Source organism: Phaenicophaeus curvirostris, chromosome 8 (genome assembly GCF_032191515.1).
Source record: "Phaenicophaeus curvirostris isolate KB17595 chromosome 8, BPBGC_Pcur_1.0, whole genome shotgun sequence".
NCBI classification, from domain to species: domain Eukaryota; kingdom Metazoa; phylum Chordata; class Aves; order Cuculiformes; family Cuculidae; genus Phaenicophaeus; species Phaenicophaeus curvirostris.
Window position 1 is genome coordinate 23,828,075 of NC_091399.1, and position 107,504 is coordinate 23,935,578.

Consider the following 107,504-nt stretch of genomic DNA (forward strand, 5'->3'; position numbering starts at 1 on the left):
TGGGGGAAGAACCTTTTCCCAGTGTCCAACCTAACACTCCCCCCCGGTGCATATTCCTGCCTTTCCCTCAGGTCCTATCATTGGTCACCGGAGTTTCTAAACAAAGCAGATCTTCACAACCCGCTTCCTTTCTACCTTATGAGAAATTCACTGCATTAGACAGAAGGTTTCCTATTGTTGCTGCTTGCACTTTATTCATGGGCTGGTGAGGCAGAGGACTAACCTTCATGGCAGAAGGAGGACACAAGCAGCGACCAGTTGTTCAAGCACACAACACGTACGCTCATGCGACGTGGTTTCTATAAACCTCCAGACACGCAGAAAGTCTTTAAAGGCATCTCGGCACAGCACTGCAAACCTGAGTCACCTATGTGGGCAGACTGCTTCTAAAGAAAGTACTTGGGCAACTGCAAGAAGCCCAAATTTTCCATATGGAAATTAGATTTAGATAAAATGGCATAAATTGTTCTTGAAAATGGGACATCGCCAGTCCTACGTGGGCCTGAAACCTGACCAACCTCCCACTGGCTTCATTAGATTCAGTCTCCACACTGGGTTTGCATTATTTTAATTGAGGGAGATTTCTTTTTCAGTTCCTGTCCTGAGGAGCTATTCAAGTTGCTCACTGTGTTTCACACGGAGGCAGCTGTGATGCGTTGCTGACAAAAAAACTTGATGAAAACAAGCAGCAGGTAGCAGGTAGTAAAATCACCATTTAAAATATCCCTTCCTGCTGATAACATGGACCTTGCTGGTCCTGGGCTACATCCCAGGAGTTTATAGACCTGGAGCTTCCTAACAAGAAACAGGGTATTTCAAGTACGCAAGTATCTTACTATGATTTTAGTGTCCGATTCTTTCGCATCCTGTTTCTGCTCAGTTCTGACAGTTCCGCTGCAATCCTCTCAGCTGCTGATTATGCTCCACGCGCAACCAACGTCACGGAGATAAAATGCAGCAGCTGAACTCCTAAGCCAATATCTAAAACAGAGATGAAACGCCACGTTCAGGGTCAGTACAAGTGATCTGTCATACTGGCTCTATTATTCTATAGATAATGAGGCTACCTGCTTTCCAATACACATTTAAACTTGTCAGTTCTTATTAACAATTATAATTACATTTTTTTTCTTCTTCAAACCTGTCTTTTCTTTCTTTTCTTTTAACATTGTTTTTATCAGGAGTGCAGAACCCTAATTCCAAGTTGAACAGAGCTGACAAAGCGACAAAAAAAACCCCTTTCTGGCTTGAAATCTCTATATAAATACACTCAAAGTTAGAATCCAACTGGTTTTGTACATACAGCAGCCAACCATCTTCTTCCTGGAAAGCGCACAGCTGTATCTAGAAAGGAAACCTATTAAACGTCTCCAGCTCCAAGACCAAAAATGTCAACTCACATCTCAGCTACAATTAGGATAAAAACTGTTTTGTGATTCTGAGATTGAAGCTCACCGTTCCTAGCAGGATGAGAAAGGAAGGTCACACATGTACCTGAGCGTGTGCACACAAACCTGGTCCTAGATGTACACACATATATATGAAAATACAGGCCAGGCTCACAAAATGTGAGTGGTGGAGAGAACCAGGGAAGGGGCACAAGCCCCGTTACTGCCTGCCAGAGAGAGCTGGAGGAGCACTTTATGGATCTGGGGGCCAAAAGGTAAAAGGTAAGCACTCAGTCCTGTAAGCGACTCAGAAATCACTGCAAGTAAATGCTTCCCTTTGGGGATGGGCATTTGTAGCCCAGATCCTGATGAACGGAGAGGCATGGGGGGCTGTCAGGAACTGGAATATAAGGTAACAGACACAAAAACTCCCAGAAGGTAAGCAGGAAAGAGATGGGTGGGGAAATACAGTGGTAGTAAAGAAAGGGAGGCAATAGAAAATAAAATCAGTGAGAAATACCTCTCCTATCTGGCTTCTTCAGAGCTGAACATACAACCCCAAACCAAACAATACTGGAGGGGCCCAAAACGAAAGAAGGGGGTAGAGAAATGCTTGGTACAGAGGGAAACGTAACAGCAGAAACCAGACTGACCAAGTACCGAGGGGGCTTTCTTGCACCCCTCAAGAGTGGCATCAGGCACGAATTCTCACATTAACAGTGGACTTGTACTCCTGCAATGTTTCCAAATCACATATTTCCAGGGAGAGGAGCCCAGGCAAACTCACATGTGGCATTTATAGAGAAGGGAGGAGGGAACAGAAGAGGAGCATCCTTGTGAAACTGTTGTTACACCCAGGCACACACCCGCTTGCACACATCTCCCTGTGGTTTGACCCCCACCCTGGAGGAACAAACTCAGCTACAAGTTCCTTATTCCCTACTTCCTTTCTCCTGCTGCAATCCACCAGAAGACAGAGCAGTTATTACCCTCAAATCAGAGACCGGTGCAAATGGGGAGCCTTCTCTCCCTGTTCTGGTATGATTTAGCTGCTACAAAGTCAGGGGCATCCTCAACACAGCAAGCACTGCAGAGTGTTTATAGAGGGGCAGCTGGATTATAGCAATCATCTGAAAAGGGGAAGAGAACATCCCGAGATGAGTGCAAGCCTGCCAGTGCCAAGACATTTGTTGTTGCATTCTCAGCAGATCAGCTGATGATGCAACAGCTCTAACTGCTGACAGTTCCTTTAAGAAAGAAGCTCACGAGTGCAGCAGATAAATACAACAGTACTCACCAGCAGCCTTCAGCAGCATTGAAACTCTCACATGGAGACCAAGGACCACTTACAGCCTCCATGGTGCTCCCCTCGGGCTCTCCAGGTGTTTGAGTTTACAGCCGCAATCCTCAAATTTACAACGTCTACCAGCTAATGTTATTCTGGGAGTATGCTGAATACACATCTGGATCCAAAGGAACATCACTAAATCAAACAAGAGGCTAAGCAAAAAAGAATTTCTTGACCTTGCTTCATTATCATATTAAACAGACTCGTAGAATGGTTTGAATTGGAAGGGACCTTAAAGATGATCTGGATCCAAGCCCCCTGCTGTGGCTGCCCCATCCCTGGAGGTGCTCAAGGCCATGTTGGATGGGGCTTGGAGCAACCTGATCCAATGGGAAGTGTCCCTGTCCACGGCAGGGGGTTCGGGACTGTATGGGTTTTAAGGTCCCTTCCAATCCAAACTGTTCTATGACTCTATGAAAGCAAGAGACCTGCAGCACCGAGACCATCGTCACTCTGACACTCTGGCAGCTTCACCACCACGCAAAGCACAGGGAGTGCGTTTACGTAAGAGAGATTGTCATAGCTCCAGGCACCTTGAAAGCATGTTATAAACTGGAGTCCTGCACTGCTCTGCAACTCTCAGAACCACAGTATTGACATGGTATCCAGTAATGCCCATCGGTTGCTCCCTTATCTCAACGGCAGCTGTGTTTTCTACATGGAATGGTAGCTAAAAATAATCTTGCTTTGACTTCCTCTTTCAAACCTTCCAGTTTCTTTTAAAAAGACTTTTTTTGTTCTCCTAGAAACAGCAAGGAGAACGTAACAGACAAAACCAGAACGGTCACCTGCACAAAGAAAACAGCAGCGTTAGAAAGCTCAGAGAACAGCAGGAAACTATAAAAAAGATCAAGGATGGTAAAAAAATCGTTCCAGATCTGAGCATCATCCTCCAAATCCCCTTTCACACTTGCAGCAAGCTTTCTGTTCAGCTTCTCCTCATACAAACCAGTTAGCAGCACCGATCTGAAGGGGAGTACAATCTGGATGCTTCTGAACATAATTCATTTGCTCATTAAAACATATTAAAAGAAAGAACAATGCTCAGTAACCACCAAATGCACTTTCAATGGCTGCACAGCAGATTTTTACTCCCTGGTGCAATAAATATGTTTTACTTTTAATTCTTTGTCATCCATAGGTCTAGAAAGTGTGTCAATCCCACACTAAACAAGCTAGTGGGGAAAAGGAGACTATGCAATTCATATTCTCTGTTTGAATCTAGTCTTCCAGATCCTTATTCCTAGTAGTCACCTCTGGACACCACCAAACTATAAATAAAAACATAAGCAGAACTCATGACTGTGGTTTACAAACCTGCTCCTAACAGACTGATCCCTGAAGTGAGCACAGAACAAGGGACAGAAAGAGAAGTGAACACAACCTCGTCTCCTACCACGTATCTCAAATTCCGAATAAAGATGTTGTACAATGTAAAGCTTAGAAACCACATAGGAAAACACGCTGCTGTATATAGTTTATTATACCATATAGTGTGAGCTTTACCTACAGCACAGCTGTTAACATGGTTTTATCCCCTCTCAGATCTCAAGTCCACAAACAACTCTCCTAGCACTGTAGTATCAACAGCCACTCTCCTTCTTATTCCCTACTTCCCAGTTCTTTCGCTCAGCCTCACGGATGCCTCCCCACATCCCAATTTCAGGGGTCATCACAAAGCTCTCTGGGCCAGAGAAGACCTAGACCATGCTGAGCATCACCCATACGATCTCTCTCAGGCATTTTGGGGTAAACACCCCTGCTGCTCCTCTGCACCACTAGCAGCTCTAGAAAGGGATAACAGAAGCACAGATATTACTGGTGAACCATAACAGGGCTTCTCCTTCTGCAGAATGTAACACTAGATAAGAAAAAACAAAAACAATTAAGTCTTTAAATATCTCGGTAGGTAGTGTTAGAAGTAATAACATAGAATATTAAGTAGGTCTCGGTACCTTTTTAATCAGAAAAGGGAGAGAAACGGGAGCTTCAATACACCACAACAAAGAAAGAGAAAAGAAAATATCTGTAAAGTAAACTGAATCGAAACATAAGCAATGCTTTATTGAGATATAGCAAGCAACCTATCAAATAGGGAACTGGTACAAACAGATTGAACAAGACTCTCTTTTAACAGAGATGTATGGTGACGAGACAGCTTCTTTCAGTTTTTAAAACAAGAGTTCAAACCGTTAAGTAAAGCATTTAAAAAGAAAATCAATCACTACAACAGCAATAACAGACAATATTAAAAATGTGCAGAGTTTTACTCTTTTTACAAATTCCTGCATAATGTTAGAAAACAAGTTATCATAAATTAAAAAAAAGGAATAAAATGAAGCTTGTTTTTGTTCTGCAAAGCAACACAAATGTTTAAAAACCAACTATACTTTACAGAGAACTATTAAAAACAGGTGAAAACAAGCTGAAAGTTTAAAGGACAGCAAAAAATACACAACCCAGTTTCACCTGTTGGCAACGCCTTCTGTTATCGAAGGGGTTATGGTAGTTGTATGTACAGCTTTAAACATTGCAGCATACCACAAGTAAACCTTAATAAGGTCAAAATAGGACCCTCTGCAAAAAAGGGTGAGTTGGCAAGCATCAGTCCCATCCTAAAATTATAAGTAGTGAGAATTTTAGTAGGCCTTTAATGTAAACCAAAACCTACTTCAATTGGTTTCTCTCTGTAAACTTTATTTGGGGTTTTTTTTTGGTATTTTAATTCATGACATCAAGAGTATGTCTGGCTCGAAAATGAGAATGACATACCCCCCCTTTGTTCTGGATACAGTGATCTCAACATGCTCACTGACAATTCCTAAAAGAGAAAATCATTATGTACTACGTAAAAAATACACCCCACCTCTCCCAGTTCAGGCTCAGTATATTGCCAACTCTATCCAATAGGATATATATTGTCATTTGGTTTAAATTCTTAATAGATATATTCTCTCTTTACAAAGTTCCATCACATGAAACCAAATTGCTTATTTATTGTTTGAGGCACAACACGGCCCCAAGCAGACAGTTCGCTATAAAGAGTTGTTCTTTAGATGTTGTGTCTGTAGAGGTTTTACGTGATATTCATAGATTTTCAGCGCAGGCCCCAGTTTTAATGACAGTCCAGTCAGTACATCATTTCTTGTCATCAACAGTAATGATTTGCCATCAATTTCCTATAAGAAGAATTAAAGAGTTGATAAAGACAAATGTACAAATCTAACAGGTCAGAACAGTCATGCATCAAATGGGAGACACTACAGAGGGGCAACGAGAAAAGAAACGGGAGCTTTCATTTTCCTGCCACTGTGTTTACAGCTGCTCAATTCTGCTGCCTGCGTTTCAAGCACCCACCTGTGCTGACAGAAGCATGAATAACTATTTAGCCAAGCGTAAAACCCCAAATGAGCCTCGGTTCAAAAGTCCCTCCTTGTAAATCTGTTTCAAATTAATGGGTGCATGTGCAGATTGCCCAACGTTCTGCCTTTAAGGAGAGGATGCTCTTAAGAAGGCAGCTTATGAAGCGCGTTTCGGAATTACCATTGCCAGCGATATGCAAGTTTGGACTAGCAAGTATCAACTCATAACGCCTGGTGCCTTCTTTGAAAGGGGAACCTTCCCATGCTTCCTGCAAGAGGCTCCCACAATCAGGAATTTTAGAAGGTCCTAACTGCTGAGCTCAACACTCAGAGGGATCTTCTCTTCCTCCGTTTACAACATAAGAGGCTGAAAGCAGCAACTTCCCAGCTTAGGTCTCAACAACCTTGTTTCTGCTTAAAAATCCTGCTTTTAAATCAGAGATGGGTTTGTTTGGTTATTTTCCTTTCAAACTGTAGCTTTCTGACCAATTTAGATTAGAAATCCTGAGTGCTTTGGGGTTTTTTCCACCTCAGACCCTTGTATATTTGAAAACTACCTGTAAATTTTTCAAAGGCCAAAAAGGAAGAAAAAGAATCCACATCTCTCAACTCTCATCTCCATTTTAGACACGGGACCATCCCTTTTTCCACATTCCTACAGTTCAGTTACTCGGGAAACAGGAGCTACACCTCCACACCAACGGACTGGTGTCTCACAACACAGCCACACCTCCCAAGGTCCTCACAGCTCAAAGTATGCAGCTTTATGGCATTCTCCTGCACTGGACTTGCATCTGCAGTCACATTCTTTTTTACTTTTAAGAAAAAAAACACTATTAAATGTTGAATTTGTTATCAACAGCCAACAACCACTTCAAATGCTGGCACGTATCACTGCTGTCCATGATAATATCTGCCAAAACTTTGTATTTTTATAAATATTATAAGCACCACAACATCAATTTATCCCACTGCAGCATCTTCCTTACAAATTATAAATGCTGTCTTGGCAATGACAGAGACCCCACCCTTGGTAACACCCCAACATGAAGAAGAGTCAGCATGAATTCGTCTAGACTGATCTCTCTTATGATTTGATAATGTTTATTAATACAAAATACACAGACAAACCACGACATAGTTAAAGATCAGCTGAAAGTGGTTTAACATCTCCCCAACAGACATCATTGCTAATCCCTCAGAGAAGCACAAGGTAACAGTATTTCTGAAAGCAAAAGAGTTTCCAGTAATGTTTTACCCAATTACAGCAGGTGCCTCTTCCCAGTTACTGTTGAGAGTGTTAATGGTTAAAACCAGTTTCTATTTCCTCTTTTCTGTTTGTCACAATTCCTTCTGTGGGAGCTTTGACACCAGTTTTTGCTCAGTGCTACAACTGCTCTGAAGTTGCCTTTTCTGCTGCTGTTCAACGACGCTATGGAGGGAGAACAGCCTCCAGCTTGGCTGGATACAAATAAAGTAAAGCCAGTACCTGGGACAGGAGAAACTCCAAGAACAGCAAAAGAGCATTTAGTCCTTTCCCTTCTTCTTCCATGGGTTTTGTCATGGATTCTAGAAATGCTGGTAACTAATAAGGCTTTCATTGAATAGAAAACTGATTCTCTAAACACATCTGGGTAGAAATGAGTGATTACGTAGTAAGACTTCAAGTGTTTTATATCTTTGTGTCCATTGTCATCTTTATCTCTTTAATTTCTTCTTAATTTTCCACTTAAACTTGTTCCTGTGGATTTGTGATAGTCATTCTGGGGTTTTGTCACCGAGTAAGATTTTGTATGCTTTAGCGACTTCTCTGCGTTTTCTTCTCTTGATGTTTCTCTATTTTCTGGATTTTTTTCAGGACACAACTTCAATGCCAGCTTTCAGTCCATCTTTTTAATGTCCCCTGCAGAGGCACCCCTCTGCACAACTAGAGCTAGTAGTAATTCCCCACTATCCCAGGATGATCACAGCAGCAATAGCATGTTGTCTTCAGCAAACAGCCAAAGGACCAGTTAGGCTTCAAGTCCTCCCAACACTCTTTCTGCTCTCTCTCCAGGTGACAGAGAACTGCAAGATTTTACAGTACAGCTAAGAGAAAAGCACGGCAGCCAGCATGCCCACGTGCTCCTCCACACCATCACTCTGCTGGGAAGCAGCAGTGGGCCCAAGCCAGCATCAAACCTGTGTCCCTTCTGGTCAGGTATTGGAATGAGGCCAGCAAATGACCATTGGGTTACTTGGGTTTATCTGAATATTGCAGTAATAATGGTTAAGATGCAACATGGGTAAAAATGAATGTCAGGCACGGTGCTAGCAAGTCTCAAGGGACAGCAAACAGCTTCAGTCTTTGAGTCAGCCACAGCCCTATGCGCTCCTGGGGCTCCCATGGAAAGCTCAGCCATGTACTAGCAGTCAGCAGTTCTCCGAAGCCGTTCACATCATCATCCTGCATCTGCTCTGCCTCTCACTTCAGTTATTCTGTGCTCGCAGTTTCTGGGTTTGCCTGCTTCGCTTGCTGATGTTATGGATTTTTGTTACTGGGTAGCATCTTTCAGTTGAATCTGTTTTCATCAGGGAGCTCTTTTGACTTGCTGACATCTGTGGAACTTCAAGAAGGAATATCGTACAATCATCACACAATCAGCCCTTCTTACCAGCACTTACAATATTGTTTTAATAAAACATTCTGCAGTCCTTAAAACGTCTTCTTTTTTTCCTTTAACTGTTGTGAGCAAAAAATCAGGTCTTAAAAATTCTGAGTCACTTGCTTTGGGTGAGTCCAGGTATGTTCAGAGTCATCAAAGAAAGTGTGGACTCGCTTATTGTTGTGTAAAAGCTGAATGCAAGAATAGATCTCATGAGTACATTCTGGGCTATGGATGCTTTGTAACAAAACCATTGTGCTACCCCTACCAAAGCAGTTCAGTGGAAAACAATTTCCTAGCGTTGCAGGTGAAATGGAATACTTCCCTTCTGCATTTATAACTTTGCTCCCCTTCCAGTATGAATTCAGGGCAGACCGAATGAATTTAGGTTTCTGGGGCCCAGGCAAGCTGCAGTACAACTGGCAGAGGAAAACGGAGACGGGCACAGCTTCAGCTGGTCACGCTATGGACAGAGGATGGCTAAGGGTTCAAAGTCAACCTGACTGCACTGCCGTACCTGGAAGGCATGGGAGACCCTGGTAACAAACCCATAAGTACACAAAGTTAGCGGCACGTGAACAGCACAGAGGAAGCAGACGCTGTATCTTGGTCGCAGCTGTCAGCCTCCCTCTCCAAGGCTTTGGCATAAAGTGAACTTGGCACCAGAATCCCAGCCACATTTCTGACCATAGCTATCCCAACAAGGCCCTAGCAACACAGTGCTAAAAAGCAGCTCACTTCAGCTCTCCTCTTGAAGCCACTTGCCCTGGCTGCAAAATACTAATAAAACCTCTACACTCTGCTTCTATGCTGCTTCCCATCAGGCTGTTGCAAATTGCTTTGCCAAAACTCACAAGCTGGCCTCACCTTGCGGCTGCAAGACCAGTAGTAATTACTGCAGTATTATTGACAAGCCAGCTGAGGGGCAGAGAGGTTAAGATATTTGACAAAAATCAGAGATATCTGTCAGTATAAGGAAAAAAACCCAGAGGCTGCAATTACTCTACCTTTCTGTTTTTTTAAGCCATACTTTGAGGGCTGTTGAGGAGACATGGATGGTGATGTTAAGGAATGGATTCACTTAAGACAAATTTTTTTGCCTGTTTACCCATCTTCAAATTCTGAAAAATTAGTAGCAGCTGCAGAAAGAGCCTTTCTCTGCACTCTGCCAGAGAATTACCATTCACCAGGCTTTTCACCCCCAGGGACAAAGAGCTAAATTTAGATGCTCTGTTGTACTCATCAGTTACAATCCAATGAGATTTCGCCGTGCAGGTGCTCAAGGTCAGCAAGATTAACCTGACCAGCAGTAACGATACTTCACATTAGATGCACGGTTTCCCTGCAAAGCTGCCAATAACCTGGGGCAGCTCAGTGACTTGGGAAACCGAGCCACCCATTTTCAAACTAAATACAAGTGTCAGCAACTAATTTCCTAGTAGTCCCACGTAAACCTATAGATGTATCAGGGAAGATGATCAGATGATGAGAGGACTGGGAAAACTACCATACAAAGTAAGGCTGAGACAACTGAGTTTGTTCAGCCTTGAGAGGAGAAGACTTAGGGGAGCTCTTATTCCCATGTACCAGTACATACAGGGTGTCTGCTGAGAGGATGGAGACTCCCTTTTTACAAGGAGTCACATGGAAAAGACAAGGGGGAATGGGGATCAGTTGCTCCAGGGAAGATTCTAATTGCATTCCAGAAGAAAATAGTTCACCATGAGAACAGTTAAACACTGGAATCATCTCCTGGGGAAGTGGTGGACTCCTGTACGCTGGACACTTTTAAGGCTCAGCTTGACAGGGTGCTGGGCCACCTCATTTAAACTATCGATCACCTAAAAAAGGCTGGAGCAGATGATCCTTGCGGTCCCTTCCAGCCTGGCATTCTATGATTCTATTTTAAGGGGCTGAACCGACAATGTGGAGATGCAAGTTCTTCCTCTACAGAACAAGGGGGCTCTACGCCAAGTACTTCCCTACCCTGCCCCACCAACACACCGCACCAGCGCGCTGAGTTACAAGGGGTTGTATGACTGTTAAGCTCTTTGCTTATCAAAACTATCAAAAGCCGCCACCTGTAAGCATCAGCAGTTACAAGACCCAGAAATGAAGACTGAACTTTCTCAGACTGAGTCCTACAAACAAGCTGCTCCTGTGCCTGAAAAGATCCTTCTCCTTTATTGCTAGCTTGCCCTTTCCCTGCTCCCTTGTGTTGCCAAGTTCAATGCAACACAGCAGCCCCTTTTTCACCCTAGGTCTTCAAAAGCAGCTTGCTTCTTAGGAGCTCCAGATTTATAAATACTCATGAGCGTATTTGCACAATACACTAAGGAAGAAGGGAATTACCATTTGCATTTTAACTAACAAGAGAGTGAAAGTGAGCAGGTTGTGTGGGGAGACTGAGCCCAAGCCATAAAGTTTGTTTAGATTCTTTGTTTTTCAGACGACCGATTGAAACAAACTCCAACCCATTATTGACACCTCATAGAACAATATTATTACTCAAAGATCATAGTCTCATGGATTTTCACCCAGAAACAGACTCAAATCCCCTCATTACTGTGGCATTTTCATTCCTGTTATATTCCAGCAAATAACCAGGTTCACGGCAAAAATGTGCAATGTGAGAAACTGGTGGCGGTCAAAAGGTGCTTCCTAACAGATTTACCTGTTCTTGAAAAGCACTGGCTTGTTCTTCAAATCCAGCTGTTCTGAAATAATTCACAACATCGATAACAGCCCAGTCAGCAGGATCCGGAGGTCTCCCGTTCTCTACTGAACTGCAAAGTGCAAATCCAGACATGTAATCACTAAATGCGTGCAGATCGTCTGCTGCCTCTTTGTGCACACCCCACGTACATCCCCTCGCTGCCTGTTCCTCTAGGAAAAATATCCTCTGACACGCCTCCCCCTGCCCTAATACAGAGCAGTCACTCCCATTCTCTTCCACTTCAAAGACCTGGTGCTGGGGACAACTGAGGTACTTCTCCTTTCACAAAAAAAAGAAAGCATATGAATCTTTACATCAGCCAAAGGTAATCAGTCAGGATCTTTGTCTGCAAGTGAGCTGCCTTTGCAGTTGGAGAACTGCTTTCCACAGCAGCAAAGCCAACCAATCATTCATATTACTTGCATTTATTATCCTCAACCTGCCTCACCCTATATCAGATAACCTTGGAGTAACTGCAGATTCTTAGTAAAAAGGACATACAGTGAGCTTGACTGCCTTTCCTATAGCTTTTAGGAGGAGCAAGACATCAAAAGAAAGAACTTCTTGAACACATTTCTGCAACTAGAAGTCCCAAAGTTCATGCCAGGCATTTTCCACTGTTCTGCATGCTTAACCATGATGCTAATGAAGAAATAGCAAAAAGGTACAGATCAGGGCAGATGTCAGAATCCTGTCCATGTCAGGTCCTGAAGCTTAGAGGCAGGGCTTTGATTTTCAACAGCACCAGCTGGAAAAGAAACACAGATTATACCCTCCTGACAGCATTTTTGTCAGGTCCTTCAGATTTTTTCATTCCAACCACCTCCGTCTTGCCTAGACTCGTATGTCTTCCGGTAAAATAACTGATTGAAACAAGGGCTAATCGTCTTCCAACCAGCCATGAAGAGAAGCGAATAGAATCACACGTAGTGCCTCTCATCACTGTTTCTACAGCATCCCAATTTCTAGAACCAGCTGAGCCCTGCAGAGGAGGACTCGTGAACACAATTTTTGCCTCTCCCCTAATTCTTGGAGTGTGTCTGTCCACGTGACAACAAATTTCTGGCCCTAGAGACTCACACTGCAGCCTCGATATCTCATTTGAAGCTGCACTTGGCCTTCTAAAAGCAGCTTATTTCACTCATCACATGGAATATACACATACTTAGGAGTAAAAGGGCCAGAGTTTGTTAGTTTTACTCATCAAGTAACAACTTTCTTCATTAATTGCTTCAATGGTTGTGACTGCATAGAAAAAAAGCACTCAGCAAAACTGAAAATGAGCCTAACAGGCCTTCTCAGAGCTGCGCTTTATTTTTAAGTCAAAGAGTGCCTTTCATTTATGATTTTTGGTGCTGTGCACATTCTGAGGTTGAGAAGTAAAATGCGAAAAGCACCACACAAAACCTACACATATTTATAAAAGCCGCACTTGAAGGATTATCTGTAAATCTTTACATTTACCCTAAGACATAGACTACCGCTTTCAGTGATTCATCTTCTACTTAACATTAAAAAAAAACAAAGCCCCAAATCCTCAGTGCTTCAATAAAAACATAATAAATCCTAAAACATACAGAATTCAATTCTTCCTAAACATCAAAGATTGAACAAGTAAAAATACCTCCTAACTGGATTTTGCTTACTTCCCAAAATACTTTAATTTAAAACTAAATATGGTCCCAAACCCTCCATTCCATAGTTTTGTATTTCAGTCCGGGTACATTAGTTCTTTGTGTAGCTGCTCGTTTGCTGCTCGGGAGCTGCAGCTTGGTCCAGCCCCATCCCAGGTCCAACCGCAACGATTTCAAGAGCTCTACCTCAGTCATTAACTAATCACAGGAAATAACCGCTAGCTCCTGCTGCAAGGAATAGCATCATGCAGGACCTCAAGGGGAGCCAATTTCCACAGCTACAGCTGCAGGAGACTCAAAGGCATGCAGCAGACTGGTGGAGGCTGCCTGGATTTTAACCCATCTACCCACACAGATGCTCGTTTGGCTTCTAGCCTCCTCCTTGCCCTGCTGTTGCACATGGCTCTGTCCTTTGGACAAGAAAACGGAATATGTAATAGCCATGGCTTAGCCAAGTACATCCTGGATGTTGTAAAATCTTAGGACTGACATTTTAGGCTTTGTAACAAGATATTAGATGCACTGATAGTGAATAAAGACTAGGCTTGTCTGCTTTTCACCACTGTCCCTGTGCCTCTATTGCCATCCTGTGGCAGAAATAGCAAAATCAGAAAGGATACAGCCGTGAGCAAACAGATTTTATCCAAGCTATTTATAACCACTTGAGGAAAGCGCCAAATACTTGCGCTGTAGATACGCTCATACATACTGTATACGTTCATCTAGAGACCACGGCTCCTGATCAGTTTAATTACAATCCCCATCAGTTTTAAAAAGCCACCTCCACAATTAGTAGTTGAGCCTTTATCACGGAAGCCTCAGGGGAAAAATGATTAAATGCAAACTACCCTTGCTTTGACTGCCTCCCTCCTCTCCCCTGCCGCGGAGTCCTCGTTGTAGAAGAGCGACTGCCAGCGGAAGGCAGCTTCTGAGGGACACACACAGTCTAATCTATTCATAGTCCCTGAATGGGGAAATGCATTTTATTTTGGTGTGGTGGAACCTATGTCTCAAGAGAAGGGGGAGCTCGCCGATTTTAATGGCTGCCATCAGATCTTCTGATGCTGTGTCATAATTAGGGCTTTTATCAGCATCCTGAAGTGACCATTATTATTATTTATATTACTGTAGTGCCTGGGAACCTACCCATTGTCAAGATTTCTTGGTAAGCAGATATGAAGAAGAACAAGATACAGAAGTGTTGCAGTCCGACAGGACAGACTAAGAACTCTCTCTAGTACTTTATCTGCATGGGGGTTTTTTACATCTATAGATGTATGTGTCTATCTCAGCATGGCTTCTACAACCCTAAAACAGCGAGACTAAATTTTCCGCACAGAACTCCACCTCTCACATCACAACTTCATTCAGAACTGCTAGCCCTAATCTAAGGATTGCTGACCTTTAAGGCTATGAAAAGGCCTCCAAGACAGCTCCTATCCCTCAGCTTGCAGCCAACCACACTGAAGAAATGTGTAAAGTTGTGCACACCATGCCTCTGTCTTATTCCCACCCTAGGTCTGAAGTAAAAATCCAGCAGCATTAAGGCTTCTCCAGCAAACAGCTTAAAATATCGGTTCAAGAAGAGAACTGACACCAAAGACACGCGCTGCTGCTGCTTCTCAGCTCTAGACGGGTGGACAGTCAACAGAGAAGGGCGTACATCTCACTGAAAAGATCGGAGACTTCCACACAGGACACGGGCATCAGATCTGCAAAAGCCACTAGCAGACAAGTGGCAGAATATTGGTTACACTTGCTTTAGTGTCTAGTTGAGAGGAAAAAGCAATGGAGAAAGGAATACCCCTAACTTTGAATTATTAGCTTCTGCATCTCTCTGTTAGTGTACACTCCTCCCACATAACACTACTATTCAATTCCGTGCCTAAGATTCTTCTATTTCAAAGTTGAAATACAATAAAAGTAATTAAAAATGGGGAAGATTTGAAATGAGCAAAGAGGGAGGTGGCCCCTCTTGCCAACTGCATCAAATAAAAGGAAAACTACAGCTGAAATCCACGTGCTGTTTACACAAACTGAACGTTATGGATGCACTTACTTTTTGACATCCAGAGAGCCATTTTCCTTGTTTTCCATGTCAACCATTAGCATGGGGAGGATAGAGGTTTCTTTCACTCCAGCAACTGATCAATAAGGGGGGAAAAAAGCTATGTTTAATTATTAGCAATATGAAAAGAGCAACATAACATTAACAGAAACAAACATCCTATGCGGACACAATGGTGTTTCCACCTGAAAGCAAAGGTGCTGCCAAAGACTGCTGTTCTCAGAAGCCTCACCAAGCCGATAGCAGTAAGTGAACCAGGGAAAGGTGACCAGTGCTTCAAACACAAGAGGTATTTCACGTCTGGAAATCAAAATATTTCATGCCTGAAGATCGAGATATTTCATGTCTGAAAGTTGAGATATTTCATGCCTGAAGACAGAGGTATTTCATGTCCAAAGATCAAGCTATTTCATGCCTGAAGATCAACAAGGCAACGTTAGATTTGATCTGGTTTAAGACTAATCAAATTTCGCTCAAACCATATATTTATTGGAAGAGAGATTGACCTGCGCTACACAGCCAGATAACAATTGGTTTTATTACACCTTGCGTCACCCTGCTACGCAGAGGAGCCAAACAGAGGCAGGATCTTATCCCTAGCGAGGTTTGGGAATTCGCAGTCTTGTTTCCCTTTCCCCTTGTTCAAACAGGGACTGCTACACAGATGAGCACACAGCGACTTACACCCAAGTCATGTAAGGCTGCTAAGCCAAGTTACTAATTGTGCACCAAACTCTTCAGGCCTAAAGTATCTTATCCGTGAGACCATCCCTCCTGCGCTCACACAGCTGCTTCTATGGGTATGAACTCCAGAAGGGAAAGGAACAAACGAAGGATACTGGAGAAAATCCAGCTTGTTTCCCTGCTCGCAGCGTGCTGGAGTGCTCTCACCACACAGCTCCACGGAGCACGCAGCGATGCTCCGAGCCTTTTCTTTCTGCTCTCCGGCGAGCCATTGCTGGTCAGGAGAGCACCAAGGAACCCACCAAGGGCTCGGGACGTTCTTGCTGTAGCGTTAATGGATGACAGAGGAATGTCACAGGGCGCTGGGAAGCAGGGAATTGGGAGAACGCGATCTTCGACTAAAACTTTAGATGGAGGGTGGCAAGAAGAAGGGGGAGAGGGTGGCAAGAAGAAGGGGGAGAGGGTGGCAAGAAGAAGGGGGAGAGGGTGGCAAGAAGAAGGGGGAGAGGGTGGCAAGAAGAAGGGGGAGAGGGTGGCAAGAAGAAGGGGGAGAAAGGGTGGCAAGAAGAAGGGGAGAAAGACAGAGGGTGGCAAGAAGAAGGAGAGAAGGAGAGAAAGAGAGAGGGTGGCAAGAAGAAGGAGAGAGAGAGAGAGGGTGGCAAGGAGAGGGTGGCAAGAAGGAGAGAGAGAGGGTGGCAAGAAGAAGGAGAGAAGGAGAGAGGGTGGCAAGAAGAAGGAGAGAGAGAGGGTGGCAAGAAGAAGGAGAGAAGGAGAGAGGGTGGCAAGAAGGAGAGAGGGTGGCAAGAAGAAGGAGAGAGAGAGGGTGGCAAGAAGGAGAGAGGGTGGCAAGAAGAAGGAGAGAAAGAGAGAGGGTGGCAAGAAGAAGAGAAAGAGAGAGGGTGGCAAGAAGAAGGGGGAGAGAGAGGGTGGCAAGAAGAAGGAGAGAAAGAGAGAGGGTGGCAAGAAGAAGGAGAAAGAAGGTGGCAAGAAGAAGGGGGAGAGAGAGGGTGGCAAGAAGAAGGAGAGAGGCAAGAAGATGGAGAGAGAGAGGGTGGTAAGAAGAAGAGAAAGAGAGAGGGTGGCAAGAAGAAGGGAGGGAATGAAAGGGTGGTAAGAAGAAGGGGAAGAGAGAGCGTGGCAGCTAATAGCGGGGTTAAAAACACCCCCCAAAGCCCTTTAAGGCTGAGCACGAAGCCAGGAGCGAACTCACGGGGCAGACTCTCCCTCCTGCCCCACTGACCCAGTGACTCCTCGCGTCCCCCGGCTCGCCCCGGGTGGCTGCAGGTCGCCAGCCCCCCCCGATGCCCCCCAGGCACCTCCCAGCCCCCGGGGGGAGGCTCGAGGAGCGATTTTCCTCGCCGTGTGCCCCGCGTTCAGCACCTCCCGAGCAGCATCTCCGCGTCAGGCGGCGCCGCATCGCGCTGTCACCGCGTCACGGGAGAGATGGAGAAGGATTTGGAGCTTTGGGGGGGGGGGTGGAATGAAGGTTTCAAAACCTACCTAGGAGGAACTAAAGCAAAGCATTGCTGCGGGCTGTGGGGAGCGGCGGAGCCCCGGCTCCCGCCCCCGGGGGCGGCTCGGTGCGAGGCGGCGGCGGCCCCGCCTGGATCCCGGCGCCGTGACGCGGCCGCTCATGGCCGATTTAAAGGCGCAGCGGCCGGGGAGGAGCGGGGGGGACGGTCCCCTTCGGGACCTTCATCGGTGGCCTCCATGACGAGGGAGCTGGGGTTGGTCGGCCTGGGGAGGAGGAGGCTGAGGGGAGACCGCGTGGCTCTCCACAACCTCCCCTCAGGCAGCGGGAGAGGAGGGAGCTGGGCTCTTCTCCCAAGGGACAGGACAGGGGGCGATGGCCTCAGGGAAAAAAATTCACAGAAAAGGTCATTGAGCACTGGCAGAGGCTGCCCAGGGAGGGGGTGGGGTCCCCAGCCCTGAAGGGGTTTAAAAGACAGGTTGGATGAGGCGTTCAGGGACACGGTTTAGTGGTCGATAGGAATGTGGGACTCAGTCCTGAGGTCTTTTCCAACCCAGGGATTCTGTGTCAAGGTCCTACACCTGGTTCTGGGCAATCCCCGATCTCAGTACACGATGAGGGGCGGTGTGATGGAGAGCAGCCCTCAGGAGAAGGACTCGGGGTGCTGGGAATGGGAAGCTCGATGTGGGTCAACCATGTGCACTCACAGCCCAGAAACCAGCCGTGTCCTGGGCTGCACCCAGAGCAGCGAGGCCAGTGGGGTGAAGGAGGCGATTCTGCCCCTGTATTCCTCTCTTGTGAGAGCTCGTCTGAAGTATTGTGGAATCCTCAACGTAAGAAGGAGATGGAGCTGTTAGAACGGGCCCAGAGGAGGCTACAAGGATGTTGTGAGGGCTGGAGCCCCTCCTGTACGAGGACAGGCTGAGAGAGTTGGGGTTGTTGAGCCTGGAGAAGAGAACGCTCTGAGGAGACCTGATAGCGACGTGCTAGTACCTGAAGGGGCTGCAAGAAAGCTGGGAGGGGACTGTTCACAAAGGCTTGTGGTGATAGGACTAGGAGGAGTGGGTATAAACTGGAGAGAGGCGGATTTAGACTAGACATCCGGAGGAATTTCTGCATGATGAGGGTGGGGAGGCCCTGGCCCAGGCTGCCCAGAGCAGGGGTGGCTGCCCCATCCCTGGAGGGGTTCAAGGCCAGGCTGGATGGGGCTTGGAGCCCCTGATCCAGTGGGAGGCATCATTTGTGTTGGACAAGTAAGCAGAGCAATTCTTTGTCTCTCAAGAAATAAGCACTCTAAATGAGGCCATAATTAGTTTTTTGCATCAGCTGGTTTCTAACTTCAGTAATGAACTGACATTTGAGGATACAAATATAAACCAGCTATTTTACTCACGCTCTCCTCTTCCTTCCATCATGTTCTTCAATGAATCCTCGGAGTATTTGAAGTGCGGCTCACACAGCGCATGCGTTCCATCTAAAAGACCTTGAATAACAGAGAGAAATTTTAGGAATATGGGCTGTGGAAAAATTCAGTGTGGAATATGATCTGCAGTTTGTATTTTCATTCACTGGGGGGTAAGGTAATTTAATTAAAACAAGATTATGACTGGAGGGAGAAAAAGCAGAAAAGTGAATTAGACTTTCGTTGGATTATTTGCATCTGGCTTCTGGCAAAATAAAAGGTTTCCATGCTACACAAGGCACAGAGAGATTTGGGTTGGTAGATCCAGGTGAAGGGTTCAGCCCTGCCTGTTTCTGACTTTCATGGAATCAAGGAATGGTTTGGGTTGGATGGGACCTCAAAGCCCATCCAGTTCCAACCCTCCTGCCATGGGCAGGGACACCTCCCACTGGACCAGGCTGCTCACAGACCCACCCGGCCCTGAACAACAAGCAAGAATACAGCAGAGACCTGCACCAACCTGGTGTTCAATTCTAATGCAATTAAGTTCAAGTGCGTGTTAAGCACCAGGTCAGAGCACAAGAACTAGCCAGACTTGATTTATATTCTGTGCATTTACCTGGGTACCCTCTTAGAAGGTAAAAAACAGGGTCCACAGATGTGCAAAAAGTTTTATCAAAGTGCTGGCTTTCAGGATTGACACATGGGTTAAGGGCTGTGCAGGTGCACAGTGTGGAATCAGCAGCAGGCTGCTAGCCTGGAGGGGAGGAGACTGCTCGGATACACTGACAAGGCAGGAAAGAAAAGGATGGCAGAGCCCCTCTGCTTCGTGTGGTGGGGAATCCCTTAATTTTTTGCTCTAGTATGCTGAAGTTATTTTATCCACCCTTTTTTTTTTCAATCATATGAATCTCCAATAAGACGATGAGAGTTGCACCCTCTTCACACCAGGCTGAAAATGAGGGCGTGCAGCAGCTGACTGCAGTGCAAGGCTAGCAGTACCTTTGTGCTTTTGCTTCCTCTGCTTTCCAAGACTAAATTGCTTGAATAAATCTTGCTGCACGTGAATTATATTCGCTTCACTGAGAATTTCCTGCCCTACTTACTTTGTTGTGCTCCTTCTTATTCTGGTAGTCAGTCATTTAATAACGCTGCTGTCCAGACTTAAACACTTGCATTTTCAGAGCTGATCGTGGAATGGTTTGGGTTGGAAGGAACCTTAAAGATCATTCGGTTCCAATCTCCTGCCATGGGCAGGGACAACTCCCGCTGGATCAGGCTTCTCAAAGCCTCATCCAACCTGGTCTTGAACACCTCCAGGGATGGGGGAGCCACCAGTGCTCTGGGCAACCTGGGCCAGGGCCTCCCCACTGTCACAGAAAATCATTTCTTCCTAATGTCTAATCTAAATCTTCCCCCTTCCAATTTAAAGCCATTCCCCCTCATCCTATTCCAGCACTCCCTGATCAAGAGCCCCTCCACAGCTTTCCTGGAGCCCCTTTCAGCACTGGAAGCTGCTCTAAGGTCTCTCGGAGCCTTCTCTTCTCCAGGTTCAACTAGCCCAACTCTCTCAGCCTGTCCTCATAGCAGAGGAGGGCTCCAGCCCTCAGATCGTCTGGACCCGTTCCAGCAGTTCCATCTCCTTCTCCTGTTGAAGAATTCACAACTGGACACAGGACTCCAGGTGGGGTCTCACAAGAGAGGAATAGAGGGGCAGAATCCCCTCCCTTGTCCCGTTGGCCACGCTTCTTTCAATGCAGCCCAGGATATAGTTGGCTTTTTGGACTGTGAGCACACTTACAGGAAGAAAAAATATTGTCTAAACCACAACTCATCCCGCCCACACAGCAACAGAACCTGTCACATATTTGCGTGGCTTGTGACAATGGAGCAAGAAGCTTATAAAACATACTCATGAAATATCAACATTGTAAAACACAATCCAGCCTAATAACGCTATTTTATAGAAGCACGGTTCAGGCATCGCAGTGAAATTGCTGTTCAGTCTCTGGGAAATCTAAAAGGCAGTGCTTCGGTTGTCCAAAGTGAAGCAAATGAAAAAATGCAACAGGAAAGGAAAAACAGACAGGAAAATGTCAATAAAACACAAGCAGAAATCTCACCCGTATTTCAAACACTACATTAAGAAATCAGTGCTAGTTTTTCCCCACTTTGCTGGGAAGCTCTTTTCCCCAGGAGGGAAGAACCTGCCCATCTCTGAAAAACCATAAAAAGCCTGATTGTGATGCCTCTGGCCCAGCCACCCACTTGGTTGGCATGGCGTATATTATCTGACATAGTATCTGACTGATACAGTCCAAGTTTCTCATTCCCTTAATGACAATTTATTTATGCTTATTGAATGCTCTAAAATATTTTCCAAGCCTCTTGTCCTCACTGCATCCTGCAGGTGACATTTCTTGCACAGGATGTTTCGCTCCATATCAACGTGCCATCTGCTGGCAAGTGGATGCAATGAGAGCCTTTTGTTTTAGAAAAGGTGGAACCGTGATCACTTTTAGCGTACAGGTTTTTGTGGTAAACTGGAACACAAGAAAAAGTTAACAAGAAGTGCAAGTTGTTTGTTCATCATCAGCAATCACAGAATCAAGATCAGTTTAATAACTTTAGACATGACAGGAATGCCCTAAAGCATCGCTTTGCTTTGTACAAATCCCAAGTTAAAAAAACCAAAACCCAAAAAATATCGGTGTTGATATTTCAGCTTTTGCTGAGTGGCTTTAAAAACCAGACCAACTAATTTATGAGACTTAAGGGGGTTATATTTCTTCCCAGCATTCACTCCAATGCCTCTCCTGGCAGGAAACTTACCTTGCAGCTGACCTGGTCCCAGTCTGAAATTCCCTCGCAGAATGAATGGGCTCTGGGGGTGGCTCCGATGTGGATGTCCTCCTGGAGCCACGGCCCTGGGTTACGTCCCAGACCCTGGAGTAGATAATTCTACAGAAGCAGAACCACATTCCTGACATGAACTAAGGTGCTAACAGTTGCAAACTACATCACTACATGTAGCCCTTGGGCCGGTTCTGCCACCATGATCTTGTTCCTGGTACAACATGATGTTTTTATTAAGGCTACCTCCTGAGCTCCTGCCTTGGTTCTTCCCATCAGAAAGCAAGCCTGCCAGATGCAAAATTCCCAGTATTTATATGGCAAGAGAATAAAGGGAAATAACGTATTTCCTGGGAATACACATTACAATCCTTTTTTTTTAAGGAGGCACTTGAAAGAGATTTACTTTATAAACTCCAGGAATTTATGAAATAACCACGTATTGATTGCTTAACTTCAATTAAGATACCTCTTAGGTGTATTATATTTTACTCATCTAAAGTGTTACCTATCATTAACAGAATCCTGGCGCCTAGATCCATGCTTTATGCCAACATGATGGCAGAGCTGGAAGAAATTGAAGAGACAGCCTAACCAAGCACTCATGATGATCACTTAGGTATAGAAATTCCAAGTAGCAACGCAGCGACACAGTAAAGAACAGTACTTCACAGTTCCTGTGATATTGCTGTGTATTGATACACCACTAAAGATAAATAAGGTGGTGTTGATTTTTCTTTCCTTTATTTAATCAAATTGTCTTGCTGGTGGAAGAATTTCAGTCCTAATCAAACCGTTCCAGTACTCCCATCTTCTGTTTCGCACTAATCACCAGTATTTCTTGCTGGAGGCACTCACAATGCTGCTGAGACCTTGCTCCATTTGAGTCACTAGACCTACAGCTGTGTCCTTTCCAATCTTCCACAGCATCTTGGAAGCAAAGATAAAGGAAGAAGTCTGATTTCTGCCTCCCAGCAAAGCAAAACACATTACTGTGCTTGCACATGTATGGAAACAAATCACTGACCTGCCTCCTTTTGGACTGCAACCATGTCCACGAGTCGGGCAAAGTGTTTTTTTCCACCTCATCCTTAGCAAAGACGCCTCGTCCTCAAACAAGCTGCTTCTCAAAGAGCAGAACCTGCAGTGACTCGACTGCTACTGTGCAACCTAGCGACATCTAAACCTTGTCAGGTGAGCAGTAGAAAATGTATATTTGTCACTGGGTCTTTCTTACCTGCTTCACTGACCACGAGCTAATGCAAACGAACATCACAAATATGTTACGTTTAAAATCTAAAGCAAAAAGCCACATAAACAGAAGTTTTAGAAATGTATTTCTGAATAAACACTTCTATTTGACCCTCAGAGAGGGAACAGGACAACCAGGCTCTAAGGACTCCAAAGGAAATTTTAACAGCTTTGACGCACACTTAGGATTTCGCATCCCAAGGGATTGACGCATCCCAAGGATTTCATGGAAACCCCAAGCTGCTGTTACCCCACTGAACTTTTTGTAGTAGTGAATTATAAGAATAAACTACGCTTCCAATATGTACACATTCTGTTCAGGCAGGCATCCCTATTGGCAGTACTATAAATAAAACCCAACAAAAAGTAAAAGGTGACTGACCCCAGATTCAGTTCAGACTTTTACTCATTATCAAATTGAAAAGTTAGGAAGGGAAGATCCTTCAGATCCTGTCTTACCCCAAAATACCCATTTTATCCTTCTAAAAACTCGAACACTTTACATAATTCCTGTGTAAGATGACAAATACTTACTGTCAGGGAAGTGGTTGAGTCCCCATCCCTGCTGTTGAAAAGCTGGGTAGATGAGGTGCTCTGGGACGGTTTAGTAGTAGACAAGTATGGTTGGACTCGATGTCATCTCAAAGGTCTTTTCCAATCAAACAATTCTGATCTTACTATCTGTAATAAACATCGTTTTGGAGCTCGAAACCTTGGACTAGAAGTGATCCCTGCCCAGCCTGGCATTAGACACTCATACTTCACACCTTCTGTCAGAGGCCTCAGATCAGTCGATTCCTCAAGCTGCCAATTACAAGCGCGCAAGACCCATTCTTCTAAAACGACGGTGGTTACACAACTTTGTCAAACACATCCAGAACAGCCACACACATCCGAGCTGGGGAACGGAAACCTCTTTTTACCAGTTTCTTATGGAATGACTCTCCAATTCCTACCTGGGCTAAGCCCTCCTTACGCGCGGCAAGCGAGAACAATAGATTTGAATGACTTTTTGCAGTTTCTTAGCTCAGCTTTAGAAACAGTACAAATGTAATGCAGCATCTGGACAATGAAACCAAGAACAACAAAGCCACAGCCAGCAGGCAGACAGCAGCAGAAGCGAGGAGGCCGATGCTCCGCTCCCAAAGCAGGCGGAGGTGCCTTACGGACAGCAGGTACCAGTGCCTCTCCCAACACCCGCTTGCAGAAAAAGCCTCACGACAGACAATGCCAAGACCACGAACAGTCTTTACTTCTATCAGTTGTTTCACAGCACAACGCAACACAGCACAAAGTTTGTACAGCAGGATCTGCAGGCAGTTTCAAAACAGGCAATTCTCTTCGATAAAAAGCGCCAAGTCTGAATGTGAAAATATGAAAACAAACAATGTCGCAGCTAATGATCACCTTGCTTGCCTCTGATTGTCTAAGAAGTCCAACTCGCCGACTTCATAGCGCCTTTAATGTTCTCCACACCACCTTCTCCAACCACCCTAGTTAGTGGAAAGACTAATGGGTCCCAACTAATATGTGCAGTATGGCTCAAACCCTTCTCCTCTCGCTTTCAAACCCTGTTTGCAGTGTGGGGAGATGCAGCGACTCTCATCACACAACATTCCGATTCACAAAGAAGCAGCATGAGTGTTGTACATAATTTAATTCGCACTTCTGTATATAAATGTTTACTATATTGCACACTATCGCAGCACTTAAAAACATCTAAGTATTTGCAAAAATTAGTAAAATACTTTAAAGGATTTAAAAATAAGGGTTTTAATGCAACTGACAAGATAATAAAAAAGCAATTTACTTCATGAGATACAATCCTTTATGTTGGAAATGAAAGTTACATACAACTAGAGTACAATTAAAATATACCATATAGTTCAACACTTAATTCCTCAAATGTGTAAAATTAACAAGCTTCTACTGTCATAGATATACAATTTTTTTCCATATTGTGAAAAGGATTTTTCAAATTAAATACAGGTAACATAATATTCTGCAGTTCTATTTCATGACTGTGTTTAAATGAGAGGGTTGTATAATACTCACATTGTCAAATGGACTCGCTAATGCCTTGGAGATTGCACACTTCCCCTCCTTTTCCAAAATAGAATCTCATTTCCATACTGAAGTCTATTATGCCATATTGGAAAAGTATTTGACTTTCTAACAGGATTTTAATAAAATTAAAAAAACAGCATAATATCACGGCATTAAGATGACTTTTCCACTTATGCCCACGTAGCTTTTAATCTGGGGATCAGCCAGACATGTCAGAACCAATTTCCTAGACTTTTGTCTTACTGTACACGCAAGATGAATGATTACAGTATTTTACAAAACAGAAACATCTCTGAGCCTCGCTAGAATTGTAAATGCAGTGATTAAAAATTAAAATAACAGAATCCAATTGTGATCTCCAACATTTATTAAAATCTTTTAAAGTTCATAAACGACAACAAAGTTACTGTAGAATTTATCGCATACAGCTAGCGTACAGCAGCATGTCCTTGGTCTAAATGAAATACAAAAGATTTGAACATTTTCATACAAAGGATTTCTTTAAATTTATTCATGTGACGATATATCTTTGTTACATAAAATTTGCTACAGCAAAGTATCTTATACTTTTCTCGCACGTATGGTAAATATGGGTGGACAAAGACTGCGTTCGGTGTCAGCCTCCTAATGACGTTGTGCAAAAATGCTCAACAACCTAAACATACAGAACGTCGGATGGTACGGTTCGTACTCTCTTGTAAAACGTCTACAAAGGCTTTTCTTAAAGGAGTGCCGTACAGATTAAAAGGAGGGAACGCCAGCGGTTTATTTGCACCGGCATCCAAACAAACACAATGGCTGTGGATCAACAGAGCTCCTTTTTTAAAAACAATTCATCCTTGTATGCATGTAAATCGATCAGAAAACATGAGTCTAGTTGAAACTGTTTAGATGTGCTGTTTTAAGACAGGTCACTGAGACAGCCAGAATCAAGTGTACAAATAAAACTACTATGAATAAGTTTAAAAGCAACCCCCAAAAAAGTGCTGAGCCACTGATTATTAACATTGAAATAAAACGTGTCAAAGTGCCCCAAGCTAGCACATGGTAGCAGTATCTTTTAAGTCAGTTGGTGAGAGTATACAAAACATGATTAAGCCCAAATACTTCTATCTGTGTGACCATACATTCTGTTCGATTGAAAGAAAGTCGGTTAGAAATGAAGACACAACGCAACTAAAACAAACCCAGCTGTTGCAGTTTTGAAACTTTTGTCTCTATTCTTCTCGAATGAAGTGCTGTGATTACAAAGAACACGATTGTAGCAGTACTCCATCCTCAGGTTACTAATATAGTATACCAGAATAAAAACTTGGCAATAACCTCTTATTCTTAACAGCTAACAAAAAAATAACTGTGTTCATCCAGCGATGCATCTAGAACATGATTTTGCATTTGCTAAACCTTTTGTTTTTCACAGCTAACGGCAGAGCGCATTTCGCTTTTTGGGATTTATTTGAATGGATGCCTTTTTTCATCAAAAAAGGCTCAAATCAAGGAATAATTTGGGAGCCCAAACATCGGCTTTCTTTTAAAACTAAAACAACACAAAAACGTGAATCAAAATGAATCGTAGTCTCTACAATACTGACCAAAACTTCCTTTAAAGAGTTCAGGGTTCATGTTCTTAAAAAAGCCATTTCATACCTGCCAACTGAAATGCTGGTTAAGTTGACTCGCTTAAATATGGTCCAAACTCCAGACCAGGTGGAATTACTCCCTCTCACGAGACTGCAAGCTTGTCACGGTACAGCCTGGTTATGGCAATTCACCTACTGCCTAGGTGGGAAATACAAAGGAAGGAGGCAGTGACGAAAACGGCAGGGGTGTAGAAAACCAAGGCACGGGGTCTACCTACTGTCCCCTACCTAAGCCATCCGATTGATTCTACTCAAGTTTGGTCAGTCTCCAGGAAGAAATGTTTTTAAGTTAATTTAGCAGACATTTCTATGGCGATAAATACTACCTTCGAAAATGCTAAAATGTTGGCTAGGTTTTAGTCTGAGCTACTGAAAAAAAAAAAAAAAAATATTATAAATTGTAGCGTCAGACACAAGACAGACAAGAATTATTGGCTGGCACAGACTAGAAGCAACATTTATCTTTCACTTCAGTCTAAATCACACTAGCCGCAACACCTTCCATTTCACTCACACAAATAATACATTATTGAAAATAAAATGGAGCATTCTTGGGTAAAAAACTACTTCATTTTAAAGGGGGGAAAATGAACAATACACAGAAACGAAGAACGACAGAAACCGAAGTTAAGTAGGAAAGTGGTCTATTATTCTGTGTTACTGCACAAACAGTGCTTGCTTAATTGTGCCTAGTTAGAAGGGTTGGTGCAAACCGCACACATGGAAGATGGCAATAAAGACCTCAGTCAGCTTTGTGGAATGAAGTAACTAGGTAACTGTTTTGACATATGATGGTCTCAGCTCCACCTCATCTGTTAACAGAGTGCAAAGATCCCAATGTGAGCCCTGATGTCATCTTGTCCTCTTACTCCTACTAAAAATCAGCAAATTCTTTTGCACATTTTTCTGTTAGAGACGCACGAATATCTTCTTCCTCATAGTCATCAAAGTTGCTGGTATCTCCAGGGCCTCTGCACTTTGGTATGAACGGAGCTTCTACCTATATTGGGGGAAAAGAAAAAAACACATTAAATGTTTTTGACCTAATACCTTCAGATTTAACGCTGTGATAATGAACGCAACAAAACAAAGTTCCACTCTCTTCTTGCAGAAGAGAACCTGCTCAGGTCATCAGCTGTGATGCAGCTCGAGCACAGCGAGGGCTGCATCCAACAGGGTAGAAGAGCTTCATCACCATAAATGATACTCAAAAATCTCAGGGCTGTTGGCCTGAGGAAGACAGCGTCTCCAATCCTCTATTCCAAATAAAAACTAACTCAATACAAGTTCAAACAATTTGTTTGGCACCTCCTGCCTACGAAGTTCCTCCTAGGAACTGTCTGGGAGAAGTGAGAACCTTCCCAAAACTAGGGCACCATGGAGAAACAAACAATGACTTGAAGTGGTCACTAAAATACTGTACAGAAAGCCAGTCCAGCTCTAATTAATGATGCAAAACCCCTTCTAGTAAAGACTGCCTGCATATCCTGTCAAATCCACACGTCTACTCAATTAGTCTTGAGAGTCAGCGCATCTCATGGCAGCTGTCTGGTCATAAGTCATACACGCTTGGGTACTGGAACCAGCCGTTCTCCAGGATCCTCTCCACTGCTGCTTCCCAAAGTTGATGGAACCTGCAATGTTTTGAGGTTGACCTCAAAAATAAAGCCCTTGCTACAGCTTCACAGTCTATCCTTCTGCCCGAACTAGTGCACTTCAGCCTCTAATCATCTTGGAAGTTAAAGTAAAGACGCCTTAAATGAAGACAGGTCCATGCAGGGCCATATCTGCATTTTTCCAGTTATGCTGTCCCAAAACAGTTGGGGGTGGAGGGAAATAAAGGAGTGGCGCCCAACTTGCAGACACCGAAATGCTATTTTAGTGAACAGATGCCTAAATTCCACCTTCACTCGGCTAATACTAATTCAAATCCTAATCCTCCTGGCCTATCACACCTCCCAGAGTTCCACATTAAGCTTAATTACCTTTTAAAATAACCTAAACTTTAGAGTCACGCTTAGAGAAGGAATAATCAGGATTTGGGGTTGATGGGAGTCAACGAAGAAGAACGGATGGTAAGGAAGAGACCAGAGAAAATGGAATACCAGGGAAAAGGAGAGATACTCCACTGGAATTGGCCTGGAACAAACTGGAGTTGGAGGCGTGATTATCAGTACTGCATTCCTCTTTCTTAACTGACAGATGCTGATCTATTCATCTTTACTGTAAGCAAAATCAAAGCGGTGACGCAAATTTAAACCTGGAAATGCGAAGTAATCAGAGAAGCCTCTCCCTGGGACATCCCAAGGAGCACGGGTGCCAGGGGCAGCAGGGTGTGGACAAGGGCGCGGCTCCAGCCGAGGCGAGGGATCCGATCCACCTGGGCAAGCATGGAACCACTCAGTGCCCCAGGTAGGTTACTGATGGGAGGTGGAAATCAGTAAATTAAAGATGTATAACAGACTGATACAAATTAAACTGCTGACTTGGGGTGATAAGGCTGCATGCGCCCAAGAAACACTATCTTTCTGCTTTTACAGATCATGCTGCAGTTGCTACGCACTCATCCTTCTGTTCCTAACACAACACGTGCTGAGGTGATCTATCCCGAGGGAATATACAGGCTGGGTGCACACCTTGCCTACAAAGTCACGCATTTACCAGCCCCTGAATTCTGCCTCTCTGTCTTCTCAAATTAATTTTCAATTACTTCCTCAGAACAAAACTCAGAGCACAAGAAATACCTTCTTTGCTGCAACAAGTTCAAATGAGATGCCTCAGACTTTCCCCTATTGTCTTCACTAAGAAAGTTTGCAGGAGATCACGCTATTTTATAGCAGAAATACCTGTTTGGCCCTAAGTACAACCATAATATCAGGCAGCATTTTAACAAACGGCTACGCAAACACATGAAGACAAGAACTGATGTTAGATGAAATATTAACTTGTTGACTGGTTCACTTATGACTGTGTGCAACAAATCATTCCCATTACTTTGGCTGCCAAGGAACACTATGTTTATTCAGGAAAATACACACTGCGGTAATGGCTACTGTGAAAAGCTGGTATAAACCCAAGGTTTATTGCTGTATTTCTACGGCTGCTTAAATGGTATTATGATCCATGCTGTTGTTTCAGACCCTTATTTATTCCTTATAATTAGAAGCTCCAAACTTATTCCGCATTAATTTTTACACTGCTTTACAACCTGTAATAGCTATTCTGGCTGTACTGCTAATTCATGCTTTAAAATATTCCTTGTTTCTGTAGAAGTAATTCTCTACACTAGCAATGCTAAGAATATTTAGCACACTATTAAAACCCCTGATGGAATGCTCAGGGGCCTGGATGTCTGCAGACAGAATTACTGGGGAACGAAACCCAGTGCACATAAACCTGCCTTGTAAACAGGCATTAAGAAAGCAAAGAACAAATAATTACAATTCTGCAGTGGGGAATCTTTTCTTAAAACACGTATACTTAATCAAGAGAATACAAGATGTGTTAATTGTACTCTGTCTTCCAGTAATTAATATATTAGTGAACACTACGATAACTGCACTGCCAGTTGGTGTAGCCAAACAATCAGGTTCTTTTTAGCAACTATTGTTAGTGTTTAAGTTTGGCCTTTAGAATAACTGCCGTCTGAGCAGCAAGTTCAGGCCTCTGCAATCAAGGCTGTTAGTGTTTCAACAATGCAAACCAAGTCCTTGAAACGTTATCGCCTGACTCCAAACTTTGTACCAATTTCGAGACACACAATTATTTCCGCACCTGAGTCTCCTGAGACAACACCAATGAAGTTATTTCAGTCTTTTATTGTTGTCTATTGAAAAACCAAGAATTCAGAGGTTGCACTTAAGAGAACAAATAATTTCTTAGGAATCTGTTTTTAGCAACTCACTAATCTACAAATGTTTAATTTTGACTCTGGCTTAAAGCGGGGAGGGAGATAAGAATCACAGAATGGTTTGGGTTGGAAGGGACCTTAAAGCCCATCCAGTTCCAACCCCTCTGCCATGTGCAGGGACACCTCCCACTGGATTCAGGTTGCTCATTGTAAAGATTTTTTTCTAATGTCTAATCTAAATCTCCACTCTTTCAGCTTAAAACTTCTCCCCCTCACCTATCACTACCTGCCCTTGTAGAGAGTCCCTCCCCAGCTTTGTTGGAGCCCCTTTCAGGTACTGGAAGGCTCTCTGTTCTGAAAAATACCAGGAGCCAGTGTTCAGCAGGGCTCCCCCTAGCACTGCAGCTTATGGAATCGCAGTGGATTAAAGCAGAGTGTCAGAAGGCAAAACCTCCCCGCTACACACTGAGGACGCTTTCTGCAACTGATCCTGTCCCAGATAAAGCAGAGCAAGAAGGAAGGAGCACAGCTCTTTAGCAGAAAAAAAGAAAAGAAAAGAAAAAGAAAAAAAAAAAGGAAATGAAGAAAAAAAAAGAAAAATAAAAAGAAGAAGGAAAAAAAAGAAAAGGTCCAGCTTTGGCCAGAGCTTCTCCACACCAAAGCACAGTCTGACTGCTAAGGACCAGCTGGGAAGAGATTCCTCGCTGCTGTGGAGGAGTATTTATAGATGCCACTACAGGAAGGGTTAAATAGAAAGCGCGAGAGGCAGGAGATGGCTCATTCCGAGATATTCCAGAAATAGACTGAAAAAAATCCAACCAACCAGTGCTAGAAGAATATGAATGTGCACAGAGGTGCAGGATAAAATACCAACAAGAAACAAGCATAATTCAATCAATATAAACTCTGAAGAATGTTAAAGATTCAACTGCTTTCAGCTTTTCTTAGTTTTACTAAAAGGCACAGATTTAGGAAAGCAAAATAATTATGAATTTTATTTAAACCCCTTAAAGACCTGTAATAATTATGATCAGGAAGGGTCTTACCTTTCTCTGATAAATGGCAATCCAATCCGTAGTTGCAAACCACTTGTGATTCTTTATGTCGTTTACCCCATTCTTGAGATTTCCATATCGTTTGGTCAAATCTACCTGGAGTAAATTTCTTAGAAGATCCTTTAGGTCTGAACTGAAGTGTGACGGGAACCTTACCTAAAAATATACATCCAGAACATTAAAAACAATATACAAATCGGATTCTTTTCCCCTGTGAAGTAAAACAATATTTGCACAAAAGGAAACACTGGGGCCATTGTCTGTTCTTCCTCTAAAAAAACAGATCAAATCAGAATACGTGAAAAGCAAGATGATTATAGTGGCACGTGCACTTCTGTTTAAGGGAGCCTCTCTCAATCGCACTGCTTTGCACTTTGACCATTTTAGACTTGATTTCAGTCGAGGAAAAGTACTAATTTAAGGTAATAATGATAAAAGCCAAACATAACTTGGTGCCTCACCAGCACATCATCATCTCACGGCATTTCCAACTATTTTCTTGGAACAAATGTTTAGATTACTTTGGGCCGTGGTTTAACAGGCACGGTGGGGTTGAACTGGCGGTTGGACTGGATGAGCTTAGAGGGCTTTTCCAACTTTAACAATTCTATGATTTGAAGTGCATGAGGTAGATTAAAGGAAAGACTTAAGGCTATAGAGGAAACATGCGGCTAACAGAACTGAATGTTAGTGTCCAGAGTTCAAGTCCAATGCTACAACCATCCACCCATGGCGGGAGATGATGAACAGTACAAATGGCTAGCAAATTGCATACAACTGCAAAAAGTACCCAAGTCTTTTTAGTTTAGAAGATAAATATTTCTTTAAAATATTGTCTTCCTAAATGAATACCCATATATTAATGGAGACACCTGAACAGTCTCGGTATTGCAGTCTTCCCAAGAGCAACCACCTTTTTGTTTTCAATGAGTTACTAAACAGGAATTTGTCTCATTGCAGTGCACCACAGGGTCTACCGAGGCACCTCCCTTGACTGGCAGAAGCAAGAGAGATTTGCTTTTTGGATGAACTTTATTTTTAATATTACTATTAATTATATTATTAATTATTAATTAATATTAAATTATATTAAATTAAATTATAATTATTAATTATTAACTATAACATTAATTATTTATTTTTAATATGACAATGGCTGTATTTAAGAAGTAAACATTACAAAATTCTCCCGTATGCTTTCCAAATCGCTCACTGCATTGGAATCAGTGAATTCTGCATCCACTTCACACAAAATACACGCTCTGCAAGACAAACAGCTGCAGTTGTGACAATACCCAGCGCCTTCACTCACCTTGCCAGACACAATCTTCTCATAAATCTGAATGGGCTGATCTGCAAAGAATGGGGGATATCCAGCTGCCATTTCATAGATTAAAACTCCTAGCGCCCACCAATCCACTGCCTTGTTGTAACCCTGGATAAAACAAGAAATACCACTGTTAGCGTCATTTTTAACAGAGTTCCTGACTTTCAACATAGTTCTACGGAACGCAAAGAAAACAAATACATGATTGCTCATTTAATACAGAACCTCCAGCCAAGTTCAACCATAAGCTCACAGATTCCAACAGCAATGTACCTAAAACCTAATACAGTGATGACAGTGAAAGGCTGAGAAAAGTGAGACATTTTGCATGCATTCCTGTGCTTAGTTTCAGTATCATTATCCTAATGCGATAAGACTCCATAAACGATAGTAATGGGCACCATTTATTAATCTAAAAATGTTAAAAAAAGTCTTGTTACAGAATGACTGAAACTTCTTTCAAACCTTAGGGAAATTCCATTCAATTGAACAATAATTCCTGTATCATATACCATTATATGATATATACCATTAGGCCTACCCACCCTCAGAGGGAAACATCTCTTCCTCGGATCTCATCTACAACTCCCCTCTAAACCTGAAACACTCTGCAAATAAGTTATTTAATGACAACTGATCCATCAAGTATCCAGTTCTTGTCACCTCTGGAACTCCTGTTCTGGTCTGTGAACACTTCAAAACGCCATCACTCAAATTTGCTGTTCTGAGCAGGATAAATAACCCAGTAACACATTCTTTAAATCTTTTTTTTCCCTAGAAGTTACATAGCAAGTTCTGCAGCATTATGTGACAATCCCTGCTTTGGAGTAAGTTTTACTACACTAAAAAAATATTTACAAGGCACCAATTGCATTTTGTGCAATTCAAAGACCTGAAAAGTCAAGATCTGATTTTTGGGAAGGATCAGCCATTGTTTATCCCTCACAGCTTAATAAGCACACAGTAAGTTTTAATCACATCCTGAATAACAAGACAAAATACCTTGCTGAGAATGATTTCAGGCGCCAGATATTCTGGAGTCCCACATAACGTCCAAGTTCTTCCTTTTACTCTTTTTGCAAAGCCGAAGTCCGTCACCTGTCATCAGAAGAAAAGAATTACCTCTAAGTGCATTTCTACAAAGAAACTTGTAATTACAAGTTCTTCTATAATCACTTTCCAGAATATTTCACACTGAGGAAACGTGTATCTCAGATCCCACGGTATCACGCAGGCACATGTACCTTTATCAGCCAGCTCTTCTGATACTTCTGATAGTGAGAAAATTAATAAATACCACAAAATAGCTATTTCCCCCTCACGCAAGCTTCTATTTATAAAGTCAAAACTCAGCAACAACTTTGGCTCACTGATTTCCCCCATGTACTGCAACCACATTAATGATTTCTCTTCTACTTCTCACAGCAGACTGTTTATACTGCTGGAAGTTTAAGGAACTGAATACGAACACAATATTTATCTTTTCCTTTAGTTAACAAATAAATGAATCACAAAATGGGTCAAGACATCCACCAGGCTTGGAAATTTAGAAGTTTATTGCCTGAGTGGATAAAGGTCGTATGTAAATTTAGTGTGGGAATAAGACAACAGAAGAGGTCATCTGGTAACTTCTGATCTTTGAAAGCATCGGATTTGTTTATCTGAGGGCTGGGAGGCTACTGCAGCAGTAACTGCGTTCACAAAGGGAAAATTCTTGGCCGTTACAAATTCTTCATTCCACTTGCCATGTTTTCTGCATTAGCTTTGCAGAGCTCTGCGTGCGATACCACCCTGGCTGTGATTTTTCCTGGACCATACTGTGGAATACACATGGAAGCCGAGAAGTTCCATGTGAAATTCTGGGATGGGTTTCAAGCTACCAAGTCTGTTCTCGTTCAGGGATCTGTTTCTTTTGCTTCCTCCCTCTTGGTATGATTTCAACCCGTTCCCTGCGCACACACGCTGTATCACTATTATAATCCTTGTTTATTATACAATAGCTTGTGCTTTTCTGTTACTCTAGCACAATTCAAAGAGCCAAACGCCAAACTATGAGGGCAGCTTTTGCTTCACTTTTGGTAGAAACAGCAGCAATCACGGCTGGAACTGAGCAGAGGGGGTTGATGTGCTGACCTGCTCCAGTCAGCACAGAGTCATTTTGGTGTTTGTGAACGCACATCAGTCGATTTAAGAAGAACCCACTGCAGGCGTGAGGCAAACGGAAATGGCTCTACAATTCAAAAAGAAAATCAATGGAGAATCTAAACAAAATTTAGCTCAACCTGCAGCATCAATGTATGAACTCAAACCTCCCTCTCTGTTCAGAGGCAGAAGTGACCCAACCTCACGTTATCATCTGTATTTTCCCCACTGTCACACACAAACTGTTGCATGTAGAGAGTCACCAACTGTGGAGCAAACTGTTACTTCAGAGTAATGGTGCTCCTCCACCCCATTAACAGAATATGTATTTCTTTTCTCCCTCGTTTGATTTTATTCTTCATGCAAAATTATTTTACAGTTATAAAACACATAAGATAAAAATCCTTTCCTCTTCTCTCAAACAGAGTTGGAGTTGTTTAGCCTGAGGAAGAAAAGGCTGCAGGGAGACCTTAGAGCAGCTTCCAGTACTGAAAGGGGCTCCAGGAAAGCTGGGGAGGGGCTCTTGATCAGGGAGTACAGGGATAGGATGAGGGGGAACGGTTTTAGGCTGAAAGAGGGGAGATTGAGGTGAGATCTTGGGAAGAAATGTTTTGCTGTGAGGGTGGGGAGGCCCTGGCCCAGGTTGCCCAGAGCAGTGGTGGCTGCCCCATCCCTGGAGGGGTTCAAGGCCAGGCTGGATGGGGCTTGGAGCCCCTGATCCAGTGGGAGGTGTCCCTGCCCAGGGCAGGGGGTGGAACCAGATGGGCTTTCAGGTCCCTTCCAACCCAAACCATTCCATAATTCTGCTATGGCAAAAGGTGATACAGTGAGGAAAGACGAGCTTCTGTAGTTTAAGGAGTACAGAGCATTGCAGAGTGCTTGTTGCTGTAAATCACCTTCCCATTTGCCATTTAGGTCGGAAACATAAGAGCTAGAAGGAAGGAGAGAAGGTGAGAGGCTGTTGTAAAACCAAAGCCATCATTTGCAGCAGCACCACAACTCATCTTGTACTCCAGATGTGCTGAGACGTTCAGGAGTGTTCAAGGGTGGGATTCATCTGACTAATTAAGTACTATTCTGCCAATGTTGGCACCCAAGCTGGTTATCCTGAACTGTTTATATGGACAGTGCAGAGAAGCAGATGTTTCAGAGCACCTTTCATCTTGTTCTGGGGCAGACGTATAAAATAGGTCAGATGAACAGAGCCATGTAATCACCACCTTCTCATCACAGACCCCGAGGGAAATCTCGACAGCTCGTTCAACTGCCGACAGCTCCATTGCGTATACTTAATTTTAGTCAGAGGGAGTGCAATCCAGCAGTTTTAACCAGTTCTAAGCAGCAGGGCATTTTAGTGCTCCCCAAACACGTGCTAACACACCAACCACCTTCAGACCATTTATTCTAAACACATTTCATAGAATTACCTAACCCTACACTGTAAGACAAGACTTCACTCCCTAAATAGATGAAGAATATCATACCTGGATATATCCTTGCTGATCAATTAAAAGATTTTCAGGCTTTAGATCTCTGTAGATGAGGTCTAATGAATGGAGGTACTCAAATGTTAGCACTATCTGAGCTGCATAAAACCGTGCATGTGGTTCACTGTGAAGAATTAAAACAATATTAAGTACCTCAATGCTATGCTGAGATATCGAAACAACCACGTAACTGCTGGGGACAGACAAATTAAGTACCTTTTAACTGGTTCTCTTAGTGCGTAATGAGAAAATAAAGCAAGCAGCACACATTTTTCAACTGATAAATTAAATTTAGGGAATAAGCATAAATCTTGCAGTTCAAATACACATGCAAATCGAGAGGAACATATCCCACAGTACAGAGCTTAGACTTTAAATTCTACTTTTAGAATCTATCATCAATTTTGGTTACAATTTGCATTGGAATTCCAAGATTCTATCGTGCCTGCGCTGAAAAATAAGACACAGTAACAGGTTTTTCACTGTCTGACTGGTTCCAGCTCACTGAAAACGGGGTAAAAACACTTACTCCTTCAGATTTTTTTCTTCAATAATAACAAATCATAACAAACCCTCTTCCCAAATGAGCAACAGAAGCCTTCTGAGAAGAATAATTTCACTAATACTCTTACCTGAACCTTCCGATTCTTCTTAGATGTGAAAACATTTCACCACCAGGAACATACTCCATTACCATGTATAAATTAGAATTGTCCTAAGGAAGGAAGTAAACACAAATCCACGTGAGGCAGGAAATCTTCGATACAGAATACTTAATAAAGAATGAAAAAGGAAAATTGTAGCCATCCAATGACCTTAATAAGGCAACACAGGTAGAAATGCTAAAAAAGCGTACGCGGGAAAAAAGGAGCATCCTACAACTCAAGAATTTACTTTAAAATAATTAGTGAGTTCCTGACACAAAATGGTTTCTAGGTGACCTGAAGGAAGAGAGGATGATGCCTACTGCAAGACAAGAACTTGCACTTCAGAACTGACAACCTGAGGTATTCTTGTCCCCAAAAGCCGCAGTCCCAAACCTCAAAACTGTAAAGATCAAGGTAGAACAAATTTGTTTGTTTTAAATGGTATTAAAAAAACTAAAGAAAAGGAAATACACATAGAACACCTACCACACTATAAATTAGGAAAATACTCAGTTCCCCTACAGACTGACCAGAACACACTGTCCTGAAATTAGAAGCTCATCTCAGAGTTCTTTCCTTCATGGTTAAAACTGTCACCAAGACCTGCCTCAGGCACAAATCTCAAGCAAAAAACCCTTCAAGCAATTACAAATTTACCAGTTAATATATTGGCACAGACATAAATCCTTTGGTTTCCCTCAAACATGGAATAATGCCCAAAAGCTCCCGGCTTTCCAAAGCCAGTTTCTCTCCAAATCAAGGGAAATCTGAGTTTTATTTAATTTAATTTTTATTTATTTATTTGGGGCTATCCTTTCAATCAGCATTGGGTGCACTGGAGTGTGTGCAAGCGTGCACACCAGAGAAAGAACCGTTCAAGACCTGGCGACAGCACCAAGACAAAAATACCTAAACTACCGTACTGTAACAGTTAAAAGTTTTCATATTGATAGTCTGAAACCCAATCAACTACTTTCAAAATAATGATTACCTTAAAAGAATACTCCAGTTTTACAAGGAAAGGAAAGTTCACTGCTTGTAATATTCTCTTCTCATTCAATGTGTGTTCTATTTGCTTCAGTTTGACGACCTAAGAGAGGCAAAACAATCTTCAGGTTAAGAATGACATTTCATCGTTGTCGGTAAGTTTTTCAGAGTTAAACAAGTAGCTGAAAGCAAACTTTCCAGATAATGAAAAGTAATGGATTACTGGTATAGTAACAGAACCGAGAAAGCAGAAAAAAGTCAAATAACATTTTAAAGAGTAATACTCATGCAATACGGTTGTAGATAATTCATAGAATCACAGAATGGTTTGAGTCAGAAACCCGTCAAAAAAATCCAGTGGGAGGTGTCCCTGCCCATGGCAGAGGGGTGGGACTGGACGGGCTTTGAGGTCCCTTCCAACCCAAACCATCCCATCATTCTATGAAACCTGACTGAAACTGTGTATAAATTTAACTTTTTAGATGCAAAGGCAGCATCTATAAAAAGCCACTACTATTTTGAAGTAAATGTGCAAAAGAAATAGTGAGCTAAAAACATTAAATCTCTTTTGATTCACAGACCGTCGGTGATGGCAGCGATGCCACAGCCTGAAGCGGCTCTTTTAACACTTCACATTATCAAACCGAAGGCTCAGATATCACAGCTTTGCTCCCAGCCCATGACAGCTTTCTGGGATCAACCCACACCTGGTCAGGGCAGGTTCTCCAACAGTGTGATTGTGTCAGAGCTTTTGTTAAGACTTTCTTTCCGAAACCAATTACATAATTCATTTCACCATTTGCCGACTGTTCTCTTTGCCAGATTAGTATTTTCTTCAAATGATTTTTATTATATCGAAGCAAAGTTATATACAGTGCCTTACGAAGTCAGAAGAGCTCTTATACTGAGGACCTTAGAAACTACTGATCTGAATAATGTGCTTCTGAAAAACTTGTCAAAACCATTAAAAATATTGATAAATATCTTAACAATAGAGAGAAATTACTGTTCTCTATGCAGTTACTATACATACAACAGGATTATCACATAATTACGCATACAAAAAGTAATACAGCATGGGAGCAAGAATGGGAAATAAAGGATTTGTGCAAACAATTTATTAAATTATGGTTCTTAAAAGAAAATTTTGAGAATTTCAGATACAAGACTCTTCCAAAATGTTGAGCTACCCTGAAAGTGTGTTTATTTTGTTAAACTCCAGCAGTACATCTTGCTTTTACTGAATAATATGTAGGCTCCCTTACAAAAACGAGCAAAGAAATCAACTGATAACGCTTCATTAAAGCCTTGAATACAACTTAAAGCCTCTTTCACCTGCCCTTGTAAGAATCCTACAAAATCCAAACAGCTGAAAATGAAACTGTTTGAAGGATCATCAGTATCCAAGTACAATAAACAAAAACAAAATAAGGGCAGCACAGTTCAGCCACAGTTATCAGAGCTTTGTCTGCATCAAACTCTCCTGTATCACAAAAACACAACAGATGACACTCACCTTCTGTTTGTCCAGTATCTTCATAGCGTAATACTGTTCTGTGGCTTTATGTTTCACCATCATAACTCTCCCAAATGATCCTGTTCCGAGGGTTTTTTGCCTTTCAAAATCATCTAGGCAAGCAGTATTCTACACGGACAAGGATATAATAACGTTATTTACAATCTAATACCCAAAGACAATTTTATCTGTATGAATGGAAATCATTTATGAAAGAAAAAGCAGTAAAATCACATTTATCAACAACTATAACCGACTATAGTGTTGTAATAATTTCATGCCTGTCAGATTTTAATAAGAGATTTTAAATCCCCCTCATTAAACCAGAAAGATTTAAACAAATTGTATCAACACTTCTGTCATTTGTCCACACTGAGCAGTAAAGAGACCATGAATTTAACATGCAGATAAATAATCCCCTCTCATATCACAAGCAAGAGTATTAGAACATGCGAACACCCTCAAGCTCTAGAGACAGTTTGGTGTGAGAGTTGCCCAGAGAGAACATCACTGAGTTTTTTTTCCTCAGATATTCACCACCACCACATTTCAAACACTGCTCTAACAACAAGGACCCTTTCCCGAACCACTCGGTTCAACTTTTAAAACATTTCTCTCCTTAAGCTGAACCCCGTGCAGCTTAATGCCCTTAATTCCCCTTAATACCACGGTGCAAATTATTACAGGGTAAATAACAGCTGTGCCAACGCTTCGTGTTATAAAAAGCCATCTAGAACATGCCAAAAGATTTTGAGTCTTGTCATGTTGATGGTGGACAATATTCTTGGTAAGAGAAAACTGTTGTTCAGCCTAAATATTTCATCAGCTCAGAGCTGGAGAAGACTCGAGCGGCTTTGCTGATGAACTTCTATAACAAATTTGTTATTACCAATGGAAACTCCTTTAAAAACTGCATCAAACTTTTTTTTCTATGCTGTTCATTACAGCCTGGTAACACACTGGTAACATCATCCAAAACACACAACAGAGGAAATTATGGAATGCTTAAATGACTGATACCTGAGGGGGGCTCTCCCATTTTCTTAAAAAGTCTTCTTTGGCTTTGGCTAGGAACTCTTTCACTGAAAACACACACAAAAAGAACATTTTAATTAATGACATTCCTCATGGATGCAATGGAGATGCTTCGTTAACAAAATACGTAAACTTTCTTAACTTTCTTCAAGTCGTATTTTCACCATGTATGAAAGCAAGCACCAATGCCTCTAACTTCTACAGTATCTCCAGGAGACCTCTAAGCTTTCTGGAGTAACTACATCGTTCTACACAAATTAAACTACACCAGCTCTAATAACTCACAATACCATATAGGCAAGCAGGCTTTAAGGTGATGTAAGATGTTTTTAAGTCAACTGGGGAAAAAAAACACAAACACCTGACACTCGTAAATAGCCATTCCACAAATACAGACTTTTAATCTATTTCTAATAATTAAAAGCTACGTTTTCTTTCAAGATTGAGCGCAACGTCAATCTCATTGCTTTTTCCCCCATCACCTTTAGGTAAAGGCTGTTTGCAAGCTCAAGTACCATATGGACAGCGTTACTGCGAGCAAAGACAAAGCACAGGGCGACAACGACACCGCACGTTAGGTGTGCCCACAGTCAGAGAATGTGTGGTTTTAATATTGATTATCCATTGAAATGGAAGGAATTGAACGACAGCAAAATTCTGGATGCCTATTTAAAATGTGCACCAACATTTTTTTGTTGAGCTCTTCCAGCTGTTCTGCTTTGAATATCATTTATCAGCCAGATCAATGCCGATGGCTTAACGCGCAGGCATAAAGGGGAGCTGGTTCAGACACTGCTGGGCTTCTGGAAGAGTCACACAGTCAAGAAGAAAATATCAGGCTGGTTTTGTGTTCTCTGAATCATTTCACGTAACAATATTAATATCGGTAGATTTTCTGCGCTGTGACGTTCCCCCACGAGCAGTTTCTAAAAATACTTCGCCATGTGCCAAAATTATTCTGGCCAATATCTAGAAATAAGTGTTTTACCAACTGGATTTTACCTTCTGGTGGTCACAGAAAATTAGATTTATAAAGGGTTGTGTAAACAATCGTCTGATGAATGAGAAGGTTTTTGTACTTTTCAGAGAATACTGGTGTCTACACAGAGAACTTCTTAAAGTTCTCTTTTCACCCTTTGGCTACCAGTACAGTTACATCAGCGGTAAAAACGGTGACAACCCTGGAGAAGGCTTGGCCTGAATCTTTGTTTTTCTCTTTCCCCTCTCAAGCAAGCTATGGGACTCGATATTCAAGGGAGGTTTATGGCTCTGATGGAACAGCAACAATATAATGGAAATTGCGGAGCAACTGTCCAAAGTTCTCGCTAACCTCAAGGTTACAAAAGTGTTTAAAGCATGATACCCACTTTATTTTAAGAGAAATGAGTAATACCAGTGAGGAGGAGCATATTTACTGCCTAAACTTATGGTTAAGTAGAGTAAGAAAAACATAGTTTATATCAGACAAACTATTTTAAACTGGCATTAAAAGTCACTGAGAGGAGAAAATATTTTAGTGGGTAATCAGTAAAACATTAGACATATTTATCTTAGGAGGGGGAATATTCCCATTGTGTTTAAATTATGGGGGTTATTCATGTACTGATCTTTAATGACCTCAATTTGAGAAAAGGGCAGGATTTCCTGTGGCATCCAATAATTTCTCAGCACAAAAAAGGGACCGTAACTATGTCCAAATTCATGCCTGATGATCCTTCTTCCATTAGGAGAACAGAGATGAAGTGATAAAGTGGTAATCACTGATAGTTTTTAAAATATCAGTTTATGTCAAAGTAGCACAAACATTATTTTCTCTTAATGAAAAGAAAAAAAACCTAAGCTAATCACTAAAACCACTAAAAAGCAGAGCCTTCAAACTTGAGTGGCTGCAGCTTAGAAACAACCATTAACTCTAACGTTACATGGCACAAACAAAACATGAAATAATAAGTCTCTTTTTTTTTAATGTTATTAATGTACCAATGTCTTAAATATCCCTCATAGAATCATGGAATGGTTTGGGTGGGAAGAGACCTCAAAGCTCACCCGGTTCCAACCCCCCCTGCCATGGGCAGGGACACCTCCCACTGGATCAGGATGCTCAAAGCCTTGTTCATGTAAATAAAATATTTCAAGTTTGCACATAATTTCCAAAGAAATATAATTATTCAGTACTGAAAACCATACAATGGTATTCACATGGAGTCAACTTTGTTTCTGTTCTCCTTATGGAATAAAGAACGCTGTTTGTGAGAAAAAATGCAACAAAGCTGGAAATATTCATATTGCGGAAGCATGAGAAAAATCTCCCATTTCTAGAATACCAATAAGCCACAAGCTCTCCTTCAACAAAATTTCTATCTTATTCTACTTGACTTTCATTCTCTTTTATTGAAGAGCAGCACTGAACATGTGTTTTCAAAGCAAATCTACCTAATGGCACTCATTTATCTTAAAATCACTATTTACGTATGTTCTGTGGTGGTTTTTTATTGGAATTACATTTTCTTCCCAGCAAGAAAATGGGTCAAATTATGCCTGATTCTCATTTTCAGAGGTCACCTGGGCTCCTACCCCACAACACAACCCAGCAGGAGGATTCAAAGCGAATTTAAGCAACTTGGGTGCGTACACTTCAGTTGCTTCTGAAAGCAGGACTTGAAATTTGAACTAAGACAGGTACTTTTGCAAATCATTTCGATCTCAAAATGACAGCGCTTGCTACAGGGGAACGCGTTTCATTTCTACTTTTCAAGCGCTGAATCAAAATTTCCACCGACTGGATAGAGCGGCCATTGGAATTATTGTGTTGGTGCAAATAAATGTGTTTATCAGATGATGGCTTAGACGTTTTCCTCAAGCACACATTTTTAGCCACTTCACATAGTTACGATGCGACTCTTGTTTGCCTTTTTTTTAGCATTTAAACCATTCCTAGCATCTGTGACTTTGGGCACTAATGAAGGAATGAGCATACCAAAAGTCTCTATAGGTTCCCCAAGGGTTTGCAGGAACATTCACCCACACAGATGAGATGATGAAGAGAGGAAAGAAAGAGAAGAAAAAAAATAAATAGTTTTATGCATTTCCACAACAAACACAGAAAACACAAATACATTCCACCCTTCCCCTCCCCACTCAAGAACGGACCCGCTAATAAACCAGCCCTTTCCCACACAGACAGAGTGACTCATGCTAAATCACAGAATGTTAGAGCAAAGAAAAGAGGAAAAATAAACCCCAAAGGCAGCTAAATTCAGTACGAAAAGAAGATGATGCATCACAGAAATGAGCACAGCTTACAAAACTTCAGGAGATCCAAGTTGGCATTTTTAATAATTAATCTATTCTAAGACACACACATCCAAGGAGCCGTTGCTAACAAAAGTGTATCTATCTTCATCTGGATCACAATAAAACCTGTATCTGGGTGAGCTTCCCACCACTCAGCACTCAGAGGCAGCATGTGTGAATTGCACAGCACGTGGTGGAGAGCACAGAAACGGCAAGCGGCCTCCAAAAAAAATACCATCATCAAATTTCAGTCCCGTTCCCCGACAACGGGAGCAAAACTCCTTCAGAAGTCTGAATTGCACGCTATGCAAACGGGAATGCAGACGGGAATCCTGTATGGTCACCAGGCAACTGTGGGTTTTAATTACTTAAGACTCTAAAAAACAAAGAACCCAGGAAAGAGATGTTGGTCTACAGGTTCCCATAAGCACTGAAGAGCAAGGAGCGCTCATACACAGCCGAGCAAAGTCAAGATGAGGATACAGGGATGCAGCAAACGGATCCTATTCAAACCGGCTTCACTGGTACAGCAGAAACTGGAGTGAAGGAGAGGTGCTGGAAGGAGAGGGCAAAGCACGAGTAACAGCACTGACATAGTGACGGCCATGGAAACCATCAAAACAAGTGGAAGCGTCAGGCAGGACACCAGTTGGAACTGGGAAGGATGCACAAGCAGCCCAGAGGTCAGGTAAGCACAACCACACAGCATAAGCTTAGCTCTTCATGACCAGCGAGAGCCATCGTTGGCAGGAGAAGCAAGTTTTACGCGATGCAAACACCCCAGGTGCACAGTAGGAAATTGGGGAGATTCCTAGAAAGGTACTAAGAAACGGAGCAATGGCCAAGGAGTCGCAACTGAAGGAGCTGAAGCAGCTTGATAACTTCGGCCTGCTTTGGTTCCAACTCTGGTCAGAAAATCTGTTCCAGGTGCACACGCAGTGGGACAAGCCACCCCCTCAGGTCTCATGGGTGGCATCAGGCAGGTTTGGGTGGCAATAAGACTGCTGGACAAGATTGCTATGGGCAGTGGAACTCAGGATCAAGAGGTTCCTGGGTAACGCTGGCATACAAGGAGGTATTTGCAAAAACCAAATAAATGAAAAAATTCTTACCACGTACAACCCCAAAACTGACCGAAGAGCAGGACATTTGTAGCCTAACAGTATATTCACACAACATGCAATATTTTGATCAACATCAGAAGAAGGGGATGTCACCCAGAGGGACCTGGATAGGCTGGAGAAGCGGGGCTGGGAGAACCTCACGAGGGGTTGGAACTAGATGGGCTTTAATGCCCCTTCCAACCCACACTGTTCTATGATCTGGAGATGGAGCCATCCTGGAGAGTTCCCATGGATTGCTCTGCCTCTCTCCCACCTCCCACATGCCCTGGATTTGCTGTTCTCAAGCCCATCTCTCAACAGCCAGCAAGCCAGGGAGGAGTTTGGGGTTTTTTGAGAGGGGTAGGGGGTAGGATTCATGGCAAGAAAGCAAGAACTAAATTGATTACGACTAAACATCGGGCACCACTACGAACGCCCACCTGATGCATTAAATGCCAATCTCTGCTTGGTATTTAAAATGCCCTTCATCAGAATAAAATTCAATTTCTGTTCCAAAACTGCAATCCAATCACTCACAGTATGGAATTAAATGGGCTATTCAATTGTATTTCCAAATTTCATTTAATGGAAAAATTTATGAAGAGATTCTGGCAAATATATGTGTGCATTTCATTTTTATAACAATATTTATAGCCTGAAACATTATTGAAATGTACATAAGTGCCTTAGTGAATCCTGTGGTTATGGCACCACATTTCAGAAGCGAGAAGCATACGATGACAGTTCTAAGCCCCACTCTAACCTATGGTCTTAAATATCTTTAAATTTCTCTTTTGATTAGTAGGAAAAGTATCACAAGGCTTCCAGCGAGATCATTCTACCCTGGCATATCTTTGAAAATTAACACTATGAAGTGTTAACACGCTCCAAGGAATTAGCGAGAGCAACAGTTCACATTTTAATAGCACGTTTTAATAGCGTTTCAAAATGCAAATGGTATCATTGAAATAGAGCAACAACAAGAGGGTTGGAACTGGATGATCCGCAAGGTCCCTTCCAACCCAAACCACACTGTGATTCTATGAACAGAATAATTTGTTTCTTCCAATATGAAAATGATAGGGGGAAAAGTCCTGGTAGAGGGCAAAGAAATCTCTTCCAAACACTGTGGTGAGACACACACACAGGCTCTCTGGTGAGAAACCGACTAGCTAACATCATCACCTTTCTGTTCTAAGAGATGCAAAGCCACCAAAGCTGGATTAATAAATTTTGCATCAATTTAATATCCGATATATCTGATCTTTTACTTTGAGAGCAAGGTTTTGAGAGCAGGTCTTATGAGGAGCGGCTGAGAGAGCTGGGGTTGTTTAGCCTGGAGAAGAGGAGGCTGAGGGGAGACCTCATTGCTCTCTACAACTCCCTGAAAGGAGGTTGTGGAGAGGAGGGAGCTGGGCTCTTCTCCCAAGGGACAGGGGACAGGACGAGAGGGAATGGCCTCAAGCTCCGCTAGGGGAGGTTTAGGCTGGACATTAGGAAAAAATTCTTCACAGAAAGGGTCACTGGGCACTGGAACAGGCTGCCCAGGGAGGGGGTTGAGTCCCCTTCCCTGGAGGTGTTTAAGGGACGGGTGGACGAGGTGCTAAGGGACATGGTTTAGTGTTTGATAGGAATGGTTGGACTCGATGATCCGGTGGGTCTCTTCAATTAGAAATTAAGCTTCATCTGTGCAGTACCTCCCTCTATAGTTAGAGCTCAACTTAATCCAGCAAGTAACCTAAAATGTTGCAACTCTCACAGGATCTATAGGGTAAAAGATCCTTTTCCTGTGTGAAATGTGTTACTTCACACAGAAAACTGAAAACTGCAAAAATTGTGAAAATTCAAGGACTTTGGTTTCCGCAGTGCATGCATTTCCATGGTTACCATGGGGAAAAAAAAAAAGAATACATTTTAAGAATGAGTTCCAAGAACAAGATTTTCTAGGGCACTGGCATAAAATATCTTGTATCATATTGAGGTTGGAAAAGACCTCTGAGCTCATCCAGGCCAACTCGCAGCCCAATGCCATCGTGCCCACCAAACCATCTCCCCAGGTGTCACCTCTACAGGCTTTCTGAACCCTGCCAGGGAAGGAGGCTCCACCACCGCCCTGGGCAGCCTCTGCCAGGGCTTCACCACTCTTTCAATACAGGCATTTTTCCTAATATCCAGTCTAAACCTCCCCTGGTGCAACTTGAGGCCATTTCCTCCACAACAAGCTCCTTTTAGGAGCTGTGGAGAGCGATGAGGTCTCCCCCCAGCCTCCTCTTCTCCAGACTAAACAACCCCAGGTCCCTCAGCTGCTCCCAGAACCCCTGGCCTCCAGCCCCTTCCCCAGCTCCATTCCCCTCCTCTGGATGCGCTCCACCCCTCAATATCCCTCTTGTAGTGAGGGGCCCAAAACTGAACCCAGGATTTGAGGTGCAGCCTCACCAGAGGGATGACCCCTTCCCTGCTCCTGCTGGCCACCCCATGGCTGATCCAAGCCAGGAGGCTACTGGCCGCCTTGGCCACCTGGGCCACTGCTGGCTCATGTTCAGCCCCTGTTTTGAGTAAAGGTTGTTAGGGAATTCGAGTAGTCAAATATAAATAAACAAAACAATCAGATTTGCCTCTTACAGTGAAAACCACATACCAAGCAAAATATTTAGGGCATCTGCTGCAGTTTTCTTCCCTTTGCACCGCAAGACACCGGGTACTCAAGTTTTATTAAACTTATTTCTTCTTTATACTGCAAACTCAGCAACTGCAGGAGCTGCTCACTGTGTGAATACATTTTACAGGCTACACAAAAGAGTGGCTCTGATGTTGCTTTTTTCTTTTTCTCAAGTATTTCATACAAGGCATCAAAATACAGGTCATCCAGAGAATCACAGAATCATGGAACGGTTCGGGTTGGAAGGGACCTTCAAACCCATCCAGTCCCAACCCCGCTGCGATGGGCAGGGATACCTCCCACTGGATCAGGGGCTCCAAGCCCCATCCAACCTGGCCTTGAACCCCTCCAGGGATGGGGCAGCCACCACTGCTCTGGGCAGCCTGGGCCAGGGCCTCCCCACCCTCATAGTGAAGAAATTCTTCCTAACATCCAATCTACATCTTCCCCCTTCCAATTTAAAGCCATTCCTCCTCATCCCATCACTCCATGCCCTTGAAAAAAAAGTCCCTCCTCAGCTTTCTTGTAGGCCAATTCATGGATAAGAAGTGGTGGCTGCCCCATCCCTGGAGGGGTTCAAGGCCAGGTTGGATGGGGCTTGGAGCCCCTGATCCAGTGGGAGGTGTCCCTGCCCATGGCCGGGGTGGAACCGGATGGGCCTTAAGGTCCCTTCCAACCCAAACCATGCTATGATTCTATGTCTAGGTCCGCTTCCCAGAAAGCTTTGTCCCAGCCCTCTCATTAACAAAACCACGCCAATTCTCATACACACGCCCATCTTCACAGGGTAACTCAGCAGAACAGCTGTTGAGGTCCCTGCAGGACCTGAGGTTCTGCCACCCGGCTCCACTGACAGCTCCTGCAGAACACACTTTTGGTACTTACAGGAAAGGGCTGCCTGCAGTAACCAGCCAAGCAGGAGAAGTTCATTTATAACCTTAAATAGCACAGAGCCTGACTTCCTGCATAAGGAAGTCTTATGTAAATAAACACATTTCACAATTCAACACTTCCAGCGAACAAGATTTTGTTTGCCTTGGGATTAGGGCAGGCAGAAAGTAGGTAAGAGTGTTTACCATCCATTCTGATAAGGAATGGGCCTGTAGAGAGAGACTGAATCAAGTCAGCGCATATTTGGATAACGGGCAGGCAGAAAAACTTGCACAGAATTGAGCTGCAAACCCTGCAATAAAATTTAAATGAAAAAACCTAAACCACATCAATTCTTAATGGGCTGGAGTATCTGTCAGCAACTGGAACGGATAAAGGAAAACACCAAAACCATTATTTAGTTAAAAAATTCCATGTAAGAGCCTCAATTATTAAAGCTAGGAAGCTCCTGGTGTGAACTTTGGACTGCAGCAGCAGCTCTGAGAGGAACCAGCAGCAAATAACTACGTAAACCATGTGAGATGTAAACTGAAAACCAAGGAAAGAGGAAACTCTTTCTGGTAAGAAAACATACGTAAGGAATGTAACAACAGGGACTGGAATAAGACACAGTTTGAGAGATGTGAGATCACAATACACCAAACACTGTGAATGAAGGGACCCCTTCCCTTTGAAAGAAACCTCAATTTTATTAAACTGATTTTCCACTCCAATCCCAAACCAAGCACCTTGAGGGACTGCTCATGGTATGGATGATTTTTAAGAACCGTGTCAACACAGCACCTCTTGTGTTGCAATTTTTTTTCCTTCAAGTATTCAAACAAGAATCAGAACAAAACACGAACGTAGGTCAACACCTCAGAAATCCTCCCAGTCTGCTGTCAGAGCGTAACACTGGGAGGAAGGGGGGTCTGAAAGGAAAGAACCATGAGTCCCATGAGACCCAGATAGGAAGATGTATAATTCTGGCTCCTGGAAATCCCATGGCATCCTTCCATTTTCTATAGACCTTTCAGCAGTGGGAATAATTAGTGGCTACTTGTTGTCCCTTGCCCTTAATAGATGTTCCCAAAGCACATATCTAAGAGATTTACGTTGCCTCTCTTCACGTTCCGCCCTGAAACGCTCCTCACACACAGCTGGACGATCACTCAGCAGTCTACCAGCCTCTTTCCTCACTGCTCCATCTGTCCCCACATTTGGTAACTATGATCTTACAAGTGGAAATGTACCGCAATTACCTCTCCTTGTGGCATTTGAAAGTACGACCCCCAATCATACAGTTGGTGACGTTGGGGCGTGTTCAGACTATTCCTCGTGACACGGAAGATCAGGCAGAGCAGACCCTTTCAGTGCTGGGGCTATTCAAGTTACTTGTATCCTCCACAGTTCTATCTGTTCAAAACCTAAGCCCTAACCCAAACAAATAGAAAAAGACTTTTTCCTTCTTTCAAGTCCTTCTGGGGGGAAAAAAACCCCAACCATATACAACCATAGAACGATTGGGTTGGAAGCAGCCTTAAAGCCATCCAGTTCCACCCCTGCCATGGGCAGGGACACCTCCCACTGGATCAGGGGCTCCAAGCCCCATCCAGCCTGGCCTTGAACCCCTCCAGGGATGGGGCAGCCACCCCTGCTCTGGGCAGCCTGGGCCAGGACCTCTCCACCCTCACAGCAAAACACTTCCTCCCAAGACCTCCTCTCCATCTCCCCTCTTTCAGCTGAAAACCATTCCCCTCATCCTGTGCCTGCCCTCCCTGATCAAGAGCCCCTCCCCAGCTTTCCTGGAGCCCCTCTCAGTCCTAGAAGGCTGCTATAAGGTCTCCCTGGAAGAGAGATATCAAAATATTTATGATAACTGGAATACACATACATTTACAAACAGATATAGATATATAGACCTATAGTTAAAACTGGAGCTCTCCTGACAATAGGAAATAGTAAGCCAATTGTACTCGCAACTGAAAAAAATATATCACTTTTTCATCAAGGTTTCACTTGCATCTTGGCAGTCTTCCACAAGGACAGCGTCTTATTTTATCCCCTGCCAGAGGGTAAGGTAGCAGTGGTGCAGCGAGGAGAGGCACAAAGGTGCACTGGAAAGCAGAAAGGGTTTAAATGGGGAAACAGTGAAGACTTAGAGTGAATGGGTTTACAGCGAAGACATAATCTACTCCTCAATTGATAGAGGCAGAGATGGTCGCCTCTCCCTTGTCAAAATTAGACTTCTGATTATGGAACCTTGTGATTAGGAAATCACACTTGGTACAAGCTGCAGCTATTTATTTCTATTTTCAATGGAACCAGGAGCTTGGGTGCCAGGATGAATGAAACCTACCAATGCCAAGTGTAGAACAAAGCCCAAAGGCAAAGGAAACAAAACCACCACCCCCAAAAAAGCCCCAAACCAACCAGCAAAACATAACACCTGTAACGTCGCTTGTAAGAAATGTATTCCCTTAAAACGAAGGGACACGGCAGCCAGGGAAGCTGACCTGACACATTTGTAGGAGACAGGTAGGGAGGAGCCGATGGGAGAGCAGGCAGAGGGGCGGCTCCTCCCACTCTTTATCTCACACCACGTACAAAAGTGAAACCTTGCTAAAGATGGTCCTTGAAATTTGCAGGATAAAGCAAAACCACACACTGAGACACACAGACCCCGGGTACGTGATTAACTGGGTTTTTTCTTTTCAAGCAATCTCTAAGCCTCTTAAGTAATTTTCCAAAGCTTCCGACTATCTGCTTGAAACAAAAAGGCATCATTTTGCAAACGAATATATTTGGGCTTTATGCAAACAATTTCCAAGGATATCTGTTTCTAGGGAAATAAATGTCCAGGATTTGTATAATTAGATACAACTTCCAATAACATTCCAAGGAAGAATAAAGCATTTAATGATTCCATTAAAATCAAAGTACGTTATAATAAGCAGTCACAGTGATTTTGGAAAGCAAATACCTGCTTGATGTAATAGATCTTGTAAACTTAATATCTCCTTCCAAATGAGATTCCCCTCCTTCCATGAATGACCTCAACTATTCTGCTCTCTCATCATTTAGGAAGAATAAAAACCACAGAAGGATAAGCTGGTTCAGGTGACAAACAACAAAAGCCAGCACAGATTTTTTTAGGTGATGATTAAAATAATTTCAGAAGCCCTCTCTCTTCCTATAAACTCAGATAAAATAATTTATTACAAGTGGCACAGAATATTAGGTGAACTGAAAAAAATTCAACTATACATTTTTCAAAAGCTGATTCTCTGCCCTATTTAATAATGTGAAACGGTTATTTTTAAATGAAAGCTTTAAAATAAAATTTCAAACACCAAATACCAGTCATGCAAAGCAAAATGTCTGATAAAATCTGCAAATCCTAAAGACCAGTGATGTTTTGGAAAAGCCCACGAGCCCGTTACAAAAACAAAGGGCTCTATAGCTGATGCAGCTATGCGGACAAGAAAGGGAAACCTTCCCGACTGTGAAGATGGAACAAAAAAAACGGTGTCAGAGATAACAGAAAAGACTTACCGTTCATGCTGAAAAGCCAGTTTGCAGAAACATATTGCTCCTAATATTAATCCAACAGTTGAAGAAGTCTGTTAATCCCTACAAAATCAGCGCTTCAATCTCTAAACACACTTATACAGGGACTGGAGAGAGAGCACACAGAATCCAGAGCTGCTCTTCCTCACGCGCTCCTTGCGATGCAAAAAAACCATGAAGCACAAGATACCAGTAGTAAACCAAAAAAATCAATATTCAGGACACAGCTACTCGGTTTTGCTCATTAACTGCTTCTGTTCTGAGCAGTGCTACCTATTCATGCCTAAAGCAACTCAAAATGGCAGGGGGAGAAAAGCATGCAAACACCAGGAGGTTTTAAGATGTTCTCAATTATATCAAGCACTGGCTGTTTCCATGGCAACCTTAGACCAGAATTATCTGTTGACTTATACCCAACTAGTAGTTATTCTAAGGCTTTAACCAATTCACACAATACGCTCTGTACATTATTTCCTATTTCACATGTATTTTTCTCTACACATCTACGTATCTAGTGATTATTCAGCTAAATCTCTTTACAACAATCAGACTCATGCAATGGTTTGGGTTGGAAGGGACCTTAACGCCCATTCAGCTCCACCCCAGCCATGGGCAGGGACACCTCCCACTGGATCAGGGGCTCCAAGCCCCATCCAACCTGGCCTTGAACCCCTCCGGGGATTGGGCAGCCACCACTGCTCTGGGCAACCAACCCGACACTATTCCAGTGTCTCACCATCCTCACCACGAAGAATTTCTTCCTAATGTCTAATCTAAATCTTCCCCCTTCCAATTCAAAGCCATTCCCCCTCGTCCTGTAACCAGCAACAACTGCAGAGAAGGGCAGCAAAACTGGTGAAGGGACTGAAGAACAAGCCTTATGAGGAACAGCTGAAGAACTGGGATTGCTTAGCCGAGAGAAAAAGAGGCTGAGGGGAGGCCTCTTTGCTCTCTACAGCTCTATAGAAGAAGGTTGTAGCGAGGTAGGTGTTGGTCTCTCAAGTGACAGTGATAAGACAAGAGGGAATAGCCTCAAGTTGCAACAGTGTAGGTTCAGATTAGGCATCAGGAAAAATTTCTTCACCAAAAGGGTTCTCAGATGCTGGAATGGCTGCCCAGGGAGGTGGTGGAGTCCTCATGCCTGGAGGTGTTTAAGACAAGTAGACGAGGTGCTCGGGGACGTGATTTAGTAGTGGACAGGAACAGTTGGACTCAATCTCCAAAATCTCTTCCAACCAAGCGATTCTATGATTCTATACCCCTATGCAATTCTATGACACTGAACTCTCAGGGGAAAAAAAAAAATGAAAAAAACCCCTAACAACCAAAAAAAAATTTCACAGATTATGCATTTTATAAAGATCTAATTAGGAGTCAGGAGCAGACAAACAGTCCCTCCACTCTTCTGATCTTCTCCATCGCTCCTTTGGCTACAGGGGTAGTGAAATGAGAGTCCTGAAACAGAGACTTAGCCCATGTGTACCTATAGTGCTTTTATTCATTAGTCTTTAAAAATAATCTATAAATTGAGAGTAAAGGTTCAGGATAAAGATTGAGAATTTCACCAAAGCTATGTAATCAGTGACCAGCTCGGTAACTTTGACTCTGAAGAATCGCATGCAACCACTGTGCTTAATTATGACTTAAAATAGCATTCGCGGAACAGCCATTTTCACCGTGTTTATCACCAAGAGACACGACAGTCCATTTCCTCATCGAGCGTGTCAGACGAGGAAGCCTGCCTTAAATAGAGGGGGGGAAAACAGTAGCCACTTGTACACAAACAGGTCACAACTCCCAAGTGTCAGTAGGTCGATACTGTTTTTATCTTGATGTTATAGAAAGAAAAATACCTTGGGGTTATTACTTCAAATAGCTGTTCGCACAAAAAAGAGCTTCAACATAAATCCATATAGATAAGGATATGGAAGTGTTGGAACAGGACCAGAGGAGGTCAAAAAGATGATGCAAGGGCTGAAGCATCTCTGCTATGAGGACAGGCTGAGAGAGTTGGGGTTGTTCAGCCTGGAGAAGAGAAGGCTCCAGGGAGACCTTAGAGCAGCTTCCAGTGCTGAAAGGGGCTCCAGGAAAGCTGGGGAGGGACTCTGGATCAGGGAGGGCAGGGATAGGACAAGGGGGAATGGCTTTAAATTGGAAGGGGGAAGATTTATATTAGACATTAGGAAGAATTTCTTCACAGTGAGAGTGAAGAGGCCCTGGCCAAGGTTGCAGTGCTGGCTGCCCCATCCCTGGAGGGGTTCAAGGCCAGGCTGGATGGGGCTTGGAGCCCCTGATCCAGTGGGAGGTGTCCCTGCCCATGGCAGAGGGTGGAACTGGATGGGCTTTAGGGTCCCTTCCAACCCAAACCATTCGATGATTCTAAACACAAGCGCGCCTCAATTTTAACCGAGCTGAAAATGTTTTGGAGAAGTGGAAGCTCAGAATTTATGCACTTTCATCATTCATCTGCCTAACGAAACCAGTCGATCCTTTCCCATCTCATTTGGAAGACCTAGATTTAATCTATTTTAGGTCGATGCATTAACACCTCTTTGTTTCCATGTTTACTGCTCATCCTCTGATAACAGATTCACTCCCTACTCATATAATATTTTAAATTGCAAGCAGGGAGATGCATCAACGCTGCTTTTCTTCCTGGTAACGCTGCGATACCGAGCATTCCCAATAAGGCCTATTTTCAACTGAAATAATTGCGCTATCTCAAATCCATCAATGAATCTGAAATCTGGAACAAAATTATCATCAATTACCATATTGTAACATTTTTAAATGAGTATTCAACCACAGAGACAATAATTGCTTTGCAAATCAAGGCATGGCTTTAGAAGGAAAAAGAACCAAAAATCAAACGTCAATTTACTTAGATTGTGATGTTTTTTGAAATCCTTCACTTTCATCACCCAAAACGCAATCATAAAAGTTTAAATCCATGCAAATAATAAACTGTTCAAATAATTAAGAATGAAGCTAATGATAGTCAGCAGTCTCACAGTAAATTAATACTGAATAGTTAAAACCAAACACAATTTTATAGTTTACCACTGTATAGAGCATTCTGATGTACAAAATAAAAGAATGAATAATAAAAAGCCCTGTAATTAGAAGTTCAATCTGTTCAGCAATGTCTGCCTGTTCCAAAGTTTAAACATCACAATCTTTAATGAGTTCTCTATTTTGCTGAACTGTCTGACTTAATCTGAGAATAAAGCAAGTATTTTAGAAGCAAAAGTTGGGGTGGGGGCTTGCCAGAAGAAGTCGATTTTTGCTGTAGAGGAAGGAAGAGTGGAGGGATCAATTCTTCTGCTGGCCACCAGTCCCTGAAGCTGCCCTCCATCTGCCCTGCCTGATGCGAGGTTTTATTCCTCAAATTAAGACCTTTTGAAGAAGAATGGTAAAATCACCCTCGCAACATGTCATAGTTTACAAATATCTTCACTTTCTAGGCGACCTAAAGAGCGAATCTCTCTAAACCAACCAAAAACCCCCTACTTACTCGATTTGTCCCATAGAACAGCAAGTTCTGAGCAGTGCTGGCTCTCATTTTCCAGAGAGGCTCTCTGTTCATGCGCGCTGCTCTTGGAATGCCTGTGGAACAGGCGGTTAGCGAACCCTTCCAGCCTTTGGAGCGCGGTGGCCGTCCCTGTGCACTGGTTACAAGGTCCCTCCTTCGGAGCTGCCATCTACGCGCGGTGGCTACTTCACAAAAGCAAAAGAGAAAATACCGGAAGGGAGCAGGACAACCCAGAGCCAAAACCGCTGCAAGTGTCGGGCTTCCTGTGTGCGCCGTTCTCTAACCACTGCTCCCTTCTGCTTCCTGTCAAAAAATGCTCTCAAAAGCCCTGGTCTACACTGCTAAAAGTCTCTTTTTCATCTCAAAGTGCTTGCGTTTTTTAAATACGCAATAATTGCTTCAGCATTGTTTTTTCAGCTTTTTAATGCATCAAATATTTTATATTTAAATAGACAAATTATGTTAAAACACTAGAAATAACTTGGTCAGAAGTAAAGATTAGAGGGCAGATATATTTTTCTAATTTACCATAACCATGTATTAAAAAAAAAAAAAAAAAGTGGTGAATACAGCTCTTCCTCTGCTATCGAGATGGGGTACAACCACCAGCACAGCAAACGTGACTGGCTGTAGGTTAATTATTATCTCATGTTTTCAACACAACAGCTTTCTAAGCAAGGAGGTTACTTGCAAGAACTACTGAAGAAACCATTATTTTATTATTGGGAAGGAGTATTATTTTTCACCAAAAAGGGTTCTCAGGCACTGGAGCAGCTGCCCAGGGAGGTGGTGGAGTCCCCAACCCTGGTGGTGTTTAAAAGACAGGCAGATGAGGTACTCGGGGATGGTTTAGAATACAGTTGGTTTAGGTACAGTTGGACTTGATGATCTCAAAGATCTTTTACAACCAAGCAATTCTATGATTCTAAAACACAGGAAAATAAATTGAAAGCTGCATTTAATACTAGATTATGTTAATTTACAAACTCTGAAATTTTGCTTGCTTACAATGGGTAACACAAAATATTCACACAGGTTTCCCAGTGTGCCCTCTGCTCTCCCAAGATGTGGCTTCTTAAAAATTAAGGCTATCCTTAAGAAAGACTGAAATAACTTCTTCCCAGTCTGTCTCCTGTCTTACTGTTAAAGACACACCTTTATTTTTTATCCACCACACTTCTCACCAAACCGCCTTCCAACCCCAGCAGATCTCCATCCTTGGACATTATGCAACTATTTCATAATAGCTCTGTGCTTCGGAAAAACTCCATGATGACAAACTGCCCGTGATAATGATCAAACAATAAAATGCCAAGGGACTTGACTTCACTGGTAACATTCCTCCTAACAGACACTTCCAGAGTTGTTCTCAAAGGCCTCAGTCAACACAAGAGTTTCCATTCCCAGAGCCTACTCCAAGCACAGAAATGCCCTTTGCTTTCAGGCTCCAGGTATGATCTGGAAATGTAATTTCTTTCTCCAGCATATGCTCAAATTTTGGATGGGGCTTGGAGCAGCCTGGTCTGGTGGAAGGTCTCCCTGCCCATGGCAGGGGGCTGGAACTGGGTGGGCTTTAAGGTCTCCTGCAACCCAAACCATTCAATGATTCTATGATCTGATTTTTTTACATGCAAGTGAAAAGCTTCTTCTCCATGTCCTTATTTTAAATCATTAAAATATCATTTCCCCTTTTCAGCACTGGCCTTCATCCATGAAAAAAAAAAAAAAGGACACACTGATGTTCTCTGTGTAGATATTATATTTACCATCTATGGAAAAATAACTTAAAATGCATAATAAAAAGCTTTTTTCTGAGGTTAAAGGAAGTTTATTTATTTGCTCTAAAAACTGATGGCTGATAGAGCACATATTTTCCTTTACGCATCAGTTATTTCAACAACTAGGTCTAACTTTAGCATTTATTATTTATTGGAAGAGGAGTGAGCAATTATTTGATATAAAGCGTTAGTGAGGATTCCTTCATCTTTAAGAGCCTGAGGACCTCACTGAGTTCAGGTCTCTGTTGACCCATGAAATATTAATAAGTTGAAAGATGCAGCCAACGCATGTAAAGATATTAATTTAATTGTCTAACTCCAAATTAGAAAATACAGAAGTTGATAAGCATTAAATAATCGTAAAATTTGTTAAATAATACATATTGAACAGCCTACAGTGTTCTGGGCTATAAGGTTGAGGAAATATATATTTCTCTGTTGTTATATAAATCTTGAGAGAAAAGGCCAAAAACCACAGTACACTGATAGCCAGTTCATAACTGATAAAGAAAAGAACATTTTCATCAGAAATTATGTAATTAAACACATTTTTGAGCCTTGCCAGGCATACATACTGCAGGAAGAATTATGGGTAGAAACAGAGGCAGAAAAAGGGTCCTTGAAGAAGCAGATGTGTTTTGGTTTTCAGTATATGTCCAGCATCGTGCCACCAGCCTGCATCTCTTTTTACCACACAGAAGGAAGAGCAGCATTTGCTGATTTCTTACTCCTCTAATGGCTTTCCATTCCTAAACAGTGAATGTATATAAACAAAATAAACACAACCAATAACTTCACTGTTTAGCACACCACAAAAAAGCAAACTCAGGCAGTCTTAGTGTACCTTTCTGTGTATATTTTCTCCAGAAAGGTTAACCCTTAGGAGAGAGCCCTCTGAGAGCAGTGCTAAGGCTGGGACTGCAGCACTTCTATAAATAGGACTGCCAAGAGGAAGTTGTTGCTATGGAAATGCTGGTCATGTTTCTATTTTGACTCAGTAGACCTCTACTGGCATCTACTGTACACAAGCTTAATTGCAGTAGACAGCTAATGCCTTCACCTCTCATCAGGAAGCATTAATTACGGCTCACGTGGTCCAACAGCATCATTTATTCTTTACCCATGATGATACACAAGGAATAAAAAAAACCTAAGCACTTAGGGATGTGGAGAGGGGAGGCAGAAGTCGAAAGCAGCGTGGCCAGCAGGTTGAGGGAGGTGATTCTACCCCTCTCCTCTGCTCTGCGGAGACCTTGGATGGGACTTGGAGCCCCTGATCCAGTGGGAGGCGTTCCTGCTCATGGCAGGGGTGGGACTGGATGGGCTTTAAGGTCCCCTCTGACCCAAACCATTGTACGATTTACAAAAAATTCTTTGCTGCATTAGTAGTTACACTCTAGTATCAGACTCTATATTGTATGGTAGAAGACCAGATTTATCAACACTAGAGTAACTAGAACCATTTGAGTACCTCTTTTAGGAAGCCTGCCCGTATCTTAAATCACCAGCACATTCCCTAGAGGAAAAAGGAAAGCAAACCAAACCCAATCCAACTGACTCCACTTGGAGCTAACTAATTCAATTTATCACTTTTCGTTCCTCCAAATTTGGAGTGCTACTCAATTATATGACACTTAGGTTCAATTAGGAAAATGTCCAAAGGAGAAAAAAAAACACAAACCCCAAAGTTACTTCATCAGAAGGGACAGTGGTTTTTAATAGAAGGAAAAAGAACAGAGTGCAAATTAGGACACAGCAGGGGCCTTCACAAAGTATGGTCTGAGTACAAAACAGTTGGTCGTGTGGAGATGCGTGCGCCTCTTCTTGCTTTAGGAACAGAACTTGTATTTCTGCACCCTACCACTAGACTACAGACTGCCCTGGAGGGTCCTGGTCCCTTCACTCCTACCAGCCTGCTCAGCTTCAGGAATTTGACAAAACAGGGGAAAGACTGAATTACTACACATCTGGCACTATCCCCTGCAGCAGCTAGAGTGAAAAATGGCGTTAAATCCCTGGAAAGCTGAGGAGATGCTGCCGGCCCCACAGGAGGCTGTGCATGTGTAAGAGGGTGTTTCAGAGTTTGTGAAATGCTCCTCATACATGTTGTGCTACTTCAGCAGCATCCCAGCTCCAGGAACTCGTCTTAACACAGAAGCATCAGAAGTACAGCTCAGAGAACAGGATTTCTCCATACGCTGAAGTTAATTACAGGGGGTTGACAGAATTTATGAGTCTTCCACTTACATGGAATAACATTTGCTGGTTTTAAGACCAAACAAAGTGCAAGCTACAAAAATTGTAAGTACTCTTAAAACTTACTGTTCAGTATCAGTCGTTCATCTGTAATGTACTGTATAAACACAACTGAATGTCTCAGATTTTACAGAGGGGAAATAACTCAGACACCAGCTTTCTCATCACTGGTTTCTTTCTTAGTAGTAAAGTGCACGTATCTGCTTTTCTTTCCCTGTCTGTGATGGGTTTTTATTTATAAATTATAACTGCTTGTTTCACATAAGGTGAATTTATTTATTAGCAGTCTGGATAGATTCTTAAATAGTATTTGCGTTTGGATATAACAGAAATCATTTACCAAGTCAAAAAAAGAACCAACTTTAAATGAAACGTTTCCTTTCTATTTATGAAGGGGTTTTCCAGCACTTGACTTCTGAGCCCGTGGTATCCTTCGGCATTTCCAAGCGATACTTTACAGTAAAGGCCAAAACACTTCCAGCTCAGTCGGGTCTCTTGGAAATGAGAGAACTTATTATTGCCAGATCCAATTGCCAGTAGGCAGAACGAGAGGTGATCTGTGTCTCACTCTTACACTTACAGAGAAATACATGACTACAAATACATTTCATTTATTCTAAACCTCATTTAGAGGCCAGGAAAGCAGAAAGTACTTCCCGGGATAGGAACATTACCACATTAAACACGTAGCAGTTCCTTTTCTTTCTTTTTCTGAACATAAATGTGCCAAGATGTTGTTTCAATTAGTATTTACTAATACAGGTAAAGACAATTTTGAGAATAATTGAGAATTCACAAGACAAAACTCTACAAGTTGCTATAGATCTACCTTTACTTACAAAGCAGAACTCTGAGAAAAGCCTTAGAAGCAAGTATAGATAAAACACATCAGTATTTGTAATTCCCTGAACAAAATCAAGCAATCCACGCGGCGCATCAGCTCAGCATGCAGGATGAACAACAGCAGAGAAGACCCAGTTCCTTAATACCGTACCCCAGAGCAGCCACAACCCTGCAACTGCATTTTCACTCTGAAAGCAAAACGATGAAAGATTTTTGTTCAAAAGATCAAAAGAAACCAGTGATGTCCTTCATCAGCGCACAGAGAAAAGGTTACAAACTGCTGAACATACACATTTGGGTTGTTCAGCCTGGAGAAGGAAGGCTCCAGGGAGACCTTAAAGCAGCTTCCAGTGCTGAAAGGGGCTCCAGGAAAGCCAAGGAGGGAGATTTTTTCCCAAGGGCCTAGAGCAACAGCACAAGGGGAACAGCTTTAAATTGAAAGGGGGAAGATTTAGACTGGACAACAGGAAGAAATTCTTCACAATGAGGGTGGGGAGGCCCTGGCCCAGGCTGCCCAGCGCAGGGGTGGCTGCCCCATCCCTGGAGGGGTTCCAGGCCAGGTTGGATGGGGCTTGGAGCCCCTGATCCAGTGGGAGATGTCCCTGCCCAGGGCAGGGGTGAAACTGGATGGGCTTTAAAAGGTCCCTTCCAATCCTCACAGGAAAGCATTACTTCCTAAGATCTCAACTCAATCCCCCCTCTTTCAACTTAAAACCATTCCCACTCATCCTACCCCTGCACCCCCTGATCAAAAGCCTCTCCCCAGCTTTCCTGGAGCCCCTTTCAGCATTGGCAGCTGCTCTAACATCTCTCTGGAGACTTCTCCAGGCTGAACAACCCCAACTCTCAGCCTGTCCTTATACAGCAGGTGCTTCAGCCCTCAGGTCATTTCCATGGCCTCCTCTGGGCTCAGGTGTCACGTCAACCTTTTACTCCACCCTCACCTCAACTCAGAAGCCAAGAGACTGGCCTGACCAGGAACGGCTGCCAAAGAGCCAGGAACAAACAACTCTCATGCAAAGAGCTTTCAGAGCCTTGCTCTGAAGATTAATTATAAATTGCTCAGGCTTACTACATGATGCCTGAACGTACGAAAGCAGGCCAAGAGAAACTAGCTGACTGTTCAGCAACAGGTTTTCAGTTTGTTTTTGAGATATCACTGGCATCACCTTTGATTTGTCCTGATCAGTAGAACTCCCACAATGAAAACCACCCCAAACCGCACCCAGGAAACGTATTCCAGTCAGAATGTGAGAATTGTGACAAATGACAAACATCCAAATGTTTTCATCCTTAAATGAGAGATTTGTGCCAAAAAGCCTTGAGTGGCAGAAACGTGCGTGTCTGAAACAACCGACAGCTCCACCACACCCCTCTGCACACTCAGGGAGAACAGGATTTTGAGTAGACAGATCAGTGAGGATTCCTGCTAGTAACTGGGAATCACAACCATCATATTCGTGATTACAATTACAAAAGTCTAACTCATGATTGCGTTGCGCGAGCCCTTCTGATTTCTGGGAAGCAGAAACCGCTCTAACTTGGCGGAGCTGGAAGAGATACTCTCTTGAATTTATTATCCAAATGAGCTTTAACCATGCCTAAATTTTTTTAAGTATCAGAGGCTTCTTTTCTTCCTCCCGGAGGAACAAAGATGTTTCGCTTAAGAGCTGCACTCAGATGCTTATAACTTTTCCTAACCTCCCCAATACAGAGTCGTTATTTCTGGGAGTCACATGGCACGTGGGAAGATTCTGGTTTTATTCCAATTCCTTTTAAGTTTAACTCTACCCAAGAAAACTGCCAAAATGAGGTATCGGTTGCAATACACTGGGTGAATTTTTAAACTGATTTCCACTATAAGATCCACCTTCCTCCACTCGTGAGGGGGGTGGGTGGGAGGAAACACATGGCATCCCATTTCAATGAAATACCAAAATAATGAACTTCGTAACAGCATTTACTGAGCCCTCTCCTCACCTTTCTTATGTGACAGAAAGAAAACAACACAAATTACACAGAATGAAAGCCTAAATGAACACCGACCTGAAGTGAAAAGGACTGCTGATGTATTACTAGGTAACCTTCTTTAGTTTCCATTCCTTTGCCTCTGTAAAATAATACTTTCAGAGGAAAATATCAGCTGATTTATCAGCCAAATAAGGCAAATGATACATTATTGGAATATGGTGGTCCCCAGAAGGTTTGATGGACATTCAGCCCTTCAAACACAGCCAAGTTCTGGAAAAATGACTTTTTAGACTCCCCACTGAATGTGATTTCAAGTTCTATTTGGTAAGACAAATGTAGATTTCAAACATTTTCAGGTATATCTGTGCAACTCCTACTATACCCACCAAAGTAAAACACTACTTGTGCACACTGAATATGGTTTCTTACAGAACTTTAAAGAGGGCAGAATGAATAGATAGGTCCTGAAATACACATCAGCATGGGAACATATTACTTTAGTCCTTAGTGATCCAATTCTGAGCCTAATAAATCGTTGAGGACGTTGCATGGCTAAAATGTAGGTAGGGAAAGATGAGTAGAAAGAGAAAGGAGGAAACAGGCAGGAAGCAATCACGAAGGAAATTACTTAAACTGACTCAAATTGTGCTTTTTCCTTGGTTAAAACAAAAGCAGCACTAGAGGATTCATTACTCTGCTGGTTTTTGCTAATGGCTTATAACCTGTTCACTTCTTGTTCTTTCTAGAGACTCACTTGTCACAATAACTGGATTAACTACATCTCTGTACCCTCCTTATTATCTTCAGATACATGCTCATTAAGACCTCTATCCACAAGCTAATTAAGAGCAGATTAAATACAATAAGAGCCCATACTCCATTAGTGATGACTGCTTCAATACCTCTAAATTCTATCCACCAGCAATCGGACCAGTCTATGTGCAGCACCCCTATGGAGACCAATATTCCAACAGTAGAAAACACACCATATGGATGTCAGGCTCTGAAGGTACCTTATCTCCTCCTTTTGCGTAGGAGAACTCAACTCACCAAGCCTAGGAACGGAGCAGCAGACTCTCCTCTCGTAATTGAAAAGCTACACCGCTTGTTCAGGTTTAAGAAGAGTCCTTATTTAAAGCACCTCATTAATGTTCATCACCACCTTCTACCAAGACTGTAGCACTTAAAATTGCACATAGTTCACCAATCTGTTATTTCACACAATTAACAAAGAAGACTTGGCTGACTGTCCAAAAGCAAATGTTTCCACCTTCTCTCACGGTTGCTTCACATGCATTTACTTGGCTGTAGCCGAGGTCCTTCCTAACACTCTGCCCAGCCTACACAGAGAAGTTTTATTAATCTAATCTAACCTAAAAATCAATTTCTTACCCCTTAATTAAAAAAAATCAGCTAGAATATCAAAGCTTTACACTTGCTGGAACACTAAGTCTCAGCCATTCATGTTGAGACAGAGTTTCTTTCTCTAAGGAAAAATGGGTATGGATATACTCAACCCTAGGAAAAAGGAAAGACAGCTGATATTCTAGGTACCAGTTTCGTACTCCTGAAAGCAGCTGGCTCAAGGAATACAGATAGGAAAAGCAAACTTACAACAGAATTCCAAACGAACCTGTATCTAACCACCCTGATAATAAAATGCTGGCACCCACCTAGAACAGATGTGAGAATGTAGGGCAACAAACTCAGCCTGAACCTTTCCATCTTCTCCTCATCTACAAACTTTTCTCAATGCTAGAAAAAAATGTAACCCATTCTTTGTAAATACCTTAATCCTGAACATCACCTATGAGCATCATTATATGAATATGTGTTATGCAGCATTTTAGATAACCAGAATCTCTCTCCCTCTCTCTCACTTGGACAGTTTTGACTGGAATGATTTATTTCATGCCCTTAAACAGGTGAATTCCACTCTAGAGACAACCGATGGGGTACAGCCACCTGGAGGACAAGAGGCTCACACCCTGTACGGTGGGGCCAAGCTCAGGTATTCTATCTGCCTGTCTTCAAAGAATCCTTTTGCACCCTTGCTTTTGCCATCAAACAGCTCTTCAATATCATTTTATCCCACAGATTATAAATTCAAATATGAGGTACCTTTCATCTCTTTCCATTACTATATGTGTAGTTTAAAAATAATCAATAGCCTGAAATTTAATCCAAAACGAAGGTCTAAATATGTAAACAATTTCAAATAAAATGGACTGCTTTTTGTTTAAATTACAAATAAGATGTATTTTAGTGTTTTATGCACTTAAATTGGCATCCTCAAGTTCAAATGTTTTTTACTGCATCAGTCAAGAAAATGGATAAATATCAGCCTTATGACAGTAACCAATTTAAACTGGCTGACATAGAACAAACTAAGAGAATAAAACACCCATAGAGGAAACAAAAGCCACATTTAATGCCCGATTTCCATCTTAAGTTAAATAAAAATCAAGTTACAACCTCTTAAGAAAATAATGTTGATTCAAAGAGTGAAATAGATCTTTTAAAGGTACAACAGTAATATTTACACCAGCCTTCTTGAGGTTAAGCACTGATGTAACAGGTTGAAATACAGGAGATAAAGGAAACCACACTTTCTGCTTTGCTTACAAATAATTAGCAAGCTGTTAATACACAGCTTAAAATCTAAACATGTTCCTTTTCTGCCATTGTGGGTCAACTCCAGGCACAACTATGACACAAACACAGGGAAAACGTGATATTGGAATTCACCAGAATGTCTCTGACACTCAAAAAGAAAAGTTTTGCAACAGAACTGGGGGAAAAGCAAAAAGGAAAGAAAAAAAACCAAAAACAAAGCAGAGGACGGGCTAGGAGGCAGGGAACCAAGTCCTGACGCAAGGCTGCGTGAGGGAGCAGACACGGGACAGAGGTAAAACTGAAACACAGAGCTAAGGAAGGGCAGGATGGGGCTCTGCGTCTGAAACAACTACTGCGAGTTGCAGCAAAAAACCAAGCTGGAGTGTAAGGTATTGAGTAAGAACAGGCATCTCCACCAGTATTTTCCCAAACTGTTAGGACAGTTCTAATCTAAGTGAAAAAAAAAAAAAATAAAAGGTCTGGTGCCAACCACAGCCTCATTAAAGAAACAGAATCAGGCAGAAGAATGAGAGATGTTGTACAGTGCAAGTCCCAAGGAGCATAGGCAAATTTCTTTAGATTAAGCGGTTTGCCACATCACTGTTCATGGACAAGCAGAAAAAAGCCTAACCCTTCCCTGTCCACATTTTTCAGCCTTTTAAAGGACAACATTCCACGTGTTCATACAATTCCGCCCTCCATTCCGTTTTAGAATTCATTTACATGGTCAAAGGCCAAAACCTGATTCACTTCAACCTCCTTATCTCAAGCCTCTTCATGAAAACTGAAATTTACTCACTGAATGCCAACTGCACATAAAGGAAAGACAAAATTAATACTCTTCAATATTGTTACAACTCCTGACACAGCAATAGCTGACTTGGGGTAGCAATAACAAACTATAGATACGCTTTGGGCATGCTGAGGAAAGAGAATGCCTCCAACACTGGTGCTTGTTCAATCTGTTTTGCTGTCCTGCTGCATCTATACCTAATTAATGCTGCTACAGATAGCGACTCAGAGGATTAAGGTGTAAAACTTCGTGGCTGCAGCATCACTATCACATTGCTGTCTTTACAAGAAATAACAAACCCCCAAATCTGACACTGTGGTGGCTCATCTTCACCCAGAGATGAGGCTGTAGCACGAGGCACGACTTCAGAACCTGCCCAGCACCACTGGTGCCCGGCTCACAGGCTCGGCAAGGAAAACATCCACAGGTAACTGGGGATCGTGTTTGTCACCTAAGGGCACTCCCTGGGATCCCAAATCACAATGCAGTTCAGACAACAAAGATAATTTACATTCCTTCATCACGTTTTGATAAATATGGATATCACCTCTGTGGTGCTCTGGGTTGCTGGTAGCTTTGTCTTTCTGACTGTACAACAGAATGACTCCAAACGGCAATTACACATGCTTATGCTCAAAAGCTTAACTTCAATTAACATACAATATAACTGCATACTCGGAAGCTACAGTGGCACCAACCAGCTCCGTAACACTGCATCTGCTCTTTGATTTATCTGCCTTATTTTACAGCTGCCTTCAACCTAGAAAACATCAAAATCCTCCCCTGCTTTGTAGATTCTCTCTTGCTTTATTCATTTTCATGACTGCGATAATGCGGTGAGGTGAGATCCTACGAGAAAAGTCCCAACATTGAACTTGGGCCACAAGTGGTGGAGATAAAAAGATTCTAACTGACCCTTACAAAGGAAATATTCTTTTATATAACTTTTGGGCCTTGAGTCCATGATTATAGAGTAAGAAAGGTCAAAACTGATTGCTTTTACATCAGTTAATATGCTTTTAATAAGAGCATTAAATATGTTTTGAAAAGCTTAAACCATACACACAGGGAAACAATATTTCTTTCTTTGATGTTGAATATAAGCTCATGGAGAAAATGCTTACAAAACATCACAACAATAGAGTTCTGAGCTCGTGACTTACAGCACACGCCTCATTTTCCTTTGCAATATCAGAATGTTTTCAGGACTGAAATGAAGATGACAGTCTCCCCAGCTTGCTCATTTTGAAAAGGGACCTACACAATTCACCTGAGTTTTAATTCTGAGTTTTGGTTTTTTTTGATTAATAAACACAAAAGCCTTGAAACATGGCCAGAAAGACCAGTGGATCGCACAGGACCCTAGCAGGAGGCACTTTACCCAGAAATACATGAGAAACCTGCCCCGCGAGAAGCCAAAAGTTTGCAAAGTACTTTCCCAGAGTCCATTTAGTTAAAAATAGATAAGTAGTATTATGATACAGCAGTCACATGTGGTACATTTGATCTATTTTGAGCTAAAATTAATAAGCACTTTGAGAACGTGAAGTAAATTGATATACTAATTGCCATAAAATAAAGTATAGTTTTCTCTCTGTAACAGACCAGCCAATTTAAATGCATGACTGGCGAAAAACGAAGACGCGCATGAATTTAAGTTACTCGAAGTGTTACTATCTGCCTCCAGTTATTAGAAGTCACTTCACTGTATTGCTGCATGGATAAGTCTCTCAAAAGTTAATAGTTTAATAAATACTTGCAATTAGTTGCCAGCTTTTCAGATGAAAGACGCTTGAAAGTGCCAAGCAATTTTAAAAAAGCCAATCATTTTCTTAAAAGCCGCACTTCCCCTAAGAGCAATTCAGAAATGGTTAAAAGCAATCGGACTGTTAAGCTTGATTGCATTGCCTCTGCCTTGTTTTTCTGGAACATCGTGACGGAGAAGGAAGGATTTAGACAATCATATGACTCCCAAGTTTAACAGCCCAGATTTTCAGTACATCAAACCTAAGTAGGAAGGTCAACAAATACTGTGGTTTGACCTCGGATAAGAGCCAAATCATAGCTACGAACCGCTTGCACGCTGTGACGCCATAGCCTGACACAGTTCTGTTGTTCTTCCAAGGTGGGTTTTTAATGGGGGTTTCAGAGCACTCTGGAGTGTAGCAAAATAACTTCCTAGCGGTTCCAGCAAGAGAAGGCTTCTCACCAGGACCTACTCCCTTATTCCCTTCTCACAATCCCAAGTGTTCGTTCTTAAACTTCAGGCAATATCTATAAAAATCGATGTCTTCTCAAAATTAATAAATTCCTCCAACTTGAGCATAAAAATAGACAAGCCACTGGAAAAGCTTCTGTATTACCCCTTAGCTTTGTTGTATGATCAAAAAATAGTAAGCAGAAATTTAACTGGCAGCGGGTAAAGTGAACTAATCCACTACCAACCTACTGTCAAACTAATTATGGATATTAATGAATAAAGACAATAACTGACTAGTAGAAGTTATTGCCTTTTTTAGGAAGGCATTAATAAAATCAAACTGTATAAACAAGTACTTGTCTGTCTAACTTATTTCAAACACAAAACTGTAAGAAAACATCGTTTCAAATTTTGCTATTCAAAAGCATTAAAAAGAACAGAATTAGCATCGTTTCAGTACCCTCAGCATGGCCTCTTTTACACAGCTTTTGTGAGAACAGCTCCAGTGATGTATTCATTTTTCCACGGACTGATACCTCCTAAGGCACAAGTGCACTGAGCTGCCCTGGCAGTGGGTCAGGATTAGGCAGCGAGTCAGGATTAGGCAGCGAAGGAAATTTATCCGCAGGGACCCTTTGTACAGGGTGGAAAGATCCACGCAACCCTGGGAAGCAGCAGGACACGCTGATGATGAAGGCTACTGGATGCCATCCTTGAAGCGTGGATGCTGTCTCCGCTCTGCGATCACTATTCCCAGCTCCAAGTATTGGTGCTTTCATGGCCCCCAGGATGAACAAATGGTATTTGGGTGCCTGTTTCACGAAGTAGAAAGAATCGTAACTGCCATAGAAATCTATAGAAACAGCACCCAAAGACTTCAGAGGATTTTGCATATCGTGTGCCCCAAGAAATAAAGCCTTTATTAAATCAAACAGGGCTCCCTAAAACAAAGGGAAGCATTTGATCTTAATCTCTCCATGCCTTAGTTCCCTATTTTTAAAGCGGGAATAAGAAAACCTCTGCATTTAGCACAGCTTTGTAAAGGTGAATTCAATGTTTGCTAAAGAGTCGTATAATTATTCCTGTAATAATGTGCAGCAAATAAGGTAGTCAGGCATGCACTGAAAATAAAGAAAATACAAAAAAACCCCACATGCTTAATGAGTGCTGCTTCGTGTCCTGCGCACCGAGAGCAGCAAGATCCCTTGGGGTGGGAGGAAGGAGCAGCACATAATCACACAGTTTTTATATACAACACATACTCGCAATGGAGCTCAAATACAGTCACCCAGTAATTTTAATTCTGCGCTTCCACATTTTTTAAAATTTGATTTTGCAACATAACCTTCCTTCCTTTCTTCCTTCCTTTTCTTTCTTTCTCATTTTGATTACAGAACAAAAACCTAAAAGCCAAGTATCACCTTGTGGCATCATTGAGATTAAGAGGTGGTTCACAGGGGACCCTCTCAGAAACCTCCATCACATCGGCTTTGAAAATCTCTCTCCTAGAAGTTTCCAAACAAAAGAATGGTACATTTGGAAAACACTGGGTTTCTTTCATATTTCTGATGACAAACAGTTCTGGTATCTCTTTGCCTTCTTTTCAGATTCCTTCCTAATCCTTATGTTTACTTTCCCAGCATCGTGGTTTTGAATGGTACCCAGTGTCTCTACAGTCACAGATACAGAATCTTGTCATTCCCTAACTGACAACACAGGAATCAAACAAGTTGTAGCATCCCAGCTGAAGAACTCTATAAATGTCAGAACTGCTAAGGTTTCAAGTCTACTTGAACATTTCCCCTTATAACACAACGGAGAAATCTGGTGCAATACTGCGCTGAAGAATTAGTTTTTGTTCCACTGAGTGATTAGAATGGTAAGAACAGAAGCAGGGACGAAACTACGGTTTTACTTTATTCTCTATCCCTTGTATTGCTAAACTTTGAGTAATGTAGCAAATCAGTATGTTACACAGATACACATCACTTCAAACTCTTCTCTGTTAGACTTGGATGCGAATGTTGCTGTATAAACTCCAATTGGAACAAAGCCATAACAGAGACCTAAAACTGATCTGTCCAAACCAGACCCAGGTAAAAAGGCAGCTTGAACAAAGGTGGAGCAAAGAGGGGGTAGACGTGTATCTTCGTTACATCCTGAAGAGTCACAAGGATATATAGAAATAAGAGAAACTAGTTAAATTCCTTAATAAAAACCTTCCCCATCTCCCCATGACACTGGTTTGAATTTGCCCAATCAAGGAATCCTTATCGGAGCTCTCTGCCCATAAAAATTCCTTTTTAAGCTGATTCTTTATTCACAGACAACAGCAGTACGATAGAACTAGAAGAGTTGCACCAGATTTTTTTTAGAGCTTATACATTTATGTAAGAATTGCAAACTTTCCTAGCAGCAATAAAGCAGCACTTTTGCAAAATAAACTGGCATGCTGCATAGCTGGTGTGGTCATAATCTCATAGAAGCCGTTTCTGTAGAAAAAGTGTTTATCAGTATTTAATGGCTGAGGAAAGGGAACCGATGTATCAGTTGAAAGTTAATGTTTTAGCTTGTTTATATAAATAATCAACCAGAAATCAAATGCGAAGAAATATGACTACGTAGCGCAGCAAAACGATCTTCAGGACAGCGCATCTCATTAAAGCTGTAAGGCAGTTACCCATTTTTCCATCAGCCATGTGCTGGCTTGAATAGAAATGGGTGAGCTGCTGCTCTCTGCAGGTTATCTTGATTCTACCTGGGGTGTTTACAAAGCATGTAACAAAGCCTCCCTCTGCACAGAAGAGATGAACCTGAGAAGTCTCTAACAAGGCTCCTTTAGCCCTGCTCAGCTGCAAAAACACTTGGCTGTTTTGCACAGGCCAAGTTCCACTGTTTGTCCAAACTGTACCTGGGCCTTTCTTGTTGTGTTTTTGATTCCCCCTGGTGTGCACACACACGCCCTTCAACCAAACGGCATCCACACATGCTCCTCAAGTGCTGTAGTTCTTCAAATATCTCACCAGTGTGATGACTGGTTTATTTGAAAACATTAATTTGATTGTTTTGAGTATTGGTGGAGTTTCATTTGGTTTTCCTTACTGAGCACAGTAAAACTGCATTTCTACCCTCCACTTTAATTAAAAACTATTCCACCCATAACACCACACACTTGCTGCCCCTTTCTGTTGTCACATAAGAACTGCATCTCTAAAGGGTTTGAATAATCCTTTCCTTATCAAGCAAAGTAAGACACCAAAAATCATACTGAATCAATTTAACTAATATCCAGCAGTTACAAATAGTAAAATGCAAAGTTTTTGTTCTGAAACAGACACCAGCGCTATTTAAAACACCTCTGTTATCCTGAAGTACATGATAAAAATACCTTCTTGAAATACAATGAGTTAAAAAGTCCCCCACAACATCTTGTTTCAACACAACGCACACATCCATGTTGTAAAAGTGGAAATGTCTTCCCGTTTACCCAAATAGGTGCAAGATCTGAGGGGTGAAGTTCAGCACAGAATCACTGTCCTGACAGCCTGTGGTTATTTCTACACTAGATTTTGGAAGACAGAAGAGGAAGAGGCAAAACAAATGGTGTCTAAACTCCTGTTGGCACGAAGGATACATCCCAAATTCAACATATTTCCTTTTAGTGAGACTACTAAGAGTGTTTGTGATTAAAAACACTGAATGGGAAGAACTTAACAGAAAATCCTCTTCAACAAAGAGGATATTCACATTTTTTTATGTTGCTACATGTACTAAAATAGAAACACTGAATTAAGACAAACTGTCTTGATGCTCATAAAATAATATGTCCCTAAGCCAAACTCTCTTGGTTAATAAATCACCAATACTGCATCATGCAACTTGAATTAACAGAAATGTTGCGCTTGCATTGTCTAACAGAACACCAGAATATCTGATTTCATTGTGAAAAGTCCTTCAGTGCTTAGAAGTGAAAATTACTTCTTAAAAATCCTTTTGCTAAGAGGCTAAGAAATTTACTGAGGTAAGAAAAAAACCACCACAACTGTATCACACTACTATGAACAAATTCCAATGGAAGAAAAGCTGATCCCTTACCCATTAATGAAGTCATTTAAACAGATCAACTTTGAACATAAATGCTCAAATTTTTCCTACCTTTAACCAGGCATCCAAACTAGAAAATATAACTGTCCCCACCACCAGAGAGCCCACGACTTAACGGTGTATGTGTAACCTCCCGGTATCTTCTGATCTCTGCAATAGCATTTATCAACCATACAGTCTGAGCATAAATCTCAACCACAACTTATTTCCTTTTATATAAATGAATAAAACCCGATTAAAAACCCAATTAAAAAAAAAAAGTAACCAAAATAAGATGTTAATGGAATGACAACCGACCACCATCTCCACCCTTTTGTGCTTCTACTTGAAAGAAGGTAAACTGACCTCCAATTTCCTCACAGAATATTAATGTATATTACTGAATTTTAAACTGCTAAGGCACGAATGCTTCAAGCTAGAGCTGTCATTAATTACCACCTCCTCCCATTTTCTCATCAAACCAATAGTGCATTTGTAGAAGTACAATAAAATGTTTACAAACAGTGATCTTGCCTAGAGCATAATGATCTTTGTTGTAATAAAACCGTTATCCTTCTCCTCACTTTCTCTAACCTGAAAAATCCAAAGGGCTAAAAAGATTTCCTCTTGCCCTTGTCCAGAGATTTTTCCTTCAGTTCAGTGAATTCCATTCAGTGTCACACACTACAAAGACTATTAGGCTGCTGTTGTGACTGCATTTTTGCCTTCTTAAACTGTAACAGCTTGAAGGACCAGATTTATATCTGCTTGTAGGTCACCTTTCAAACCTGTTCTAATTTTGCTGTCCCTTCAACGCTAGAACTGCTGAGGAAGTACTTGAGGACAATTAGCTGGAAACACTTCCTAAACAGCAACAACGTCTAATTCTACACACAATATTTCAGTCCTCAAAGTTCAGTTCTGCATTATCCAAGGCTGTGACAATTAAGCTGTGTTTAGACCACAAAACCACACCAGTAAGAGGAGACATCTATAAGAATGAAGCATTGTTTTCCCTTGTGGTTCCTCACTGTCTCCTGTCAAAGGACACTGCAAAGTTGCTGCTGCAGCAGCAGGCACATAATTGCAACTTGGGTAACACTCCTCCAAACACCCAGGGAAACAGGAACCTCCTAGACAGTAACAGATGTCAGCAGCATCTGCAATTTAATCTTGCATCAAAGAATATGCTCTGCCACGGGATGAAACACCAGAGAAAACTTATTGCTACCTTTTATTCACTAGTTCTTGGTGTAACTGCAAACACGGAGATTCACTGTTTCATCATATTCTTGGAGCACAGGTAAAGGTCCAGAGCCCTCTTGTCAGTGAGCACAGAGGGTCCCAAACAAGAGGAACATCACATCTTTTTTTCTACTACATCAAGAAGTTAATGCTCCTTAATTATCAATAAAGAAAAACTGGGGGTTTATGTGTGTTAGCAGGTTTTTGGAGGCGTTGAGGGTTTTTTGTGTGTATGGTTTGTTTTTAACATGTAACACTAGTGTACTGGTGTATCTTGGAAGAGGAAAAGTATTCCTCACTCTATCATGCTATTGCTGGTACCTACATCATTAGGAAATACTTAATAGGGCCCAAGAATGCTATTTCTTTATTCTCTTGCATCTTCCTTCTTCAGTATTTACAACTACTCTGACTCTCAAAAAACTTCCAATACTGTGTCTTATAGCCGTAACACTGAATACATTCCCTCCTTTGCAACTGCAGCATACACTTCCCCAACTTACTAAACATCTTTTTTTCCCATGATTAAACGTACGTTCAACAGAAAAGTAGTTTTGATTTCCATACTTCCCGTAGTTGCGATTTTCCATAACCCTTGCCCTCTTCAGGCTACCCAAACACCATCACACCATGTGAAAGAAATCCCAATTTCTCATTGACACACCCGACCTCTCCTCTCTCCTCCCCAGGTCGCAGTCTCTAAACCCCTCTCAGGTGCCGCACAAGTAACAAGCAATCTCAAGCTCAACAAACTTGCTTTGCTATTCAAGTTCTCCATAATGCATCCAAAGGGACTGCGTGGGAAAAGCTTCCATTTACGCTTTCCACAATGAACATCTACTACTCTGTTTTCCCAGCCACTGCATTTTGGGCTAGTCCTCCAAACTATATGACTGGCAGCGGAATAAATAAGTTTGTCTGTATTAGTGGAAATGAATGACTCAATTTAGTTGGTGGAGAAAATTACAATGTTCTGAACAGAACTGTGGAAAAGAAGCCAACTGCTATTTTCTGTTTAGGATTATTTTCACACAAAGGAAAGCACAGCTACCATGAGTTATCTTTTGAAAGCAAGGGCAGTAAAGCTACAAACTTTATTTTCCCTTTAAACGGAAAAGACCTACTGCAGAAAACGGAGATCTTTGCCATTAAATGAAAACCCATCTGAAACACAGAAAGGGTAATTGTGGCACAGGTCACCCAGGGAAGTTGTGGATGCTGCAGAAAAGGTAAATACATTAGATGCCTTCATTTTTCTCGTTGAAGACCATACTAGATTTGCAGTGTTTATACCTCTGGCCTTACTGTATCACGTAGGTCAGCTTTGATATCAGGTTCTTTCACACCTCTCATTGTGCTACAGCACAGACCTACCGGCCTCTTCTTCCTCCTGTCAATCCCTACTCACATGCTGCATCTAAAATGAGCGTGTATGTATTAATCAGCTTCCAGTTTTATTTGTCCTCAAATAATTCAGTACATTCTGAAGTAATTAAAAAAATGAAAAGGAAGGCTAGTGATACCTTTGTCAAAATTAATTTTGCTCTGAACACCAAGAGGGCAATCCTATCTAACAGGACTAAACTGTTACACTCTCTTAGTCTCAGTAGTAAGCAAAAACAAGACAACGTTTGCTGGTAATGTGTGAAACTAGCACAGTGAAGCAAATCACTACTAAAGTCAGCCAGCAGCATCTCTGGCTGAAGGAAAGGCTCCAAAGAGACCCTTAAATTAACAACTATCCCAGGTTAACTATCTAAAAGCTTGGATCACCACTGTGCAACACTAGCAGTTTCTCCTTCTCATCAGTGAAAAGCTTAGCACCTTTTCTTCAGTGGCAAAACTCACGTAAAACACGTTGCACCCTGGATTCTGCACCTCTCCTTTGTATCGATCGAACACAAGGTGGGGCCATATTTCATGGATCTCTCTCTTAAAAGAAAGGGGTTAAAACAGCAAAGGGAGGTGTGTCACCATTTTGGTGACACTTCGGAGTATTCCTCACCCAGCTCTAGCAGCACAGGAGAAGCAACCTGTAGCTGCAAGCAGAGCAGCAGGGGTAGGAATTTTTCAAGCTAGCTTTTCTGCCAAAGAAAATCAGTCCTGTAACTACTCCATAAGAAGCAAGCTGAAGAAAGTTTCATCATTATAAGCCTCAAAACTCGAGCAACAATACAACCACATTTTGGGTTTGGGGTTTTTAATTCCAAAACCCATCATGCCAGCAAGTATCAGTTTCTGCTCCAAAAACATAGCTCCTGCCCAGCAGAAACAGTAAAATTGCTCCTAGAAAAGGCCCTAAGAAACCATTCTAAGTAATACCACCAAGTGAGTGCAGCTATAACAGAGTCTGGCCCAGGTTGCCCAGGGAAGCTGTGGCTGCCCCATCCCTGGGAGCATTCAAGGCCAAGCTGGATGGGACCTTGAGCAACCTGATCCAGTGGGAGATGTCCCTGCCCGTGGCCGGAGGTTGAACAGAACAGGCCTTAAGGTCCCTTCCAAACCAAACCATTCTAGGATTCTGTGATCATACAACACTGTCCTAGAGTTGAAAAGCACATCAGTTATTTGGCCTAATTCCGTTCTATATTCTTACTGCCGATTACTTAGAAAATGCTTTTCTTCAATAAATCCTGTAGTAGTTTCAAGCATCTGCTTGAAGAACAAGCAAACCAAAAACCACCACCACCAAATAACCTCAACTCTTCTGAAGGGAAGAACTTCAGAATATCAGTTTAGGTCCCCAAAACAGCAAACTCTGAAGAGACACCATCTCCGGGGGAAAAAAAAAAAAAAGCCTGCTTGAAAGTATACACGTAACACCTACAATTACAGCGTTAAAAAGATCAGACAGAACACACCGCTTCAGTACAGAAAACAATGGCCTTCTGCAGTGCAATGAAGAACTAACTGTCTTACGTCAAGCTACAGGAAGACACAGGCAAGGACTGATAGGAACCCAGTTAAGCGCATAAAGATTAGGGCTGTAGGCAAATACAGGACTCACTGTAACAGGTATCAAAGGAAAATGCTGACAGTGGCTGAAACTGCACAACACACCAAGTATACCTGGTCTCCGTGGCAGAACCAAAATATAAAATGCGGCTTTGGGTATTTGGCACAAAGCCAGTGACCACAATGACACTACTTGCCACCTCCACTGACAGTGTCATTCCTGCTTATAGGATGGAAGGAACCGTAACACCAGAAAATCTCTGCCCCTGTGATATGTACCGGCCTCCTCCTGCAGTGTTTCAGTAGGCTTCCACGCCGCTGCCATGAGCAGGGACACCTCCCATTCGATCAGGTTGCTTAAAGCCCCCTCCAACCTGGCCTTGAACACCCCCCGGGATGGGGCAGCCACCAGCTCATCTTTACACCTTGTCTCGGAAAATTCTGCTATGCACTCATCCTTCACTTCCTCAACTTCTGCCCTGCCCAGGCAGCAGGAGACAGGATTTCTCAAGATGTGAGGTGAACCTGCTTGTACTCTGGGCTAAATCCAGAACTCAGTCAGCACAAATACTTTAAGAGATGAGTACATCCATACTGCTGTTCACGGAATCTCAAGAGTTCAGATCCCTCTGGGATAAAGTGGAGCACACACATGTGCCACGGCCCGAGTGGGACAATTGGCAATCCTTCCTCCAGGTTCTCCAAAACCTGTTATTAAGATCCACTTCTCTCATCTTTCGACTTACACGCTTTCCCTCTAAGGCTCTACGTGACATGGGATCTCTTCATCAACTCCACCAGCTCTGACCAAGCTGCAACTAGGAGGAAGAAGCTTCACAGGACAAACAACACCTGTGGCATCTACTGCCACACCTTCAGGCACAGCACCTCTGGCCAGTGTTCCTCAGGTCCCTCCTCTAGGATAGGAGAATGTGGACACAACACAGACCACACTCTGCTTTGTGCTTCCTTCAGCTCCATGATTTTCCATTTCCTGACACACGCTTCTCCTTTAACCAGTTGTTGCCTGGTTTCTCTGCATTCTCTTTCCCTGTAGCTCCTCATTCTCAAGGAGGGCTCTAACGTTTTATTTGGAATAAATTGGTACCTGTCCCTACAGAAAAAGCCAACAGAGGCAATGACTCCAAGTGGCTGCTTATAAAAGCAAGAGCAGGGCACGTACAGGACCAGTCTCACTCCTCAGGCCACGCAGTTTTACAGATCACACACTCCATTTATCCTAGAGAGAAGAGATGCCACTTACACAGCAATTTTTCATATGGAAAGCGTTCAGAACCTCTTTCCATCCTTGCCAATCTTTTCCTGAGCGTTCACCTTAAATGCAACATTCACTTCAAGTTCAAGAATGTTCAAAAGTTCAACATAAAAATCCCTGAGTTCATATGCAAATGAAATAAATTCAGCATCTGAACACTAAAAGCAGTTCGATACCATGTAGGCAGAAGTGAAAGAGCAATCTTCTGGCAGAAATTGTGTCATAGCAATAGCCAAAATAACAATAGAAATTACTGTTCCTGGGTATCAAAGCAATTTGTGTGAAAAACTGCAGTGAATTTTCTTTTAACATCAGTTTTACATCTCATTGTTTGTCCTCAAGAAATCCAAAGAAGAAAAAAAAATATCTGCTGATTTGCAAAAGAACCAGCAGACACCACAGGAACCATCACAAAAGAACCAGGCACCCAGGACCTCCCAAGTGATTCCATGTCCCGTGAAGCTGCTGTAGACCTAGACTGCAGAACAAAAGTTCTGAAATGAATGTGATATCCACGTAGGCCATTAAGTTAAGCTACACTATTTAGCACCTTATTTCACTCTGAAGTTCAGTTCTCATCAAGTACCACTAAAATGTAGATTTTTAAGCCAACAGAAAGAATCAGCTCAACCCTGGGATGCCTTGTTACCATCTACAGCTCTAGAGTGTTTAACCTGTAATTCCCAAAGCTGAGTACCAGCCCTGGGATGCGCAGTGCATGCACCGTCCTGGATTTCAATAAGAACTCCCCTTCGCACTGCACCAATCTTCACAAGGATCAAATGTCCGACTGAAATATTGAATTTTTAGAAACTGCCCTATATAAAATAGTCCTCAACAAGTTAATAAAAACATTGTCTCCTTTCATCGTAATGGCACTTGTTAGAAGGAAATACCATGGTCTTTTAAATTGGCTTGGCATGATTTTAGCTATGTAACACTTTTTCTCTCTCTCTCCCATCTTACCCAGTTTTCCAGTGAGAAACGCTGATTAAAACCTCCAGGCTCCACATTTATTTATGATTAATAAACTGCTTGGATACAAGTAGCTTGCATTAAAAACTTCACCTTAATGATAGACTTTGGAGCAGTTAGATCACATTTTTGCCCTCTGCAAAGTAAGGCCACGTTATCATATGCTTAACAACTAGAATTTAAATATACAAAGCTATCACATTGTTACCTGCTACAAGACAAACAAAGTACTTCAAACTGTCTGTCTAATATCACAGTAATCAAAACTAACCTTAACTGCTATAACAATGCACCTGCCGATGCATCCGAGTACACACACCTTTAATTATGTCAGTTCACGAGAGGGAAGAGCGAACAGATTCTGGGCACAGGCAAAATAATATTTTCTATCTTTTAAGTTTCCTTCTTTGTGCTAGAAATGCAGTTTCCTTTGTTTTACTTTCTTGAAGCTCCCTGCAGCTGTGGGAGTCTCTGCGTTTACAGAGCTCGCTAACAGCAAGTGCAGCAGGGTAACAAGTACATTTGTGCTGGAAGCAGCTTAACTTGAGTGAAATAAACAAAATATTCCTGATGGCTTCTGTTTAAACATTACAGTATTGTAACAAAAGGATAAGAGTTAACCAGGTGGATAACAAAACATACGCTTATCTTTACAAATCACCCAGTAGATTAGATAGCTATTCATTTAATTATGTGTTGAAGGAGGATTTTCTAAACTTGTTTTAACATCACATGTAAGATATTTGCTCTTTCAGCGTTAGCCTGTAGCACATGTACCATATCTCTCATGTCTCAGCCCAAAATGCTCAGCAGGCTTCCTCTGGTAGAGAACAGCTACATCATGGCAAACATTTTGGCTTCCTCAGAGTCCAGAGGCCCATTTGTCTCCTACATATAGAGTGTATTTATAGACCTCCATGATTTTCTGAAATATTTGCCGAAGTCCTCAAACCTATGGCTTCGAAACTATAGACAGAGGACATCCAAATGTAAAGAGACACCAAAACCAAACCGGTTGCTTAGTCTGAAGGCATAAAAATTGTGGCTTTACAAAAAAATCAAAACAAAACAACAACCCAACCCAAAAACTAAAACAACAAGGTGTTTCCACACCTTTACTATAGGGTAAAATGTCAAGCAACCCACGCAGTTTGCCTCCTCACCCTTACTACGTGTGTATCTAGGAATAAACACTAGGACACATATCACAGGCTGGCAAGCCCTCTCCAATTACAGATGAGCACCTCTGGGCAGGGAAAAGCAAAGAAGAATTTAATGAATGAGAAAATGAATGAATGAAGTAAATGCTTTGGTACGTTTCTTAGTTTGAATATCAAATTGGCAAAAAGAGACCTGAAACTAAACACAAAAGGAAAAAAAATAAACAAAACCCTCTAAGATATTATTATCTGAAGGATCCATGTGGTAGGTGTGGAGCTGGAAAGACGCAACGTTTTGCTATATTTTTCTCTATCTTCACATAACTTTAAAAGCTTGAAAAAGCAAAGTCCAACTGCTGGGTGCTCATGTCTCACAGAAAACAAGCCTTGAAGTAATTCATTAGATGGGAAAGGGGTAGTTTGGCGTAATCATTTTTCCAAGAAGTTAGCAGGGTGAGGAAACTGTTGATTTAACCTAAGAGCTCAGTGCTAAGAAAAGACACTCCTTTTTCCTGCCACCTCACTATTTCATTGCCAACAGTGCTCTCCCTTGCTTCCTTTGAATCCGTCTCTTGCCATCCGACACCTCAGTGGATTGATTTGGCATGCAAAGTAATTATAGATAACCCAAAAGGATAAAACACACATAGTTTTGTGCCTACGCAAACCAGCTTATCAATGGAACAGAAAAGCACTAGAACTATTACCCACAAAGGGTCTAGGAGTAAAAACTTACTTTTTAACAGTGGAAGCCACCAGATGGGCTCAGCTGTTGTGTGCAACCTTGCTGCTAGCGGATGTTACTCTGGTGTGACGCTGAAGAAACAGCCAGCAGGATGCCAACGAGACAGGCTCAGCCGATCACCAGAGAGGCTGCTGTCTACCGGTGCCGATCCCGAGACACCACAGGCAAGGCTACACTAGGATCTTCCTTCCAGCTCCTTGCGTGGCAACATCTACAGATGCACCCTCTAATTGCTTTATCCGAATTCTTCTGTGACATAAACCGATAGTCTTGTTTTCACCTTGTATTTCTGATCTGTCTGTACTTGCCTTATTAAGCAAAACAGAAGATGCAAGCTTTGGAAAAATAAACTGTCTGGTTTGTGTTTGCACAAACAAAACGGAGCTCTGATTCACGACTAGTCCTGCTCAACACTAGGATAGCACAAGGAAGTAAAATAACACAGAGGAACGCTAACAATCCTCTCCCAACCACACCAAGGAGCCAAAAAAAAAAAAAAAGGAAAAATAGGACTACGGTTTTATCCTGCATCTCCTAAGACAACACATTTCTCGCTTCACTTACCTCCTCACAGCTCTACTGCCGCTTTGTCCTCTTCCCCATTCCCCAAGAAGTCTTTCTACCTCACGGAGTAGGAACTGCATGCAGCAGGAAGAGACTGGCAGTACAGCTGGAGACCACAGCTCTCCCTCTGGCCACAGCAGGAGGTCAGGCAGCCCCCGTTTCACTCCTGCTATCCAGTTCCACCTCTGTGTCCTATCCCACCCGCACAGGTACGACTCTCAGCATCGCTGCAGCAAACTGGATCAGGAAGCCGATCCAGGTTAACTAAAGTCCCTTCTGCTTTCCCTTTTCTGTAGGGTTATTTTTAACCTAGATCAATCTCAACTTCAGTTCACCTTGTCTCATAAATAGTTGCTCCAGCACACTCGAGGGCACGCAGGCAGGGAAAAAAAAAAAGCAGCAGGGGACTGAAAAGCAGAACTTTAACTGAAAGAAATGCTTATGGAATAACATCTTGCACCTGTAACACAGACAAAACCTGAGAGCAGCACTGCAGGGCAGACTCTGCCAAGTTCTAGCCCTAAGTTCCACAAGTTTGAGTAAAATCCCCACTGACTCAAGGTTCCCAACACCGAAAACTCCACAAACTTAAATGACCCAAAGCACTGATTAAAAAACTGCTTGGATCCGGATCCAGAACCCACCTGCTGCCCACAGACACAATATCCTTTATTAAACCAACTGCGGTACTTTAAAAACAGAAAAAAGCTTCTGGGCAAACAAGCCCTTCATGATGTCTACAGCAAGGATGCAAAACACACAATCTGACAACCATCCAAAGGCTTTTCCACAGCTCTGTCCGAAGGTAAGATGTGTCGGTAATGGAAGGACTTATCTGGAAAAGACTCCCCGAGAGCCTCCCGTGCGGTGGGGAGCGCAGCAGCCCACAGCACCGTAACTCGCAGCGTTGTGTCCGTACAGTTTTTCCACTTATTTCTCTGTCCACATTCTGCTCCCTCTCCCAACAAGATGGTTCATATTTGCAGCACAGACAGAGCCTTAATCACACCAAGGAACAACGTGGCTCTTGCCAAAAATACGAGAAATCTGGGTATTTTTCAAGATATTATTTTTGATTGTGTCATTTCTCTGAATGCGGATCTATGGGTGAATGAACGAACACTAAAGAAATCCAGCAACAAGGGAATGTCAAGTAATTTAAAATATTCCATCTTTAAAGCAGTCTGAACCTGTAATAAAGGCCTAATGACAACAACCAAATACATAAACTAATTTATCACACAGGGGTCCTTCTGCCCTTTTGTTACACTACCAGGTGGCTGTTATTTGCTGAGCGATAGCCTCTCTCTGTGCTTGTCCAAGCCGTGAATAAGCATTTTGATTTTAATTAAAGCAAAATTTTCAGGTGGTGCACACCAATAGCCTTGCATTGGTCATTACAGCAAAGGGGTTTTTAGATGTTTCTTCAGTAATTACAACTACTTCCAATTTTCAGATGACTGAGTTCCATATTAGTCAATAACTGAACAACAGTGCGACAATATAAGCACAAAAATATAAGGAAAGATGCTTTAAATACACTGTTTAGAGATGTTATCCATACAGTCCATTCCAGCACCACTGGAATACATATTAATTACCCTTTATACAATACACACTACGTCTGATGTTCTAAAATGTGTAAACAAGGCCCCAAGAGCCACCCATTGCAAAATCAGAGAGCATAAACACAATGAGCAGAAGAAAGAAAAAAGACAACGGCTGTTGAACAAAGATCCCTCGGATCAAAAACTCTAAAGCAAGGGCCTCTGGAAAAGTGACAGGGAGTCAGCAAGCTCTGAACCGTAATGGACACAGAGCTTTTCACCTCCACTTCACCGATTTTAATCTAATCAAGGTCAGCAGTGACAGAGCTTTGCCTCATCCAGTCTTCACAAGGAACAAACTCGCGGTCTCTTGTGGTCCTCAGGGAGTCAGTACAGCACTGAATGCACGTGAGAAACAAGACGACAATCTCCGTGCTAAGAAATGCCCCCCGAGAAGGTTAAAATCTCCCAGCAAAGGGAAATTAAGAAGGCTGCATCTTCCTGTCAAGCACATTTCAAAGGAGCAGTACTTACAAAATAATTAGAAGAGTTAAAAAGGGAAGAGTTGACTATAATAGGAATTCTGTCATACTGAAGATACTGTAGTGGGAACACACTTGAGGAGGAGGAGGAGTGAATGAACATAAAACTCACATGCAGAATATACATCACAAACGCTGTACGTGGCTATTTAAAGACCACAGAAGACAAAGTTAGTAATGTCATGTTAGATTAATAAATTCCTCCTGCACTGTAAGCTGGAGATCTGACTACCAGGTAAGAAGATGTGTGTACAGAATCACACTTTGAAAATCATGTACAGTCTAACTTTACACAGACACTTTAAGAGCGATTTACTACCACATATTGGCAAAGAAAAAGCAGCAAGGATTGTTTGAATCCCAGCTAACACAACTCTGAAGAAACCCCTCTAGCTTCAAGATCTCTTGGAAGAAGAAAAAGTACACAAGTCCTCCAGTCACCAAAGAGTGCATGTTCTAATCACCTGGTCTCTAATTCAGGCTGGTGATTAAAAAGAAACAATAAGTAGGAAAAAACCCCAACAACTATTAATTTCTAAACAAATTTTTTGCTGTTATACATGAAATTACCTTGCATATCTGAAGAGGCAAATAATTCAGAGCCATACACAGTAATTACTTAAAAAAAAATCACTATTATCTAGTCATCTAAAGAAAACCACCCAAAACTCACAACAAGCTTTAGAGTTTGCAGGGCTGACATTCATTCCTGCTTAGAAAATGGTACCAGTAAAGGCAAAACATTCCTGTTTCATATAAAAACAGTAACTACCCTGAAAGTAACAGATCCAATTACTTGATTGAAAAAAATACTACTTGGGCTTTTTTAAACTTAGATCTGTCGTAGTTAAGTTTCTTTTGCGTTGTGTGCTACTTTAACAAATGATTCTGAGATTATTAATATTAATAAAGATAATATTTTCCTACATTAATTGTGACAAGTTAAGGTAGATTCCCTGTGGTCCTTTTTAAATGTAATTTACCACATGTTGACAATTTTAACTCACAAGTTGCCAAAGAAGTTCTCTCAACCATCGTAAATGCTGAAAAAAAAGCCCCAAACAATGAAGCGAATAATTAATAAAGAATATTAGGAGAGATCAAACTTAGAGAAACTTTTGAGGCAACTGACAATTGAATCCCCACAGATTTGAAATGAAAAATACTTACATTACTATTCTAAAAGACCTTCAGAACTCATGGGTTGCTCCCATGGAAAACCATGAACCCATCTGAAACAGTTACAGAGATTAAAATGGGCGCAGAACCCTTAAGCTGCTCTTTATAAAGGATCACTTAATTTTGGTGCTCCAAACTAAAATCCAGTGTATATTAGGAGAACCTGGAACACAAGGGTATAGAAAGAAAATCCTAACAGACTACAGTGAAGCTTTTCATCTTCTCTAAGGACAAATACCTGCTCTCTCTGCCACACAAGTCTGATTCACTTCTTCGGTGGCTAAACTTAAGAAACTTAACCTTAATTCAGCCTGCATTCACCTGCAACTTCTGCCTATAAATACCCTCAAACATTTGCTCCGCTCTACAACTGGTGTTCACATACAACTGGTTTTATTCCTCTTGATAGCCTGAGTGAAGGAACAAGGGCTGAAGATATTTGAATGTACATGAAAAGCTAAAATAAACAAGAGGAACAGAAGGGCCCCGGGTAGGTGAACAGCATTTACTGTGCTGACCACAGACAGTGAAAGAGGTCTCAAATTACACGTCATGAACTTGTAAGTACAGTTATCAGTGGAAGCTGTGTTACCCTTCATTGTTCTTTCGGGGACCTTAGCATGTCCTTGATCCACACAATACCATATGCTCCATGCATGGATCAAGGGCATGACAGCACTTTTACAAGTCAAACCCGGATATTTTTCTGTCAGCACTTCAAACAACTTCATTTTCAGTGTCCTGAGGTCTGGAATATGTACTCAGGACACTTAACACACAAAACAGGAAAACTGGCTCAACAACGCGAATGCACATCAGAAATATTAAAGCTCCACCATGTTCTATTTCTTTAGGTGACATAAATCGTATGAATAGATTACACATCAAATTCTACTGCCAGTAAAACACTTTATTATGTGTATAGTATTCATATACTATTGATCCTCCCTAGTAAGCGAATCCTGGTCTTTCCCAGCAGGATGTCAATGATGATCAATTCCTTCTCCTAGTTACACAAGTTGCATCGTTACAGAGCTTTTTCCTGTTAAATATACTGAGTAATTGAACATTTGAGCTTGATGGCTCCAGCAGCAATTAATTTTTAAACTCTAAAGAACAGAGAGAGAAAAGTTCTGAAGTAAACTCCTTCTGCAACTGAAATGTCACCGTACTTGCTTAAATGAGAAAAGAATTAATTAAAACAGAAGTAAACACTGTGTGGTGTTATTTAACTGCACAGACTAACAGCAATACAGCTACTATGAAGAGCACAAGTGCAGAGTTCTGTCATTTGAAGTGCTTCAAACAATCCACCCTCTCTACCTATAAACATCGGCGTGAAGGGAGACTAGGATACTACTTATCAAAAACAAATGCCCGCATAAAAAATAAAACCACTAATAGCCAAATACTCGTAAAACATTTGGATTGTGAAATCTATAATAACGATGACGAGATAAGAGGCAAGAAGAGAAAGGCAACGCCAGGCAGGTGAAGCGGGTGGGTCAAGGTTTAGGTTTAGGCTAAACATTAGGAAAAAAATTTTCACGGAAAGGGTCACTGGGCAGTGCAGAGGCTGCCCAGGGAAGGGGTTGAGTCTCCTTCCCTGGAGGGGTTGAAGGGGCAGGTGGATAAGGTGCTGAGGGGCATGGGTTAGTGTTCGATAGGAATGGTTGGACTCGATGATCCGATGGGTCTTTTCCAACCTGGTGATTCTACGAAGCGGCACCTTGGCCCCCCAGCTGGAGATCCCTGGGAAGCTGATGCCAAGGCCCAGTTCTACCCTGGACTTCCATAAGAAGTAAACAAATAGAAAAAACCCCAACACTTTGATGTTTAAACTCCTAGGATTCTATGATTAATAACGCCCATGGAATTCCCAGCAACAAAGGGCATTGTTGTAGGAGCACAACTGGCTGCTCTCTCCCTCTTCTCCATCACAAACACAGCCCAAGCTTCCCGTTAGAAGCCACGCAAGTTCACTTACTAAAAATAAACTCGGAGTTGTTGTTTGGTTTGGTTTTTTTTTTAGAAATCATCGAAGCGCCTTTGTGTTGTTTATTCGGAAACCCTTGAGGAGGGGGAGAAGGAGGAATAACACACACACCCCCCCCCCCACGGCAGGCAAGCCCGGCTCAAGGCTTTTTGTCTTCCATTTTCCCAGCTGAGGGTCCCCCGGGGTGTAAACACGAAGCGGGGATGAAGCTCCCGAGGGGAAGGGGGACGAGGCCGCGTCCTCCACCGCCGACGAGGCCCCGGGGCCTGCGCGCTGCGGCCCGGTCGCGGGGTCCCCCGCGACCGGGCCGCAGCGCGCAGGCCCCGGGGCCTCGTCGGCGGCGTCGGAGGAGGAGGCGGCGGCCCCGCTGTCGGTGTCGTGTCCCCCCCACCCCCGGCCCCGTTCCCTCCTCACTCACCGCTCTCGATCTCGTTGCCCTTCTTGGCGGTGGCGGCGTTCCCCATGGCGGGCGGGCGGCGCTGGGCTCGGCCCCGCGCTCGGTGTCTCCGGCCGCCGCGGAGGAGGAGGAGGAGGAGGTGGTGAAGGAGGAGGAGGAGGAGGAGGAGAGCGCTCTCGGCCCCCCTCCCCCGGCTCGGCTCCCGGCGGAAATGACGGCCGGGGCGGCGCCTCCTCAGCCTCGCCCCGAAACGGGAACGGCGGCCCGGGAGCGCGCAGGGAGAGAGGGGGAGACGGGCCCGGGCCTGGGCGCCATGCTTGATGCCCCCTTGGTCACCACCCTTGATACCCGCTTGGTCACCACCCTTGATGCCCCCTTGGTCACCACCCTTGATGCCCCCTTAGTCACCATCCTTGATACCCCCTTGGTCACCACCCTTGATGCCACCTTTAGTGCCACCCTGGTTGCCATCCTTGATGCCCCCTTGGTCACCATCCTTGATGCCACCCTCGTTGCCACCTTTAATGGCACCCTGGTCAGCACCCTTGGTGTCACCTTGGTCACCATCCTTGATGCCACCTTGGTTGCCATCCTTGATGCCACATTGGTTGCCACCCTTAGTGCCACCCTGGTCGCCATCCTTGATACCCCCTTGGTCACCATCCTTGATGCCACCTTGGTCGCCATCTTTGATGCCACCTTGGTTGCCACCCTTAGTGCCACCCTGGTCGCCATCCTTAATGCCACCTTGGTCGCCATCTTTGATGCCACCTTGGTCACCATCCTTGATGCCACATTGGTTGCCACCCTTAGTGCCACCCTGATCACCATCCCTGATGCCCCCTTGGTCACCATCCTTGATGCCACCCTCGTTGCCACCTTTAATGGCACCGTGGTCACCACCCTTGATGCCACCCTCGTTGCCACCTTTAATGGCACCCTGGTCACCACCCTTGATGCCCCCTAGGTCGCCATCCTTGATGCTACCCTTAGTGCCACCCTGGTGACCACCCTTGATGCCACATTGGTCGCCACCCTTAATGCCACCCTCGTTGCCACCTTTAATGGCACCCTGGTCACTACCCTTGATGCCACCCTTGTTGCCATCCTTGATGCCCCCTTGGTCACCATCCTTGATGCCACCCTGGTTGCCACCTTTAATTCCACCTTGGTCATCACCCTTGGTGCCACCTTGGTTGCCACCCTTAGTGCCACCTTAGTCACCACCATTGATGCCACCCTGGTAGCCACCCTTGATGTCACCCTGGTCACCACTCTTAGTGCTACCTTGGTCGCCACCCTTGCTGCCACTGTGGTCGCCACCTTTAATGCCACCTTGGTTGCCACCCTTAGTGCCACCTTAGTCACCACCATTGATGCCACCCTGGTAGCCACCCTTGATATCACCCTGGTCACCACTCTTAGTGCTACCTTGGTCGCCACCTTTAATGCCACCTTGGTTGCCACCCTTAGTGCCACCATGGCTGCCACCGTTAGTGCCACCCTGGTTGCCATCCTTGATGCCACCGTGGTCGCCACCTCAGGGGCAATGGGGGTCGCTGCCAATGGGTGGCGACAGAGGCGACAAGGATGACCTGGTGGCCCCTCCGTGGGAGAGGGATAAAGTTGTGAAGCCCCAGCTGCCGCCTCAGTGAGGGGCGGGGGGGTTGACACCCTTGATGCCACCCTAGTCGCCACCCTGGTCGCCACCTCAGGGCTCAGGGGCGATGGGGGTCGTTGCCAGTGGTCTGAAGTGAGGGGTGTCATGGAGGACCTGGTGGCCACCCTGGGGTGGGGGGCAAAGTGCCAAGCCCTGGCCGCCACCTCAGTTGCGGGAGGATGGACACGACCCTTGTTGCCAGTGAGGGGAGACCTCATTACTCCCTATAACTACCCGAAAGGAGGTTGTGGAGAGGAGGGAGCTGGGCTCTTCTCCCAAGGGACAGGGGACAGGACGAGAGGGAATGGCCTCAAGCTCCACCAGGGGAGATTTAGGCTGGACATTAGGAAAAAATTCTTCACAGAAAGGGTCACTGGGCACTGGCAGAGGCTGCCCAGGGAGGGGGTTGAGTCCCCTTCCCTAGAGGTGTTTAAGGCACGGGTGGACGAGGTGCTAAGGGGCATGGTTTAGTGTTTGATAGGAATGGTTGGACTGGATGATCCGGTGGGTCTCTTCCAACCTGGTTATTCTATGATTCTATGATTCTATGAGCCTTGATGCCACCTCTGATGCCACTGTGGTCACCACCTCAGGGTCGATGGGGGGCGAGAATTGGGGGGTGCTTCCCCAGTCACCACCTTTGGGGTGGGGGGCAACAAGAAGGACCTGGTGGCCACTTCGGTGGGGGGGAAAGATGCAAAGTCCCGGCTGCTGCTTAAGCTGGGGTGGGCTCCATCCTCATTGCCATCCTTGTCCCCACCTCAGGGGTGATGGGAGACAAGAAGCGGGGTGTCTTCCTGGTCCCCACATCACTGAGGGGGTTGGAGGGTCACCTTGGTTACATGGGGGGGCACCCTCAGCCTGGGGGGCTGATAGTGTTGGGGGGACAACGCCTCCACAGCCACCGCTTCAAGGCTGCGGCAGGAAACGCTGCGTCTGCGCCCCCATCCTTGCTGCTCCCCCAGCATCACCCGGGGACACCCGTACCCCTCGGCCAACGCCGGCGCCCGCGCCCGCTGCCTGCTCCCCGGTGTATTTATGTGGCCCAAATGTATTTACATTTCCCACCCTGGAAAGCGAGCGCTGCCAGGAAGGGTTTTCTTTCCTCCCCCCCGTTTTGCTGCCACTCACGGCATAAATAGCTACAGCTCTGCCGTTTTCCAGCGGTATTGTGACTTTCAAGTTGATGGTGGCTCGCTTTAAATATGTAGATGTACCACGTGAAACACTTGGAGTGCTTTAGCTTTGGAGGAATCGCTTATCCAAAAAAGAAGGTTCATTTGATGTGCCTTGAAGTGGTGCGGGTGGAGAGCAGAAGTGCTAATCTTACGGATCACAAACCGTACCCATCCTGCCAGGGGCATTTAGGCAATGCCACCTCCCTGGAAGTGTTCAAGGTCGGGTTGCCCAGGTGGTTTTGTCCACAATCAACTAGATTTAGTTTTGACAATAGGAAGAAATGTTTTGCTGTGAGGGTGGGGAGGCCCTGGCCCAGGCTGCCCAGAGCAGTGGTGGCTGCCCCATCCCTGGAGGGGTTCAAGGCCAGGTTGGATGGGGCTTGGAGCCCCTGATCCAGTGGGAGGTGTCCCTGCCCATGGCAGGGGTGGAACTGGATGGGCTTTGAGGTCCCTTCCAACCCACGTTGTTCCGTGATACCCAGCCTCTTCTGGCAGTGTTCTCTCCCCAGCGCTGCAGGCTGCAGGAGTTTTTCCAGCAGCAGCTCTCCTGGCTACCAGCTTTCACAGGGGCTACCAAAATCCTCTGACACCCTGGGCTGCCTGCAGGTGCAGAACGTGCTGTTGTGACCTGACACTGAATTACCTTACTCTCTGGAAGGCAGCGTTTTATCCATCTACACTAATGGGCTCCAAAGCAGATTCCTTTGGGAAATTTCCAGAGCGCTGATGCTCTGCAGTGGAGCACATGGGATGCAGATGCTGGGCAGAGCTAGCCCGTGTGTGGCTCCAGCTTCACGGTGGTAGAAGCGGAGTGGATTATCATAGAATCACGGGATGGTTTAAGTTGTAAGGGACATCTTGAACTCAATCAGGTTACTCAGAGCCCCATCCAACCTGACCCTGAACACCTCCGTGGACGGGGCATCCACCACCTCTCTGGGCAAAATGTGCCAGTGTTTTGGCCCCTCAGCATTAAAAATTTCTTCCTAATGTCTAATTTAAACCTCTCTTCTTTTATTTTAAAACAATTACACCTTGTCCTATTGCCACAGGCCTTGCTAAAAAGTTTTTCCCCATATTTCTTAGTGGCTGCCTTTAAGTACTGGAAGGCCGCAATAAGGTCTCCTCCAAGCCGTCTCTTCAGGCTGAACAGCCCCAACTCTCTCATTATCCAGTGGCAAAGCTTTGGGAACATTTATCTGCATTATCTTGATGTTTTGTAGGTCAAAGTTCTACCAATGGACACTCCAGTTGAGGGACTTTCTCTTGATTTTCACCTTTTTATTTGCTTTGCCCTGATCTATGGGATCCTGCTCGCTTCAGAGGAACGCATGCGTTTGTGATTAAAGCAGTTGTCTCTGGGGAAGGCAGGTCTTTATTACTTTGAAGATCAGAAACAAGACTTAGACATGGTGAGGATATAACCTGCAAACCACTGGGGACAGTGAAGCTGCTGCTGTTGAAGAGAGCTGTCTTGTTTTGCCAAAGCTGGAGTTTCTGCATTCTTTGTGCACTTACGCAGAGGTTCGGTGCGTTATCACTCTGCCAGGGAGGGGCATGTGGATTGCGATGGCCACATCTGCACCAGGAGGAGAAGCTAAGCTTGCAAAAAGGGTAGTTTTGCCATCGACCATCTTGATCACTCGGTGACAAAAAAAAAAATAATAAGAAACCTAGGGTGCTGTAGTATTTAAATAGATTCTGAAGATGCTGTCACAGCTAGGTAAGGATATTACACCAGTTTTAAACATTTTCTCCGTTCCAGCCATCATAATTTTCATTTAGGCCAGATTGAATCTGAGTCAGCTGATTTTCGTCCAGGTGCTGACAGGCATTTTGATATCCTTGAGCAGACAGCAGCAGCATCCCTAACAAATGCTGCGGAATCTTTAGTGTATTCTTGGCATTACAGCTCATCCCTTCACTAGAAAATTATGCTGCGCAGGCTCCATGTATGAGGATCCACCAAGGTCCAATAGCCATTCCTGCCCTTTGGGATTTATTGGACGAGGATCAGCACATACTCCAGCAAAATCCTATGTGTACACACAGAGCACAGCATATGGATGTGCAGCGATGCATGGCTCTGGTTCTCAAACAAGCGCGTGCTCTGAATACAGATGCAGCACTGATGTATTTCCATAAATGCTTATGCCCAAACACTCTCATAATCAGAACCATAAAGCATGTAAGTCCACAGTGATGTGAAATGAATGAACTACTTCCATGATCCTAGCGTTACTCGTCTAAGTGGAGATAAAAGAAACAAGGACTTAGGGCTGGGCATTTACATTCTTGTTCGCAGAATTGTAGGATCGTTTGATTGGAAAAGACCTTTGAGATCATGAAGTCCAACTGCACCTATCCACTACTAAATCATATCCCTAAGCACTTCATTTATCGGTCCTTTATATCCCTCCAGGGATGGTGACTCCACTACCTCCCTGGGCAGCTTCTGTCAGTGCTCAATGACTGTGAAGAAATTTTTCTTGACCTCCAATCTGACCCTCCCCTGGCACAATTTGAGGACATTCCCTTTCATCCTATTGCCTGTCACTTTGGAAAAGAGACCAACACCCACCTTGCTACAACCTCCTTTCAGGTAGCTGTAGAGAGCGATGAGGACTCTCCTCAGCCTCCTTTTCTCCAGGCTGAACAACCCCAATTCCCTCAGCTGCTCCTCAGTGTTCACACAACTTACACAACTTACAGAAACATAGAATGGTTTTGAGTGGAAAAGACCTTTAAGATCATGAGTCCAACCATCAATCCAGCCCTGCTAAGTCCAACACTAGACCATGTTACCAAGAACATCTACTCGTCTTTTAACACCTCCAGGGACGGGGACCCAACCACCTCCCTGGGCAGCCGTTCCAGTGGTTCCCAACTCTGTCAGGTTACACTATATTAACACGTTCCATATTGATTAATTAATTGCAGAACATAACAACATAGTCCAGATTATATATTATGTATATACATTTATTTAGCATTCAGAGCATCAACTCTTATTCTATCCCTGGTCTTCAGTTTGCTTTAATTGTCTTATATAAAATGCTTTTGGTTTTTTTTATGTAAAATCCTTTGATGCTGAATGGCCTCTTATCACTGTTCCTATAAAAGCAGTCTTTCTTCTTTCTTTCAACACAATTCGTTAAGAAATGAAATCATGCAAATAGGAAAAACTGTTGTGTTTGGATACGTTAGAATATTTCTGTAATGGCACAATCTAAAATTCAGATTTCATTTCTTTTGCTGATCCATGTGAGATTTAAAAAAAATAGCTATACTCTAAGAAAGTCAGCTCAGCAGTTTTAGAACTATAGACACTTAATGATGTAGTTTTGGTGACTCACGGTGGCTTTTAATCCGTTTTTCTACATATTTTTGGGAACTATTGATCAGAAATACCCTAGCAAGACCAATCTTTTTCTCTGATGAACCCCAAAGCTCCGTAGCAGGTGGATAGTTCTCTGGTGAAGCTTGCATATTCCACACCACGGAAACTCAGAACTGAAAATAAGAGGGTCATTTCAGGACAGAAAAGATAAATTTCTATCAGATCAAAGGTGCTCACGTGCTTTTAGTTGAAATCACTTTTTTGTACAGTAATTGCTCCTGGAGCCACATATCATTTCACTCCAGAATCTTTCCAATTTCTAGACAAGATAGCAGCATTTCTGCAGTTGTTTTCAATATGCATTTGAAACAAGGCACTAAATTGAAATCATTAGATATCTTAGTTTTCTCCTCCCGCATTTAAGATGTGCCTGCACTGCAAGACATTGGCAGGCAGAGATGGATGGCTCTGCCCATCCGTAGTGGTAATTCTTACCCTGAGGATGCAGGTTCTGCTCCAGTTAGGAGCACTCACCTGCCTTAGCTGTAATTCTCGTTACATGGCCAGCCTGCCTTGCCACTGCAGCAGCCCCGGAACTGCAGGGTTTGAATACCAGATTTGACTCAAATCCCACATTCCTGCATATCTGAATGCCCCTGGCAGCCTCCTCCTCTTCTCCTAAACAGGCTGATATATTTGGCACTTAACTCTTTGTTTTCCTTTCAGGTTGTTCCAGACTACTGGCACGTTTCCTGCTCTCAGCTAACCCCTGCTCTGCCAGCGTGGGATGTTTTTCTAGCAGGTTGCTAGCTTGCCAAGAAGCATATGTGCCTCTTGGTGAATGTGGAAGTTATTTTCCAAATTTTACAGCTTCTGACCCAGAAACAGGAATATTCAGTGCTGCAGCATAATTTCAGACCTGCCAAGAATATATCAATTATGTCATGTAGATGTGCCAAGGGAAAGGATGAAAGCTGGAGCGTGGCAATTCCCCTGCGCTAGCTGTACAGGGAGCGTTGAAGCGCATCCTTGTGCAGGTGAGGCCAAATCCACGATGCCCAGTTCATTCTTGTTGACAACCCATCCTTAATGAGAGGAGAAAAAGTTCTTACATTGTGTTTTCACCATATCTGAGATTACCAGCATCTGAATTTACAGCGAAACCAGAACGACTTGGCCAACAACTTGCTCTGCCAGGTCTGCAAAATGCTTTTTGATGCCCTCCAGCTGTGAATCCAGAAGGAATCTAGAGCCTCAGGAAAGCATGCTGCACGCTGTGACACAATTTTGAGGGATGTTTCAGTTCAAAGAGGGAGTGATTCTTAATTAAAGGTAACCTGGGCTTCCTTCAGTGTGAGTAGGTACACTAAAATCCACAAGAAGTTTACCCTGTGGCCAACACTTCACCACCGCCACGGTTCTCTTCTTGTCATTAGATGTTTCCCGAGATGGCCACTGGTCAAAAAAAACATGTAAACACAGAAGCGAAGGGTTTATATATAATCCTTTATTGATTTTTAACTACAATTATTTCGCCACAAACCTCTCAAGAGCCATAAAGTTGCAAGGTGGGTTTTTTCTGATGTTTTAAACAAAATTTATATGAACAGGTACATCTGGGCTGTGCCTTTGCCTGCCACCAGTATTGCCCCTTGACGAGATAGTGTTTGACAAATTTTCTATAGATAGGGGCTAAAAGTTTATTTGTAGGAGGTGGCAGGTGTCCTCTTGTGATCAATGTCCTGCTGAGGAGACGCGTTTTTTCACACGTTTTTTCCTTAAAGGCCAAGCCCAGCTGCTTGGTTCTCAGCCTTTATCACCTGCGACCTTTTGGGAGAGAGGGAATAATTTCTTCCTATCAGCCAAACAGCACTTTTTTCAGTTGCTTACAATTGTTCTGCAGATTATTCCATATTTGTAGAAGATACTGCCCGCAAATATGTGACTCAGAAGAAATTGCTATTATAATTACTGCTATGGAAAATCCTTACTGACTTGCTCCGTAACTGACTTTGTGATCCTTTTGTGGGTATTTGGCTGCCATCAGGCTAATTTTAAAAGTTTCCTTATCCACACAGGTTTTCCATTATTTTTTAATCCGTGACAGATTGCTCAGCCTAAGAAAAGCAAGATACTTTATCATAGAATCATAGAATGGTTTGGGTTGGCTCCTTCCAACTCAAACCATTCATTCTATGATTGTATGAAAATGCTTTAAAACCTTCAGGTTCAAAGCATTTATCTTTCAAATGCTTCATTTTTTATTTAGAATGCAATACTCCTCAGATTTTTTGTAACAGCTTCATGAATATCCTCCTTTTCTTGGACTGCTGAAAACTGTTAAACACGCCAAATGCATCAGCACTTGCTATTTTCAGAAGGAAAACCTCCTTCTGGTTGACTTGCTTTTAAATAACACTTAACTGCTTCCATAGCAAATACCAAGCCCTGATTTTTTTGCGCCTTGGGTAAACAGCAACACCACAGGTTGTCCAGCTTGCTCTTAGATTTCTCAGCTGGCTTCTAAAGACAAAAGAACCGAAACTTCTGCTGCACCATTGCTTTTTTTTTTTCTTTCTCTTGAAAAAAAAGCAGCCAAGAAAACAACTTAGAAAGTTTATTTAACATTTGTAGATCTATCTTTTGGGTTGTGTTCGACTGAGGAAGCTAGAAGGAAAAATATCTATGGTGCTAGCCAAGAAGAATGTATTAAATCCTCAGCAACATGAAGACAAAGTGGCTGTTTTAAGTGGTTGTAATGCAAATGTCGATGAAAAGGCTTTCTCCTCTCATCTCCAGAATCTGAGAAGCCACTGACACAATGAACTTTGATACTGGTAGATGTTCTGCATCTTTGATAGGTGTGTGACTGATCCACCAAGAAAGAGGAATTGAATGTTTTCAAACAGTTTTTAAATCTCTGACTTCTACTTGCATTCAGAACAAGCCAGAGAGTCTTTAAACTCAGTTTCACATCTGAAGCGCTGAGCTCATTTTCTAAAAATAGTTGAAATAAATATAGTGCTTCCAGTGAAACTCTTCATTTTTGTAATCCATGTTAAAAGACGGTAACCATGGGAAATGCTGGTTTTTTCACAGGTACGCATAACACAGGGCTTTTTAATTGGTATTAGGTATTACCATTTTAATCATCACATTTACATGAAAACACTCCATTCACTCAATGTTGTGCAAAGGGCAGATAGTTCTTAAGCAATATATCAACTAATAAATGGCCACATATAAAACTGCTCTCAAACATTTCTCATTTCCAGTGCTGTTCTTCACAGGATGGTTTGGGTTGAAAGGGACCTTAGAGCCCATCCAGTTCCACCTCTGCCCTGGGCAGGGACACCTCCCACTGGATCAGGGGCTCCAAGCCCCATCCAACCTGGCCCTGAACCCCTCCAGGGATGGGGCAGCCACCACTGCTCTGGGCAGCCTGGGCCAGGGCCTCCCCACCCTCACAGTAAATTCCTTCCAAATAATTTCTGGTAGAGACAACCAATCAAGGTCTCTACTGGAGAATATAAAAATACACAGAAGTTGGCTCTATTAGGGATAATGTCAGCACTTATTATGCTGTGTCCAGGTGCAACATTTTAGCTCCGAGATGACAGGCTTTTATGCGCAGACCGCTTGAAAAAGCTTCTTTTTTTGTCCTTTGATATCTCTCCTCAGAAATCTTCCCTTCTGTCTACTTTATTTTTATCACAATAAAAATTATCCCGTGATTTAAGAATAATTTTCTTTTGTTCCCCCTAGTTTTACTTCTTTATATTGCTAAAAATAAAAATTGGTTCACAAAGCTAATGAAATGCAGTAGCAGACTTTGGTGGGGTTTAGCATCCTTTACTTCATCCAAAGAATTGGGACATTAAATCTTATTTTCACTAATGAGGTTGAACATAAAGACGTGGGCTTATCTAAATCAGCTGGGGCCCTACCTGGTCATTGCTGCAAAGACAAACCACAGTTGAGTTTTCTAATCCCCTGAGCTCACACAAACTCAGGGGCAAAGGCCGTAAAAGCCATTGCTGAGGAGAAAAGTATTTTTAGGAGGTCTTCAGTGGTATCCTACTTTCTTCATACTCAAATAAAGTGTTGCCATCAGTGGCATCAGGGTGTTGTTTGGGTTGTTTCTCTGTTTCAGCTGTTATTTCTCATAAACTGTCTTAAAGAAAATACTTTGTTTACATGCTCTCTCTCATTTCTGCCATAACATTCCATCAATTTATTGAAGAGACAGGAGTATAATTAGCCAGATCCTTCCCTCAGGGTTAGTGTAGGATGGTACACGGAATGGGCCAGAAATACATGCTAGAAATGCTTCTCTCAGGGTAAATAATTCATTCCTATAATTTCTTAGGAATGATAAATACAGGTTATGTTGCTCTCCTCCTGTTCAGAGCTCTTTCCCTTTTTGGAGGATAGGGGAGCAATATTTCCTTTCTATCCACTGTCTGTCTGAAGGGGGAGTGAAATGGTTTGTATAATGATGTATGAGATTCTGTATGAGATTCAACAAGGCCAAGTGCCGGGTCCTGCACTTGGGTCACAACAACCCCTTGCAGCTCCAGGCTTGGGGAAGAGCGGCTGGAAAGCCGCCCAGGAAAAAGGGACCTGGGGGTGCTGGTCGAGAGCAGCTGAACGTGAGCCAGCAGTGGCCCAGGTGGCCCAGAAAGCCAATGGCCTCCTGGCTTGGATCAGCCGTGGGGTGGCCAGCAGGAGCAGGGAAGGGATTGTCCCTCTGTGCTCAGTGCTGGTGAGGCTGCACCTCGAATCCTGAGTTCAGTTCTGGGCCCCTCACTACAAGAAAGACATTGAGGGGCTGGAGCACGTCTAGAGGAGGGAAATGGAGCTGGGGAAGGGGCTGGAGCCCAGGGGTTCTAGGAGCGGCTGAGTGGTTCAAGCTGGAGAAGAAGAGGCTAAGGGGGAGGTTTACATGGGCTGTGAGGAAAAATTTCTTTACTGACAAAGTGGTGAAGCACTGGCAGAGGCTGCCTAGGGCAGTGTTGGAGTCTCCACCCCTGGAGGATGTAGCTGTGGCACTTCAGGACAGGGTTTAGTAGGCACGGTGGTGTCGGGCTGATGGTTGGACTGGATGAGCTTTGAGATCTTCTCCAACCTTAACAATTGTATAATTCTATGGAATTCAAATAAGAGTGAATGATGACAAAAGTCTGAAGCAATAGGTTTATTAGGCTAAATGAGCTTCAGAAATTAATTATTAAGTTAATTATAACTTTTGGTTGAATCCCGTGAATGTCACTCTTCATTGTTGTGTGAGATAAAAAGGAATTTATAACAATTCTTGTTTATGTAACCCAAATTCATAGAAACATAAATCTTATGTCACATTCCAAAAGAGAGCAAGGTAATCAAAAAAATAATGGAGTCAAAATGGGGAAAAATGCCGGCCAGTTGAGTTGAATGTGAATTGAAATCTCGTGTCTCTGTGGATGGAAACGTGAATGGTAGAAACTCAAGTCTTTATTGACCTGCAGATTCCGTTGCATTTTATAAGAAACATGAAGCTGTACTCAGTGATTTCTCTTCTACCAACTTTGTTGCAATAATCTTTTAGTCCAACACAAGGGTGGGAGTAGCAAACCCATCATCTGCCACTGTCTGCTCTGGATCGTCAGCTGAAATACTCTTGTTTTCAATCAGACCCACAGTTTTAAAAATAATTTAGGATTATTATTACTATGCTATCCTTTATAATTTTGCATCCTACTCATTACCTTAAAGCAGGATAAAACCGCTTTCAAGATACAGGCTATTTTCTGCATGGAATTTCACATTAAACTCCATACGGTTATTTCACTATTGCACAAGTAGTCACTCCACACATTTCAGTTTTTTTTACAGTCTCTATTAATATTTGCTGTTGGTGAATGCTACACAATAAAGACAAATTTTCAATCTCTAAAAAATCAGAGCCTGAGAGCAAATAGAAATTTTTCAGCCTGCAGAAAATATTACTTATGCCATGGCTCTCATGCAGGCTAATCTCTGTAGTGTTCATCTTTTCTAGAACCAGAAATTCCCACTGTAAATAGCAAACAAAATTTGATTGAAAGTGTTAGGTAAACAAAACTCTGTTGCTAGACTGGGATGTTCCTTCTACAGTCTGAATTAAACCTCACATACCTATCCAAGCAAATATTAAGTTTATAGAAGACAGAGTACAAAAATTCAAGTACAAATAAACATAAAATGAAAAAAAATCTCACAATCCGCACTGCAGAAATTCAAAGGAAAAACACCCAGGTCTATGGTTCCCTAAGTCCTGTTACATCAGGGCACTGAGGGCACTAACAAACCTTAACGGCCCTGAGCAGCCTCACCTGGAGCCTCCTCCACACCCATTGGATCAGCAGCTCTATTTGAGTTCAGCCCTGAGCTCTCAGCTCTTGGGTGAGTTAGGGTGATTTTTTTGTGTGGTTGTGCTTTCCTGGTTCTCAGTCTATGGGATGGCTTCATCACTATAGACTTGCCTAGTGATTGCTGGAACTTATCCTTGCCTTTAGAGTGATTTCCTGGCATGATGTTGGACCTCTCTCCTTGCCACGATGCTGCTTTATGATAGGGGCTCTTGTTTGGATCTGCTCACCATCTCCAGGTCTGTCTTGCTTACTCTGCTTAGGTTCCGTGGGGCTAGTCCTGGTGGCTGTGGTTACACTGCAATGGGTCAAACTACTGAACTGCTTGGTTTTGATTTGTTTCAACAAACCCATGTGAAGGAAGTTTTAGTTATGCTTAATAAGGTGTGGTTGAACAGGTGCTGAGAAAGGCCATAGCATGAAAGAACACATCAACTATGTGAGAAACTGGACAACTTTACTGTGGCAGAAATCTCTCTCATTCCATTTTTTTTTCTTGGTGATTCCTCACCATATTGCTTAAGTAATGGTTGAATTCTGATGTCCAGTTGTGAAGAGGGAGCTGCTCACACCCCTCTACTTGGGTCTACAGGTCAGCAAAAGCATAGGTAGCCTTTATTTGCACTGTATGATATTACCCCAATTTGTTTAAATTTATTAAACCTCTTAGTATTTCCTGGATGACCACATTGAGTTTTTTCTTACTGGCTTGATGGCTGCTCAACAAAAAAAATGCTTCTCCAAACTGCTGAAGTTCTGGGACTCTTTTCTTAACCAGGAACAGACAACAGATGGGAACTTGAAGAGATTATTTGAAAAAGAACCTCCAAGCTTTGATTACTAAACAGATAAAGACACTCTGAAATGATATTTTTGTGTGGTTTAAAAATAGAAGAGCTCATGTCTTAAAGCTGCTCAAAACCATGCCTGAACCCAAGGGGCCCCATTAAGTTGAGTGTAATGGGCTGTGGTCCATGGATGCTCTCGGTGTTAAGGTATCTGCTTACATCAGTACTGAATTTCACTCAGAGCGTGTTTGGACCAATGAGGCCTATAAAAAGTTATGGTATATGAAATGCTATGTTATGTCAATACCCTCCTGCTACAGCTTGTAAATTTGCATTGATCTGTATAATAAAAGATGTTTACAGCAGCAATGAACTCAATCAAGCTCATGTTTGCTGATATATCAGAAAATAAAAACCCATCTTGCTGGGGCATTTGATTTCCAGGAGATAATCCTAGACAGTACTTTGAAGATTAGAGAGATAGGAGATAAGAAGCTGCAACAGGCTGGCAATATCTGCCTGAAAAGCCACCCCCTGTTAGCAGGTGTTGGTGCTGCTGGGAAGCTGCTGCCTGGATCCTGCTAATGGCTGGAGCAGATGGCTTATTATAAAAGAAATGGGTGCTGCTCTTTGAAGGGAGAAATATAGTCGGGGTGAGAAGTCTTGTAGCGAGGATCCTGAGGGAATGGAGACTGAACCTTGTTTCTTCATGGGTAATGTTTTCTAGGCTGTTGCTGGGAAAGGGAGGATTTTTGGTTGTGCAGGCTGTTTGGATGTGGTTTTACAGCAATCGGGGGGGAAATACACCTGTTCAGAAAAACATAATTAACTGCTTTGTAAATCTATTCCAAGATATATGTAGTGCAAACAGAAGGAAACGCACTTGGAATAAGAAGGATATAGAGCTGTCTGAACAGGTCCAGAGGAGGCTACAAGGATTATCTGAGGGCTGGAGCACCTCCCATATGAGGACAGACTGAGAGAGTTGGGGTTGTTCTGCCTGGGAAAGAGAAAGCTCTGAGGAGAACTTATAGTGACCTTCCAGTACCTGAAGGGGCTGCGAGAAAGCTGAGGAGGGACTGTTCACAAAGGCTTGTGGTGATAGGATGAGGGGCAATGGCTTTAAACTGGAGAGGGGCAGAGTTAGACCAGACATAAGGAAGCATTTCCTCACAATGAGGGTGGGGAGGCCCTGGCCCAGGCTGCCCAGAGCAGTGGTGGCTGCTCCATCCCTGGAGGGGCTCAAGGCCAGGTTGGATGGGGCTTGGAGCCCCTGATCCAGTGGGAGGTGTCCTTGCCCGTGGCAGGGGTGGAACTGGATGGGCATTTTAAGTTCCCTTCCAACCCAAACTATTCTATGATTCTGTGAATAGGCAAGTTTCATAGTGTGCTGCTATACTTCCAAAGCCTTTGAACTTCCTGATTGTTACTTGTAATGTTTTGGAACTCTTTTTGGCATTCCTGGACACAAACAGCTACTTGAAGAAACAACCTGTTTCAAAAGCAGAGGCAAAATGTAACTTTGAGCTGTTTGGACCACATCAGAGTGTGTCCAACAGCCACTCTGTGAGCTGATGGCTGAGTGGGCAGGAGAAATAGATTTGCATTTCAAAGACCGCTATTACCTAGTTAATTTAACTATCCACTTCTTAATTGGAAGAAATTACATTTACTGGCTTTGAGATGGATTACATATATGCAACATTGCAGTACGTCTAATTATTCAGGGAGTATGTTAGTAATAGCAGAAAAGGTGCAGTATAAATGCTCAATATATATATATATATAAAAGCTCAATTAATCCATTGGTGTTCCTCCAAAAGCTAGAATTGAACTGATTGCCCCAATTGTTATTCTGTTAAACAACTAAGAGCCATAAAGGTAGCCAGGATGCCTGGATGGAAAAAAAACAAGGAAAAAACCCCAAAAAACAACCTCTAAGAAAATTCATAGAAATACGTAGGCACCTGAGAAAGGATGTTCTTCCCCATCCTTAGTTTTGTTTTATGTAAGTTTGCTTCTAAAATGAATAAGACAACATTCATGCCCTAAAGGGTATTTTTATTGCTGGTTCTCTTTACAATAGTTATCCAGGCACATCTGTTCTCTCAAGTGCATCAATAGTCAATATTTAAACTAGCTCAATATTAAAAATAAAACTCTATTTAATGCTGCTAATCAAGCATCTGTGCATTTAATACCCTGTTGTGGTTTGTTACTACATTTTGTTAGCTCTAATGTTTCAACATGGAGGTAGCGAGTCACATCTATGTTGAGAGTGATTCAAAATGCAGATCACTTTAAAAAGAATAAATCTGATCTGCTTCTGGGAAACAACAACTAAAAGCGCATTCTGGAAGAGATTAATGCCTCCTGCCTCCCAGGAGTAGAGATGAGAGAAAGCATTTGTGCTGTCAGGCTCTGGTCTTTGCTGGGAGGCTGGGTCAGAGGTGGTGATTTCCCAGCTAAGAGTGGTATCTGTTCGTGCCAGCCCTGGAAAAGGGAAGAATTAGCAGCACCTTGGAAGCGAGGCTGTTAGGGAAAGCCTCCCAGGAATAGGGCACAGTTGTTTTGCAAAGCTCCAGGTTTGCCTGTGAAGTGTAAAGCAACAGCTGGGTTCAGTCTCTTATCATAAGCTCTTGTGTGTGGTTTGCTGCTCTCCCCACTATGTGACATAATTCACTCGGCAGAGAGGTGCATCTCAGCCTTTGGGGTGTGGAGACCTGATGTGGGGCTTTAGCCCAGAGATAACATGCAACACAGGCGAACCCTGTAAATGGTTTCATCTGCAGTCAGTGGCAGGATTCCAAATGTCTAAGGGAAAGAAAATCTAACTTTTCCCTATGAGCATCCTGTAATGTGGCCTTCTCACAGCTGGGAGAAAAAGTAAGCAAGCTTACAGAAGGGCAAGCTGAGATCCTGTTACCTCTGCAATGGGATTTCTTTCATTAAAATTTAGATATGTTGCGCAAATGATTGTTTACACAAACTATTTCCATATTTGTGGGCAGAAATCATACTTGGCTGTTTTTTTTTTTGGATAAGCCTAACAAAGGTTTAAGTGGTAAATAAACGAGAATTTCTGTGTCCTGGTAAAAAACACAACTGTAATAAAACCCAATGAAAAATACCATGTCTGTAAAAGTAAGAAGTTCTTTGACTTTGCAAGCTACAAATCTGTGCCTTTTGGTCCTTAGCAATCATCCTACTATTTGCAAAAGGCCCCAAATGTGTTCCTATTAAAACAGCAGCTTACCTTGCAAGATGTTAAAGTAGAAAAAAAATATAATGTTGATCAAGTTACAATTAAAATCTCAACCAAATTGCTTCATGTCATTTAACACAGTCAGTTTTCATAGAATCGTAGAATGGTTTGGGCTGGAAGGGATCTTAAAGCCCATCCAGTTCTGCCCTTGCCATGGGCAGGGACACCTCCCACTGGATCAGGGGCTCCAAGCCCCATCCAACCTGGCCTTGAACTCCTCCAGGGATGGAGTAGCCACAAATATCTCTGTTCCAGTCCTTTCTGTCCAAGAAAAAGAAAACTTCAGGCTTACAGAATATTTGTCTCGCTACGTTAGAAAGGGAGCAGTAGAGATTCTCATGGAAGACTTTTTTTAGCCAAGAGAGTGTGCAGGAAAGGTTAGAATGAAACAGATCTTAGAGATATGTAGAGTGAGGAACATGTGATGTAAGGATACAACTGTACAAATAAAGTAAGTTAATTGATAAAACAGAAGAAATCCCCAACATTAGCAACCAGAATAAGTCAGTTTTAAGATCATGCCTAATTCCACAGCAAACATAAATCAGCCTAAATCCAATGCCATGTGATTTCCACTGCTTGTGAATCTGGCTCCTAACCTTGATAAACAAAGAGGATCCTGCATAATCTATTGAGATAACAGATTACATTGCAGTTGGGCTTTTACTCATTCTCTTCAAAAAAAGATAATTTTTTTCCCCAAAAAGATTTTTTTATTGTTCTGATAACTTTCTTTTAAATGTCTATTTGACAACCATTTCTCAGGGTCTTTTTTAATCTTTAATACATTTTTCTGATCAGGTCATGTGCCATATGGATGCGAAGGATTCTAGGGAAAGACTGGAATACCTTACGCTGGGATGCGAAGGATGCCAGGGAAAGGGTGAAATGCCTTCTGCTGGGATGTGAGGGATGCCAGAGGAGGACTGGAATGCCTTATGCTGGGATGTGAAGGATTCCAGGGAAGGACTGAAATGCCTTATGTTGGGATGGAAATTTTTCCAAGGAAAGAGGGAAATAACTTATACCGGGATACCAAGTGTGCCAGGGCACACTTGAAATGCCTTATGCTGGGATGCAAAGCATTCCAGGGAAGGACTGAAACGCCTTCCACTGCTGCGCAAAGGATGCCAGGGAAGGACTGGGATGCAAAGCGTTCCAGGGAAGGATTGAAATGTCTTGTGCTGGGATGGGAAATATTCCAGGGAAAGGGTGAAATGCCTTCTGCTGGGATGTGAGGGATGCCAGAGAAGGGCTGGAACGCCTTATCCTGGGATGCGAAGGGTTCAAGGGAAGGACTGGAACGCCTTATGCTGGGATGTGAAGGATTCAAGGGAAGGACTGGAACGCCTTATCCTGGGATGTGAAGGATTCAAGGGAAGGACTGGAATGCCTTATGCCGAGATGCAAAGAATTTCAGGGAAGGACTGAGGCGTCTCTTTCAGGGAGGAGAGCAGCAGCAGCAGCAGGAGGAGGGGAACCGTTGCTTCTCAACCCAACCGGGAAGAGGAAAAACACGGTTTAGAGAACGCGTTTAAGCCGGCGCCGCCTCCAGGCTGCAGCAGGCGCCGAGGGAGCCGCCGTGTGCCCGCAGGGACAGGGGAAGGGAGATAACGGGGGGACTAAAGATCAAGCGGAGCCGCCTCAGGCACCGGCCCCTCAGCCCGCGCCGCTGCCAGGGCCGGGGCTGGCGTCCTCAGGCGGGCCGCTCCCACAGCCACTCGGGGGGGGGGGGTGGGCGGCCAGGCTGGCTTCTCGACTCTCATCCGTAACATCCCCGCCGCGCTCCACCGACACCACCAGCTCATCCACAGGACCCTCTCCCGCACGTAGCTATAGTGAGCGGGCTCGTTCTCACCCTCCCTGCCCGGCGCTGCCACGGGCGCCCCCCCCTTCTCCCCCCTCTACGCGCGGGGATGGTCTCTCCCAGCCGTGCCCTCCCGCCCCTCCCGCCGCTCGCCGCGCGGCTCGGATGCTGCAGCGGGACCCGCTCCGCGCTCCCTCCGGGGCGGCCGCGCCGCTCCGCGCTCCCCGACAGGTAACGGCGAGCGAGCCGCGGGGCCGGCCCGGCTCGCGGGGGGTCGAGCCGCCGGGGGAGGGGAGGGGAGGCGGCGGGGCGGCTGCCCGGCGTGATTCAGCAGCGGCGGGGCGGCGGCGAAGGGCAGGGCAGCCCGGCGGGTGCGGGGAGCGGGGCGAGAGCCCCGTGGGAGGAGCCGCCGCCGAGGAGCGGGGTCTGACCCGCGGCTGCCGTGACCCTGGAGGCAGCCCCAGCGCCCGCGGGATGCGGAGAGCCGGGGCCCGCGGAGCTCAGCCCCGGTACCCGTGGGGTGCGGGGTCAGCGGGGCTCAGCCCCGGCCCCAGGTCCTGGGGGATGCGGAGAAGCGGTGCCTGCGGAGCCGGCCCCCTTCTCCTGGGTCGCGGCGCTCGGCCCCGGTGCTGGGAGGGGAAGGAACCGGGCTGTGGGGCCGCTCAGCGCCTCGAGTTGCCCCGGGGGAGGCTTCGAGCGGCTCTGGGCAGCGTTACAGCCCCCCGGGGCTTGCCCAGGCTCCCCGGGGAAGCCGTGGAGCCTCCATCCCTGGAGATGCTCCAAGGACGCGCGGTTCGGAGCCGGATTCAGCAGCGTGAGGTTTACGGTTGGACTCGATCATCTTAAAGGTCTTTTCCGACCTAAAGGATTCTGCCGTTCTGGGCCTGGCGCGGTGTGAGGAGTGAGGAACGAGGAGGCACCGCAGGATTCAAGGTATTAATTGGCTTTCCCACCCCCCTAAGTCCGCACGTGAAGTCCATCATTTAGTGTTTGATAGGAATGGTTGGACTCGATGATCCGGTAGGGTCTTTTCCAACCTGGTGATTCTCTGATTCATCGGTGCGGGTCGCGTCGCTGTGTGGAGCCGGTTGAGGTTAAAATGGGATCGTTCGCCGGTGGTGGATCCAGCGGAGGCTGAAATGTAGAGCAAGTCAAATCTCTGGAGGTGAAAGTCAAATATCTTCCTGTTCTTAGTCAAAAGTCCGTAATCTGCGGGATCTTTTTTGGATTTCTCCAGCTGCAACCACTCATCATCGTAAACAAAAGGGAAAAGCGATGGGTGCTGGAATCTGAACTTAGTGTGGTACTCTGTGAAGCTGTTTTAAGGTCTCAGTATTGATTGCTGCTGTGCCTTTCTTATGTATTTGCAGTTTGAGGACCAAAAGTAGGTTTTATTCCTTCTCAAAACCTTTTTAAACCAGCCAAAGTAACCCCACCTTGTTCAGGTTTTCTGCCTAAATGCTTCATTAATGTTACGTTCCAGGGTGTTATCTGAATAATACTTGGAGAAACCCTGCTGGTTGCTTTTATGCTTGGAAAATTGGGGTGGGAAGTGATCCCCAAATACTACAGAGTATCTCAAGATATACAGAGAAGCTTTTGCCCCTGTTCTAAGTACTTGGATGCGTTTTTTAATAGAAGTGGGGTATGTGTGAATGCTACTTCAAATAAAAAAACGACAGAAGCATTTAATGTGCCAGGGGTTTTCCTACACGATGAGTGAATGTAGAGTCTGCATTGACATGCGGAAGACTTATTTTTGAAGCCAGTTTCTCTGAAGACAAATGTTAGCAAGTTTCAGAAACTGAGCTATTTCATACAGAAGATGGTATTTCTTTTATGAGGAAAGAATGTGTTTTTACCTGTAGGTATCAGCAATGTTACACGAGAAAGTCTAGAACACTGGTTGTCAATGACCCCTTTCTAAATTTCTGATGGTTTGGATACATTCCACGTACTTCCAGAGGGATCTGCCCACCAGTCTGGAAGTGCTAGAAGAGGCTGGGAGATCAATTTTGTCAGCAGTTATTAGCTAATTACTCCAGTAACCCAGCAATCATTTTAGTAATGAGGCTCAAGTTTGCAATCAGATAAAGGTTTTTTTTTCCCCATGCTCATCCCGAGCTGGCAGCGTGGGTTGAGTTGTGGGCGAGTCTGGGAGATGAATTGGTCAATGAGCAGTTGGACACTAAACCATCTTGGAATCTTTTGTAATGTTAGGATTTCTAAGAGCTTAACAATACTGTATGTTGATAATGAAAGCCATAAACGTGCTTTTGAATGTGAAATGTGGCAGACGAAGGCTGCTTGAATTGTCAGCACCAGGAAAGACTGAAATAGGATTTCTTGATTT

The 107,504-nt window shown here is 43.2% G+C and overlaps 1 protein-coding gene and 1 long non-coding RNA gene across 4 annotated transcripts; both read right to left on the bottom strand.

Annotated features, from left to right (window-relative positions):
• Nucleotides 1-4,509: 4,509 nt before the first annotated feature.
• On the bottom strand, nt 4,510-15,239 carry LOC138723582 (uncharacterized). The gene is made up of 4 exons (XR_011337897.1): nt 15,153-15,239; nt 12,128-12,207; nt 11,418-11,529; nt 4,510-5,557 (listed from the first exon to the last, which is right to left on the bottom strand). It is a non-coding gene; the product is annotated as an uncharacterized lncRNA (long non-coding RNA).
• A 9,999-nt stretch (nt 15,240-25,238) lies between these two features.
• On the bottom strand, nt 25,239-86,879 carry PRKACB (protein kinase cAMP-activated catalytic subunit beta). 3 transcript variants are annotated; one of them, XM_069862781.1, is made up of 10 exons: nt 86,746-86,879; nt 40,561-40,622; nt 39,541-39,669; nt 38,029-38,127; nt 37,023-37,105; nt 36,388-36,514; nt 33,764-33,859; nt 32,747-32,869; nt 31,426-31,590; nt 25,239-27,529 (listed from the first exon to the last, which is right to left on the bottom strand). In XM_069862781.1, exons 1-10 carry the CDS (start codon nt 86,789-86,791, stop codon nt 27,404-27,406), a joined length of 1,056 nt encoding a protein of 351 aa, XP_069718882.1. In that variant the 5' UTR covers nt 86,792-86,879; the 3' UTR covers nt 25,239-27,403. The 3 variants fall into 3 exon arrangements, with proteins under 3 accessions (XP_069718882.1, XP_069718881.1, XP_069718883.1); XM_069862780.1 differs by lacking the exon at nt 86,746-86,879 and adding an exon at nt 55,586-55,787; XM_069862782.1 differs by lacking the exon at nt 86,746-86,879 and adding an exon at nt 52,057-52,381.
• Between the last annotated feature and the right edge of the window lie 20,625 nt (nt 86,880-107,504).

What these genes read in the sequence shown, in the direction of transcription:
- PRKACB (XM_069862780.1), bottom strand. Translation starts at nt 55,772, where the DNA reads ATGGCAGCTCCGAAGGAGGGACCTTGTAACCAGTGCACAGGGACGGCC. An exon ending in AATGGGAGAGCCCCCCTCAG is followed by an intron (nt 39,670 to 40,560) that starts GTATCAGTCATT and finishes TTGTCCGTGTAG; the next exon opens with AATACTGCTTGCCTAGATGA. An exon ending in AGAAGAATCGGAAGGTTCAG is followed by an intron (nt 36,515 to 37,022) that starts GTAAGAGTATTA and finishes AATTCTTCACAG; the next exon opens with TGAACCACATGCACGGTTTT.